The 102,202-nt window shown below is 35.4% G+C and overlaps 2 protein-coding genes and 2 long non-coding RNA genes across 4 annotated transcripts; 3 read left to right on the top strand and 1 right to left on the bottom strand.

Annotated features, from left to right (window-relative positions):
* Positions 1-35,743: 35,743 nt before the first annotated feature.
* LOC130010783 (uncharacterized) lies at positions 35,744-42,208 on the top strand. Its single transcript, XR_008786059.1, has 3 exons — positions 35,744-36,181; positions 36,565-36,621; positions 42,146-42,208. It is a non-coding gene; the product is annotated as an uncharacterized LOC130010783 (long non-coding RNA).
* Positions 40,088-42,230, bottom strand: LOC126811044 (uncharacterized). Its single transcript, XR_007675357.2, has 3 exons — positions 41,978-42,230; positions 41,314-41,435; positions 40,088-40,282 (listed from the first exon to the last, which is right to left on the bottom strand). It is a non-coding gene; the product is annotated as an uncharacterized LOC126811044 (long non-coding RNA).
* Positions 42,231-52,853: 10,623 nt separating this feature from the next.
* On the top strand, positions 52,854-69,065 carry LOC130010270 (uncharacterized). Its single transcript, XM_050536494.2, has 5 exons — positions 52,854-53,628; positions 54,254-54,646; positions 56,239-56,586; positions 64,614-64,670; positions 66,968-69,065. Exons 1-5 carry the CDS (start codon positions 53,589-53,591, stop codon positions 67,117-67,119), a joined length of 990 nt encoding a protein of 329 aa, XP_050392451.2. The 5' UTR covers positions 52,854-53,588; the 3' UTR covers positions 67,120-69,065.
* Positions 69,066-74,601: 5,536 nt separating this feature from the next.
* LOC126811025 (uncharacterized) lies at positions 74,602-94,869 on the top strand. Its single transcript, XM_056099213.1, has 8 exons — positions 74,602-74,964; positions 79,747-80,094; positions 86,338-86,358; positions 86,522-86,581; positions 87,466-87,597; positions 87,993-88,160; positions 90,566-90,731; positions 90,942-94,869. The coding sequence occupies exons 1-8, from the start codon at positions 74,769-74,771 to the stop codon at positions 91,354-91,356; spliced, it is 1,506 nt and encodes a 501-aa protein (XP_055955188.1). The 5' UTR covers positions 74,602-74,768; the 3' UTR covers positions 91,357-94,869.
* Positions 94,870-102,202: the final 7,333 nt, after the last annotated feature.

Below are 102,202 nucleotides of genomic sequence, written 5' to 3' on the forward strand. Positions count from 1 at the left end.
CCCTCCGTTCTGCACCATTTACAGGGGGAAACCACGCCTGAAAATACCGATGAACATTCTCGGCCGACAGTGTCTTACTCGCATAGCCACCGTGGGTCCCATGGCGACAGGGAAATGAAGTGTGGTTTAACGTCCTACTGTTCTGCTTCGACTAGACTAATGAAGACGGACATACGCCGTACGGTGTACTATGAATTTGGGTTTAATTTTATTTCAAAAATTCGCTTGCGCGTAGGGGTATTTTGCAGTGGGAGGAAACCGGAGGACCTGGAGAAAACCCACGAGGTTGGACAAGATGTAAGTGAACCGGGGCGGTCTGATGGTTCTGAAAACAAATTTACAAAATTAGAAATTATTTTACAAAATTAGAAATTATTTTACAAAATCAGAAATTATTTTACAAAATTAAAAATAAAAATTACAAATTAAAAATTAAAATTACAAAATTGAAAATTAAAATTACAAAATTGAAAATTATTGTACAAAATTGAAAATTATTGTACAAAATTGAAAATTATTGTACAAAATCGAAAATTAAAAATAGAAATTCGAAATTACTTTTTTTCAAAATTAAAAATTGAAAATAAAAATAGGAAAAGAAATAAACAAAAATAGTTCGTATTTGAGCTTCCGTAAAGGACTAATCAAATACATGACGTAAATATGTAGGTATTGTGGTCAGAAGTCAGTTTACTGCCACTGGACATTATATTTACTAACTCTACATGCCAAGACTAAAATTGCCAATGTATGAAATCTGAGCTTTTGTATCTTTATTAATTTCTCAGTTGAAATGGAGTTTATCAGGACTAATATATTGTGAAATTTTATTTCGCCACAACAAAACGATATGTATAAGGGAGACCGGGGCACATTGAACATATGGGTACGTTGAACCACCATTGATATTTTAATACTAGGTAACCCAAGACTACACAGAAGTGAGATAACTTCTTTCTTAGACCTATTTCTCCGTCAATAAGCAGTAGCAGCATGCTTTCAATTATTTTTTAGGCAATGATTTTTTTTCAAAAGAGTGCTTAAGTGAAAATTCACTAACATAAATACATGTTAACTGCTTATCCTGGGAAATTCTTGTACTGCAACCAATTCATATGTCTAATCTTCAATCCAATTAAACAAGAGCTTGATCCATTTTGATTTTTTTTTTAAATTTTGATCATAAAACTGTGATGTAGCAGATTGAATTGAACGTTTAACCACTGGTTCAATGTACCCAAGTGCATTATAGTCTAATTTGATAATTTGTAATGTCTTTGAAAATAAAAACAATAGATTTAGAATATCAGCTGGTCCAACAAGGCCTATCGTATTTAAGGAATTAGGCTAAAACGAACGATCAAAGCCTACCTGATTGCTTGTCAAGTGATTGGATTCGTGGATAGGCCTACATACATGTAGCACTAGTTTTCTTTGTGATGCAGGCATCAAGCTGGAAATAAATAATAAAAACAATACAACTCCAGCTGACTGGTGTTAGATGATTTATCAAAAGAAAAGTGCCAAAAGTAAACACGACTTTAAAATTGTAGCCTAGATCCAACACACAATGAATAGTGATGGTCTTAACACCCAACCCTGCGTGACGACCATATCTGAACTTAAAGTTATGGTGACCCAAAAAGTGAACAGTACAGGTAGACTACATTAGGCCTGTAGATACATTCCATCTTTTAAGTTTTATCAAGGCCAAGTCTAAGTGAGCCCACTCGGCATTAGGTCTAGGCCTATCATTCTGGCTAAAATAAATCGCGCATAAGACTTATCCATACTCAATTATTGATTTAGTTTATTTTCTTAAAATTCTTTCGGTATTCGAAACAATAATAATTTTACTTACCATCCGTTCTCCATACTGTAGATCGATGGTGCCATTTTCCACAACCAAAAATGCAAACCAAAAGTCCCGAAAGTTTCCGGGTAGAGAGGAGGTTGACACCAAAGCCCTGTATTAGGGAAAGTTACGACAACTCATTTACAGGCGCCATTTTGGGTCCCAACTAGGACGCCATAAAAACTATGACGTCATGGCGTCATATAGCTTTACTTAAAACGTTTTATGTTTGTCTTGGTATAACGTTTTACGAGTCCTAAACAAATTGCAAAAGAAACCAATACAGTTTGGTTCAATGATAAATATGTCAGACAAAATCATACTCAAAATCGGCCAAGGCAAAATAACACGATTAACAGAATTAAATTTGGCGTTCTTCAGGAATTATCGGAGAGCGATAACTTGTACTGAGTGTCTTTCAATGGTGGAAGGATAAATAATTCTTTTTAAATTCCTCAAACACAGAGTGATTATGCAAGCGAAATGTGTCGAATAATCGAATTTGACAAATATCAATTTAAAAAATGTATTTGTCATTTGGTGGCGGGCATTTCTTTCAAAATGACTGCCAAATTTGGTAATATAATACCATTTTAAAAAAAAATGGAAAAAAAAAAGAAAAAAAAAAGAAACAACATTAATTTGGTAATAAAAGGGCAGAGATAATCTAAAAAATTTAATTTCTAGAATTCCTGATGGTAGAAATTTAAAATGGCCGGAAAAATGAAATCCAAAATGGTGGTATTTTAATTAATCGTCATATCTTTCCGTTGGGTAATATGTGGTATATTAATCCCGAAATGAATATAATGTTAACGCGCTTTAAACATCTAGATGCAATAGACTTGGTGGTGAAAATTCTCGGTACATTGAAATGTTGGAAATAAAGATCCAATCATAGTTTTTAGTTATACTCTGTTAACCACCCATAGATGTTTTAATGATAATAAATCATATGCTTTATTCAGCTCGGCACAAGACTGAACATAAATAGATGCAGTTCGTTTAACTTGAATGTAGATATTATATATCTATGTTGCATATATAGGACCTTTCGGTTGAATCATATCATAATAGTATCTTATTTAATAGTTTTACGTATTTGTCGACTTTAAGGTGTACTTGTTCTATTGTTCCATTTAGCCCATGAATTTTCTTGCTTCACTTGACTGAACAAAACATTTTGTAAGAATGTAGGCTTTTATAGATTGAACAAAAAGCTGATAAATGTTGAGATGTGTGGAACATGCTCGAGACGATTTGTAAAAAAACTCAGACACGATATATATTTGATACTAGTATGAGCATCAGAACAACATGATTATTTCATTGGAAATGGGGCGCAAATACCCAAAAGAGTCGGACAAACTCTAAACCAACCGTGTCTCCTTCACTGGGCCCCTTCAATGTCTGTCTACCTGTGGAATAACATGTACATTAATTGTATCTGTTAAATTTGTGCGGTTTATATATTAGATTAATATTATTATTTACACATAACGTCTAACCCCAAACAAATTGCAAAAGCAACTAGAAAGTTTCCGAGAGCTCGATCTCGTATCACTTATGAAACATATGCTTGAAACACATGTCACACTAGACATCTTTTATTTAAATTACACTGATTTTAAGCTACGCTGATTTTAAATGTTTTATCCATTAGACAATTAAAGAAATTTCTGTTTTCGAAAAATTAATGATACAATTAATGATCGATGACCGAAAACTGACACACTATTCAGAATGGCTCCACACCAAAAAGTCATGGACTCTCAGGCATTTGGGGGGTTGGATGGCTGAATGGTTAGCGTGCGCGCGCTGTATCATAAAGTCTGTCATTGAGTCGACTGGCGAGGTTTCGAATCCCCGGTTGTACGTGGCAAGGAGTAGGGTCGCCTGTCCAACCGCGTGGGTTTTCTCCGGGTCCTCCGGTTTCCTCCCACTGCTAAAGACCCCTACGCGCAAGCGAATTATGTAAATAAAATTAAACCATATGTTAGTCCCGAAATGACCTAGTTTGTGTCGAGTGGACGTTAAACTCTCTCTCTCTCTCTCTCACACACACTCTCTCTCTCTCTCTCTCCCCTCTCTCTCTCTCTCTCTCAGGCATTCATTTTGCCGGCTAGAAGGCGAGAAAAGGTTTTATCTCCCAAATTACTATTTAAATTTTCATTTTTCACTTTACCCGTCTGCACAAAAAATCAGGCCTCAAGTTCACAAAGCATTCTTAGACTGATTTTAAGAATTTACTCAAAATTGTTGGCCTTATTTTAACTACAATATAACCCTTTATAAAACTTTTGTTGTTTTAATGTATCAAGTACATCAATAAGACACAATGTGCAAAGTTTTGTGTTTGTGGATCAATAAAATTTCTCATACACGGTGGTTGAAAGTTGAGTAAATTCTTAACGTAAATCTGAGAATGCTTTGTGAACTCGGGGCCTGATTTTTAAAAGCGTATGCAAGTTAAATATATTTAATAGCGCTTTTATCTGGTGTATCTTTCATTTCATTTTCTTATGAATTAGACTATATTATTATAGCAATAATGTGCGCTTTTTGTTGTATAATAATAATAATAGTTTCTTCAGCTATACTTTTCGTTGATAAAATGTATGTTTTATCTCTTTTTCGCGGAATTCTATGAAATAGCCGTCTACACCCCTGTCGGGGGCAGCCAACAGTATGATAGGACATAAAATAGATAGTGAGTAGGTACAAATACTTGGGACCCAAGATGGCGTCTTTGTACACTTGACGTCATATTTTCATGACGTCACATGAAATTTCTGACTTCACAGTTGTCGCAACTTTATCTATATACGGCTTTGGTTGACACCTGCCGTTTACGTCATCGAAACATTGACGTCATCGAGACGTTGACGTCATATACTCGTGAATGTTTCAATGTTAATGACCTCTCGCGTCGAAACGAGAATTTTGACAGTAACAAAATGACAAAATAATATTTTCGAAATTAATAAAAACTACGAAACAAATTTGTTATCAAAATTAAAAGCAATGTTTCTTGAATGAAAAAATAAAGACATTCATATGTTTTTAGAAAACTGTTTAGGGTTAAAGCCTGTCTGCCTAATGCCCATAATAATAGATAAAGAACTATACGCAGGTCAAAACTTCTTAAAAGAGTAAAAAATAAATTTTATTAATTTTCTTTCTTTAAATTCAGATACCCAAAATTACTGTGATTGGCAACTAAAATCTATTCCAACTACAGAAATGTGATTTCTCACTTTTTAGTATGTAAAATTCATCAGTTAAAATATTAGGCAGACCGGTTTTTGTCTGCCTTATCCATCGGTCTGCTTAATGGCTATATATATATATATGTGTGTTTATGGTCTGCCTAATGCCCACGTTATATATATCAGTGCGAACCCTCCAATGTCGGATATATTCTTTAAATGACATTTAGTAATTGGAACATAATCTGTGTCGGATACTATATACCATTTAAAGAATATATCCGACATTATCAATATGGAGATGTGGCTGTCGACATTATTAATCAAATATGTAAATGCGAAGATAAGTATATATTATTCAATATTTTATTCAATAAACTGAATTGGATTGAACAACAGGCAAAGGCCTATATAAGTTCTCTCCAAACATATAAAATAGTTAAATCTTATGTTTACAATGCAATGGTGACATATGTACAAGCAGTGAGTTACAAACATATATATACATTTTGAAGTGTAATTTTAAGTTTTAAATGTTAAAGTGTTAAAATCTCCTGCTGTTTGTTTTTATGTATTTTTGCACTATTTCAAATATGTTGGAATTGGTATTATCTGAAAGAGAGGGGTTGCCAAATAGGATCAGGTCAATCGTAACATTTTGATTAAGGTGGTGTAGATTATTTTTTAGAATTTTTCTTGGGGCAGAGTAGGATGGACATAAGAAAAAATAATGGTATTTATCTTCGTCTGCAGAATTACACCTAGGGCACACTTTTGTTTGGTAGAATAAATGATTATTTAAGTTACTAGCTTTATTTCTTACTTGGCAATGGATAATCTTTCCTATTTCCCGTTTTATAATATACTAGTGGTCTAATTAGAGGATACACACGTGAAAGGCCCAATTTGAATGTACTTAACGTTTGTGAGGTTTTAATGTTTTCAGGTAAGTTGATCCAAAGTTTAATTGTGCAGGGAAAGAAACTATTAGAATATGAACTGGTTTTACAAATTGGTAGATTGAGGTTCAGATTTTCATGTCGAAGGTTATAATTTGATACAGACGGTTCAAATTTTTTTTAAAGGCTTCAGATAGATAAGTGGGACTTAGGTTATTCTTTATTTTGTATAAGTAAATTAATTTGTGTTTTATTCTGCGATTCTATAATGATTCCCAACCAAGCTCTTTGTATAAATTGTTTTTATATGAATTTCTTCTAAGGCCAGTTATTATTCTACCTGCTTCAGTTTGAACATTTTCTAATAGAGCAGAATCCTTCTTTGAACAGTTATCCCATACAATATCGGCATATTCTAATATCGGGCGAATAAAAGCAAAATATATTTTGTTAAGTGAAATTCTGTTAATTTTGTATTTCACTATACGCAAAATAGTTAGTCGACCACAAGCTTTCTGGTATATATTTGAATATTTGACCATAATGCATTAGACTGAAATGTTATTCCCAAATGACAATGAGTAGTTACGTTTTCAACTTTTGTATTTTCAAAAATAACGTCTGGATGGATTGTATTTTTCCTTGTAAAAATAATATCTTTAGTTTTATTGGGGTTAAAAGTTACACACCATCGTTTAGCCCACGATGAGATGATATTCAGAGCTTCCGTTATAGAGTTTGCGCTACTTAGAGGATCATTATGAATAATGGTAAAAAGTGAAGTATCATCGGCGAATAGCCTTATGTTGTTAGTAATATTATCGGAGATATCATTTAAATAAATTAAAAATAGGAAAGGACCCAGCACACTTCCTTGGGGGACTCCAGAATCAGTATGCAAATAGTTTGATTTGAAACCTTCTAAAACTACGCATTGTTGTCTATACTTAAATAGTGTTCAATCCATTTACATAATATTTTAAGCGAGAGCCTCAACCAGAATGTGAACACTGTCATGTTCCTTTGACAGTTAAGCACATTTTGATTGAGTGCAAGCAATTCAAGAATATTAGATCGAATTTTTACCGTTGTCAGTCATTACATCACATGTTTGCCCAACCGGGTCTATATGGTAAAGTGTTAGACTTTTTAAAAGAGACAGGATTTTATCATAAATTTTAATTGTATATATATATCATTTCATTTTTTGTATTTAATATTTATATGCATAAAAGTTGTATTTTATTTTTAATTTTACTAACTGTGATATTGTTTTTATTTATGCATATAATGTTTTTCTGTGATATAATTTAGCCTGTCTCGTAATATTTACCATATCTTTGGCGCAATATAGCCCGGTTGGAGCTGACGTGCCATAAAACTACATTTCATTTCATTTCTTTAACTCAGTATCATCCACAGTCATAGACTTTGGACAATTTAAAGCGACATTGATGTTGTTATTTTACCGTGAAAAGATGGGCTTCTGATATCCAATATTTAGGACACAATGAAACTTTTTTAAACTTGGCACACGAATCGCGTGCAATAATGCCTGCGGGCGCCATTTGTAATGAGCGACTGTGGGGAACAAGGCTAAACATGTCCAACAAGGGAAGACTACCGGAGTAGACTAGAATAACCAGCCGCCAAACACTGGGATTCAATTTATACTCTTCGCGCATTTCGCCGAACACAAATGATTAGAAATTAGAGTAAAAACAGAAACGATTGAATGTAAATCAGTTTGTACACGTTCATATTACACTATTATATGCGTTGCGCCCATTTGTGTCGTTTTCTAGGTGCCAGAGAATAGCGTTAACTTTGACGATCTATAGAGTCACTGATTAGTGGTGATTACAAGCTATAGAGTCACTGATTAGTGGTGATTTCGAGCATCATTACAAGGTGCTCAGAATAGCAATTTAGCTCCTTTAATAACATTGTGCGTCTGTGCTGTGAATTTCGTGTGCCGGCGTGTGTTATCGTTTCGAGTTGGGAGTAGTCGAATTGCCTTATGCCTGCACTTTTGATCAAAAGTTATGTATGGTTTTAATCATATGCTTGCACAGTTCATGGCGTGGTTACCCATGCTCTTAGATACAGCACGGGGGAGGGGGGGCTAACAAGGACAGCTGCCTTGGCAGTTGCGATTCGATAAAAGAGTAGGCCATGGCGCCGCTGTCCGGACAAACTTTCCTCCATATCACACAGCATTGCATATGACCGTTTCCATTAGCCCAGTCGGAGCAGACCAGTAACACCTTAAGCTTCACCTCAATTCATTTCTTGTGGACACGGCGAAAAGACCCTCCTTCAAAAATCCGTGTGGACACGGCTTAAGTCCCGTTCATCAAAATAAAGAACTTACAGTAGATTGACTTATCCTTTTGGGTCTCTCCCCTACTAGCCATAAAACAGCTTCGGAACAAGGTGGTGACGTCAGAACTCCTTCATAGTAATAATAACGTGGTATATTTGGCAACAAGAAACGGGGGTTCACTTTAATACATGTAATATGTTTACTTGTAAATGGAAAAGATAATCATGTATAATTTGATGGGTAGAATTAAAATACCAATGTAAAATAGCGCCTACTTCCTCGCCCATCTCTCCCCAATGGGGTTTAATGTCCACTCGACATAAACTAGGTCATTTCGGGACTAACACATGGTTCAATTTTATTTCAATAATTCGCTTGTGGGAGGAAACCGAGGGACTCGGAGAAAACCCACAAGTTTGGGCAGGTGATCTTACTCCTTGTCACCTGCAACCGGGGGATCGAAACCATGCCAGGTGACTCAATGACAGACCTTATAATACAACGCACACGGCGCTAACCATTCGGCCGTGCACCCCCTCCCCCCCACCTCCCGCCACAAAACTTGGACAAGGACATTCCCTTACAGATTGTCCTGGTTTTAGGCTACCGTGATACAACTTCATTATCCTGATTTGATTTCAGTTCTCAATTTGATTTAAAGTAGCCAAGTCTCTAACTCAGTATCATCCAAAGTCTTCCACATTGAAAACATGAATTATTTGTCAATTTAAATCAACATTTATGTTGTGATCTTACCGGGAAAAGATGGGCTTCTGATATCCAATATTTAAGACAAAATAAACACTTTAACATTGGTACACGAATCATGTACCATAATGCGTTTCAGTGACATTTGTAACCAGGGAATCGAAGAACGCGGCTAGACATATTCCACAAGTCATGTCAAACGGTGATGTCATATTTTTATCTGGAGAGCTTAGACTGTAATAACCAGACACTAGAGATTGCCATTCGATTGAGACCTCAGGCGTATTTCGCTGAACATAACTGATTTGAAATTAAAAGTCAAAACGGAAACGATTGAATGTAAATCAGTTTATATACATTCGGCTTACATTATTTGCGTTGCTACCCATTTGTGTCAATTTCTAGGTCCCAAATATTAGTGATTTAGCTCCTTTAAATTTTATTTGTATTTGTTTTACCTTTTTTTCAGATTAAAGATTAATCTTGATTCAGTTTAATTGTACTTTCAAGTCTTATAGAACTTTTTTTTTGTGGATAAAATAATGATTGACAACGAAGACTACAACATAGGGGGGGGGGGGGGTGAGTGGGGCTAATATAATCCTTTTATTGAAAAAATTATATTAATAACTATTTAAAAATGAACACCCGTCTACATGTTTTGCGCTGGATAATATAGTACTCACCACAGCCAGGTTCTGATTTCATAATACCGCAGTTATCAGTTTGATGCTAACTGACTGCATTGACGCACTCTTCCTTTGGATTTATGATCCCCGCAAACTCCAGGGCAGTTAATCTTCTGTTCTCTAGAGTGCACACATTATCTACAATACACGAACATATATTTTCTGCATTCAATCGGAGTACCTCAACATTTTCCGTAATCCGTTTAATGTGTAGTTTAAAATTTTACGTTTCTGCATCAATGGCCATACGACATGGGCAGTTGTTATGAGGGACATTTTGCACCGATACCTGCGTTTCCGCCTACACAAATGTGTACGCGGGGGGGGGGGCTGTTTTGTTTCCTACAATCAGACCGACTCGACACTATCCCACAACACTGACAAAAATCAAATCCGGAAGCAAAAAGTCGATTACTTAATCTGGCATAGAAAGCTCTCCTTGAATTAAGTTCTGCACTGTTAATTTTGATGATAAAGTGGACTTTGGTACATTTAGTATTTCCTTACGTAATACGTATCCTATGTAACAAATCTTTGCATTTATCGATGATTTTCTAAGAACACCTCTTTAATGGCCTCTTCAACATTCATTCTATTGTTATAAATGATATTTCCTTTAGTATTTGATGATAATAATGTCATTTTCTCTGATTGAAAGTAATTCACTATCTTCCTTTCAAAATTGAAAATAGTAAAATCACCAAATATATTATTATCTTTGCTGCTATCCGCCGAAAACAGATTTACAATGTACTGATTATACAGTTCTTTTGTTGTGTATACGTTTTCTTCTTCAATAATAGATTCTTGTAAAAAAGATAATGCCATGAAATAATGTAATATTATATTTAAAGGAAATAAATCGCTATTCTTTGGCACCTGGAAATGGACACAAATGGGTCACATCACTTGTCATAATGTAATATGAATGTATATAAACTGATTTACATTCAATCGTTTTCGTTTTACTGTAATTTCTAATCAGTTATTTTAGACGAAAAAAGCGACGAGTCCGAATTGAATGGCGGTCTTTGGCATCTGGTTATTCCAGTCTACGCTGGTAGTATTCGCCTACATGGGATATGTTTAGCCTCGTTCATCGCGTCGCTTCATACAAACGTCAGAAAAGGTCAGATTTATATTTTTTATATTCATACATTGTATGGCAACATTTTAGAAATAATTCTGATCCTATTACTTATGAGGCAAATTTTAGCCCTTTTTGGCCCTTTTTATCTGACCCTCCCAGCCAAATGCCCCACTACAACCTCGTAAGAGCGGGTGTTTTGAATTTGCCCTATCAATAGCTGCCAATTAATATGGTCAAACCTTCTATTACTTAATATTTGGAATTCATCATTTAATTTTTGGTATATGTAACATGCAGATGCTAAAAGAGGGAATACTCTGACATACGCAATATGGTATCAGGCAGCAAACACATTGGCGAAATCACTACTGTGAGTTATAAGTTAGGGGTCCAACCTGTTCCCCTTCAAGTGTTGGGCCTGATTTGCATGTAATATAACTCTGCATGTGGGAAGCAGATGAATACCGCTCTCTTTACTATGTGTAAAAATGTATAGGAGACAGAGTCACTAAATTTCAGAAAGTTGTACCCAGTAGTTATTACAAAACACTATAAAACATGTGCATGGGGTCCACGAAGACCCCACGTGAACCGACAAAGGTTAAGAGCATCAATGTGTGATCATAATCAAGTGTATTATTTTACGATTGAAAGGTTATCAATTTTTTTTTAGGGGGGGGGGGGCATTTCCCGGGGACCATATTTTTCTGCGTTTGTATATGGTGTATATCGAGGACACACATCTGAATACACACCTTCTAATCGTGGACCTGTGTCAACCGAGTACGTCCTCTGTTCAACCGAGGACTTTTTGAACTGGTAGATTGGTAGAATTGTTTTTTTTTATGTAAGCTTCTATATTAGGTTTTACCTTGGTAAAATTTATAACATTCATCTGAATTTGCTATAGCAAAACCTATTAGCTCATTTCCCCTCCAAAATCTAACGGAAATTCATAATGTCTATTATAGGTGATAATTGTGCAATCTTGAGTGTATCTGTCATGCAGTAATTAGATATCTATGAACAAACTGGGGTTTAATCTTTATTCATTAGGATTTCCTTTGTTTTCTCAAAATAAGAAAAATTGAGTTACTAGGTTTTGTATTTAGACGAGAGAGTTAAATGTAGGCTTTATTTATATTAACATTTCGTCACAAATCTGAATTATGATACTGCTTATATACACGTATAAGCCTTCGTATTTTCCATAAATTCAGTGGCATATTGTTGAACAAGTTTCACTCATCAAAGTTTGTTTTCAATCCAGCAAATTCTACTATGGGTTCAAATCGCAAAACCAACTGGACTAGTTTCTTCTGTAGTATTTCAGTTTTTATTCTCTATAGGTAGAGCAATATAATAGCCAAGGATTTCATATCGCATTTCACATTTCATTGCAAGGGATATCGGGATTATATAGGCAGTTATGATTGTCAGTTAATAATACAAAGTTAGGAAATGGTCGTCGTAATTGCCCCGAGCAAATATAGAGGCCTGTTACAAATTAAAAGTCTTCCTAAAATTAGCATACTGTCCCAAATTTTATATTGCTTTTATTAATTTCACTTCACATTTCGTTTGTCTTCTCGTTATTTGTCTTCACAAGTATCCGTTTGCGTTTTATTCGTCTGATTTATTATCTAAAACACCATGGTTTAAGAGCAGATAAAATGGTCATATCAAAATCGTTTGTACTTAAAGCCAGTATATATTATAAATGAAATGAAATGAAATTGTGTTTAACGTCCTACTGTTCTGCTTCGAACTGGGCTAATGAAGACGGGCATACTCCATACAGTGTGCTATGAGGGCATTTTTGACCGGACAGCGGCACGTGCACGCCAATGTGTACATGGGACCTCGGTTTTTCGTCCCATCCGAACGACTAGACAGCTGTCCTTGTCAAGCCCTCCGTCCTGCATCACTGACAAGGGGGAACCACGCCGGAAAATCTGGATGAACTTTCTCTGCCAATGCAGGGATCGAACACCCGACCTCTAGGCTAGCGAGCCAGCGTCTTACTCACTTAGCCGCGTGATCCCCGTATATATTATAAATACTATAGCCAATTGTACACAAATCTGATTAATATTATGATCAAAAAACTAAACTTGATTACCTAATCAACAACCTTAATCTCCTCGCCACAAGATGCTTATCAATTGGTGAGATTAACAGAAATTATTTGTCTTGACAAATCTAGTCCGAATTGAAAAAAAAAACCTACAAATACAGAATCACTCTAAATTTAGTTTTCTTCCATTTTCTGAACAGTTGATAAAAAAAATGTTATTTTCTTGGTGATTGATACGTGTTTTATCACCCAAAATAACAAAATATGTCATATCATATCTTACAGCTTTAAAATGGACATTTTATCATATTCAACGCCCTTAAAAGAGTTTGTTACATTCTGTGCTTCAGTTTCATATGTGCATATAATATTTTCGATAAAGATATGTTAGGAGTTCTTGAAGCTTGGTCAATGCAAATATACTTTTCACGTTTTTATATAATAAATGACAAATTTCAATACCTTACCAGTGTCGGTATTACGCGGCTTTATTAAAATTTCAATTATCCATAATTATCCATGAAGCGAATCGAGGACAACATATTTGGGGACTTTTTTTTAAAAAAAAAAGGTAGTGATTTTTAGATAAATAAAAACCTCGAGCAATTTGGTGCAATATTTCCGAGAAAGAGAAGCAGTCGTGCAGAACGAACAAAATCTTTTAGCTATTTGAAACTGGGTAAAATGCAAAATTTTATTTCGTTTTTATAAATTAATGGTTATTAATTATTAATATGCTCAATGCACCTTATGACAGTTTATATAAATGACACTCAGTTGTTTCTAAACAATGACGACCAGCTGGGCGAAGCGATATCCAAAACATTCTTAAAAATAATAGTTATATTTAAAATTTTTTAACTGGTCAGGGTAGGCCTCGAGTCTGATTTATAATCGTGGGAACGTGTAGTATTATGACAACATATAAATGAAATGAAATGGAGTTTAACGTCCTACTGTTCTGCTCCTCTGGGCTAATGAAGACGACGGGCATACGCCATACAGTGTGCTATGAAAGAAATTTTGCTCGGGCAGCGGCGCTACGGCCTACTCTTATATCGAATGCCAACTGCCAAGGGATCTTTTATGTGCACGCCAATGTGTAAACGGAACCTCGGTTGTTCGTCCCATCTGAACTACTAGACAGCTGTCCTTGTCAGGCCCTCCATCCTGCATCACTGACAAGGGGAAACCACGCCGGAAAAGAACCCATGAAGCGGAAAGCTAACTAAACAATAGCAATATTGCAAATTTATACAGAATTTCGGTTATTAATCTGAGAGACACCCCCACCCAAAAAAGGAAAAGAAATTGCCAATAGGAAAGCAGAGACAGATCCCCTCTGTATCCACGTATAGCCCGATTTGGTTTGTTACATAATTCCCATCCGTCGGCTTTTCGGGTAGAAATCGTGGAATAATTTTGAAGGTTTTGATGTTTAATGACAAACAAACCAGTGTTGACATTTCTTTCTGAGTAGATCTTCATTATGGTGGTTGTTGGCGGCCATTCTATATTCTCGACACGACAAGTGGAAATAATTGCATGTGACAAATCGACAAAATGTACTCGACAATCGCCGCCTTCATTTTGTCGATTTGTCGCCTTCGACAATTGCAATTAAATGGTGTTTAACGTTCCACTGTTCTTCATCGACAGGGCCAGTGAAGAGAGGCATGCGTCATACAAATGAAATAAAATGGAGTGTAACGTCCTACTGTTCTGCTCCGACTGGGCTAATGAAGACGGGCATACGCCATACAGTGTGCTATGAGTGAAATTTTACCCGGACAGCGGCGCTACGACCTACTCTTATATCGAATTCCAACTGCCGAGGGATCTTTTATGTGCACGGCAACGTGTAAACGGAACCTCGGTTTTTCGTCCCATCTGAACTACTAGACAGCTGTCCTTGTCAGGCCCTCCGTCCTGCACCACTGACAAGGGGAAAACACGACGGAAAATCCCGATGAACTTTCTCGGCCAACACCGGGATCGAACTCGCGACCTCCAGACTAGCGAGCCAGCGTCTTACTTACTTAGCCACCGTGGCTCCCCATACGCCATACAGTGCCCATGAGAGAAATATTGCCCCGACAGCGGCTCTACAGCCTACTCTTATATTGAATTCCAACTGACAAGGTATATTTTACGTGCTCGCCAAAGTATACACGCGGCGTGTTTTTTTCGTCCCATCGAGACCACCATGCGTTGCTGTGAGAGCTTGCGTCTTACTCACTGAGCCACTGTGGCTATCCAATTTCAAATCAAGACAAACAAATATTTACCCAATTAAACGTTTACCCTCCAAGTAATACTGTATTCGAGCGAGCATACGATATAGTAGATGTGGATATTATATATAGTATGTTTGGTATAAATGTCTTGGCACCTTACTCGTATGTCTGCAAGAAACAAAATTACACCATATCGCTAGCTATAAATCCCCTCTCTCTTTGGACTTTTTCGTTAACCCTTGTGGGTTCACGTTATGAGAATCACATAGCAGGTATCAGGGGTCCATATGGACCCCAGTTATAATTCAAAGTTTTTACGTACAGATATATTTGAATTAAAAGGCAGCGGTTTAGTTTTTATTTGCCTTCATATTTGACAACTGAAAAACAACTAAATTATTTTACAAAATTGCTACTTTGTGTACTATGTGATAAAGAGGTTAAAATGGCAATTCACGCTTGATACAAAAACCATTGAATATCTTGAATTTATCATTTAATTTTTGGTATTTGTAACATGCAGCTGCTAAAAGAGAGAATACTCTGGCATACGCAATATGGTATTAGGCAGCAAATACATTAGCAAAATCCCTACGTTGAGTTGTTTAAGTTAGGGGTCCGATTGGACCCCTTGTTATCTTCAAGCGTTGGGCCTGATTTGCATGTAACAGAACTCTGCATGTGGGAAGCAGATGAATACCGAGTTCTTCACTACGTGTAAAAATGTATAGGAGACAAAGTCACTAAATTTCAAAAAGCAGTGCCCAGTAGTTATTACACAACTCTATAAAACATGTGCATGGGGTCCACGGAGACCCCACGTGCACCGACAAGGGTTAAAGGTGTGGAGCTGTTATAACCTGCAACCCAATCGCCTAATTAAGTATACTCCCCACCACATTCATTCAGAAGAGATAACATAGAAAAGGGGTGTTGAGAGCTGATCACCTAAATTATCAAATGATCTTTTCCAAAGCAGTAACTTGGATAGGCATTGTTTTTCCGAAAAGAAAGGATATGTTTTTTTAAGATATAATATATACCTAAATAATTATCTTTTGTATAATATATTTTCCTTTCACGGCAATACTATATACTGGAAAACAATCGGAAAACACCAAAAAACAACCGGAAAACACCATTAAATAATGAAAACCGGAAAACACCGGAAAAACACTAAATACCAGAAAATACCCTAAATACCGGCAAACACCCTAAATAAGTAACCAGGAGCCTGGTCCTCTGTGTGCGGTTTTGGGTGAGCGCCGATGAAGGAAGGTCAAGGTCATTACGATGTTCGTTTAACAAATAGCCCACCCCCCACCCCTAAAAAAAAAATTCCGATTTTTTTTTCTCCCAAATTTTTTTGACGAAAAAAATTTTCTGTCACAAAACAAAAAAATTCGAATTTCTCCGAAAAATTGGTTTTACAAAAAAACTACGGAAGCGTATTGGGGTCATGCAAAATTTTGTAGAAGGTCTCGAGATCCTGCGATCCTGTGATACTTTCTCGAAATCCCGTGATCACCTGGTAATTTTCTCGAGATCTCAATTTAATGTTCTCGAAATCCCCTGATAATTTTCCTGAGATATTGACATCCTGTGTAAATTTTCTCGAGAATTCGAATTATTGTTCTCGAGATATTGACATCCTGTGTAAATTTTCTCGAGATCCTGAGTTAATATGAAACCTTAAATTATATGATAGTGTCTGCACGTTGTGAAACAACCATTGACCCAGTACTTCGCACCAAATTTGATATAAATACTCTAACATTTATTACAAAGGAAAACTGCTAACTAATGAAAGAATAAACGGAAAATCGATAGGGTACACATGATTTACACTAAATTTGAAATATGATTAAAATCGATAGGGTTCATAGTCTTATGGCCAAAATACTTCACACCAAATATAAAATTCAAAACCCTACCACGTTGGCTTTGTCATTTTTTGCAGGGTTTTCAGACCATATTTTGTTTTAGAATAAAGCTAGACACAGCGTTTATTGTCTTGTGGCACAAATGCTTCGGAGCAGATTTTAAATCAAAAATCTTGAAAAACTCTGGGATCTAACCCGTTCACAAGTTTTACCGGAAAATATGAATAACGCCATAACAAAAAGCCAGGGAGCGCTGCAAATCAATATGGTTCATTGTTTGGCCGAAAATAAATAGGGTTGCTCTGCTTATGACACTAATGATTCAAAAGAAATTTGAACAATAGCCACGCAAAGTGTGGAGATACGCCCACGCAGCATCTATGCCTCAACAGCAGATTATTCGAAAGGAAAACTTGATTGTTTAATAAATTGAATAAGGATCTAGCATTCATCAAGAAATCTTATCTCTATCGTGTTCACGTGCTTGTTATATCTCTGGGACAGAAAACCTTATATTGCTGAAAAATAAGGTTTTCAAAGAATGGAGAGTATAACTCCTGAACGGAAGATGGCTAACCATTGAATATCAATAAAGTTCATGACCCTAAAGCTTTCAGGGAGCGGGCGGGGAAGGGGGTATATTAAAGAACGGAAGGTCACAGAATGCTGAATATCGATAGGCTTCGTCCTCTCATCGTCACATATTTGAAAGAAATACGGACAAAGAGGGTAACTCTCGAACAGAAGTTTGCGTAGTACTGAAAATCGAAAGGTCCTAGTGCTTCCCACCACATTTGAAAAACAAAATCAGTTAAAAACTGTAGCCTCTATAGCGTTAACAAGTTTTTCGGATAAGGGGGATAACTCCAGAACGATAAGGTGCGCCAGAAGCGACAGGGATACACTAAATTTGAAACAAATCCGTAAAAAACTGTAGGCTCTACCGTGCTATTTCGGGGAAGTGTGTGTGTAAAAAACATTCCGTAGAAAATAATTTTACAGAGAAAAATACTGGAAAAAAAATTTGAATTTTTTTTTCAGAGAAATTTGGGAGAAGAAATTTTTAAAAAAAATCTGAAAAGAAATTTGTCTTTGACCGTAGGCGATCGCTCGCTTGTATGTTAATGAACTTATTTCATCAGCGCTCACCTGGTCCAAAACCACACACGAGGACCAAACTCCGGGTTACTAAATAGCTACCGGAAAACTTAGAAGAGTAAACTGTGCCCGAGATTTTTTTAGAGAGCGCGCCGCGCCGCGCCGCGCCGCTCCGGGAGAGATTATCGTCAGGGTGGGTCAGGGGTGGAATTGTCCAGTCACGTGACGAACATAGATCTTCCGTTCCTCAACCCATATTATTTCCACAGTCATTAATCACAAATTACGGGATGAAATACGAAAATGCAGGTTTACTTTGAAATAGTGCAAATGATACTTTTCCATCTACAATCTTCAGATCAAAGGATGCAAGTTCTTACACAGTGCAGCATAATTTGTGCAACAGAAGACATCTCGAATATCGATTGTCGGAAAAAACATTTTCTCGGGGACATTTTTTTCCGAATACGCATTCGGTGTAAGTCTTCAGCCACCAGGAAGTGTTTAACGTAGTAATGTTTTATTACGATAGTAGTACATAAAACAAATTGGTTGCCTGAGGTACTGGGGGGGGGGGGAGGTACCCTCATCGGCTAGAGTCCTCTATTTCACAAGCAAAAACAACAATTGCTTCCTTGAAAATTTATCGATCAACCCTTTTCACAGACGTCTAGCTTACCACTTCCCGTCAATGCAGTAAGATAAAATATGTAGTTTTCTCATGGAAAATTGGGCGAAAGTTGGGGTTTTCTCAAGGAAAAGTGGTCAACAAGTTGGGGAAAAAAGCTCGAAAAGTAATCTCGAAAAGAATCCTGTGTGCGGCGTCGGAATATGATGGAATATGTTGAATATTATTATGGTTCAAGTGATTATATTTGACCCTGGAATGAAAGTAAGCTCAGAAACAAGTAGATTTTTATTTTAGCCCTTCCAACGAGATGGATAGCTCTTGGAAAGGATAGACACTTTTCAGATTACAGCCTGTCCGAGAATTGTGTGGCATCCATTTCGTTTGGTGATTAGGACACATAGCGGTTAAACCTGGAACTTCAACTCGAACTATTCAGAGATTTATTAACTCGCTTTTGACGATACTTGCTGTTTTATGATGCGATTTTTTGTTACCTAGGGAGGAGTTGGCCTAGTCGTGCCTTTCACTAATTCGTACCACCCTGATGCCAGCGTTACTGGTAAGAATCAGGAGACCGGCGCAACCGGCATATATGCCCTCCGAGGGCAGTGTTTAATCTACTGAAATACTGAACCACTGAAATCTACTGAAATTTACTGGAAACTAAAATTAAAATACAAAATAAAATATGGTCAATGATGGAGGTAGACTGATTGCGTCTTTTAAAACATTCAAAACATAATAGGCATCAACAAAATTTTGGAGAAAAAAAATCGGGTTTTTGGGGTTTTTTTAGGGGGGGGGGGGCTATTTGTAAAACGAACATCGTAATGACCTTGACCTTCCTTCATCGGCGCTCACTTGGTCCACAACCGCACACAGAGGACTAGGCTCCGGGTTACCTATTTAGGGTGTTTTCAGGTATTTAAGATGTTTTCCGGTATTTAATGTTTTTCCGGTGTTTTCCGGTATTCAGTATAAAATGGTGTTTTCCGGTGTTTTCCGGTATATAGTATGACCCCTTTCACACCTGGTGCAAAGTATAATTATATCTACTATCCTTATATATGTATATCAGGTAAATTGTTTTCGCTTTATTCATTTTATAAGGGAAATATCACATTATTACACATTACAATTGCATTATATTTCGTCCATGCTGCAATATAGAATTGCCCACCAATGGCCCACATAGAGTGTCCTACATGTTTGATTCATGCGTGACCTAGAATTCCCCAGTGTTCATGAAATTGGAAAGACTAAATGCCCCACTAACATGTTATATTTATGTTGCCTACTAAACGTTTGCCGGGCATCAAAATCATATTATATCAACTTGTAAATTGCCCTACATTTTTGATTTATGTGTGACCTAGAGTTCCCTAGTGTTCATGAAATTGGAAAGACTAAATGCCCCACTAACATGTTATATATATGTTGCCTACTAAACGTTTGCCGGGCATCAAATTCATATTATATCAACTTGTGAATTGCAAAGAACATTTTTGTACATATAGAAAATACTGAAACGCTGTGAATATAAGGGACGTCATACCTCATACAAACTGTTCTACATACAACTCATTGATAAATTACCAATGAGATTCTGGTCTTAGGATAAATTACAATAACATTATACACCTATATGTGGGGCTAGCTAACCGACTTTTATTGTACCTGTATATTTTATATTCCGTTTGGTATACAAACTATTTATCGTTTGAATGAGTATTGGGGTATTGAATGTATACACATATCACATGGCAATCAAACGGTTGTCATCCAAAACATAAATACAAGTCGCTTTCTACGTTTCGAACCGTCACAGGTTTGATATACAACTGATAATACCAAATGTTTACTGGTGTACTGTGTGCGGATTTTACTTAAATATCAACTTGTATAATGTGTGTTTATTTCACGTTGAATATTGTGTTCCGCATATTATGTGCTGATTTCATGTTGAATAATAAGTGATATATGTCGTGTGCTAATTTACATTGGATATTAACTAGTATATTGTGTGCTGATTACACATTATATATTAACTAGTATTTTGTGTGCTGATTTCACGTCGAATATTAACTGATATAAGGAGTGCTAATATACGTTGAATATTAACCGGTGTGTTGTTTTCACGTTGCATATTAACTAGTATATGGTGTGCTGATTTCACGTTATATATTAACTAGTATTTGGTGCGCTGTTTCATGTTACATATTAACTACGGTGTGCTCTTTTCACGTGACATATTAAATAGTATATGGTGTGCTCTTTTCACGTAATATTTTAAATAGTATATTGTGTGCTGATTTCACGTTATAAAATGGTGTGCTTGACGTTATATATTAACTCGTATATGGTGTGCTCTTTTCACCTTGAAAAATATATACCGTGCTGTGTTCTGATTTCACGTTATATATTAACTAGTATAGGGTGCGCTGATTTCACCTTGAATGTGATGAGCTTAATGTGGAATATTAACTTGTTTATGTTCTAATTAAATGTTGTCCGATTTCACATAAGGAATATATAGTGTGCTGTATGCTGGTTTCATGCTGGAATATATAGTGAACCGACAGTGTACTGGCTATATAGGAGACAAACAGTTATTACATTATTATGATTAGGAAGAAATGTTAACCGACCAGTGTGTATATTGGAAACATGTATTATGATCAAGTATTTATTACTTCTAACAACAGGTAATATATGAAATAACTCTTATATCGGTATTAATAATTTGTTTTACGTATACGTCTACCCTTGGAGACACGTTTGCTATGTGGGTAATACGCTGGCTCGCTAGCCCGAAGGTCGCGTGTTCGAACCCTGCATTGGCCGAGAAAGTTCATCGGGATTTTTCGACGTGGTTTTCCCTTGTCAGTGGTGCAAGACAGAAGGCCTAACAAGGACTAGTCATTGGGTTGGGACGAAAAACTGAGGTCCCGTGTATACATTGGTGTGCACGTAAAAGATCTCTAGGCAGAGATGGAATTCGAAATAAGAGTAGGCCATAGATGCGCTGCTCGAATAATATTTCCGTCATGGAACACTGTATGGCGTATTCCCGTCGTCATTAGTACAGTCGGACGTTCAATCTCATTCCATTTCATTCCACGCCCACCTTTCCTTATGATGGCCATAGTAAACGAGTTATGATTGAACTACAATCAAACCACTACCACAGTCTACGGATTAATTCTGACCTCTGCGTGGTATATTATATCGTTTGTTCGTCCCTGTTAATGATGTTTTATATGTAAGATCAAACAGCTTTTTATACAGTATTCTTAATGCTTAGTTTTAATTCATAGTCCGTAATTCTTATTTCTTCATTTTGTTGTCGGGTTCGACATTTGTACACTAAAATTAACATTTGTATCTTAAAATCGTTTATTTGTTTTACAAATCAGACATTTGTCATATCAGATTTGTAATTTGTATTTTTGTTTAATCTAATTAGCCTACATTTACATTTTACCAGAGACAAGTCAAAATGCGGATCTGAATAAGAAATTCATGATATCAGTTCATATACTGAAAGTATGCTTATTGCTTGCTACAAAATATTAATTACTTTCTGGCATATTTATATTCACATACCTTGAATAAAAAATACATCTGAATGACACCAGACAAGGCAAATTCATCGAGCGAATTTTCTTATTGTTTGCTTGCTCGATTCCCCATTATTGTATGGTAACTTATTGAATGCCAGGTTGATTTCGGCCCACCACTATAATAGTGTCCCCTGTAGTCATAATGTTCCGCCTCGATGAATTTGGAGAAATGCTTTGCAAGATTGGTATTTGGAAACATGTTGTTCGAGATTTGATGTTGGTTGTAATGTAAATATAGGCTATTTTTGGATTTTCTAAAATAAATCTTCTCTTTATATTAAATACAATTTTCCGGGCACTATTTCCCTCATGACACACTGCATGGCGTATGCCCTTTTTCATTCACCCATTCGGTGCAGAAGGATCGTTGTGTATAGAAATAAACGTCACCGAAATAAAATATAATGGCTTGTTTCTGCACATGATTCCGGTCCACACCACGACCATAACTGTTTGCGGTGAAATGAACAGACTACCAACCCACAAAATATATATTTTCAAAGTAAAGTACAGGAAATGAAATGGGTTTTAACATCCTACTGTTCTTCTCTGACTCGGCTAATATAATGGTGTAGGCTATCATGGCGTTTTGTGATTTTTTATACACACATTGCTAAATGTTCAGCCAGGTAAGTTTCCCTCATAACACACTATAAGTCGTCATTTCGCTAGTCGGTGCAAAGCAGTAGGAAGTTAAACCCCATTTCATTTAACGCAATAAAATAACCATATTTGTTTGTATTCCAGTAACGTTAGTTATTGTTGATCACGTATAGTTGCTATAAACAACCAGAAATGTATATTAGCCAAGTCTCTCATTTAAATGGCCATATGTGTTTGTATTCCAGTTGTGTTTGTTATTGTTGATGGTGAGATTGCTTTTGGTTGCTATAGACAACCAGAATCACCATGTTCACGTCATACTCTAACTTGTCCAGATGGTGAAGTTATATCAGTAGCTGACACTGGTGTTAATAAAATGGGATATGGCAGAAAGGAGCCTAATTTAGTTTGCCCTCAAGATCAGATGGAATTATGTAACGTAACATGCTGTATACGCCAATGAATTACTGAATATACATATGTTTCTGATTTAACACCAGTTAATCAGTCAGAACGTTTATCAGTTTATAGAAACTGTTCAAATAAATCAACTTGTACCGTCACATCTCCTTACAGTCCTGATACTGATTATGATTATATATACTATCCATATGGGTGTTTTCGAGGTAATTCTGCTATATACTATCGTACGCCACACTGTCCTGATAATAGTTTGGTTAATACTGTCGTACATTTTATATTAATTGTAGACATAAACTGAAGCATGTTATTGATGCTGGTGGTTTTAATTCATCATTCTTTACTGGCCCAAACATATAACTGAATAATACACACATCACCATTTGAATTGGTGTATTTACTATACCTAAATATCATCGCTATGTCTTTATTATATAAGCGCCCGTTGGAGGGCCGAATGGTTAGCGCGTGCGCGTTCTAGCGTTAGGTCTGTCATTGAGTCAACTGGCGTGGTTTCGAACTGGCATGGTTTCGAATCCCCTGTTGTATGTGACAAGGAGTAGGTGCGCCTATCTAATATCGTGGGTTTTCGTCGGGTCCTTCGATTTCTTCCCACTGCTAAAGACCCCTACGCGCAAGCGGTTTATTGGAATACAATTGAACCATATGCTAGTCCCGAAATGACCTAGTTTGTGTCTAGTGGACATTAAACTCTCTCTCTCTGTCTCTCATTATTTCAATTTATTTATTTATAGCTGATAAGGTATACAATATGATGGAGCTGTCTGATGTCAGTACGCATGCTTACGCCCATTTATATTACTCTGGTAAAACACAAACTACAGGTTCAACAATTACTAGATGTTGTAATATAACAAGTACCGAAATAATAACCATCGAAAGTGTCTACATTGATCTGGCAAAAGAATCAAGTTACAACGTGAAGATTTATTCGGAGAAACAGATTTTCTTACGTGGTGTAGATGGTGGGGGTATATTATATGGTTATACAGATTTACCATGTGGTACTTGATAACTTACTTGTCATACAAGATGATTATGTTTGGATAAATATACGCACAGGTTAGTGGAATAAGTTGAGTTCTTTTAGCAAACCCTTTTCTGAATAAGCCTTGAACGAAAATGAAATGAAATGAAGTGGGGTTTAACGTCCTACTGTTCTACTATGAGGAAAATTTTGTCCGGTCAGCGGCACTACGGCGTACTCTTATATCGAATGTCAAGGGATATTTTACGTGCATGCCAATGTGTACACGGGACCTCGGGTTTTCTTACCATCCGAACGACTAGACATCTGTCATTGAACGACTTCAATACCAGATCTCATGGTAGTAGTAGCAGTACATTCTTTAACGCCTGCTTCATCTCAAGTGATATCGCAGACATGTCTCATAGATAGAATGTTTCTATTTTGAACCCAGCGTAGGCCAAGCATACATGACGTATTCCATGTTAGAGACCGTGTTGGGATAGAAAAAGGTCTTGTACTGTTGAAGCGTAGCGTCAATTACACAATGGGTTCGCTTGTATCCAACCCGCCAAAAATTTAACGCACATTCTCCAAAATTTATCTCTCATGTAGAAAATAAAACTACGATGTTTTATAGTAAAATGCCAAACCTTTAATTGTCTAAATTTAAAGAAGGCTAGGATAACGACTGGCTAATGGTTTGTAACTCGCCATTTGCTAAAAGAAGAACATCTTTGTTTTTGCGGTAGCGTCTTAGGCTAGACACATAAGACGCTATTTTGGCTGCCTTTTGGAATTTGAAATTGTACGCCACGACTAGAAAAGCTATCAATGATAAGGAAAAGTATCTGGTTGTTTGGGTGGAAATAAAACCCGGACCCGTGGACACGGTGGCATAAACACAGAAGTACCCTTGACAGTTGAAATTTGGCGAAGATTTGAGAGGAAACACCGCTGTCCCTCATAGCAAACGTCATGGCGCATGTCCGTCTTCATTAGCTGGGTTCTTGGCTTAGAGTAGGACGTTAAACCCCATTTTACAGAGAAGGCGAGATCGCAGACAGTCCTGTACATTTTAGCACATATGACGTCATATGAGGGTTAGGGTAAGGACCTGGAGATTTCGTCAACGTCTCGACCCCTACCACACAATCCACATATGACGTCATATGTGCAGAACCGTCTCCGATCTAGCGTTATCCCCTTTTTTCGATGTATTATATTTCTGTATATATTTGTTTATCACAGATCGAACTGCTATACGTATAACATGTGGTGATTATTGGTCTCCTTCTACTGCTTCAAGTGAGTATATAAAAATTCTACATCACTTATTTTAAAAACAAATGTTCTAAAACAGCCCTTTATTTCTACATCATCATGAGCGTGGAATAAAAAATACCTAAGCGTGGAACAATTCATTATTTTTACCTATCACGCGTCTAAGTGTCATAAAATTTCAGAAATACCCATTATTCACCCCTATCCCAATGACCTATAAATTTCCCACCAGAAAAAGATATAAATAAATGAATGCCGCAAACAGACTAACATAGTGATTGCTACAAGGGCAGACCAGATACCAAACAGTAAAGCAACCTTAGCTGGCCTGACCCAGTGTAAAGGACTTTATCACCCAATAATACATTCTAGAGTAGATATCGCTTGTGTGACGAATTTCTACTGCGATATCTCTTTAGGAGATATTGCTTTACATGAATTTGATTGGTCAGTTAAAAAGGAACTACTTTTTTTTTTCAAAGAACAGTTCATTTTTTATTTTCAAAGAACAGTTCAATTTTATTTTCAAAGAACAGTTCATTTTTTATTTTCAAAGAACAGTTCATTTTTTATTAAAAGTAACTTCTTTTTTTTTTATTAAAAATGAACAATTTGTATTTAATTGACCTTGATGGAAACACTGGGTCAATATAAGGAAGGATTGGGTGATAAATAAAATCTCCTACTCGTCCTTTTTGATATCAAAAAATATCAACACTCGTCGATAAAATAAAAAAAACCGAGGCTCTCGTAGGAGATTCTCTATATAACAATCATTGCAGGCGACAGAAACAACAACAATGGTGATGTTATAACAGGACTAACAGTTGGTATACTAGTTGTATCTTTACTTCTAATCATAACATGGTTTATTGTTAGTGTGTATTGCATCAGAAGGTATATATCTATATGTATTGATGTATCTATATGTATTGTATCTTTTGGTGTGTATTGTATCAGATGGTGTGTATTATATCATATGGCGTGCACTTAATTTTCTGTAACATTAACACTTACCAGTATACTTGCGTCTCAATGTTAAACTTATGAATGTCAACAAATTGCTTGCTGTTATGACCAGGCCCAACGATAAGATGAAGTAGGTCAACGGTTTCCTCGGTCGTGTTAACAGCCATTTAAAATAGATATAATGAACTATGTATTTTGATCTTCAGGAAGATGAGACGGAAACCGATTTCGGGAGAGGATCAAAATGTTGCTGTAAATACAGTAGAGACAAGTACATATACAGGCTTGATGAACAACCGTGGACCGGAACACGATTATACAGGCCTGGTGAACCTGGGTGGACCGGAACACGATTATAAACATAGGCGTAGGAGCTCAAAGTAATTCAGGGGGGCATTAAAGAAAATTGCCCGAAATGAATACCGTTTTTTCGGGCATACATATCATAAGAGAGCTTCGGGCATATTTTCGGGCATGCAGTGGACAAGAAAAAGACGAGAAAATACTTTTCGGGCAGTGTGGATCTCTTAGAAATAAGTTAGTTATATTTTTTCCCTAAACGTTAATATAAAAAAAAGGTCGTCGAATTTTTCATTGCCCCCCCCCCCCCCGGCTCCTACGCCTATGATTATAAAGGTCTGGTGAACCGTATCGGATATGATAACGTGAATAACAAACAACCGGAGGACTCCACATTTCCAAATGAGACCGAAGATGGTTACACTACTCCGACTAACCCCACGCAGTTCCAAACAGAATCGCTTTCTAATGGCAATACTGAAAATACCTTAACCAGCACAAATGAGCAGAATGCCAAGGACGCCGCATATCTCAGCGTCATAAGTTAAACAAATTTGAAATACTCCCAGGCTAGATCATATTCGTTACATTGGGTAACGGTATATAGGTCAAGCGGTCCTTTAAGCTACTTAAATTTATGAATTGAGGCAATTATGAATTAATGCCTTTTTCTTACAAGATGTGGCATGTGACAATATAACTTTGATTACAAGAAAATATTTATCTGGATATCTTTTTAAAAAAAAGCAACAGCTAACAAATAAAATTAAATAGATTTGATTAAATTGTTTATAATGTCCGTATTAGATTTGTATTAAATTGTGTATCATATATTAAATCTGTCTATTGCAGGTCTTTCTTTAGGCATGATATGTTATCTAAATTATTAATAAGACTTTAATTAACCTATCCAGACCATAATCAACTGCAGATGACATCGCTAGCCTGCGATCTTAAGTGGATTATGAGTCGATTTACTGCAGAACTTTCCTTCACGATTTATCGATTAAATGGATATTCGAGACTATACTATTTATTGTACTGACTTTAGTAATGATGTTCGAGACTAGGCAGAAATTTCAAACGCTTAGTTCTTGGTTCATAGTGGATCAATCTGAATGAAATTTTCAGCAAATTGCCTTTACATTAATTAGGTTTTAACTAATATAGTGAGAACTGCCAACTAGTTATCAAGTCTCCCATAATGTATCTTTAAGCCATATTATGTCCATATTAGGTTTGGTCAAATTGTATATATTTTTTATAACTATACAAGGTCCATATTAGGTTTGGTCAAATTGTATATCTTAAGTTGGTTTACTTATAAACGAAAGTTGTAAGCAAAAGTCGAATCTAGGTCCAGCGTAGGGACTGTCCACTCAACTTAGCTCCCTTACTCGTAATATTACATTTATCAACCTTGGTCAATTTCATCATTACATTACTTTTATTAAACATATATTATGCGAGAGCTAAATCTGCCTATTGTAGGTCTTTCTTTAGACCTGAAATCCTTTCTAAATTATTAATTAGACATTAATTAAATTATCCAGGCCATAATCAACGTTCGATGCCATCGGATTTTTCTGATATTAAATAGATTAAAACAGTTCAGCGATATTTTGATTTAAGCTGAAAAAGGAGGAGCGAGACTTAGCTTCGAATAACCAGTACACATCTTGTCAAACCTTTGCTCGCAAAAGAGTAATTTGAATGAAATTTTGAAATTATTTATTTTACATTATCTATTTCCGAACTATTTTAGCAAAAATGGCTTCCTCTTTATCTAAATCTTACATAATGTATCTTTAAGATCCCTTCAAAATAATTAGAAGGGTATCTTTGGGTAGTCAGCATTATCTACTGTCTGAACCATCGTAAATTTTAAACGGATTTCTACGATTATGAACAAACTAACTTTGATTATTATAAACTTACCTGTGTGTTTAAAATCAACTACCGTTAAATAAAATCCATTGCACAATTTAATATCCCAACGAATAAAAAAGTTATCTCTTGAAAAATTTGACTATTTACGTGTAATTTCGACAGAGTGGATGACAACAATGCTTTCGTAACGTGTTGGACGAAACCAATATAGCTGTTGCGGGGGGGGGGGGTAACTTTCGCAGATAGTTTGGCAACCACGTGTTGTAATCAAAACAAAGCGCGATCATTACGATCGTTTGAGTTTGGGCGACGAAAAATATCAATTAAAGGCAATTGCATAGGAGATTTATATTAAAACGATCAAATTTTATTCACAATGAAAATATCACTGATTGCACGCATACTCGTAAAAAAAAGTCATATATAAACTACAAATATACTATCTTCTTTATGTTATAAATAATTTAACAAGGATCATGAAGCTCACCTCCGAAGTCTCTGAGAGTATTGCTAATTTGGTAGCATTCTTTCGATCAAATAATAACCGCTTCAGTAACATCTTTAAGCGTGTTGCGGCAAAATATTTCAAAAGTTAAAGCTATACAATTTGCAGAGACTTTACTAGAATGTAAAAGACGATAACAAAATAAGGGAATGCGGGTAGTTATGTGTGTGAACGCTCAAACTCAATGCCGAGCCGAGACTTACAACTTCTTCTTAAACCAAACATTTATTGTCGTAAAAGTACCGAAAAGCATTTCGGTTTCTTATGCTGTCACCCCTAATACGAAATGATATCTCCCGCAGAGTGACGTAGCCAGCTTCCATATTGGTATTTTTCTTTGCCAAAAAATTGTGGGATTTCAATTTTTCAAGAGAGAACTCTTTTATTTTTTGTGATAATTAGTTGTGCAATCGATTTTATTTAACGGGAGGTGATTTCAAACACACAGGTAAGTTTATAATAACCAAAGTTAAGTAGTTTGTTCATAATCGAAGAAATCCGTTTAAAATTTACGATAGTTCAGACAGTAAGTGTTGTTCATGTGTATATTGTCTCGCTATATTTTATATTTTATCAATGCTTGATAATAACTAGAGAAGATTGGTCGACAAGTAAAACTCGGTAATAAGCAGTTATTATATTCAATGGAATTGTGATGTGTGTATTGTTATTATCTGGGATTGTGACATGTCTATTATCTTCCACTGGTTCTCGTTTAGTTTTACCGCTAAATTGTTTCCAAGAGTCACTGGAATTATGGATAAAGGTTTTCTTTGCATGATATTTCAAATAGAGTTATCCTTCTAGAGAAACGGGTGATCCAAGGTTACGATGCGATGTATAGGGTGCTGTGGGGTCAATGTCTAGTCCAGATTCCGTATTTCAAAAAGAATTATCTTTCTAGAGATCTATGTGATAGTAGTTATCGGGTTTCGATGGATTTGATATACTGGATGCTTCATGGCTATTCGCGTTATTATCTAAATGTTGGCCAATATTAACAACGGAGTTACCCCCCATGATTTTTATATCATTTTTGCTGTCATTTACCTGTTGGTGTTCGGGTTGTATTGGATACATAGCCGTTCCTATTTCTTTCCGATAATCAGGTTTGTCGTCAACAAAATGGTCATAGGTAGGATCATCATATGGACCACCAACAGTCTTCTCCGCCTGGATATTTAAATCGGAGAGATAGTGTTATAATGTTATCGATGTTGGTATAACCATATTTACCATGTTTGAGTCGCAATACCTGTCATCAACATGCTTCTCAAACTGGCATTGACTGTTAGATTTGGGATACCTACAGACAGTGTTCTCTTGTTGTGGTTGTGGTGTAGGAACCTTTACACCAAGATGATTATAGGAAGACTCGCTGTAAGGATCAGGCGCCTTTTGGAATAACCATCTTGGTGTGGGTGTCGTGTAGGGCCCTTTTCACCAAGATGGTTATAAGTAAGGTGGCTGTAGGGATGGGACAGAGGATGTTCGCCACGTTTTGGAATATGATCATAATACGTTTTATCTTTCAGCACGGAAGTTAATGAGTTGTGATTAAAATGGTCGTAAGTTGGAGCTATAGGTTCCTCCTTTCCCAAATGACATCTTTGTACTGATGTGATGATATTCCGATAGTTTATCTTCTCCCTGTCATCTTGCGTTCTTCAGTTTTACTACACTGTATTAAAATTTCGAATTTAATGGTTGGGTTCTGAGATCGGATATTGTTTCTAGCAATGCAGGTCACCCACGGTTCATATAGTAACCGGATACGGGTTTCGGCTTGGCGCAAAAAACGTCGTCAATGACATGATAGTTTTGGTGATATCCTGTTGGGTGGACTATCAACTGGTCTGATGGACTTGGTGCTAAATTCATTGGTAGTTTGTGGTTTAGCAGTTTTGATGCCAAAATCATGATCTATGTCTTTGTAGTTCTTCTCCTCTTTTGGTTTGCGATGTTTGGTGTTTAGCAGTAAAATCATGGTCTGTAAGAAACTTTCGTCGATATAGTAGTAACATGATTCGTGTTTCTTTGTATCGCCACCTTGTATTGTATCATATTCAGATTCACCCCTCTTGTTATTCTTGGTATATTCTAGCCCCTGATGATTATCACCTGATTTATTTCTCCTTCTTCTGGAAAATAAAGTTATAAAATGTATTTGAAATGCCTAGGAGCCGAGCTGGTGGTGGTGGTAGTGGTGGGTAGGATTGACGGGAGTAACTTCTACGCTTCTGCACCTACTAAGCTAATGAAGACGGACATACGCTATACAGTATCATAATTATGATGAGAATTTTGCCCAGATATTAAACCCCATTTCATTTCATGTGTCAGATTGCAGTACAGTGTATGCTATAAGTAACTTGTACCACAATGTATTAGTATTAGTCAGGTCGCCAAACTCAATTTTTGGAGTGAACCTGGAAATTATATACAAAGTTTTATGGTTGATTTTAGTAGCCTAGGGTGTCCTCTATTGTGTGGCATGTTTGATTTTACTATCATCTAATCACCCCACAACATAATAAATGATTTCAGTGTATTACTTGACCCCAGAAACATACGGTTAGACCCTGGGCCACTACAATCAATCATAAAAGAAAACTTTGTATACAATTTCCAGGTTCAGCCATAGGTCTGACGGACTATATATATGTAAGCATGGTAATGAGTGAGCGCTTGACAGGCAGCACACTTGATCGGCTCTGCAGTTTTTGTGATATTTTAGTGTCATTTCTGAATATTAGTGTCTGAAAATTGGATATAACCTTCATGATGTGACAAACTTGGATATTATAAAGTTTGGAAACAAAATCTTGGATATTTATGCAGATAATATGCATTTTTGTATTTTGTATATTTTTGAAAGTTGAACTGTTATTAACCTTTAATTGGCCACAACCACAGATGTTCAGCTTGTGACATGCTGACTACTCTCAGTAAAGAAGTGTTAATTAATCTTTCTCACCAATACAATAGGCTTAATCAAGACCTGTTCAATACTATATGTGATCTTAAAATAAACCTAACTAAACCAACAAGGAGAGGAACAAGGGGTGGAAAGAGAAAACAAAAGAAGTTTGATGTGTTCACAAGAAATTTAGTTAAACATGACATTAATTCTCTTAAGAATAACCTTACTACTACTATCACCAATATAGATACAAATAGTTCAAACTTTCTTAAAATTGGGTTACGGAATGCTCAATCTGTTAAAAATAAAACAATTTCTGTTTCTGAATTAATATTGGAATCAAATCTAGATGTGTTGTTTATCACAGAAACTTGGTTGAGAGAAGATGGCGATCAGAGTAAAATTGCAGAGTTAATTCCTGATGGCTATAAATTTATCCATGTCCCTAGGCTCCAAAGGACCGGTGGCGGATTGGCTCTTTTACATATAAAGAATTTAGTTCTGGATATTTCAAAAATACCTGCAGAATTTTCATCTTTTGAATTATTGACATGTATAATTAGCTGCGGAAAAAAGTCTTTACGCTTTGTGTGTCTGTATAGGCCACCTCCATCGAAGAAAAACGAACTGACACAATCCAGTTTTCTAACAGAATTTGCTACTCTTTGTGACCTTCTAGATAGGAAGAAAGAAAGCACCATCATACTCGGAGACTTCAATATTCATTTTGATTCTCAAGATAATTTCCTAACAAAGAAAGTACTCAAGATTCTTGACAGTCATGATTTTATTCAACACGTTCCAACTTCAACCCATCGTAGTGGTCATATTATTGACTGGGTGCTTACCAGAGATGCTTCCCTTATTCAAAACATAGAAGTGTTAGATAAACAAATTTCAGATCATCTCCTTGTATCCTTTGATGTTATTTTTGATAGACCTGTAGCACCATCAGTCACATGCACCTTTCGTGGCTTGAAAAATATCCATATTACTGACTTTACCCATGAATTGTCGCAGTCTGTCTTAACACCACCATTTGTCTGTGATTCTTCGCAACTGTTAGATAATCTTACTGATGTTCTTACAACTCTTCTTGATAAATATGCACCATTAAAGACAAAGACTATCCGTCAACGTAAAAACACTTCCTGGTTTTCACCCGATATTTTAGAAGCAAGAAACAAGCGCCATAGTTTAGAACGTAAGTGGAGAAAATCAAAACTTGAAATCGATAGACAAATACTAAATTCAGCTCGTAATTCCGTAAATTTAATGATCAAGAACGCTAAATCTGATCACATCAACACTATTATTAATAACAACCAACAGAATCCAAGAGTTCTTTTCTCAACTCTCAACAAACTTTTGGGGAAATCACAGGATGTCATTCTGCCTCGAGGTGAAGAATCTGATGTAGCCAACAAATTTTGTGAGTATTTTACTGATAAAATTAACAAAATCAGATCTGCACTAATACCAGAAACAGATGAAAATCAACAAGTCAACACTTTTCAAGGTAAACCATTCACATCATTCAAGGAAGTGACTGAAGATGAACTAAAGAAAATTATTTTATCTTCAAAACCAACGTCTTGTGTTTTAGACCCAATTCCAACCAGCTTTATGCTAAAAATATTGGATGTTTTATTACCTATCCTGACAGCCATCATTAATAACAGCTTAAACTCTGGTTTTGTGCCACAGCCATTCAAGCATGCTTTGATCAAGCCCTTACTTAAGAAACCATCTCTCGAGTCGGAAGTATTAAAAAATTATCGCCCTGTTTCGAACCTTCCATTTATCTCCAAAATCTTAGAAAAAGTTGTCAAAATACAACTGTTGGAACATATGCAAAATCACAGTTTAATGTACGAGTACCAGTCAGCTTACAGAAACAACCACAGTACCGAAACTGCTCTAAACCACGTTTTCAATACGATCCGAAGTGGAGTTGACCAAGGTTCCATCGCTATGCTCGTTTTGCTTGATCTATCTGCTGCCTTTGATACGCTGGATCATAGCAGAATACTCAACAGACTGGAATCCGAGTATGGTATCAATGGCCTTGTGTTAAACTGGTTTTCATCATATTTAATAGGTAGAACACAGGCAGTTATGGTTAACAGCTCCTTTTCTAACACAGTCGATCTTACATGTGGTGTACCACAGGGATCAGTATTGGGACCAATTATTTTCTGTATGTACACAAAGTCACTCAGCAATCTTCTCATTAAAAAGGATCTAAATCACCACTTTTATGCTGATGACTCTCAGATCATGGACTTTTTCCTCCCTGAACAAAATAGTCAACTATCTTGTTGTGAAAAAATTGAAACATGTGTGACAGATGTAAAAAGCTGGATGACAAACAATATGCTTAAACTAAATTCGGACAAAACAGAACTGTTATTGATCGCCCCTACACGCAGACTACATAAGAGCGACATAACCCATTTAAAAATTGAACAATCTTACATCAATCCATCAAAATACGTCAAAAACCTCGGTGTTATTATGGATACGAATTTGTCTATGGAAAACCACATCAGTTTTCTGTGTAAAACATGTCACTACCACCTTCGGAATATTGGCTCAATACGTCATTTTATAACATCAGATGCTGCAGCTACCCTCGTCCGATGTCTTATCCTCTCTCGCCTCGACTATTGCAACAGTGTGTTATCTGGGATTACCAATGAGCAAACAAAACGCCTCCAACGTATACAAAACTCAGCAGCCAGACTAGTCTCAAGAACCAAAGTCCGTGACCACATATCTCCAGTTTTATCCTCTCTTCATTGGCTTCGTATTAATGAACGTATAGAATTCAAATTGTTGTGCCTAACTTATCAAGCTGTTTATAAGACTGCACCTGTTTATCTTCAAGAACTTGTTAACGAACATTTACCAGTCAAAAACCTTCGATCTAGTAACACTTGTCAACTACAATTACCAACATACAATTTAAAAACTTTTGGAGCAAGAACATTTTCATATCAAGCTGCTTTCCATTGGAATAAACTCCCAACTTCCTTAAAACAGTGTCCGTCCCTAGCAAGTTTTAAATCATCACTGAAGACACATCTGTTCCGTCGCTATATGTAATGAGATGACACAGTATATTGTTCAGACTTTGCAGAATTGACTTGAGCGCTATGAGCATACTACACAGTGTGGAATAGCGCTATATAAATGTTATTATTATTATTATTATTATTAAATTCAATATATGTAAATTGGCATATCATTATTCCAAATAATGGTACTGGCAACGTGCCAATTATACATTATATATACTAGTTAAATTATTTGATTCGCGTGACGTATTTCATTTCATTGAAATGCACGTGCGGGGTAGTGTCTTATTTTAAGTTGTGCATGGTGCATAATACATGTATATTGAAACATAGAACTAGAATACTAACGGGAACGCCCACTCGGTGACGTATAACGGTGATGACATAATTATGTTGTACATCGCATGCGCGAAGTCAATAAGGCACAAGTAACTTCCGGCCGTATGTCAACATGGCAGAAGCAATGAAATGAAATGAAATGGGGTTTAACGTCCTACTCTTCTGCACCTAACCTGGGCTAATTGAAGACGGGCATACGCCATACAGTCTGCTATGAGGGAAATTTTGCCTGGGCAGCGGCGCTACGGCCTACTCTTATATCGAATTCCATCTGCCAAGGGATCTTTTACGTGCACGCCAATGTGTACACGGGACCTCGGTTTTTCGTCCCATCCGAACGACTAGGCAGCTGTCCTTGTCAGGCCCTCCGTTCTGCATCACTGACAAGGGGAAATCACGCCGGAAAATCGAGATGAACTTTCTCGGCCAATGCAGGGATCGAACACCCGACCTCCAGGCTAGCGAGCCAGCGCCTTGCCCACTTAGCCACGTGATCCCCCCATGGCAGAAGCGTACGACGTCCTGGAATTTCAAGAACTTGACGGTGTAATAGATGTAAGTTATTCATAATTTTAATGAGTTTTTTTAAAATTAGTTATATAACATACCATCGGGAGTATAAACCATTTATTTTCGGACATTAAATTATCCGAACACACGTTTGTGTATCATTTTCTACTACATATTATAAAATTATTATTAATAAATTATGATGACATTCACATTTTATTTAGGACTTGTTATTATTTTTATTTATTGTTTTGTGTATATTGTTGTTAGCCTTTGGCATGTCCGTGCCAGTTTTGGCTGGTTTCCCAGTGCCCTTTTCTTGTTTATAACGAGGGGTTTTACATAGGCTAAGCCTGTTCCCCAATCCCATTCAGACATTCTGAATAAAAATATTGTTTATAAAAAAAAATGTTTATTCTTTACTACAGCTTTTCTTTGCTAAAGATTTGTTTGAGACATCTCAACCTGTCGTTCCAGTAGCATCCGTAAGTTTTCTACATATACAACATACATACATATAGTCACATAGTGTTCGTAGCAAATTGGCAGGTTTTGAAACTCATTATAGTCTCGACCATGACTATATATTTTTTTTCTTCTCAAACGATCAAATTGCTTTGGAAATGAAATGAAATGGGTTTTAACGTCCTACTGTTCTGCCCTCCTATGCTGGGCTAATGAAGACGGGCATAGGCCATAAGGTGTGATTTAAGGGAAATGTTGCCCGGGCAGCGGCACTATCACCTATTCTTATATCGAATTCCAACTGCCAAGGGATCTTTTACGTGCATTCCAATGTATACAGGTGACTTCGGGTTTTCGTATCATCCGAAGGATTAGCCAGCTGTCCTTGTCAGGCCCTCCGTACTGCATCACTGACAAGGGGGAACCACGCCGGAAAATCTGGATGAACTTTCTCGGCCAATGCAGGGATCGAACACCCGACCTCCAGGCTAGCGAGCCAGCGTCTTACCCACTTAGCCACGTGATCCCAAATTGCTTTGGAACAGTTTCTTTTATTTTGTATAATATTTTCTTTAAAGGGACAATAACACTCTTGCTGGCTTGAAAGCTCCAGAAAATAAATAATATCTCTATCTAAGTACTAGATGTTTAAGTGTCCCACCTGTTGTGTAAATTATCCATTACATCCTATTTTACTTGTCCAGAGGGTTCGAAAATCTTTTTAAATCGACGTTTCATTTGAAAAGGTTTACGTTAGACGTTTCAAACCATTATGTTGAATTTTTCAAATAAGGTGTGTTAAGATGAAATTTGTATCATCAATTAATTGAAATATTCTAAAATAGTACAATAAGTTGACCAGAATAAAGAGTGGGACATATTATTCAGTTACAACAAGAGTGGTATTGAGCCTTTAAAGAACTGTATTAATTTGGTATCAAGCTCGTAATTAGATAAAATTGTGAGGGAAATTATAACCTCCAACCCTGTCTTTGGTTGTGAACAGATTTACACTGGTAATTTTAATTCATAGCTATTGATTTTGTTTGGTTTTTATTTACGTTGTTTTCATTGTTATTTATTTTCTTTTTAAGATTCAAACTAATCCAGTTAAATTTAATGGGAAAGTTCAAGTAGTGGTTATATGAAAAATGATCTGATGTTCACATGATCCCAAGGGTTTGCCGAACCTCAATCGAGTTTAACCCCAACAAGGAATATTATACATCAAAACTGTTCATCTGCCTGTGCATTTTCTAGTATAAGTTTATCATCATTTGGAACAAATAGTTAAATTACTATTCAAGATAACAACAATATGTGGTTGGAATGATCCAAGGCTCTGTTCAAAGATATTTTATTCACATGACAGTGATGCTTGTTAAATAAAACTTGTGAATTTAACAGATAATGACCATTGATAAACACTAAAGGCAAATAGAAATGCACAAAAAAATCCATAAGCTTATGATAATAATGATTAAACATACATTATGCAAGAGCTAAATCTGCCTATTGCGGGTTTTCTTTAGGCCTGAAATGTTTTCTAAATTATTAATTAGACATTAATTAACTTATCCAGGCCCTAATCAACTCTTGATAGCATCGGATTTCTCCAATATTAAATAGATTAGAACAGTTCAGCCATATTTTAATTTAAGCTAAAAATGGAGGAGTGAGACTTTACTTCGAACAACCAGTACGATGGTTGAAATTATTGCACACGTCTTGTCAAACCTTCAAAGGCCTTCAAAGGCTAATATCTTCGCTCGCAATAGAGTAATTTGAATGAAATTTTCAAATTATTCATTTTACATTATTTATCTTCGAACTATTATAGCAAGAATGGCTAGCTCTTTATCAAAATCTTACATAATGTATATTTAAGAATAATTTAATACATTTATAAAGCTCACACATTACAAGTAGTGCACCTGTATAAAATTTGTATAAATTTTGTTATCATTGTTAATATTTTATACTGAGATGCAATAAAAATAATACATCACTTTTATAAATGGATGAATGTAAATCTTGTTTGAAATGAATCCAGGTTTAACGCCCTACTTAGTACTTTTCAGCTCAATGTTGTTTTAAAGATTTGCTTTAATCTTGCAAGTAAGGATGTACATGTAACAACATCATATTACGATGATAACATGTGAGAATGTTTTGAAGATTGCGTAAACGCACCCCGAACAATTCTCAATCAAAAAAATTAAACCCAACAGAATCAGTATGTTGATTTTTCTGGTACACACGTGGGGTATATAATCCAGCTTTTAAAAAGCTAGGTTTTGTGCAACTGCGGAAGGTGCAAAGTTATGCCACGTCATCTCAGAGGTGCTATTTCATTGCGTCTCGATATATTTTGTTTACAATTATCAACCTGGCCCCAAGTTCACAAAGCATTCCCAGACTTAAGAATTTGCTCAACTTTCAATCACTGTTGTTGAGATATATCTTTGATCCAGAAACACAAAACTTAGCACATAGTTTCTTAATGATATATTTACATTAAAACAACAATAGTTAGTAAAGTGATATATTTTAGTTAAAATAAGACAAACAATTTTGAGTAAAACCTTAACTTAAGACTGAGAATGCTTTGTGAACTTGGGGCCTTGTTTTCTTTTCATTACTTATTATCTACAATACAGTAATAACAAGAAATAAAAAATCTGTAGAACACTGCTGATTAAGTTCTAGATTTAATCCTAGATTCAATCACATTTATATTTTTATACTTCCAATATCGATATTAATTCCAATAGAGCCAGGAAATGATTAGTTTAATTATACACTTTCTATTTTGTTGTATGAAATTATCTGTATAATCTGTGTTTTTGTTACTTTCATTGTGTGAAATGCTTGCAGCAAAGTGCTGTAAATAAAATACCCGACATCACTGATCACAGTTTAACTCTGTAACTTCTCATTTGACCTCAAATCTATATGGAGTGGAGTCAGTTGGAAGAAATAAATCAAAATGGAGTGAAATCTACATTTTAATCAAATTCGTACCACATGATTATATTCTACCACTTTTTGCTCGTTTATATGGCAACTATATATTATTGCTAAGCTATTTTTGAATTGTAAATTACATTTACAAGTATGTAAATATTGATTCTTTGAATTATATATTGTCAATCAAAATCTGAATATGCAATGTGCTATATAGCCATATATGTGAAATAAACTATTATTATTGCTATTTACTTTCTCTGTAAATCTCTGTTAATCTGTCGACAACTTAAACAAATTTCTTTTTGAGTGTCCTCAACAAAACTATTACATACAGAAGCAAGTACACAGCTTTCGTAATTGATATGTTGACTTATTTGTGTTCATGACATTGAGAATAAGACTGTAAATGTTTTGATGTTATGCCCCTACATATCTTCATATTCTCAACAGTTCTTATAAGTAAATCTATAGATGTAACTTTAATTTGAACAGGAAACAAGAATTATTATATTGTACTTCACAATTCAAGTCCTTGTCAATGGTTAAATGGTATGTTACACTTTTATCTTCAGTTTTAAACAGATAGATATAATCACTTGAAGACTGACATAGCCACAAAGCAGGCATTTGACATAAAAATGATTTCTGCAACATCTGAAAGGTTACTTCGTTCATATGTAAACATTGAGTTTCCTCGGTTTTCCTTGGACTCTGAATAAAATAGACAAATTCATAACATTCAATTAAAACAAGAAGAATTGGATTCTCATACATGTATTCATAATTTTCTCGGTTTCTGAATAAAATCGAAAAAATTACAAAAGTAAATATAAAGAAGAATCGGATATTCATACAAGTATTTATAAATAAAATTATGAGAGATTACAGAAAGAGCTAGCAGTTCTCATTATAATAGTTAAAACTAGATAATGTAAAGGGAATTTGCTGAAAATGTCAGTCAAATTGATTCACCCTGAATCGAGTATTTAGTAATTGAATTTTTGGCCTAGCCTCGATCATCATTATTAAGCTCGGTACGATAAAAAAAACATGTTCTCGATTATCCATTTTTTGATTTAATCAGAAGTAGCAGACTGGGCTCTAATCCAGTATATATCACAGGCTAGCGATGCCATCGAGCTTTGATTATGGTCTGGATAAGTTAATAATGTAATATGAATGTATATAAACTGATTTACATTCAATGTTTTCCGTTTTTACTCCAATTTCAAACTAGTTATGTTCGGCGAAATAAGCCAGCAGTCTCAAGCGAGTGCAAATTTCTAGCGTCTGGTTATTCCAGTCTACATACGCCGTTTGGTTTGGTGCAATATGTCTAGCCTCGTTCCTCGAGTCTCTTGCTAGAACTGGGGCTGAAACGCATTATGGTACACGATTCGTGTACCAATGGCAAAATGTTTATTTTGTCTTAAATATTGGATATCAGAAGCTCATCATTTCCTGGTAAGATAACAGCATCAATGTTGATTTAAATTGACAAATAAACCGTGTTTTCAATGTTGAAGATTTTGGATGATATTGAGTTAGAGACTTAGCTACTTTAATGTCTAATTAATAATTTAGATAACATTCCAGGCCTAAAGAAAGACCTGCAATTGACAGATTTAGCTCTTGCATAATGTCTGTTTAATATTGATGAATTAAATGTCCATATACTGATCTTTTATAAGGAAACATCGAATGTTCATATTCATAATTAAGTTAACAGAAATTTAAGTTACCGGTGACTTCCTTGGATTCCATTTCTTTGTTGTTACGCTTTTCTGTAGAAGAATTAAGGTTGATAGTCTCCCTAACCCTTCTTTTAATCTTCGATATGTGGACCCAGAATTTTTGTAAACATCTAAAATATTCATAAAATCAAAATAAAAAGGTTCCTACATACAAAAAAAAAGGTTCAGATATAATTTTTTTTCCATGCTTGTTGATTATTCATACTGGGAACAAGATTAGTTCGGAATTTAAAAATAAAAGGATTTGACAGGTCAAGGTCAGTCATAAATAAATATACAATTTTAATTTTTATGGAACTGCTCAGTTAAAACTTTGACCTTTAAAAAAAATAATAATTAGAAATTCATAAAATTAAAGTAAAAGAAGATTGTTGAGAGAGAATCGTCATGCTGTCACACACTCATCGGGTGTAGTAATCGTCAATTTCATAACAAATTGAAAGTAGACTAGGCCTAGCTAAGGCACTAATGTAAATAAACCTATATGCATACAACTTTGATGAGAGAAAGGGTAAAATCTAACGGGCAAACATGAAAATACAGACATTCAGCTAGTATGGGTTTAACGTAACTTCATTGTTTCATTGTAGGTTGTCAGGGTGGACTGCCAACTAGAATCTACATAATTAATTTCTTTTGAGTTTTCACTTACTTTTTCAACGAAATAATCCGGCTCAACGTGTCTTGAACATATTGTCAAGGTCTTGTCATTTATCGGGTCTGATCTGGTAGACTGTATGATACGTAATGATTCTCTCTCCACTCTATGTTGTTTTTGGGTAAGCGATAGAATGATCAACCCCGATTTCTTTTATTGCAGGCGGAACATCCGAACAAAACACAATTCGCGCCAGGCATTTTGTTAGTGCGAGCAGAAACCGGAAGTACGCTGTGCCCGATATCAGCGTCAGAGGCCCGCCGTCACATAAAGTAGTGACGTCACACGGTGGGCGTTCCCGTTATTATTCTAGTTCTATGATTGAAACAAAGTCTCACTCTCTACCATTAAACATCACATAATACAACTGACGCAGTCTCTTTCTTTCTGCCACATTAAAAGCGTCCATTACTTACTATATCAAATTTAATGTGAACGAAAACAGTGATGTGATATAGGATATCCGTCCATAATTTCATCAGTTCTACCAAGATCTCTATCTTTGTTTTGGCGGGGGTGGATGACCGAATGGTTGGCGTGTGCGCGCTGTATCATAATGTCTGTCATTGAGTCAACTGGCGTGATTTCGAATCCCCGGTTGTACGTGACAAGGAGTAAGGTCGTCTGTCCAACCTCGTGGGTTTTCTCCAGGTCCTCCGGTTTCCCCCCATTGCTAAAGACCCCTACGCGCAAGCGAATTATTGAAATAAAATTGAACCATGTGTTAGTCCCGAAATGACCTAGTTTGTGTCGAGTGGACGTTAAACCCCATTCCCCCCCCTCTCTCTCTCTCTCTCTTTGTTTTGTGTTTACAAATTTACCTGGGAGAACAAATTCGGAATTTAATAAAAATTCAGAATTTTGACATCCATTGTTTGTCCGTATGATCAAGTACTGTAGATAGAAAAACAAATGAGCGGGTGAACAGAGTGACTGCAATGTACTATCACATTAAATATAGTTTTATTTGTAAGGCCCCAGAAAAGATAGAATCATAAAAAAAGAATGGCGGAGAAAGAATTTAGGATTTATTTCATACTCACCTGAGGCGGTATTAATCATCACAGATTATAATTATATACTATTCAAAAAAAGTAGGGGATATTTGATTTTGGGGGCATAATACTAAAATATGCAAATGACTACGAAAAAAGTCACTATAGAACCTAACAGAAGAAACATTTCCAGTTACATGTGACGCCCAAACGCACCAATAGCTACCGCATGGAATGCAGGTGATGCTTGGGATCATCATGGGGGTCCAACCCAAGATTTGCACGACTCTGACTTTGAATGTTACAGTCATTGTGGCATTGAATTCCAGGGTGGAAACATCAGTTTAATTGTTTTAGTGACCAGAAAACAAATTTTGATATGCGTCGGCTTACCCAAAATGAAAGGTTACGTGCCCTTGGCATGCTACAGATCGGCACAACACAGGCGGTTGTGGCGCGGACGGTGAATGTTTCTCAGTCTGTCATAAGCAGGCTATGGTCCAGATACCGTGATACACAATCTGTACAGGACAGACCACGCTCAGGTCGACCAAGGGCGACAACTCAAGCCCAGGATCGATTTATCCGTACTTTGGCCCTGAGAAATCGTGTCATCACAGCAAATCAGATCAGCGCTCGTCTTCAAACAGACACTGGTGTGAGAATGAGTGGCCAGACGATTCGGAATCGACTGCATAGGGGTCACCTTCGCGCCCGACGTCCTCGCGTGATCCCTTGTTTGAGAGATCATCACATTCAGGCAAGACGTCGTTGGTGTAGGGATCGTCAACACTGGGATAATCGACGCTGGAGCAATGTGATGTTTTCAGATGAGTCAAGGTTCACTGTTGATTTTTTGGACAGACGTAGGAGGTAGTGGCGTCGTAGAAACGAGCGCTTCCAAGACGTTAACGTCATCAGACATGATCGATTTGGGGGGGGGGGGTCTGTTATGGTGTGGGGAGGCATCACTGTTGCTGGAAGAACGGCTTTACATGTTGTTGCAGGGCGTGTTACAGGCCAGTACTACCGGGACAACATCTTGGCAGTCCATGTTGTGCCGTTCGCACGACGTCATGGCCGCCGTTTCATCTTCCAGGATGACAACGCAAGATGTCACAGGGCCAGGATCGTTACAGGTTACCTCCAACAACAGAACATCACCACAAAACCTTGGCCAGCACTGAGTCCCGACCTCTCCCCCATCGAGCATGTCTGGGACATGCTTGGACAGAGGTTACGTCAACGTCAACAACGTCCTGCCAATGTCCAAGAACTTGCTGCTGCGTTGCAACAGCAATGGGACAATCTGGACCAAAATGACCTTAGACGTCTCATTAGGAGTATGCCACGTCGGATCAATGCTTGTTTGGCAAACAGAGGAGGATTTACCCGTTACTGACTTGGTTGTGATGCTGTGGTAACTTTGCTGTTTGACCCCGGGTATCATAATGGTCAGTCTGTGCCTTACTTAGTCTAACGATCATTTGTAATAAATCGATGAATGTGAACTTCATTTCATTTTGTCATTTGTTTCTTCGTCAGTTTCATTAGGTGACTTTAATAACACTTAAAAATCAAATATCCCCTACTTTTTTTGAATAGTATATATGAATCTATAATGTACAAAAAAGGACCAAACGACCCTTCAGAAGTAAATGAATCACAGAGGTCAGTTACAATTGATACATCCAGGTGGGTATCTAAAAACCTCGAGGTTGACAATTTCAAAAGACATAACGTTGCATTAATTGTATATGTAAAACTTTGGTTGTTTCTGTAAAATTCGAAAGGCGCACTGATGCTTGGATATTGGCTATTATGACTGCTAAGGCACACTTTTGTCTTTAGGGTTAGCCTTGAAATGTGAGAAATGAAATTCATTAAATTCCTGGGATTAAATTACGGAAAATTCCAGCTATAAGAACCAGTAAGAAGGACTTATAAGTTTTATTAAGATAAAAAACGATCTGACGGATTGCCTACAGAATTTTTAATATTCATTCCATTCTTACTTGATACAATTCTTATCCAAAATACATGTATAATTATCTTCCTCAACAGGCAGGTGGTCAAGTACCACATGGTAAAGCTTTTCTGCAGAAATTGCCAATTTTTCATAGAATATACCACCTTCATCTACACCGCGTAATACATCTGCGCTTTATAAATTGGTTCTTATGTCAGATAACTGTATTAGACATGCAAAGGTTGGGGTGGGTTTGAAATGTTGGACCATGGATTTTCCATTTATAATGCTAGACCATTAATAGTTTACCCTATCATCTTGTAGGATATTATTCCGTGGTATTTTCATCACAAGAATTCCACAAGATATTGGACAAAGACACAAATTCAACTTTTTTTCAAAAATTTCTTCTCAGATCCCCTTATCCTCCCGCATGGTAACCAAATAATTTTGATAGATAGTTTTTTTGACTGTGGCGTTTTTCGCCACAAGCGTTCCGCTAAAATTCACGAAATTCTTCTTGGACCCCTTCTACGCATGTTAAAACATTTCTAATATTCAGATTCTGCAAGAAACCGGGCGAAAATTTTGTATGTTCAAAACCATGCATGTGACGCTTAAGTCTCACGCACGGGATTTATTAAAATTTTCGCCAGTATAGTATCACGCTCGGCGAGTTGTGAGCTAAGCTTTAAACGCCGTTTAACTAAGGTTTCAATTACGACTATAAAGACTACAAGTTTTTATTACTTTAAATTACATCCTTCTCCAATGAGATAAAGTCTAAAATGAAGTTATATTTTGCTCTTTTTTTAGAAAAAGTTATTTATTTGCTTATTTGACCTTTGTGTGGATAATATTACGATGTAAAGTACAGATAAATTGTCATTTCACAATTTATTTGCCTCACCGGGGCTATATAAATATATGTAGAACAGATTTTTGTATATTTGATTGTATTTTAATCGTATAATTTGATAGGCTGTGATATATGTTTTGATTGTTGTTGGTAAATATATCTTTAAGATGTGGCCGTGACAGTCGGAGCAGAACAGCATTGATCATTTGTTTGGAGCTATAACGGTAGGATGATGCTGACGTGTCATTAAGCAATATTTCATTTAATTTTATTTCTTTGCTAAAATATTTGTTTAAAATATTATTATTATATGGGTTAAATATTTCTGATTAGATGTGTCAACATGTACGTATTATTGTCACCTTTTAATAAAATTTATGAAATGTGTCGTTAGTTTTTATTTCATTTTCCCACAAACAAAAGATGATCACGAATAAAGCTCCAGACGTGTGAAAGCGAATTTCCTTATTGTATATTGTTGGGAATTTTAGGTTGGTAGGGAAGGACCTCAGATCCGATGCGGTGTTGGGGGTGATAGAGGATACGCTCGATCCCTTCGTTTGAGGAGTAGCTTTATTCGGTTGGGTAGGTAATCTCCAGATATATCCGATCAACTCAACAGACGGCACCCAGGGCCCCCAATATTAAAGGGGCTATAAAAGTGTTATAAAACATCTTGTCACATATTATGTTGTGTATGTTTGTGCCAAATAAGTACAACTACCCACCATAATGACATACAAATTGCATTTGTGTGGATGTGGCTGACAATCACTGTTTATTTAATGATCCGTGACATTGTCTTACACACTTTAGTCTACTCTTAACCATTTATCATCATCCTCGACTTTTCTCAATTCTGTTTACAACACACTTTTATCTTTGTCTAGTCGTGGGATAGGGATTTGGAGGGGTCTCATTAATGGAATTTTAACTTCAAGTGTATTTCAAAACATATATTTGTTTTATATACTGTGATATATATTTTGATTAAGTATTATTGATCATTTGTCTGGAGTCAAATGGCTCAGTGGATACTGACGTTCCATTAAACACTATTTCATTTCAATTTATTTTTTGCAAAAACATTTGTTTAAAATATCATTATGATATGGGTTAAATATTTCTGATCAGATGCGTCTACATGTACTATTATAATCGCCCTTTAATAACATTTATGAAGTGTATCGTCAGTTTTTATTTTTCCATAATTGAAAACGATCAAGTGGGTTGAGGACAAATTTGTATGTCGTTTAGATTTATAACGTCGATTGGTTGGTTGGGGAGGAGCTTGGGTTGGATTGGGAAGCGATCGGGCCCGTTGTTGAGTTCAGGTGGGTTGGAGAGGAGATTGGGTCCTCTGGGGGGGGGAGCTTGGGTGAGATAGGGAAGCGATCGGACCCGTTGTCGAGTTCAGGTGGGTTGGAGGGGAGATTGGGTCCTCTGGGGGGGAGCTTAGGTGCCTGGAGAGGTACCTGTCCCTTTTAGTAGTTTAGGTTAGTTGGTGAGGAGCTCGGACTCGTTGGGGAGTACATGTCGGTTGGGGTGTGCTGGGGCCCGTCGGGGAGTTCAGGTCGGTTCGGAGAGGGGAGGGGTTAGTTCGTTGGAGTTGCGCGCACTACTGTTGGGGAGTTCAGGTGGGTTTATGAGGAGCGCGGAACCGTTGGTGGACTGCAGGTTGGTTGGGGAGGGGCTTGAGTCGGTTGGAGAGTAAATTGGGCTCGTTGGGGTGGTGCCTGGGCTCGTTAGGGAGGTGCTCGGACCAGCTGGAGAGTTCGGGTTGGTTGAGGAGGAGCTAAGGTTAGTGTTAACAACATCTCTTATGATGGCTAACTCTGGTGGGAATTTCTTACCTCAGTAACCGGCTTACAAATAAATTCTCTCATTGGATTTAATATGATGATACCATTTTCAGTTCAGTGAATACAAGTAGACATAGTCATTACCTGGCTGGTGGAAGGCGTGGTCTATCTATTCTACACCCGTATTAACTACATATTTTGTATTTTCTGGTCTGTCCAGAAACCTTATGTACTACCGGTTTCCATTATCTGGCTGGTGGAAGGCGTGGTCTATCTATTCTACACCCGTATCAACTACATATTTTGTTTTTTCTGGTCTGTCCAGAAACCTTATGTACTACCGGTTTCCACTAATGTATCATTGACTTGACCATGAGGCGTGAAGGGCGCATATCAATCTCCACGTGATTCTCTGGAGCATCCAATGTAAGTCAGTAGTGACAAGTACATTATTCGGCCCTGGTTACTTTCCAACCTAGTCAAACACCTGCCTTGAAGGGCACGACATTAGTGGCAACGCAGTTGTGGGCCATGGCGAATCAAACCCCCCTAACATATCAAACATCAACTAATAGCTGTAACATTTCGTGTGGTATAGTAAAATATCAAAGCGATTGAAGAAATTGATTAACAACGCAGTTGTGGCCCATGGCGACTCAAACCCTCCTAACATATCAAACATCAACTAATAGTTGTAACATGTCGTGTGGTATAGTCAATTATTGAAGCATTTGTGGGCTACGGCGACTCAAATCCAAATATATAACATATCAAACATCATCTCATTGTTACAACATTTCATGCGGTATCGTAAAATATCAAAGCGGTTGAAGAAATTGATTAAAGATGCATTATTGAAGATTTGGATTTTAAAGAACTTGTCGTTCTCGCTAAAACAGTTCAAAAATAGATACTGAAAAATGGATATATTAAAAATGTCAATTTTTTATGAAATGAATGTTGTCTATGATTTTGTTAGTATTTATTACATCCTTTCTCATATGCGATGAAAAAAGTCTAAATTTTCATAAAGCTAAATATCTTGGTCGTTTTGTTTCTGTAGAAAATGTTATGTATTTGCTTATATAATCTTGATGTGGATGATATTACGATCTAGATAAATTGGCTTGTAGAATTTGGTGACATCAGAACATTTTACTTTTGATTCCCAGGTTTAAAAAAAAAATGAAATGAAGTGTGGTTTATCGTACTGTTTTTCTGCAACTGGGATAATGAAGACGGACATACGCCGTGTACTGTGTCACGAGGGAGTGACTGTTCGGACAGGAGTGTTGCCGTCTACTCCTTGTCGCATTTCAACTGCCAAGTGTTAACGACAATGCGTTTTTTCACACCACCCATTGGTGATCTACCTACCGTGGATCCCAATGTGGTCCGGATAATCGCATGATCTTTTACTTTAGCAGTTATCTCTCGATTTTTGAATCCTGCATGGAATGTTTTACTGGCATCCTCTTGATATCTCAGTGCCACCTGACGATTTCAACAGAAAAATTTGATTATTTCTAAAGCGCAAATTACGATGCGCCTCGCTGTTTTTTAAAACGAAATGTTATCCATTGAGGAATAATCAATGTCCGCAATAAAACTCGAAGATTGTGACTTCTTTCTAAGCTATTTGACCATGTATACCTTTTGACTTCACACTCTTGTTGGCTAAAGCAATTGTTTCGCTCGATCTATTCCCACAAATTCGCTCTTGCGTTCCTGTTAGTATAAACGACTTCATTCAAACAGTAGTTAAATTAACCAAATGCGATCGCCGCGTTCACGGTCGGGTGACATTCGTGCGTAGTTTAAACGAATCTTAAGACAGATACCGCGACCATACAAAGGACCTAAAGCATACATCACTCTTTGGGAAAGTTGGAAAACTTACAAATACCATGTTTAAAATTGGTGTATTCGGGCTAGTGATGGCTATCAACAATATCAGCTTCTGTCTGCATAGTTAAACACACTTATAAACTAAACATTCATGACATTGTCCTTTTAAACTGATGTTGCACAGAACAATAAACATTTTAACTCATTATAAACATACTTTTGTGCAGTTGGCATCACTGCAGAGATAACTAGTCAGATGAGCCACTGACATGACATCCAATACCAATATAGTTTCGCATTTAATAGTAGAGCAAGATTAAAAATATAAACAAAAGCAATAGCCTAAGAAATAAATTAAAATTTACAGAGTAGAATCTGTTAGTTATTGGGTATAGACACTAAATGGTGCAGGGGTATTAGTAAAAATAATGCACAATTACCTGGATTAATATAATATTATTATGTATAATTTACAGGTGTTCGTACATATAAGATAACTTCTGCTGGTCAGAAGACAGAAATTAGCGCTATTTTAAATGTTACTGAGATAAGTAATCATTCAACAGATATAGGAAAACAAAACTCACTGGAAAACAAGTGGCAAGTATAGTATGGATTAGAGTTATTCAGTTGTACCCATGTCTGTTTAGGTGTATTCCCACGACGGCGCAGTTACAGAGCGTGATCAAAATCAATGCTTCCCACGAAGGCGCGGATATCAACTTGTCGGCTTTCGTTTGAAGAGAGACGTGTTGTTATGGGGAACTAATTAACGGTATTTAAAGATTTCAAGAATTCATGTTCTCCACTCTGAATTTTATTCACCAATAGGCAACTAATGATAAAAATCATCAAATCATCCAAGTGGTGTTCACATATTCGCTCACTCTCAATCAGTGCCATTTTTTAAAGATGTATAAAAGGCCGTAGAACTATTCGGAATTCAGATAATTTTCTATGCTTTTATTTCCTAACGTCATAATTATGTCAAACGTGTTGCTAAAATCTTAGTTAATTAGTAACATTAGGAATTATGAAAGTGTAAATTCTTATCATAACAATCATAACACCATTGTTACATTTTTAATCCGTTTTAACATAATTCCCACGAAGGCGTCGAAAACGACGTCATTTAATCTGTTACGGTCAATAACTGCGATGTCCTGGGAATAAACACCTGTTTATTGTCTGTAACTCACTTACTATTCTACAATCTACAATATCGTTATGTATTGTAAACAGTTTAATGGGAATGGGAATTCCATTCTAATCTATTTTTAAATTGTATTTTTATATTTTTGTATGAAGTAATTATTAATAAAGACGGCAGTGGTGCTGTTGGTCCGGTGTTTTCTAGAAAAGAAATTCAAATGGCCAATGCTACAAATTGTGTAATAAACTTTTATTCAAAGAAATGTGAATAAAATGACAAAACAAGAATGTATGTCCCTTTTCATTGCAGGGTGATATCTGATATATCGTCACAACAGGTGGCTATGTCTCATAACATGTATGGAGATGAAATAAAATAGCATCCGTAATTCAGTAACACACATCATTGTAACCAGGCCACTACACGCCTTATGATTTTAAATACAAATATTTCTTTTTGTCAGTGTAGTTACAAAGCAGTTGGCGCAGTCGAGAAAAAACACACATAAAATAAGATTTTAAAGATGATACAATACTTGAAAAATATATTAGGGTAACCGTCGCGAGACAGTGTATGACTTCTATTTCTAGGAGGTCTAATATGGTTACACATATATAGTAAACTGGTGTTGTACATTGCATGTCACAATAATTAGATACATCTTACTAAATATTTAGCACTGTGATCTGATCAATATATCTAATAAAACGCGATTTCACTTTATACAAATAAGATATTTGAGGTCTTACAGCCCGTTTATTACAACACAAATATATGTAGTTAGTATGTTGATGCTGTGTTTGGACAGGAATCTTAAAAAATAAAGCATTTCATTTGTTGTTGTTTTTTGGGTTTTTTTTCCATTCGTCACTTTTCTTGTACATCGTTCATCTCTTATATCGATTTTACTACATTCCATCGGCCGTCTTCATTAGCCCAGGTTAGGAGCAGAACAGTAGGACGCTAAACTCCATTTCATTTCACATTCCATCGATAAATTACGAACTAAATGAAGATGGGCATGAGTCAACTCCTTACCCACTTTAATTGAAATTGTACACCTCCGGTATAGCGTTCATAGTCCAATGATATTTAATAATAGGTGCAGGGCTAGCTAACAGTGTTATTGTACATGCATATTTCATATTATGCATAGTATATACACTGTTTATGTCTCGAATGATAAATGTGGGTATGGAATGTATCCAAATATCACGTGACTACCTACCTCTTACGTTTTAAACCTTCAGTGGTTGATATGCAGCTGGTATGGCGCCATGCACCAATAATTATGAATATAATCATTCTAGATCACGGAGGTGTGATCAGCATAATATTTAAATTGCATAATTTTTACCTGGACATAAACTAGCAATATAAATCTACATGAAAGATATTATTAGAAGAACAAAATGAAATATATTGAATGTAGAATGGCTTACCTTAATAATAGGAATAGGTTGTAAACACATAGTGTCTTTAATGTCTTCAAGAGATAATAATGAGTATGTCTCTTGAGTTTCTGGGTTTAAAGTATAAATTTGGATGCCACATATTTGATGAGCGTACATACTAACATATTTAATTCGTTTCTAATGGAGATGATTATAACCCAGACAAAGACATCAGTTTGAAAGCAAGCTAATGACTTAACCTTGAATTAACTAATTGTTAGTGTACACAATGACAATACCCTCTCATCCTGAAGATAAATGCTGTCCCCAATAGTAGTCATTCTATGATCGGAAGCATGACAGAGAAATACAACACAATAATTACATTTGAAATACAATGATATTTTCAAAAAATATACTTCTCAAATATAGTGCGGGGGCGGGGGTAATTATTCGCATAGAAATGGGTTGTTATTCTCGAGTCAAATGTAAGAACTCATAATCAAAATATTCACTGTGAATGATTGTGAAGAGTGTTTCAAACTGGCTTGGCTGTGAACGTGGGAACAGTGTAACTTATTGGGAATGACTGTTGTGGTTTTTTTCTTTTTATTTTGTCGTAGTATTATATTAATTAATTGTAATTTGTATTACTCTCTGGGGAATACTGTTAAAATACCCCACTTTATGACTTTATGAATTTCAAGATGGCGGCAACGGCGTCATGTCTCATAACGTCATGTGTACAGGTATTCTCGGAGAAATTTATTTTCAACATATAATCAGAAATCTTCGATGCTAAAATAATATTTGTATAGTACAATGTCTATCGTGTTTCCCTAGATAATGTCAGGTCAAATATTTTTAAATCTGTTTTTCATGATCCTTGATCCTTGATCCTTGCCAACTGTAAGTACAGTTAGTGTGAAGCTTTGAAAGCCAAAACAAGGCCGATCGTCCTTCTTTATAACACCAAATATGTCTATGTGCACGCGAACAGACTGGATCAAGGTTATCGTAACAATTTATTAATAATGAAATAATAATGTGACTCGTCTGAACTTTACGTAGTTTTATGCATTCACAATAAGCTTTATAAATGACATACAGGTGTACAACAAAGGTGCATGTATTTGAAAGTTGACAAGAATAAAAAAGCAAAACGATAGACTACTAAAAACTATTGTAATTGTCACGATGTGTATCGTATCGTGACGTACAGGCCCGTAGCTAGCCGAAAAATGTGTACTGTGTATTGATGTTGCGTTAAATATTAATTAGTATAGTGCATGTGGTGTGGTTTGCTGATTAAACGTTGAATATTGACTATTATACTTTGAGGTTGAATATTAACTAGTACGTGGTGTGCTTAACGTTGAATATTAACTAGTAAATGGTGTGCTGATTTCACGTTGAATGTTACATAATACCAGGTTGAACAGTAAGAAGAAAAAAGTGTACCTAACAAAATATTACCCGGTGTGACTAGTATACAGTGTTCTGACAGATTTGGAGACAAATAATAAATTGTGTAAAAAAACTGTTTAGGAATAAATGTTAACAGACCAGTGTGTATATTGGAAACATGTATAATATGATCAAGTATTTATTACTTCTAACAACAGGTAATATATGACATAACTCTTATATTTATATTGGTATTAACAATTTGTTATACGTCTGGTCGTAGTAGTCAGTAGGTCATCGTCCGTTTTCATAAACCAATTATGCTTCCTAACAACGGGATGAACAATATCCAATGTCGTTTTTGCCGAACGCGCAATCTACTACACTTATTAATAGGTTGTAAAAATGTCATCCATCCCCAACTATCACACTTTATGGATAAATTATGTAGTAGTCCTGCCAACCACTTTATCTACACCTGTAACATCCCATCCATCCCCAACTACCATTGCCACACTTTATGGATTAATTCTATAGAAATCCTACCAACCCCACCCGAGGTACACTTTTATATGGAGTGCCTGTTGATGTTGTGTTAAACCTATCTGCATTGTTACACAACTGTCTTACCATATAATGTCATAGATATCAGACTAGATACCCGGCCACCCAACTCTTACTCCAATGGATACTTTTGACCAATTGTAACTAAATGGCAGACGATTTCAAAATACATTTTATATATTATTCATTCCTTAACAAAATAACCACATTCTTTAATAACAGCTATATAATCACATCCTTTTACACAAGTAATATCATCATATGTGTTTTGTATTCCAGTAGTGTTTGTTATTGCTGATTGTGTGCTAACTTATCGTTGCTATAGACAACCAGGATCACCATGTTCACAACATACTTTAACATGTTCAGATGATCACGTCATAGCAGTAGATGAAACCGCTGGTTTTAGTATTGCATATGGCAGAAATAATCCCGTACATGCATGCCCTCAAGATGAGATGGACATATGTAATGCAACATGTTGTAGATATCAAGGTATTGATAAAGATGAACCTGATTATGAAGTTGTTCCTGGTTTCATACCAGTTAACCAATCAGATCGTTTATCAGTTTATAGAAACTGTTCAAATCAACCAACTTGTACCGTCACATCTCCTTACAGTCCTCATACTGGTTATCATTATATGTTTTATCCATACTACTGTCTTCCATGTAAGTTATCTTCTTAGACTAAATCACTAATATAGACATAAATTGAAGAATGTTACCTATAATGGTTTCAATTTACCATGTGTTACTGTCACAAAGACTTATGGCTCTATACGTTGACACCTTAATATAGATGAAAATGGGTATGAAAACATATATTAATGCAATATGAATTTATATAATTGGATTTATATTCATTTTTTTTTTAATATCGTAATTTCTAGTCAATTACGTATGTTATAGTGAACAGTCCGAATTGAACGATGGTCATTTAGCGATGCCTAATGCATTCTATATTATCATTTTATCGCTTGTGAATCAGCCAATTTTAATTACTGCCTCATTGTCTTGTAGGGTATGTTGTTCTTTGTTCATTACAAGTGGTAACCAAAACTATAGAATACATGACTTGTTTACGGATATTAAAATGCTGAAAATAACATCAATATTGGTTGATTCTAGTTTGTGTTTTGAATTTCAAATATTAAAGATACATTATGTGAGATTAGATAAAGAGCTGGCAGTTCTGACTATAATAGTTAAAAACTAGATAATGAATTTGCTGAAAATTTCAGTCAAATTGATCCACTCTGAACCGAGACTAGCGATGGAATTTTCGGCCTAGCTTTGATCATCATTGCTAAAGTCGTACGATAAAAAACATAGACTCGGTTATCCATTTCATGATTTAATTAAGAATGAAAGAGGAGCAGCAAATGGTATCCTAAACCAGTAAACATCGCAAGCTACCGTTGACGTCGAGGGTTGATTATGGTCTGGATAAGTTCATTGATGTCTAATTAATAATTGAGATAACATCTCAGGTCTAAGGAAAGACCCACAGCAGACAGATTTAGCTCTTGCATAATGTATGTTTAAGTAAAATATTACGTTAGAAGAATAGCTGTTTAACAGTGATCAGCGATGGCACTTGAAATAAGACGTTCGCTTTTAAACCTGGAGGTCCTATATGTTCAATCCCGGTGTTGGGGGTAGAAAGTACCTTGATTTCCTGGCGTGGCCCCATCTTGCTTGTCATTGGTAAAGGATGGAGGGGTGGGGGGCTTGGCAGCAGTTCGGATAGGGCGAAAACCCAAGATCGCGTATACTCATTCGCGTCTACGTAAAAGACCCCTTGACAGTTGGAATTCGAAATAAAGGTAGGTCTTGGGCCACTTTCCGGGAAGAATTTCGACATGTCTGCTTATGCCTGTGTTCATTATCTCAGTCGATGCAGAACCATTGGGAGAGAGAGAGATAGATAGAGAGAAATGGGGTTTAACGTCCACTCGACACAAACTAGGTCATTTCGGGACTAACATATGGTTCAATTTTATTTATATAATTCGGTTTGGCGTAGGGGTTTTAGCAGTGGGAGAAAAACCAGAGGACCCACTGTAAACCCACGAGGTTGGACAGGCGAAAGTACTCCTTGTCACGTACAACCGGGGAATCGAAACCACGCCAGTTGATTCAATGACAGACCTTTTTATATAACGCTCATGGGCTAACCATTCGCCCACCCCCCTCCACACCAGAACCACAACATGGCAAAAAATGCCGAAATCACTTTTCTATATTTCATTTATTTACAGTAAATCAGATGCACAATATGATGGATATCACCGATGTCAGTCTTCTACATGAATATTTATATTACTCTGGTAAAACACAAACTACAGGTACAACAATTACTAGATGTTGTAATATAACAAGCTCTGAACCAATAGAAGTATTTAGTGTCTACGTTGATCTGACAGAAGAATCAAGTTACAACGTGAAGATTTATTCACAGAATCAGACTTTATTACCCAGTGGAGATGGAGGTGGTTTATTCTATCATTTGGGAGGACTGTTCATGTCTGGAGACACGAATTACCATGTTGTTTTTGATAACTTAACTGCTGAAGAAGATGATTATATTTGGATTTTTCTAAACGCAGGTTAGAATAAATTTAAATTATAAGAGTTCTGTGAGCAAACCTTTTTCTCAAGAAATTTTAAACGGCTCAATTACCAGGTCTTGTAGCTGGAATTTCCCGCTTTTGATTAAAGCCAAATAGTGTATGGGCGTGGGTCCATTTTTATCTCTCCCCAACCCACAAAGTTAAGGTACAATTTTAATGTAGTCTTCAAAATATAAGCCCCCCTCTCCCTATGTAGAAATTAAAATGTACGATATATTCTACTGTTATAATTATCATGATTTTGCGTAGATACCAATATTCCTATCTAGTTAATGCCTATTAAGTCTTTTACACATTACTATGGTGGCCCATGGTTATCATAAAAAAATCCATCACAAATATTAAAAACTGTAAAAATAAATTTAAATGAAAATAAAAATTCGCTAAAAAATAACAAAAATGAAATCGAAAATAAAAACTAAATTAAATTAAATGAAATGAAAAAAAAATAATTTAAATTAAAATCGTTTTCATAAAAACAAAGTAAAATAAATGTAAATCAAAACCTGAAATGAAAATAAAAATTCTGTAAAAATATTTTTTTCTTTTTAAAAACTTAAATGAAAAAAAAAAATTCGCTAAAAAATAAAAAAGAAATCGAAAATAAAAACTAAATTAAATTAAATGAAATAAAAAAATAATTTGAATTAAAATCGTTTTCATAAAAAGCAAAGTAAAATAAATGTAAATCAAAACCTGAAATGAAAATAAAAATTCGCTAAAAATATTTTTTAAAAAAAAAGTAAGTTTGAAAACTTAAATAAAAAAAAATAAAAAACTTTTTTTTTAAATCGAGAAGTGAAATGAAAACTAAAATACGCATGTCTGTACGTGGCCCATCGTTATCATCGGCCCATCGTTATCATTCAAACAGAACTGTAATCGAACGCGCCGATTCCAGTTTTATTTCCCTTTTCTTCACGATCACGTCCAATTCAAAAACTTTTGGCATTATGAAATAGGAATAGAATTGGAATGGATCGAAAAAATGAAATCTGGGCGCGCCTCAAAAAGAAGATGTCCAACAAAAGGACGACAAAAAAAGGGCATCGCTTCCTCAAACGCCAACGTACCACCAAGGGAAATTGTGGTTCAGCGACTATCCTCTGAACCGGATAACAAGCAAACGTATAAACCAGTTCAACCGAGGGAGTTTGTGTCATTCGACTATCCAGAAATAATAGTAAAAAAACTTAAAATCGGCATGCTCTCATCATTTTAACCTGCCTGCAAAGAATTGCGATGTTCTAGTGTCAAACAAGGGGCCAAGCTGCACTAATATCAATCAGATACCTACGAGAAAGGATAAGGTAGGAGACAATTTATTAAGCCTAGGTAGGGCTAAGGCCACGATTTGATGATTTGTAAAATTTAAATTTGTTACAGGACTTAAACAAAACAGGCATATGAGTATGAGTATTAAAATCTGCCAATACTAATTGATACCTAATAGACTAAAAATAATTATTTTTAGTTAAAACTATTTAGCCCTAAAAATCAATTAACATTTGGTTAGGCCTGTCGTGGCCCCTTTGTTTTGTCTTTGTGCATTTCTGGGGAGCCACGGTGGCAAAGCGGGTATGGCGCTGACTCACTAGCGTGGAGGTAGCATGTTCGATCCCTGCATTGGCTCAGAAAGTTCATCGGGATATTCTGACGTGGTTTCCCAATATCAGTGGTGCAGGACAGAGGGCCTGACAAGGACAGCTGTCTAGTCGTTCGCATGGGATGAAAAACCGAGGTCCCGTGTTTACATTGGCATGCACGTAAAAGATCCCTTCATTAGCCCAGTCGAAGCAGAACAGTAGGATGTTGAACCCCCATTTCATTTCATTGCATCAATTCATTTCTTATTGGATGGCTGAACTCTTGGACTCAATGAAGTCCAACCAATTGAATTGCTTGCAGATATAACAAAATTCATTACATAGTCATGTTATTATTCTTTATTTGAATTGTAACTGAATTTTACTGTACACAACAAAAACCCTGTCTACAAGTTGGGCTAGGCATACTGCCTAGTCTAATTTAAACCAAGAATCATCCCAGCCAGGGACTTCAAGATAATGATTGCAATATCAAGAACAGGAGAGTTTTGGTTATATTCATTGTGAAGGCATGAATGTAACACATCAAATAATTTCACATAGATGATTTTATATACAGATAAGCTTCAAGTGCATCAGTTAAATCCAATTCTGAAAGATTGGGCAATAGTTCCTTGCTTCGTCTTTCCATCTCTTTGTCAACAAAAGCACCATCATCTAATACATCCGCTAAGGTTTTAACGTCCTCTAACTCTGCTTCAGAAACTCTTGATCCTGAAAACACGATATAAAAACTTGCTAACTCCGGAAGGGGGGTTGGATGGCTGAATGGTTAGCGTGCGCGCGCTGTATCATAAAGCCTGTCATTGAGTCAACTGGCGTGGTTTCGAATCCCCGGTTGTACGTGGCAAGGAGTAGGGTCGCCTGTCCAGCCTCGTGGGTTTTCTCCGGGACCTCCGGTTTCCTCCCACTGCTAAAGACCACTACGCGCAAGCGATTTATTGAAATAAAATCAAACCATATGTTAGTCCCGAAATGACCTAGTTTGTGTCGAGTGGACGTTAAACCCTATTTCTCTCTCTCTCTCTCTCTCTCTCGCTAACTCCGGTCATGGCAACTGCAATATTTGCAAATTATACTAGAATCTTTGACTTTCATAGGGATTTTGTTCCCTAGCAATCCTTATGTAATGGATAGAGTATACAAGCATATGAAACCTGAGAATAGACAGTGTAATAGATGCTTTGAGAACTATATCTTATTTAAATTCGTGCACACTTGTATTAAACTGTTTACAACATCTCATCTAATTAAGAGTGAGTTTAGCTATCAACATGTCTTCATCTTGTGGAAATGTAATTTTTCTGATGCAGTCAACACATAGAATAACTTTTAAGGACCAAGATACTGATCATGTATTAAGTCAAGTCTTACATGTGGAGATGGGAGAGCGAAATTTTCTTCTTAAAACTGATATATTTTTGGATATTTAGTTGGAATAGGAATCTGTTGAAAAGTAATTCCCATAGTGTGAACAAAAAAGTTTACTATATCAAAGTAAAATTATGATCATAGATTTCTTTGTTATTCATTTGCTCCTCTTGATAATACAAAATGTATGATATAACAGAAACCGTCCAAATAACTATCAAATAATGGATAGTTTTAGTCTTAATATGGCACAGTTAGTGAGTGATATTAATAATCACTCGTACATCCTACCATATAACGGATTAACTATGTTTATAATACAAGTGATTGTGACATCAACCTTTGATACTGGACCTGGCAACATGGTAATTGTACATTATTTATACCAGAAGAAATATTGGACTTGCATGGTGATTTCATTGAAATGCACACGCACAATAGTATATCTGTATTTTAAGGTTTTTCATGGTCTTATGCAAGACATTGCGTAGTATATTGAAACAACACTTGGGCCAAAGTACTCGTGCAGTATCAATGTTAGTCTGTATATATCTAACTATAATATAAGAGATGAATCAAATTCATGTCTGAATACTGTCGCGGACACTGATTCTCATTCATGAGGGATATGACACTGGTACAGTGTATATACATACCACATTCAGTAGAGCCATATGTTTCTGGAAAGTCATACGGGTGGTTGGGAATTCCTTTGGGCTGATCACTCTTTTGTTTCCTCATGCGATGATTATTCCAGAGTTCTACAAACTTATTGATTTCTTCTTGAACCAGTGGTAAATAAACTAGTGCGAGTACTTCTCTGAAGATACAGAACATATGTACCACATAAGTGCTTATATATTATTGCTGGTAACATACATAATAAATCATTTGAGTTTAGAGGAGTAATGCAGCTACTACGTGTGATTTTACACCGTATTTCTTTTTCTTGTCTTTTGCACATAATTGGAATTCAACTTACCTGTCTGTAATCTCATCAGGGTTGTAATAACCCTGATCGAATAAATACTGGAATTTTTCCTTAAAGTACTTAACCAGACGAGAGTTAAGTTCACGCCACCATCTTTCTATCTAAAATTATAATGAGATAATACTTATCAATGTAGGCAAATGAATGTGAACCAAAATGTTTAAACCAAGGCATCCCAAAATGCAACCATGGAGGTTTAGATTTTGATAACTCACATTCAAATATTGTAAGTTAACCAGTTCCGTGTAGGTAAAGGGTCAGTTGTTTAAATTATTTATGCCTTTCGCAAGAAAACATCTTTATCATAATAACAACTTTTTCCCCCACTTACTGTCCCTACATGTATGGAACTGACAACTCAAATATCATATCTTAAAAACTGGATCCTGTACAGATCTGATGAATTATATTTGTACAAGATAACAGACATGACCAACAACAGAGACAATCCAAGCAAATTTAAAAATATTCCATTGAAAACTGTACGTCTGTATCTTGTTGTGTTTTACAAAAAGTTGCAAAGGAACCAATGTGTATTATAATGCTTATAAAGGGACATAACCCTTTTCTTACACGCCACTGTTGTTGTTGTTCTTAGCGTTTAACGTCCGCTTCCACCGAAGGTGATATCGCAGACAAGTTCATTTTAATGATCTTAGCGCACGCGCAGGGGTCTTTGCTGTGGGAGGAAACCGGAGTACCCGGAGTAAACCCACGAGGTTGAGAAGGCGCCCCTATCTCCAAGCCACATACGCTCACACCAGGGATCGAAACCACAGCCGCAAGTCACTCATAAGATATTTCAAAAGAAAAGAAATGGGGTTTAAAGTCCTACTGCTCTGCTCCGACTGGGCTAATGAAGACGAGCATACGCCACACAGTGTGCAGTGAGGGAAATATGTCCCGGACAGTGACGCTATGGCCTACTCTTATATTGAATTCCAACTGTCAAGGGATCTTCTACGTGTACGCCAATGTTACATGGGATCTTGGTTTTTCGTACCATCTGAACGACTAGAGTTGTCCTTGTCAAGCCCTCCGTCCTGTACCACTCACAAGGGAAATCCACGTTGGAAAATCCCGTTGAACGAACCTGCAACCCACAGTGGCTCCCAAAATTCAAAAGAAATTGACATCCAGTAATTTAAGTGCATTAAAGTATACCAAGCATAAACAATATTATATGGTAAACCTGACACTATAGCATGTTTACATTATTAACATATTAATCTGATGGCATGATATGTCCATAAAAAGGCCATGCAGGAATCAAGATCTCATCAATAGAAACAATCATACAGAGCATCCTAAATACTCAATGAAAATTCGATCTCTAGCTTTTGACATTTGCATTTTAGTGAACATGATAGGACCATAAATATCTACTTCTAATGTAATAGTTTCACAAATTCCCATCGAAACGCTACCTATGTGTATTATATTAAAAACTCATCTATTGTATAATGCCAAAAAACGTCAAAACAACTATGCTTAAAACAGTCTGTACCCTGTTGCATTTAACAAGATAATTGTAGGTACACTGTAGATTGTGGGACAAGTGTTATTTTTCTAGTTTGAGTAATAAAGTTTAGGTAGAGGCAATTCTTGGAAATTCCATTCTGCATTACTGTTTGTTCTATACTGGTCATGGCTACTACTACTTGTGTTAAATAGTTACAACTTATCATGTTACAGAAAGCCTACCACACCTTGTTGGATGTTTAAGAACCAAATATAACAGAATCTTCTGGATTTTCAATTTCAGTACTCTGCAAATAAGCATGGATAGTTGCCATATGACCGTTTTCTGATCCTTTGTCCAGGCGCAAAATCTGACTTATCACTGGAAAGAAAACAAAAGTCAGATTATTGTTAAATGAACTTTTATATTCTCTCAAATATACTTTTTTGATTTACCACAAATTTTTTGGACACTTATTAACTGTTTTAGGCTAAATAGTGCCCCCCTCCCCCACTTTCCTTCCCCAAAAATGACATGCACACGATTCATAACTGATCCTAAGTCTACAAATCTGTAAAGACTGTATCTCAGTATACAATAGGACATAAGTTATCAGATCGTGCAAATTTGAAAAATTAAATATGAATTAAATTTTCTTTCAAATGCAAAAGTAGCTCAGTGAGTAAGGCACTGACTCGCTAACCTGTAGGTCCTGGGTTCAAGGGTGCCACAAGATTTTCTGCTGTGGTTTCCCCTTGCAGGATGGAGAGTCCAGCAAAGGACAACGTCTAGTTGAAAAACTGAGATCCTGTGTATACATTGACGTGCACGTCAAAGAACCCTTGACAGATAGAATTCGAATTAAGAGTAGGCCACAGCCAGGATGGAGCAGATAAGTAGTATGTTAAACCTCATTTCATTTCAAATTTAAGAGTTCAAAATTTGTTCATGCAGATTATCTGTAGGACAAATAACACCATTTGAATACTAAGATTATGTATTTATTAATTACCTCCAGTTCTGCTAATGAATTCATGATACCATTTTCCAATAATCTTCGGATTTTTATTTGTTTTCCCTACTTTAACATACAAAAGCTTACAGCTGTAAACATCTTGGACACCATATATAGCGAATGGGAACATGTTCCGCTGAAACCCCATTAACTTGTCATGACCATCTGCAGAGTATGTATGGTTTGGACCCTGAAAAAATGATACTGTTATATAATGTTCTGAAATAATATAAAAAGGGGAACATTAAAATGGGGTGGAGGGAACACCTGTTTAGTGTCATTGTGCCATACTTACTAAGTACGTCATTAATGAAGATTGATCCAAAATTATGAAATTTCCTTCTTTCTGATGACAACAATATTTCAAATTCCGGAGACAATTCACTGCACACAGACTACATATTTTGTTGAATTTCACCCGAAAATATGTCTGTCAAGTTGATTCCATGTCATTTTAAATCAATTTAGCACAGCGGCACACTGCCAGTGAAAGTGTACAAAGGAAAACGCTCCAAAATGTGTGCTTTTAACACGCTAAAATGTCCATAAGAGATGCTGTATCGCCACGCAATCTCTGACTTTAGTGGGTTAAATTATAAATTAGATTGAATAATCCAGTCTTTGACAGCTCTTCAGTCTAGTTATAAAAAATACCCCTCCACATATAGCGCTCAGAAATTTTCATTAGGTAGCTATATGACTAAAGACTTACCAATGACGTAAATGTTCCAATACCACCCCTTTTTCTTCTCGGTGCTATTTTCTCAAGCAGATCATCATGGTTTGAAGTTAAAATATCGTATACAAGCTGCCTTGGGACTGCTAATTTATGGTTAACTCGGATTTTTTTTATGCAGCAATCTATACCCAAGTAGTTTGCCCGGTCCTTGCAGTTCTTCTTCAATGGCAGATACAACTTGGCCTAGTCCAACTTGATAACTGATATATTTTATAACAAAGTAGGCAAGCCGACGGCTAAGGGTTGGAAGGCTCCATGTGTACTGATCGAAGTCGCGTTTCATGTAATCCAAGATTTCAGATCTCAATAAATTTTCCAATACATAGCCTTGAAGACTTGACTTTAATAGTTCATCTTCCTTCCACGTAAATATATATGTCGTACAAAACATCGTAAAACTGTCTACCAAACTAATAGTAAGCAAGTCTGTAATCAAGCTATGGATGGAGACTTATGATATTCATTGACAGTCCGTTCTTGATCCCTCCATATAGTACAGATATACATCCGATTCATTGGATGTAAAATATCACCATATCATGATTAGAGTTATTTTCATTTAAGTTTTCAAACTAGTGTAGCTTCCATTTTTAATATTCGGATTTAAATAAAATACCGTCTGATTGTTAGTGTTGGTTAAGAACAGTGTCTAGTTGTTCGGATGGGACAAAAACCGAGGAAGAATCCTTGACAGTTGTAATTCGGCGAAGCGTTGGCGAAAAAATCGCTGTCCGGGAAAAATGTCTTTTATAGCGCATGTCATGGCGTTTGGGTTGTTGACGTAAAGTATCATATTTCTGTATATTTGTTTATCACAGGTGGAACTGCTATAAATATAACATGTGGTGATTGTCGGTCTCCTTCTACTGCTTCAAGTGAGTATATAAAATAAATTCTACGTCGCTTATTTTAAAAACAGATGTTCTAAAAGAGCCCTTCATTTCTACATCCCCCAATCATGGAATAAGATTAAAGGACAATATTGGTGGGAGTCATTATCACATATGTGATAGAACTGGTTAAACACATTCCAAATATAATTTTAACAGAGAGATCACTGCTACGATAGCTGAGTAATACAGGATTCGCGAATCGGAAGTGACGAACGCCAAAGGAAAACACGGGACATACCTCTATATAACTGGCAGAAGTGCCGACTGATAACAGATACATGGGCGAATTTCTGCTCATTAATAATTCCTTCGAAGACCAAAAGTTGTTATATGGGACTGTAAGAGGATATCTGGCAATTCAATACAGTAATTGAATGTCATTAGATAAGAGAACACGAGAAAAATAGAATTAGTCCGTACATTCCCTTGTTTATATTCATTCTATAGGGGAGAGCGGGGCTAGTTCGCACCATTTCTAATGAAACCAACATATCTCGATAACTTTTGAAGCTACGTTACCGTAGACTAGTGATTCCCAACCAGTGTTTCGCGGCACACAGGTGTTCCGTGAGATCTTCCTGTGTGTGCTGTTTAGTTTGAGCCATACTATGTGTCTATGACTAGCCTCGGCTGTATGACAGTAAGTGATATGTACCTACGCCTATACAATTGCGATGCGGCACCGGTTTACTTATGCCCCCGTCAGACCGGGGTGGCGTCCTTACTGCGCCTCTGCGACCGTACGGCGACCAGAAAATGCACAAGGTCGCCGTCAAACGTGAACACAACGCGCAAAAATGTCCCCAAAAACTACAAACTTGAAAAGAAAGTTGTATTCTCATAGTTTTACAGTTTAGATCGCAGGACCTTGGCGTTTGCTTTGAACATGCTCAAAATAAACGCGGTGACTCGGCGATCATTGGCGACCATGGTGACTACAGCACGATAGCTGGCGTTTCCACTACGCTTATGGCGATCTTAACGCGCTCTAAAACTATTTTCCATCGCCGTAGCAGCGAAGTAAGGACGCTACCCCGGTCTGACGGGGTATTATTAGGAAAACTTGCCGCTTTTAGAAAGAAGTCCTCAAAACTGCGTCGTTCGAAGCGTATGTAGACAGCTTCAAATGCGTCGTCATGGGCAACGGCGTTGGTAATCCGGAACTTGAAAGTAGTCCCAATGGCGGACTTCGTCATACAGCCGAGGCTAGATGTAGGGTACTGGAATCTGCTGAGGTTTGTCGAGTGGGCGCGAGATATGAATGAGGTCGGACTAACCCAGCTTTCCCCTACCTTATAAAAACATGGTAATGCACGGACTTTTTTTTCTGTTTTTCTTTCGTGTTCTCTTGTCCACTGGCAGTCAATTTTTTTTATAAATTGTTAGATATCCTCTCACAGTCTTACAAAACAACTTTTAGTCTTCGAAGGAATTATTTGTCATATCAGATTTGTAAAATGTATTTTTGTTTAATGTATTTTAGAAAATCAAAAAATAAAAAATAAATAAAAAAATAATCTACATTTACATTTCATCATAGACATACAGCGAAAAACACATCTCGAACAACAAATTTCCAAATACAAATCTCCAAATACAAATCTTGCCAAACATTTCTCCAAAAACATTTCTCCAAAAACATTTCTTTAAAAACATTTCTCCAAAAACATTTCTCCAAATTCATCGAACCGGAACATTATGACGACACGATCGGAAATCAACCTGGCGTACAATAAGTCACCATACTATAAAGAAGAATCGAGCAAGCATATATACAACAAGAAAAATCGCTCGATGACCGTGACTTTAGTAAAATCACGTGCGTCTTATTGTTCTATATATAAATATATTGGTTAATATGATCTAGCATTAAATAAAACAAATTAAAAGTAGTCTATTTTCAGTATTTATGTTATTTTTTGATAGCGACATATTTCTTTGGACAAACGAAAGAGGACTTTATCTCTTCTAAATCATGTAATCATGAATGTCCCGGTAAAATAGCTAATACTCGTATATTCAAAGAGCGATACCTATAGCATACATATAGCATCTTCTGGTCGTGGAATTAGAATATTTAAACGCAATTTAATTTATTTTAACGCCAATCACACGTCTTGGTGTCCTTTTCAAAACCTTTACACGTTAAAGCCATGTTTAATACAAGACTATAACCTGTTTTGTGCCAGGTTGGCGTCGCGTGTGGTATGTACAGCAATATAATACGTCACTGGCGGACACCCACGTGAGTATTTTAATTGTGTAATCAATCATTGCAGGTACTGATACAAACAGCGAGACCTCATCAACTGAAGGGATTTCAAACATTGTCACATCTCAAATGTCGACTGACACAAATAACAAGACCCCATCAACTGAAGAGACTTCAACATCTACAGGTAAAGATAATCACAATGGGGGTAATGACTAATGTCTGTTCCAGGTGACACGCCGACTCTAAAATTACTCGCCATTTCTTCAATTTTTAATTATAGTGGCTAAAACTTAGTGACATACCTAGAATTGGCACCGCTTTGCCTGGCTTAAAAACAAGGGTTCTCAGTAAGAGAATGGTACAATGCCGAAACTGGATTGTATCGAACTTCTAGGCGTGATTGAAGGCTGGACGGGGAAAGCAAAGGGGTGACAATTCCAGGTATGTTATTAAGTTTTAGCCATTTTAATTAAAAAAAATTGCAGAAATGGCAAGCAATTTTAAACTGTAACAGACACTAACAGTTGTATCTTTACTTCTCGCCATATCATGGCTTATTGGTTTGTGTGTGTTGTATCAGAAGGTATGTATCTATATGTGTTGTATTGTGTCAGGTGGTGTATATTATATCAGGTGGTGTGTATTGTATCAGTTGATGTGTATTGTATCAGTTGATGTGTATTGTATCAGTTGATGTGTATTTTATCACCTGGTGTCTATTGTATCACGTGGTGTGGATTGTATTATGTGTATGTATTGCATCATGTGGTGAGTGCTGTATTGTATCATGTGGTGAGTGTTGTATCAGGTGGTGGTGTGTGGTGTGTATTGTATGTGGTGTGTATTGGTGGTATGTATCCATATTGGTGGTGTGTGTCTATATTGGTGGTGTGTATCCATATTGGTGGTATGTATCCATATTGGTGATGTATCCATATTGGTGGTGTGTATCTATTTTTCTGGTATGTATCTATATTGGTGGCGTGTGTCTATATTTTTGGTATGTATCCATATTGGTGGTGTGTGTCTATATTAGTTGTGTGTATTATAAGGGGGTATATTGGGGATGCGCTCATTCTCGCTGGGGACTTCAGGTGGGTTGAGAAGGGTGTAGACCCGTTGGGGAGTTCAGGTTGGGTGGAGATGAGCTTGTTTGCAGGATAATATTCTATGTGGTTGTCATGTCCATACTCGAAAGAACAGTTAAGTATAAATCTACGCATTCATTGAATTGTTTGCAATAAATTTGATAAAATCATGCCCATATTAGGAATGATTGAATTATTTTTAATATAATAAACTATAAAATGTCCATATTATGTTCGGTTATATTGTTTTGATACAATTCACTATAAATGTAATTACAATTTCCATATTAGTAATGATTAAAATGTTTATAATAACATTTTAAATTAGGTTTGATTTTATTATCTATAATATATTATGTCCGTATAAGGAATTATCAAATTGTTTAAGGTGTATTAAACTACATAATGTCCATTTTAGGTTTGATTAAATTGTGTATAATATTTCAATTTACATAATGTCCATATTAGGTTCGAATAAATTGTGTATAATATTCAAAACTATAAGATATCCATATAAGGAATGGTTAAATTGTATATAATATATTAAACTCATAATGTCAATATACCATATAGTATTCCATGTTATTATACATGGTTACATTGTTAATGATATATTAAACTATTTAATGTCCATTTCTAGATAATGACTAAATTGTTTTCAGGCGAGTATGAGAGTCAAGTTGAATGTAACTAACCTTTTAAAACATTCAGTAAAAAATATCTACTTGATGATAACCTGTTTACATGTATATACATCAATATTGTGTGTCTTCCCGTTATCCATATTTTTTCATACTTCTGAAATCGGTTGGTATCTTTAAAACACAGCGTGAAGTACCCTTGAGAGCTAAATTAAACACTATAGATATAGATATAGATAGATTTCACACTTCATTTGCCTCACTCAGACTATGTAAATATATGTTGATATAAATTTATGCAGATGATGCTGACGTATCATTAAATACTATTTCATTCAATTTTATTTCTTTGCTAAAATATTTGTTTAAAATATCATTATAATATGGGTTAAATATCTCTGATTAGATGTGTCGCCATTTAATACAATTTTATAAAGTGTGTCGTGAGATTTTATTTTTCCATCATCAAAAAAAACAACCAATTAGTTGGTTGGGGAGGACCTTGGGTGGTCTGATATACGATCGGGCCCATTGGCGAGTAGCAGCAGAACAGTAGGACGTTAAACCCTATTCCATTTCATTTCCTTCGGGGGGTTTAAGTTAGTTGCAGAGGAACTTGGGTCGGTTGGGTGGTAGCTTGAGCGGGTTTGGTACTTCAGCTCGGGTTGGGAGAGGGGGTGGTGCATGGGCCCGAAGGGTTGTTCGGGCTGGTTTGGAGGGGAAGGGGGTTTATTGGAGATGCGCTCATTCTCACTGGGGACTTCAGGTGGGTTGAGAAGGTGTGTAGACCCGTTGGGGAGTACAGGTTGGAAGTGAATTTTCTGTTGTGCCTGTCATTTTCTCAAAGGTAACTGTCCGAGCATTCTTATTTTAAGCACTATTTTAAACAACGATACCATTCAAATATGTGATGATAAAGATACCATTTTCAGTGCAGGGAACACAAGTAGACATAGCCATTACTTGACTGGTGAAAGCCGTGGTCTATCTACAAACGTTGTGTACTACCTGTTTCCATTATCTGGTCTATCCACAAACCTTATGTACTACCTGTTTCTATTATCTGGTCTATCTACAAACGTTATGTCCTACATGTTTCCATTATCTGTAAAGTTGAGTTAAATGTTGTTAAAGCAGCAGTTCATTAATTCGTACGCTTGCCAGGAAATGTGCTTCCCGTCCTCACGATTAGTGGACGATTAAATATGTGTTTTAAAGCTGAAGGCGAGACGGATGTTTACGAATATACAGTGCATGTAAGAAAGACTTATTTCAAAATTATTATGTCAACCAATACAAATTTATAATTTTATCGGACAACTAGATCACATGGCGTATCGATGATGTCATTAACAAAAAACAAAAAGAATAGTAATAAGATTTGATTTAACCAGATTCAATAGATGAGGACAATATTCGTGCAACAGTTTCATTGTATAATAAAAGAAATTTCAAAAATAAAAAAAAACCTACCCAGTAGTGAATAGGATACTTCTATTGTTTTCAAAGTTTTTACACAAATGTATCCTCGACTTGAGTCTGAGGCGTGAAGGGCGCATATCAATCTCCACGTGATTCTATAAACTGGAGCATCCAATGTAAGTCTGTAGTAACAAGGCCATTTCTCGGCCCTGGTTACGTTCCGACCTAGTCAAACACCTACTAATAGCTGTAACATTTCGTGCGGTATAGAAAATATCAAAGCGGTTGAAGAAAATGATTAAAGATGCATTACTTAAGATTTGGATTATAAAGAACTTGTCGTTCTCGCTAAAATAGTTCAAAAATAGATAGTGAAAAATGGAAATATTAAAAATGTCAATTTTTTATGAAATGAATGTTGTCTATGATTTTGTTAGTATTTATTACATCCTTTCTCATATGCGATGAAAAAAGTCTAAATTTTCATAAAGCTAAATATCTTGGTCGTTTTGTTTCTGTAGAAAATGTTATGTATTTGCTTATATAATCTTGATGTGGATGATATAACGATATAGATAAATTGGCTTGTAGAATTTGGTGACATCAGAACATTTTACTTTTGATCCCCAGATTAAAAAAAAATGAAATGAAGTGTGGTTTATCGTACTGTTTTTCTGCAACTAGGATAATGAAGACGGACATACGCCGTGTACTGTGTCATGAGGGAGTGACTGTTCGGACAGCAGTGTTGCCGTCTACTCCTTGTCGCATTTCAACTGCCAAGTGTTAACGACAATGCGTTTTTTCACACCATCCATTGGTGATCTACCTACCGTGGATCCCAATGTGGTCCGGATAATTTTACTTCAGCAGTTATCTCTCGATTTTTGAATCCTGCATGGAATGTTTTACTGGCATCCTCTTGATATCTCAGTGTCACCTGACGATTTCAACAGAAAGATTTGATTATTTCTAAAGCGCAAATTACGATGTGCCTCGCTGCTTCTTAAAACGAAATGTTATCCATTGAGGAATAATCAATGTCCGTAATACAACTCGAAGATTATGACTTCTTCCTAAGCTATTTGACCATGTATACCTTTTGACTTCACACTCTTGTTGCCTAAAGAAATTGTTTCGCTCAATCCATTCCCACAAATTCGCTCTTGCGTTTCTGTTAGTATAAACAACTTTATTCAAACAGTAGTTAAATTAACCAAATGCGATCGCCGCGTTCACGGTCGGGTGACATTCGTGCTTAGTTTAAACGAATCTTAAGACAGATACCGCGACCATACAAAGGACCTAAAGCATACATCACTCTTTGGGAAAGTTGGAAAACTTACACAAATACCATGTTTAAAATTGGTGTATTCGGGCGAGTGATGGCTAACAACAATACAATGGACCTAAAGCATACATCACTCTTTGGGAAAGTTGGAAAACGTACAAATACCATGTATTCGGGCGAGTGATAGCTAACAACAATACCGCGTTCACGGTCGGGTGACATTCGTGCTTAGTTTAAACGAATCTTAAGACAGATACCGCGACCATACAAAGGACCTAAAGCATACATCACTCTTTGGGAAAGTTGGAAAACTTACACAAATACCATGTTTAAAATTGGTGTATTCGGGCGAGTGATGGCTAACAACAATACAATGGACCTAAAGCATACATCACTCTTTGGGAAAGTTGGAAAACGTACAAATACCATGTATTCGGGCGAGTGATAGCTAACAACAATACCAGTTTTTGTTTGCATAGTTAAACACAGCTAAACAAATCATGGCCATGTCCTTTTAAACTGATGTTGCACAGAACAATAAACATTTTAACTCATTATAAACATATTTTTTTTTGCAGTTGGCATCACTTCAGCGATGACTAGTCAGAAGAGCCACTGACATGACATCCTTTGCGGTTTTGTGTTTAATAGTACAGCGATTTTAAAAATCTAAACAAATGCAATGGCCTAGGAAATAAATTAAAATTTACAGAGCAGAAGCTGTTAGTTATTGGGTTTTAAGGTTTCGTGTTTAATAGTAGACCGAGATTAAAAATCTAAACAAAAGTAATGGCTTATAAGAAATGGCCTAAAAATGTACAGCACTTACAGAGCAGAATCTGATAGTTACCGGGTATAGACACTAAATGGTGCAGGGGTATTTGTAAAAATAATTCACAATTACCTGGATTACTATAATATTATTATGTATACATTACAGGTGTTATGCTGGCCAGAATAAAGAGATTAGCGCTATTTTAAATGTTACTGAGATAAGTAATCATTCAACAGATATAGGAAAGCAAAACTCACTCGAAAACAAGTGGCAAGTATAGTATAGATTAAAGTTATTCAGTTATTCCCACGACGGCGCAGTTACAGAGCGTGACCAAAATCAATCCTTCCCACGAAGGCGCGGATATCAACTTGTCGGCTTTCGTTTGAAGAGAGACGTGTTGTTATGAGGAACTACTTAACGGTGTTTAAAGATTTCAAGAATGTCAAAGCAAGAATGTACGTCCCTTTTCATTGCAGAGTGATATCTGATATATCGTCACAACGGGGGGGTTATGTCTCATAACATGTAAGGAGATGAAATAAAATATCATCCCTTAGACCCTAATTCAGTAATACACACCACTGTAACCAAACCTCTACAACCCTTATGACTTTAAATACAAATATTTCTTTTTGTCAGTGTAGCTATAAAGCAGTTGGCGCCATCGAGAAAAACACACAAAATAAGATTTTAAAGATGATACAATACTTGAAAAATATCTTAGGATAGCCGTCGCGAGACAGTGTATGACTTCTATTTCTAGGAGGTCTAATATGGTTACACATATCTAGTAAACTGTTATTGTACGTTGTATGTCACAATAATTAAATACATCTTACTAAACATCCAGCACTGTGATCTGATCAATATATCTAATAAAACGCGATTTCACTTTATACAAATAAGATATTTGGGGTCTTACAGTCCGTTTATTATAAAACAAATATGTAGTTATTATGTTGATGCTGTGTTTGGACAGGAATCTTAAAAAATAAAGCATTTCATTTTTTTTGTTTCTTTTTTTTCATTCGTCACTTTTCTTGTACAAAACGGACTAATGTAGATGGTCATTATCCATCGCTCATCTCTTATATTGATTTTACTACATTCCATCGATAAATTACGAACTAAATGAAGATGGGCATGAGTCAGCTCCTTACCCACTTTAATTGAAATTGTACCCCTCAGATATAGCTTTCATGGTCCAATGATATTTCACAATAGATGCAGGGCTGGCTAACAGTGATATTGTATGCATAGTATCTACACTGTTTAGGCCTCGAATGATAATTGGGGTATGTAATGTATCCAAATATCACGTGACTACCAACCTCTTACTTTTCGAACCTTCACTGGTTGATATGCAGCTGGTAATACCAAATATTAACTAGTGTACTGTTTATTGACTTTGGCGTTAAATATTAAATAGTAAAGAATGTGCTGACTTCGCGTCGAATGTGGTGTGCTGATTAAACGTTGAATATTGAGTAAAATGATTTCGCGTTGAATATTAACTAGTATATGGTGTTGTTAACATTGAATATTAACCAGTATGGTGTGCTGATTTCACGTTGAATGTTACCTAATACCAGGTTGAACAAGAAAAAAGTGTACCTGACAAAATATTACCCCGTGTGATATTATACAGTGTTCTGACAGATTCGGAGACAAAAAAATAAATTGTGTAAAAAACTGTTTAGGAAGAAATGTTAACAGACCAGTGTGTGTATTGTAAACATGTATAATATGATCAAGTATTTATTACTTCTAACAACAGGTAATATTTTGGATTTGCCATACGTTCACGTTTACAGAAGGTCATCGCCCTCCCATAGCACGCAAACAAGTAGGGGGTTTGGATGGCCGAAATGTTAGCACGTGTACGCTGCGCTGTATCATACGGTCTGTCATTGAGTCAACTGACGGGTTTTCGATTCCCCGGTTGTACGTGACAACGAGTAGGGTCGCCTGTCCAACCTCGTGGGTTTTCTCCGGGTCCTCCGGTTTCCTCCCACTGCTAAAGACCCCTACGGGCAAGTGAATTATTGAAATAAAATTGAACCATGTGTTAGTCCTGAAATGAGCTAGTTTGTGTCGAGTGGACGTTAAACCCCATTTCTCTCTTTATCTGTCACGTAAACAAGTTTTCGTGAACAAGTTAAAGTTACTAACACGGGAATGAAAATTATTCAATGGCTTATCGGCCTACTAGACTCAATATGGGGTATATTATATCGCCACGTGACTTCTTTGTTCATGTTTCTTAATGGGGTATATTATATCTTAATGTTGTTTCAATGTCACTATCTTATAATATACCATTTTACGCCAGTCTTCCAGAAATCGGTTGAAATTCTTAAAGGAAATGTTGAAGTGGGTTGAATTAAAACTACATATTATTTATCGCTATTAAAATAACCATATCCTTTTACAGCAATAATATAACCATATTTGTTTGTATTCCAGCAGTGTTTGTTATTGTCGATTGTCGTTTCACGTCTTATGGTTGTTATAGACAACCAGAATCAGCATGTTCGCGTCATACCTTTGCTTGTCCAGATGGTAACGGAATAATAGTACTTAACTATCTTGATGGCATTGCATATGGCAGAAAAAATCCCGGATATGAATGCCCCCAAGATGAGATGGACATATGTAATGCGACATGTTGTAGATATCAAGGTACTAATGAAGATCAACCTGGTTTTACATCTGTTAACCAAACCGATCGTTTATCAGTTTATAGAAACTGTTCAAATCAACCAACTTGTACCGTTACATCTCCTTACAGTCCTGATACTGATTATGATTATATAAGTTATCCATATTTCTGTGTTTCAGGTAAGTCCCCTATATATTGCCATACATTACACGGTCCTGATACTGTTCTTTTTAATACTATCGTACATTTAACAGTAATTGTATTTAATAATAATGACTTTATTTAAGAGGAGTTGATGTTTAGGTTATAATAGCCATTCTAACATCCTGCCCTTCATAGCAAATATAATACAAAATATATAGACTGATAAATTAAATAACACGCCACAATAGAGAGGGACAAATATACAAAACCAGCTAGCTAGAGAGATTACAAAATCAGCTAAAAAGATTAAATACAGTATATTCGAGTTTATAAAACAGAAAGCTTGAATACATATAGATAAAACATGTATTAACAAATATAAAATATGTACATGCTCATAATACGGAGACACACAGAAAACATATAATAAGAAATATGGGGGGAGTGGGTAATATATTTGTTTAAGATAATATATTTGGAGTAGATTTAAGGTAAAGAAAAAATTTTTTCCTGAAACGATTCAAGTTATTTAAAGTTTTTAAAGACGGCGGCAACGAATTCCATAGTTTGAGCCCTTTAAAGCGTATACTGCTTTTAATTATATTAAATATATTTGGCTTGAGAATAGTAAGTTTATTGTTAAGATGATTGTCAGGAGTTTGATAAGATAATAGGTCAAGTAAGTAATTAGGGCATTGTTTTAACAGAATTGTATAGATAAATAAACAAAGTGGTCTAGAGATTTAGCGTTACAGCGGTCCCATATTGAGGAACAATTATCAATATTTGATTGAAAATGGACATTATAGAAAAGGATTCGAAATGGAGCTGGAAGATATTTTTTTTTTGTTTTAACGGACTTGAAATAATTTCTGGCTTACGTTTTTAGAAATATATTCGATATGATCTTTCCAAGTCATATTATGATTGTGAAAAACACCCAATATTTTTACAGAGGAGTCAACTTCTAATGGTTTATTGCGTAATTAAAATTTTTATAGTAGAAGGGGGGGGGGCTGGATGGATAAATGGTTTATCATAAAGTCTGTCATTGAGTTAACTGGCGTGGTTTCGATTCCCCAGTTGTACGTGGCAAGACAAGGAGTAGCGTCGCATGTCCAACCCCGTGGGTTTTCTCCGGGTCTTCCGGTTTCCTCCCGCTGCTAAAGACCCCCAAGGAGAGGGGTGGGGGTATTTCGTTTTTGTTGCGTCGTGATTAATATAGTTTTTGTTTTCGATATATTTAATCTCATATTGTTTTTATCACACCAGGCTAATACTATATTGGCATCAATTTGAAATTCATGTTCTAGTTATTTGACAGTAGGCCCAGAGGTGTATACTGTTGTGTCAGTTTTAGAGGATAGGTATAGCGGCAAATCATTTTGAAAAATATTAAACAATATGGGTCCCAATATCCGACAGACTTTAGTAATGATGATCGAGTCCAAGCCGAAAATTCAATCGCTAAAATCTCGGTTCAGGATGGATGAATTTGACTTAAATTTGCAGCAAATTGCCTTTACTTTATATATTTGTTAACTATTATAGTGAGAACTGCCAGCTCTTTATTTAATCCCACATATGTATCATTAAGTAAATATGGAATAACTTAATGTTGACATGAACAAATAAATATAAACATATGCATTTGTTTTTGTTATAGCACCTACTATTACGTTACGTTAATTTTAAATAAATACAAATATATGCGATTTGGTGTGTGAAACACATTCGTTAATTTTAATAGTTGACATGAAAATATAAACATATGCAATTTAAAATAATTACAAGCATATGCAATTTGGTGTATTAAAACAGATTCGTTAATTTTAGTTTATTTCGGGCACATATTTCAATACTTCGCATGCACGTCTTTACTTTAGGAAACTGTAGGCCGTGTCTATTCATTTACATGGTAATAAACGAAATATTACTTCGTTTAAACGAAATATTTATTCGTTTAAATAAAATATTAATTTGTTATAACGGAATAATCAAATAAACGAAATAATAAATTCGTTTAAACGAAATATTATATATTTTTATATAAATATTGTTTCGTTAATACGAACTATTATTTCGTTAATACGAACTATTATTTCGTTAATACGAACTATTATTTCGTTAATACGAACTTTTATTTCGTTAATACGAATTAATATTTCGTTCAAACGAATTAATATTTCGTTAATACGAATTAATATTTCGTTGAATTAATATTTCGTTGAAACGAATTAATATTTCGTTGAAACGAATTAATATTTCGTTGAAACGAATTAATATTTCGTTGAAACGAATTAATATTTCGTTGAAACGAATTAATATTTCGTTGAAACGAATTAATATTTCGTTGAAACGAATTAATATTTCTTTGAAACGAATTAATATTTCTTTGAAACGAATTAATATTTCTTTGAAACGAATTAATATTTCTTTGAAACGAATTAATATTTCTTTGAAACGAATTAATATTTCGTTGAAACGAATTAATATTTCGTTGAAACGAATTAATATTTCGTTGAAACGAATTAATATTTCGTTGAAACGAATTAATATTTCGTTTAAACGAATTAATATTTCGTTGAAACGAATTAATATTTCGTTGAAACGAATTAATATTTCGTTGAAACGAATTAATATTTCTTTGAAACGAATTAATATTTCTTTGAAACGAATTCATATTTCGTTGAAACGAATTAATATTTCGTTGAAACGAATTAATATTTCAATACTGTAGGCCGTGTCTATTCATTTACATGGTAATAAAGGAAATATTAATTCGTTTAAACGAAATATTTATTCGTTTAAATAAAATGTTAATTTGTTATAACGGAATAATCAAATGAACGAAATAATAAATTCGTTTAAACGAAATATTATATATTTTTATATAAATATTGTTTCGTTAATACGAACTATTATTTCGTTAATACGAACTATTATTTCGTTAATACGAACTTTTATTTCGTTAATACGAACTATTATTTCGTTAATACGAACTATTATTTCGTTAATACGAACTTTTATTTCGTTAATACGAACTTTTATTTCGTTAATATGAATTAATATTTCGTTGAAACGAACTTTTATTTCGTTAATATGAATTAATATTTCGTTGAAACGAATTAATATGTCGTTGAAACGAATTAATATGTCGTTGAAACGAATTAATATGTCGTTGAAACGAATTAATATGTCGTTGAAACGAATTAATATTTCGTTGAAACGAATTAATATTTCGTTGAAACGAATTAATATTTCGTTGAAACGAATTAATATTTCGTTGAAACGAATTAATATTTCGTTGAAACGAATTAATATTTCGTTGAAATGAATTAATATTTCGTTGAAACGAATTAATATTTCGTTGAAACGAATTAATATTTCGTTGAAACGAATTAATATTTCGTTGAAACGAATTAATATTTCGTTGAAACGAATTAATATTTCGTTGAAACGAATTAATATTTCGTTGAAACGAATTAATATTTCGTTGAAACGAATTAATATTTCGTTGAAACGAATTAATATTTCGTTGAAACGAATTAATATTTCTTTGAAACGAATTAATATTTCGTTGAAACGAATTAATATTTCTTTGAAACGAATTAATATTTCTTTGAAACGAATTAATATTTCTTTGAAACGAATTAATATTTCGTTGAAACGAATTAATATTTCGTTGAAACGAATTAATATTTCGTTGAAACGAATTAATATTTCGTTGAAACGAATTAATATTTCGTTGAAACGAATTAATATTTCGTTGAAACGAATTAATATTTCGTTGAAACGAATTAATATTTCGTTGAAACGAATTAATATTTCGTTGAAACGAATTAATATTTCGTTGAAACGAATTAATATTTCGTTGAAACGAATTAATATTTCGTTGAAACGAATTAATATTTCGTTGAAACGAATTAATATTTCGTTGAAACGAATTAATATTTCGTTGAAACGAATTAATATTTCAATACTTCGCATGCACGTCTTTACTTTTGGAAACTGTAGGCCGTGTCTATTCATTTACATGGTAATAAAGGAAATATTAATTCGTTTAAACGAAATATTTATTCGTTTAAATAAAATGTTAATTTGTTATAACGGAATAATCAAATAAACGAAATAATAAATTCGTTTAAACGAAATATTATATATTTTTATATAAATATTGTTTCGTTAATACGAACTATTATTTCGTTAATACGAACTATTATTTCGTTAATACGAACTATTATTTCGTTAATACGAACTATTATTTCGTTAATACGAACTATTATTTCGTTCATACGAACTTTTATTTCGTTAATACGAACTTTTATTTCGTTAATATGAATTAATATTTCGTTGAAACGAATTAATATTTCGTTGAAACGAATTAATATTTCTTTGAAACGAATTAATATGTCTTTGAAACGAATTAATATGTCGTTGAAACGAATTAATATGTCGTTAAAACGAATTAATATGTCGTTGAAACGAATTAATATTTCGTTGAAACTAATTAATATTTCGTTGAAACGAAATAATATTTCGTTGAAACGAATTAATATTTCGTTGAAACGAATTAGTATTTCGTTGAAACGAATTAATATTTCGTTGAAACGAATTAATATTTCGTTGAAACGAAATAATATTTCGTTGAAACGAAATAATATTTTGTTGAATCATACAAAAATATTATATAAGAGTGGAATCGTGCACTTAAGGGGCTCTGTGTGTCACCACCCGAATCACTGGGATACCTTGCTTCTCAACAATACTCTTACCTCCATTTTGATTCGATTGGTTTATTTGTTTTAATATTACAGATAATATTGTGTACAATATGATGGAGATCACCGATGTGAGATTTTCATCAATCAGTTATTTGTATTACTCTGGTAAAACACAAACTACAGGTACAACAATTACTAGATGTTGTAATATAACAAGTCCTGAAACAATATTCATCTCAAGTGTCTACATTTATCTAACAGAAGAATCAAGTTACAACGTGAAGATTTATTCAGAGAACCAGACTTTAATCCGTAGTGTGGATGGAGTTAGTCATTTCTATGGTTATAGAGGCGTGTCAATTTCTGGAGACAAGATTTATCATTTGGTACTTGACAACTTAACTGCTGATGAAGATGATTATATCTGGATACAATTGATAGGTGAGAATAGAATAAATCAAATACAAAACGGGTTATAAGAATATAAGTAAATACAAGTAATTGAAGACAGACACTGAAATACTAATTTAACGGCTAGCACTTTCTGTTCGTACTGAGCATCTTCAGGTCATTTTTATTTACAAAAATTACGTAGAACAATAGGCGCAATGTCATGACTTTACTATAAATATATCAAATACAACATAATAATAACATATTTCTACATTTAGTAAATAATCAATAAAAAGAGAATTATTTCATCTCTTACTATAAAATTCAATTTGTACAAGGGAAATACGTTGAATTTTCCACCTCCACACGTTTCGATGTGTGCACTTAAAGATATTGTTCGATTACTTGGAATCTTAATTTGTGATCTATGAAGATTCATTTGAAGGTTTAGTTGACCTTCTGTTTTACCAATGTATTTCCCTTTACAACCATAACACACAATGAGATAAATTACATTTTTGGATTTGCATGTAATGCTCTATTCCACGTGAAAATCATTGGATTTATTTATTTTAATGGAGCTGCCTTCGACTATCACATTACAAGTTAAACATCTTTCATGCCCACATTTGGAAACAATAGTTTTTTTATTTTCTGAATCAAATTTTGAGGATGTGAGAATTCGTCGCAAGTTCGAAGGTTTTTTTAGACTGTTGATCACATTTGTTTTGTTCATAATATATTTTTAAGTTTTTCACTTTTAAATAACTGTGGTACATGGGATCGAATTATGTCCATTCACCGTCCTTTGGAAGAATTACGTGTTGTAACTAAAGTCAAAATTTCATTTTGTTTACCTAAAACTTTAGGTTTTCTTAAAACATCCTGATCTATTTTCAAAGCTTGTTTAATATCATTTTCTATTAAACCATAGTTTTGATTTCGAAGGAATTATTTCAATTGTTGTAATCTTATGAGTTTTTTCTTATCATGCGATCACATGATAAGATTCTAAAATTTCTTTTTTTTTCTTTTTTTTTAATAAATATAACTGCTAAAGACATTTATAACCAAATGGTATTAGCTAAATACGAAAAAGCAAAATCAATTACTAAATGGGAGGAAGAACTAAATATACACCAGTTTGAAGAAAATGATATAAAAATGATGTTCAAATTAGCTCACCATGTAAATATTAACTCTAAATTACAGAACTGCCAATATAAGTACATCCATAGAATAATTTACACAAATAAATTACTTTGTAAATTAAGACTGACGGAATCAACTCTGTGTTCTTTCTGTCTTTCAGATATTGAAACTGTAAATCATTTGTTTATACACTGTAGTTACACGCAACGAATATGGAACGAAATGTATGAAATTCTTACAAAAGCAAATATAAACGTAAATATAACACAAAAGGAAATTCACCTTGGTTGCCTAGATTAATCAGTTTTTGACAATATTAACAAATGGACTTTTGTAAATCAAATAATATTTTTAACTAAGTATTACATATATAAATCAAAAATAGAAGCAAATATTCCTACCCGCGAAAGATACAGAGCATTTTTACAAAGTAAAAAATCCTTAGAACTGGAAATTTTTAAAACTAATAAGAAGATAATTGCCCTTTTTACCGCATACCCAAATAAAACAGAAATAAACAAAAATTATTGTTATTAAATTATATGAACAACACGGTAGCTAAACGTACTTAAGTCCTTTCAACTTTCGACTTTCATTTCGTGGAAAGGATCTGTACTTTAATCTACCGCTTAACAGCTTAAAATTTTCCCTTAAAATGTAAAGACACTGGTCTCCTTAAAGGGAGATAACACATCTTGGGGGAAACCAAGCTAAATATAATTACAAATAATAAAACAGTACCCTTTGAGACTAATAGAAGTAACGTATTCCCTGCACACAATACTAAAGATAAACATCTACTGGCAATAATAAATGAATGTTAAATAAATGATTTTGAAATTGTATGATATAATTATATGTACAGATGATGTAATGATAAACCCTTTAATGTAATAATACTGTATGATGTACCTGTTATCTGTTATGTAATATTTTTTGAATAAATGATAATAATATGTCTAAAAAAAAAAAAAAAAAAAAAAAAAAAAAAAAAAAAGATTCTAAAATTTCTGCCAGCAAGATTAAACGGGATGTTTTTTGTATGAGAAGGGTGACATGAACTGAAATCATCTAAATACTGGTGCGTGTCAGTAGTATTATAACATAGATCAGTTGTAATGTCACCATATTCAGATAATATTATTGTTACATCTAAAAAGTTAATTGATGTACAGTTTTATTTTCTATTATAAAATTTAAACTTTCATTTAGTGAGTTTAGCATGAGATATAATTCATTTAATAAAACTTTATCATTAATAAATATGATAAAACAATCATCTAAGAAACGTTTCCATGAATGTTCAATCTGTAACTTTAAGTCCGAACCGAAACGTTCTCCAATATTGGCGTACCAAGTTTCTTCAAGTTAGCCTAGCGTTAAAGTCGCGTAAGTCGGGCCCATTTTTGTTCCCATTGCCACGCCTTTAATTTGTTCATAGTAGTGTCCATCAAAGTAGAAAATATTATTAGAGATGACTATCGTGCTTACTAAGTCATGACGTCAACTGTCAGACTATCGCCATTGAGGAGACGACCACTGTCAAGATTGGTCGCAATATTTCTGTTACGTCTTTTTTATATTTCTGATTGATTTCAAATTTGAGTGAGTCTGTGTCACTACAGGCCCGGGACTGTACAGCGCAGTGGACGCTTACGGCTGACCCCGGATCCATTCACTTGATTTGATATTTGTTTATTTGGTGCAATGTCTATTTTCTGTCTTGTCCGCAGGTTTATCTTGTAGATTTTTGTTTTACGTGTAGTGCGGTCCTCCTGCACTTACTATTACAAGTTTGATAATTCTAATTTGAAATTTAGTGTTAAATAGAAAAAATAAAGGTTAAAAATGCTTAAATAAAATACTATTATTAAATTGTCTACATGTTTCGCCTGACGTGACTTCATGGAAGAATAAACATACAATAATTATTTTGAAATGTTTAATTTGGGTTTAAATTTGTCAATTCATGGGATCTTCTTTAAATTTGGTTCTCTGATATGTTGTCTATGAACCGTTACTTTGTTTTGTAACCTGTTAGCGCAACCGATGTACAGCACAGCCACTACATTTTATGACATATATTACATGAGTTACTTAAACTAAACATACATTATGCAAGAGCTAAATCTGTCTATTACAGGTCTTTCTTACCTATCCAGACCATAATCAACTCTAGATGGCATTGCAGGCCTGCGATCTTTAGTGGATTATGAGCCGATTTACTGCATAAATTTTCTTCTCGATTTAACGTTTAAATGAATAATCGAAACTATGATGTTTATCGTACTGACTTTAATAATGATGATCGAGGCTAGGCGGAAATTCCAATCGCTTAGTTCTCGGTGCATAGTGGATCAATTTGAATGAAATTTTCAGCCAATTGCCTTTTCATTATCTAGTTTTTATACGCCCACATTTTCATGTGGACGTATTATGCCATCGCCCCTGTGAACTCTCTACAGGTCACAATTCTTATCTGATTTTGACGAAACTTAAAATATAGGTTTATCCCCAAAAGATCTCGACTGCTTTCGATATTGGCATGAATCGGATCGAAAATACATGGATTATGGCCCCTGATTGTACGAAATATCACCTTTTTAGCTTGTGGACCCTATAGAGGTCACAATTTTTATCCGATCTTGTTAAAACTTTAAATGTAATATTATAACCCTAAGATCTCGGTTCCTTTCGATATTCGCGCATATCGGACCGTAACTTCCTGAATTATGGCCCCTGATTGTACGAAAATCGCGTTTTTAGCTTGTGGATCCTATAGAAGTAATATTTTTTATCCGATTTTAAAAACCGTATTATTATATCACCGTTACACCCTAAAGACGGCTGAGTTCGAATTTCGTGAAAATCGGCCCAAAACTGACAGACAAAATGGCCGCCCTTTCGTTCTCAAATATCGTAAAAATATGGTATATCAAGGTTGTGGACCCTATAGAGGTCACAATTTTTATCCAATATTGTTGAAACTTGAAACGTAAGTTTATAACCAAAAGATCTCGGTTCCGTTCGATATTTGTGCATATCGGACCGTAAATTCCTGAATTATATCCCCTGATTGTACGAAAAATCGTGTTTTTAGCTTGTGGACCCTATAGAGGTCATAATTTTTATCCGATTTGAAAAATCGCATTATTATGTCACCGGTACACCCTAAGGACGGCTGAGTTCGAATTTCATGAAAATCGGCCCAAAACTGACAGACAAAATGGCCGCCTTCGTTCTCAAATAGCGTAAAAATATGGTATATCAAGGTTGTGGACCCTATAGAGGTCACAATTTGTATCCGATTTTGTTGAAACTTGAAATGTAAATTTATAATTCAAAGATCTCGGTTCCTTTCGATATTCGCGCGTATCGGACTGTAACTTCCTGAATTATGCCCCCTGATTGTACGGAAAATCGCGTTTTGAGGTTTGTGGACCCTATAGAGGTCATAATTTTTATCCGATTTAAAAAACGTATGATTATATCACCGTTACACCCTAAGGATGGCCCAGTTAGAATGTCGTGAAAATCGGTCCAAAACTGACAGACAAAATGGCCGCCCTTCGTTCTCAAATAGCGTATATCAAGGTTGTGGACCCTATAGAGGTCACAATTTTAATCCTTTTTTGATGAAACATGAAATGTAAGTTTATACCCCAAAGATTTCAGTTCCTTTCGATATTCGCGCATATCAGACCGTAACTTCCTGAATTTTTGCCCCTGATTGTACGAAAAATCACGTTTTTTGGCTTGTGGGCCCTATAGAGGTCATAACTTTTATCCGATTTAAAAAAAACTTTTTAGAATATCACCGTTACACCCTAAGGACGGCTGAGTTAGAATTTCGTGAAAATCGGCCCAAAACTGACAGACAAAATGGCCGCCCTTCGTTCTCAAATAGCGTAAAATAATGGTATATCAAGGTTGTGGACCCTATAGAGGTCACAAGTTTTATCCGATTTTGTTTGAACTTGAAATGTAACTTTATAACCCAAAGATCTCGGTTCCTTTCGATATTCGCGCATATCGGACTGTAACTTCCTGAATTATGGCCCATGATGGCATGAAAAATCACCTTTTTAGCTTGTGGACCCTATAGAGGACATAATTTTTATCCAATTTAAAAAACCGTATTATTATATCACCGTTACACCCTAAGGATGACTGAGTTCGAATTTCGTGACAATCGACCCAAAACTGACAGACAAAATGGCCGCCCCCCGTTCTCAAAAAGCGTAAAATAATGGTATATCAAGGTTGTGGACCCTATAGAGGTCACAATGTTTATCCTATTTTGTTGAAACTTGAAATGTAAGTTTATAACCCACAGATCTGGGTTCCTTTCGATATTCGCTCATATCGGACCGTAACTTTCTGAATTATGGCCCCTGATTGTACGAAAAATCGCGTTTTTAGTTTGTGGACCCTATAGAGGTCATAACTTTTATCCTATTTAAAAAACGTATTATTATATCACCGTTACACCCTAAGGATGGCTGAGTTCGAATTTCATGTAAATCGGCCCCAAATTGACAGACAAAATGGCCGCTATTCGTTCTCAAATAGCGTAATAATATGGTATATCACGGTTGTGGATACTATAGAGGTCACAATTTTTATCCGATTTTGTTGAAACTTATAAAATGTAAGTTTATAACACAAAGATCTCGGTTCCTTTCGATATTTGCACATATCGAATTGTAATTTCCTGAATTAAGGCCTTTGATTGTAGGAAAAATCACTTTCTTTTTTAGCTTGTTCTCTATCCATCTCTCGAAAATGTGGGCGTATCCTACCTGGCAGCCGCTGGTTAACTATTATAGTGAGAACTGCCAACTCGTTACTGAATCTCCCATAATGTATTTTTAACAGTTCATACTTTATTGACAAAAAAATCTTTTCCACTGTCAAATATAAATGATTTACCTTAAATTAAATATCTACACGTGCCGCAATTATCCCATGCACATTTTACAACTTCCTTAATTGGACTGATGGACGACTTCCCTTTCCGAAGTAGGGTGAACAGTTTCCGACTGTTTTCAATGTGTATTATACCACATAATCTGTATATCCATATTGTATTACTGATTCAAATATTATATCATATAATATGTATATCTTATATTACAGGAACTCGACCTACTCCTTCGGGTGAGTATAAAAGTATGTTATTGTAGAAGTAATGGGTACTGGGGGAAATGATTGAATTTTCAACATCAGAAACTATGAATGAAAGGAATACAAATATGCTCCCATCTCCAATGACAACAGATTAAAATATTATACCATATAATCGGCATATCTTACATTACAGGTTCTTACACGCGTAATGTAAATATAACCTGCGATGATTGTATTGGTTTTACTGCTTCTGGTGAGTATAAATATATTTATACTGTAGAGGTAATGGGATCTCGGGGAAATGATTGAATTTACAACGTCATAAACTATAACATGGTCCCACCTCCAATGACTACCACGCATAGGCCTACGGACAAGGGGGAGGCGGTGAGGGCAGCTACCCCCTAACTTTTGGGCAATCTGAAATTTCGGGCAGACGGGTAATGTATAAACGAAATATGATATAATCTAGTTTGCAGAATAAAGTGCCCAAACATCGAATTGATACTGTATTGACTATTGATTAAAATATTTATCTGGAAACTCTGGAACCATTCTGCTTTGCAAAATAAAGTGCCCGAAACCTAATACATCACTAATCTAACTTCTCATGTAAATGAATATGCGCATTTGTTCTGAATTGGCATTTGGATTAAAGCATTTGTTTAGAACCACACTGCTTTGGGCAACATTCATTATTTTTTGTTAATGCTGTTCCAACAGACTGGAATTCTGGTCGGCATAGAGTGAGATTATGGTTGGAAAACCCTTGGACAACTTTGAAGTTGCTTTACTAACGAGCTAGAACTGCAGAAAAACGCATCTTCTGAGGTTAAATTTTTAAAATTGACTCGTGGGTTCGGGGGGGGGGGTTGTTTCCCATACCCCGCGACGACCGGCGAAGGGCCCGTTGACTAAACGATTGATTGGTTGTTGGCATTCAGCTCAGCCATACTGGACAACATTGAAGTTGTATCCAATGGCCGTCACCCTAAATACACGTACCTGTAGCATATCCTTCCCGTGGAATTATAATATATATTTCATTTTATTACCGATCAAGCGTCCTACTTAAAGGCATGTTTCTGACCAGACCAGAACCTTTCATTCTGTGACCGGATATATCAATTATTGCAGGTACTGATACCAATAGCAAGAACACATCAACTGAAGAGACTTCAAATCTGGTCATTTCTACGGATACATCTCAAATTTCTACGGATACAAACAGCAGGAACTCGTTAAATGAGGTGACTTCAATATCTAAAGGTAAAGATAATAAAGAGTTACACTGTTTGGCAATTAATTGGCCTCAGTCCGATGGCTGTTACTGTTCGATATAAACTAGACCTTCATAAAAAGCTTAACCTGATTTTGTACTGACACGTGATGGAAATGTGGAATTAGGCTGCAGGACATACCCCTCCCCACCCCACCCCACAAAATAACTAGGTCAATAATATACAATAGACTTAGCGGTTGGTAAGCTATTCCTTCGCTTAAAATTTGCCTTTAGAACCCTTGGGTATGTTATACTTGATTTTAGGCTGACACGATGATCAAACTAATTGTCCATTTAGTGCAACGTCCTACTTAAGGCCATGTTCATGACCAGGCCAGATCCTTTCATTCTATGATCATGACCGGATTATCACCCATTGCAGGTACCGATACAATTAGCAAGACCTCATCAAATGAAGCGACTCCAAACATGGTCACATCTCAAATGTCCACTGATATAAACAGCAAGAACCCGCCGTCAAATGAGGTGACTTCAAACATGGTCACATCTCAAATGTCTACTGATACCAACAGCAAGACCTCATCTACAGGTAACCATAATAACGAGGGTGTTCCAGGTGACACATTGACTTGGCAATTGCTTGCCATTTCTTCAATTTTTAATGAAAATGGCTAAACCTTAGTGACATCCCAGGAACTGTCACCCGTTTGCTTTCTACTCCATGGGAACTAATTTTAGATTAATTCATATAACCCTTCTCTCTTGAACAAACTTGTTTTTTTTACATGACGGTACTGAAAATCAGCCATGTTTGACCTAATTATCTGGAACAGACAGGGGTCACATTTGTTTTCAGGTTTTTTTTCGCCAAAATGGATAATAATTTTTATACTGAAAAAATGTTCATATTTTTTTTCCGCCAAATGGAATATTTTACCCCAAACATCCCAATAGGACCATGGGTGTTTGTATGGCTTAGTGACGCTTCGTCATCCTTGGATGTTTAGGTAGTTGTTTGGGCAGAATAGAATATTACTGTTTTGAAAGAGCTGTTTACGGCATCATTGACAGCAGTTGCTTGTCCCACTGACACGAATTGATTGGCCTCGGACCGAGGGCTGTAACTTTTATATGATTTATAATTCATTAGAGCCACGGTGACTCAGTGAGTAATACGCTGGCTCGCTAGCCTGGAGATCGCGGGATCATTGGGATTTTCCGGCGTGGTTTCCACTTGTCAGTGGTACAGCGTTGATGGACTGACAAGGACAGCTGTTTACTCGTTCGGATAGGACGAAAAACCGAAGTCCCGTGTACACATTGGCGTGCACGTACAATATCCCTTGGCAGTTGGAATTTGATATAAGAATAGGCTGTAGTGCCGCAGTCCGGGCAAACTTTTCCTCATAGCACACTGTCGTAGCAGAACAGTAGGACGTTAAACCCCATTCCATTCCATTTCATTCTGTATTTCCCGAAATAACTAAATAATTGGTTGATATATTCCTTGACTAATCGGTTTTTTTTCATCTTGAAATCGTAGCTAACACTAATCAATTATTCAAGGTGTCTTTTTTTTTAGATTGACTGTTTTTCTACTACAATATCTGCAGCAAATCGTGTATATCTAAGAAAGGAATACTTAGTATGCGAAACTATTGTAAAATTATAAGAAATTGTATCAAATTTACACTTTATCCCAAAGTTTAGCATGCTGAAAACAAGTGTTCTTTGAGGAACTTTTCGGTAGCAATTCAAAACTATAAATATATCTATGGTCCACTGAACTGTGGGGAATCTTAAAATTACATAATATATTACATAATTACATAATAATATTTATTTTGCAAGAAAATGTTATGTATGCATTTCCGCGCGCGTTTCTACCTGCGAAAATTTTGGTACAATGCAAATGTAATGGGACCGTTTCCATGTCCGAGAAACGCGCGAGAAAAAAAAACGTTGCTCGATGTGCGACTTTTCCGCTGGCGTCATTTCTTTTGCGTAAAATTAACACGCAGATGTTTACATTCTGGCTTAAAAACACGGGGTTTCCCCCACTAAGTCAATTAACCGCTTATGTTTCTGCAAATTTATCTAGCTTGGACAAGATGCTATTATGTTGAAGGTCAATAATGTCGGGCTCCATGCTGTAAAGTCATTTCAGCAGTTTGTCTATACACATGAGAATACACGAACGCGTACATGGAAAGTGGGCCTTAAAACAGCGCAGAAAATAATCGAAAACTAGATCTGAAATGCAGTTATGGCGCGTTTCTCCAACTGGCGCCATTTGTACTCTATAACTTTCATCAAATTGAACGATCATTTAGGTGCTTAGAACTTTATGACATCAGCTGGTTTTTGATAATGTATGATATTGACGTTTCAACTCTGTATAAACTCCTGTTAAGACACGGACTGGCGATGATCTAATTAAATATGTAATTAATCCCATATGCCATTTGCAAACTACATAATATGATCTCTGTACAAGCTCCACATGACTTCAAAGCAATATGCACTGGTCATACCATGACGTGATAAAGAGACAATTGCATGTATAATCATGAATCTTGTCTATTCCACGGCGCTTTATAATCAGGGGTTTACTGGCAGTTAGATAGACGAGTGACGAGGAGGAGAGACGCAGACGAGAGAAAAGCAGAGACTGGCGACCATTTTCAGCTTATTTTCATGATACAAGAATGACTGCGTATTCACTTTCAGTGCAAATGAACCCATTTGACTAGGATTTAATATAGTTATGTACCGTCCTGGTGTGTTCCTGTCGTAGTCTAATTTCTGTATATTAGTTTAAGTTCCTGTATTGTTTTGTATGTAACATTACGGATACTGTAACACTATCTTAGTGATAACAGATGTCATTTTAGTAAATATATGATTTATTTACATCGTAACATAATATAACACATCGTTCAGATACTGGATTGAATATTTTATTTCTGTGACCTGATATATCAATCATTGCAGGTACTGATACAAACAACAAGAACTCGTCAAATGAAGAGACTTCTACAGATAAATATAAAGATAATAACAATGGTGGTGTTAACACAGGACTAACAGTTGGTATAATAGTGGTATCTTTACTTCTCATGGTAACATTGTTTATTGGTGGTGTGTATTGTATCAGAAGGTATGTATCTATATGTATTATATCAAGGGGTATGTATCTCTATTGGTATCAGAAGGTATGTATCAATATCGGTGAGATTATCATACCAGGTGGTGTGTATGTACTTACATTTTACCAATAGATTCAAGTCTTAATTTTACAATTGTAATGGTAGTCAACAAACCGATTTGATGGAAGGGGTTGAGATGTCTAATGTGTTTTACATTTCAGGAAGATGAAACAGACAAAACATTCGCGAGAGGAACAAAATATGGCACGTGCTGTAAATACAGTTGATACAAGTTTGTATGCAGGTTTGACGAATATCGGCGGACTGGAACATGATTATTCAGACCTGGTGAACCATAACGGACACGATGTCGTGAATAACCATGGACCGGCACACGTTTATGCAGGTATTGTAAACCGGAACCTTTCAGATGCCGTGAACGGTAGACCGGGACACGATTATACAGGTCCGGTGTACGAAAACAGACCCGATGCTGTAATCAACGGTGAACACTCTACAGATCCAAATGAGACAGGACATGGTTACACTGCTGTGGGTCACCCGACTCGGGTTCAAACAGAAGCTTCTACTAACGATGATTATGAAAATACCTTCGTAAATACAAATGAGCAATAATACCACCTGAGCGTGAACAGTTAAACGACTTGTTTAAATCTAGATTATTCCATCTGAATATTAGTAATTTTTGGTATATAAATCTGGGAGTTCGTTCTTTTAAATCGTTTAATTATATATATGGGATAGAGTACGCAACCATCGACGGGATTGTAATATTGAAAATGGACCCTTATTTGTAAATAGACATATCTTTAAATGTGCACAACACCTACTAGTAAAATTCCAAATTTTCCCTTTTTATAAAATGAAATTCGATGACACCACGAAAAGGAAATTAATGGAAAACCATTTTATTAAAAAATACGTTCCTCGACTTAATAGTCAATAAGTAACAATTGGCCATATATATAGCTTTCTTAATTTTCTTAAATCTATCCCATGATTATCTTCCACTCATTGTTCCTAAATTGAACCCATATACTGCAGATTAACACACGTGTGTACATATTTTCTATTAGTTAACGACATACTATGTAACCATAGACAATGGTAACTATAGCCAATTAAAACCACGGTGTTACTATGTAAATATGTATAAATATACTATACTGTCCATCTTATATCTTCTGATTTTGATTTGACAGTTTTTACGTATTATTAAAACGGAAACGGGTTTCTTTTTCGACGTTCCAAAGTAAATGTACGGTGGTAAGACCACCTAAAGACAAGTTTTTAAATGGTCCTGGTATTAATTAGGTTTCGCATTAGTTTTTATATTTTAAGCTAACATTTTATTGCTTTAAATCTTTTTAGTTCCAAAATGGATGAGTTAGATATTTCCAATTAGATGTATCAATATGTGCCCATTTGATACCCCCCCCCCCCGCCACACACACACAACGAAATGAGCCCCCGGTCATAATATGGGTGTTAGATATTTTTGATTGGGTGTGTCAACATGTGCGTATTATTTATGAAGTGTGTCGTAGGTTTTTATTTTTACATAAATAAAAACAATCATGAATAATACTCGCGACGGTTGAAGGCGGATTTGTTTGTTGCTTAGATTTGTGACGTCAATTGTTTTAGCCGTGTTGGTTATTTCAGGTTGGTCGGGAAGGAGTTTTGGTAGGCTGGGGAAGCGATCGGGTTCGTTGGGGATTTCAGGTGGGTCGGGCTCGTTTAGGCTGGTCGAGGAGGAGTTTGGATCGATTGAATATGCGGTTGGGGAATTCGGGGAGAAGCTCGGGTCCATTTGGCAGTTCAGGGAAGGGGCCCGGGTCAGTTGTGGAGTTCAGAATGGGTTGGGGCGGAAGTTAGCCTAGAAGCATTCCCCAAAACACCAAACAACAAGCTTTTCTTCATAGGTAAAGGTTGTTGAATTTTAAGCATTATATTTCATTAATTGCAATGTTTTGAAAAATTATAGGCCGGTCTCAAATTTAAGTTTTATATCTAAAATACTTGAAAAATGTATTGCCAGTCAGTTGAAGTGTCATATTGAAGATAATTCTCTTCACGAGCCTCTACAGAGCGCATATAAAAAAAAATACACAGTTCTGAAACTGCTTTAATTCGTGTTTCAAATTATTTTCTTTTAGCTCTTGATAACCAAAAATATATTCTTTTATTATTATTATTATTAGACCTGTCTGCTGACTTTGACACAGTCGACCACAACATCCTTTTAAATCGTATCCGTTTTAGATTATGGTATTAATAGATCTGCTTTTAATCTTTTAGAAAGTTATTTAATTGGTATGCAGCAATGTGTTGTTTTAAATGGTAAATATTTTTCTCATTGAATATAAATTGTGTATGTTAAAACACTTTCTAAAATTAAATGATGATAAAACTGAATATTTATTAATTGGCTCAAATAAACAATTGTTAAAAATTGACTGTAAATCTCCCTTCTTAATTGGTAATAGTGAAATTAATCCCTCGTCGTCTGCAAGTAACATTGGTGTAATATTTAATATGAATATGAGTATGGAAGCTCAAGTAAATTATATATGTAAATTGTGTTATTGTAATATTAGAAATATTGATAGAATACGTAAATTTATCCCTTTAGACTCCACAAAAACTCTTGTTAATACTTTGGTCACTTCTAGACTGGATAATTTTAATCCGTTATTAGCTGCTCTTGCAGCCAAACTTTAAGATAAACTTCAACAACTCCAAAATACAGATGTGTGCCTTTTTACACGCAATAAAAAATATGATCGTATTAACCCAATTTTAAAACCTTTACACTGGTTACCTATTTCTTATAGAATTGATTTTAAAATTTTATTGTTAACTTTTAAATGTTTGAACAACTTATATACCAGGGCGATGTTTACGTTCTTCAGATGATAATTTTCTTTTAAAGGCCAAATATTCAAAACTGTTAACTTTTGGTCGAAGTTCGTTTATTGTTAAAGCAACATCTTTATGGAATAAGTTATCGTATGATATCAGGTTCTGTAATAATATTAATACTTTTAAGAAAAAACTGAAAACCAATTATTTCATCAAGCTTTTTAAATGTATATATCTTGCAATTTATACAGATTATTGTGTTTTCTTAGTATTGTCTTGGTATTGTATTGTTAATTTTCATGATTTTATCATTTTTATATTTTTACCATTGTAAAGCACCTCTGAAAACGTGTATGTGAAAGAGGGACTATAACAAATGTTTGTAATAATAATAGTATATATGTTATCATAAAGTTGGTTGCTAGGACAGTGGCCTTATATGTGTTCCTGGCTTTTGATGAGAGATCAAACTAGGTTTAGTGGGAACTTGTTGAATTTCTTGAAATGTATTATTGTTTATGATATAGCATAGATACTTTTCTTGTTCAAAATATTTTTTTTTTTTTTAAATTTAACATGACAATAGCAAATCTCTCATCGTTATCTTACAACCTGACCACAGTATGTCGCATTATTTTACATAATATAGTGTACGTGTTTCACTTATGATACACAATTTATTAAATAATAACCATGAAATGTTAGCTTAATCTATTAGGATGTTTAAATGGTCTTGCGACTATCTCTTATTCAAAGGGTTAATATTTGTAAATTTCTCTATAATCCCCTTAACATGTTTAATTTAGTTCCAAGTATACGGTCAGTATTCTTACTGTGCAAGTCTTTAATACACGTTTGAACCATACTCAGCGTATATAATTTATTTGGATGTATTATTATTTTGTTATTAAGGTTACTATTTTTATATTAAGCATAGTATGAAATGTTAAATTGAGAATTACATCACGTGATATATGCAATTTCATACATAGTTATGCACATACGTTTAATATCAAACGTCGCATACAATATGTTATATTAATTCGAACAATGCCAGACGTAAGGCAAAGATTTATATGTTCTTTTGCTAAAGACATTAAATATATTTCGAATCGTAATATTGTAATTACAATGTATTCTGAACCGTATTGTTATAACCAGTCTTATCATTTATTTTCGTGCATATTGTTTAAATATTATGTATTCATTATATATTATATATTTTCTTACTGTGTCAGTCTTTAATAAACGTCTGAACCTTCATCAGCGTATATAATTTATTATTTTTAGATCCCCCAGAATATATTGGGAACGTGAAAGATCCTTTAACTAATATACTGAGCTACACCCCCAAAGTCATAACTATTACCGATTACATAGCAAACGGATGCTATTGCCCCAGGGAAACTTGCTTGACAGCTGTGCCTGGGACCAGTGCAAGATTTAGAATGAAAGGCCGCCTAGGAAAATCCGCTTATGAGACGTCTCCCAAAAAGCCATTTCCAAGAAACGACGCACATTGGCCTTCCCCTTTTTTGATCGGCTGCCACATAAACGGTTTTGCAACTGAATGCAACGAGTTACGAGAGGGCAGTGTGAAGTTTAATCGTTTTTCGTTATTCACCAATAACGAATAAGGAGGTAGTCACCTCGTCATTCGCGAATAACAATGGATACGCCACCTGGTTATTCGCGAAAACTGGATTGCAAAGTATCCCCTAGCAGTGTTCAGCGACAGCAAAAGATAAAGAGAGGGGAGGGGTTGAGTAGGAGTGGGTGGAGTAGGGTAGGAGGGTGTGACATCTACCATACTTGTTTACTAACCTCCGTGTTCAGCGACAGCAAAAGATAAAGTTTCTATAACTGGGGTTGTTCCACAAAACAACCAACTGAAATGAAACCAAATCTTTAAATATACCACGAATTATAATCTGCCTATTGCAGATCTTCCTTTAGGCCTTAAATGTTATCTAAATTATTAATTAGATATTTATAAACATGATAAGACCATAATCAATTCTCGATGCCATCGGATTCTTTAAATTCAGACACGATTGGCGGTTAGTGATTTAAGTAAAAAAAAAGTTGATAAACCAGACTTTGTTTACTATCGTAGCATCGTAGGAATGACAATCGAGACTCCAGTATTCTCCAACACCTCGTTATTCGTTATTCAACTAGTTATTCGGGCTTATACCATTTAAACATATATCAAAGTCTATAAAAATGATGAAAATATAATTAAATACTTAAAATTAAAATTCACAACAACAATTCGCTTTTAAAAACTCTTACATATTTCCATCTTGTCCCCGCTAGGCAAATTCATTGTAAAATGACTGACAACGTGTTTAAAATATGTTTAACTGTCAAAAGTATTAGGGATGAGGATGAAAATAGTAGCTACAATAGTCTGGCTAAAATGAAAGCGACTCAAAGCAAGCTCAGTTTTTCTGTAGACATTTCGTTGAGAGACTTCATGTTCTGAACCTTTATTGGACTAGATAACTGCACAGTTGCAAAGCAACAATGTGTGTAACCCAGATGACTTCCTGTTTCATGCAACGTCTGCAGTTGACGATCGAAAGAGAAGAAGACGTATCTCTGACAGATTAGTTAGTTGATAAGTTGTTGATTCCCAGTGCAAAAAAGTATTTATCGATTAGTTTGCCGGAAAGAATTAAAAAAAAACATGCTTATGTTATACACACTGTTCAAATGTTTAGTAACTATACTCAGATGCGAAATTACCACACTCCGGTGGGTCACCCTTTTTCAAAATAGCTATCACATTGGGTGTTTGCCAAATAGAACGGACATGAAATGGGGTTTAACGTCCTACTGTTCTGCTTCGACTAGGTTAATGAAGACGGGCATATGCCATACTGTATGGTATGAGGTACATTTAGTCCGGAAAGCGGCGCTACGGTCTTCTTTTATCGAATTCCAACTGGACGCCAATGTGTAAACGGGAACGCGGGTTTTCGTCCCTTCCAAAACACTTGTCAGGCCCTCCATTATGCACCACTGACAATCGGAAACCATGCTGGAAAATCCAGTCTTGCTCACTTATCAACCGTGGCTCCTTTCAAATAGAGGGTACTGTTTTAGAAGAAATGAAATGAAATGAGGTTTTAATCACGTCGTCAAGACAAAGCACACAACATGAGATCTTAAAGATGATGTAATGCTTGATACATATCGTTGGATATCGTTCACTAGGTAGCGTATGGGAGCGTAATACTACTTCTGATGTTTTATTGTTATACATATCTAGTGAATTATTGTTGTACGTTGCATTGCACAATATTTAATTATATCTATATTACTAAACAATTAGCACTGTATAGTATCTGCTAAATAAATGTTATAAAACGCGATGATACACCTTCCCTTTACAAATAAAATATGTGGGGGCTGACAGCCCATTTATTACAACACGTTTATTGTACAATATATTTAATGTTACGCCTTGTGACTACCCAGTCTCTTCTTACGTTTCAAACCTTCACTGCTTTAATATGCAACTGATAATATTGTGTGTTGATTTCACCTGGAATACTAACTACTATATGGTGTGCTTATTTCAAGTTGAGTATTAACTAGTATATGGTGTGCCGATTTCAAATTGATTGTTACCTAATGTCAGTTTGAACCGTGACAAGAATACAATGTACTAACATAATTTTACCTGGTGTACTGACAGTACCTTGACAAGTATACAGTGTAGAGACAGAATATTACCTGGTGTGGCTAGTATACAGAATATTACCTGTACAATTTCACCTGGAAGAAAGTTAACAGGCCAGCGTTTCATATTGGAAACGAGTTTATCATCATGTATGATATCAAGTATTTATTACTTCTTACAACAGGTAATAATGAGATAAATCTTATTTCCATATTAATAATTTGTTATAGGTCCACGTGAATCCCCGCACCCTGACAATAGAAAACGTATAGTCGTTCAAGTGGGACGATAAACCGAGGTCCCGTGTACATATTGGTGTGCACATCAAACAAACAACCTGCAGAATATTGAAAGTCTCTAATAACGACAGGATAAACTATATACTTCCGAACATCCAATTAAAGGACACCACTATTCTATTAACAAACATGATTCTGTAAGTAATGGGGACGTCATGAGAGTCGACCGGTACGGGAGCGAAAACCTAGCCTCAAAGGATAGTCGTCGTCAGTGTCTTTGTCATTAGCCATAATACATTTAAAACAAGAGTTGTGCCGTTAAACAAACCTACGATTCCAAGACTAGAGATGTTGGCCTGTTTAGTTTCCTTCGTTTAGCCTCCAGCGTGATAGAATCATTAAAGGACAGTCTAGATGTAAATGTTTATTATTGGATTGAGTCAACAGTCGCGCTTAATTGGATTAAAAACGTGAATAAAGAATATAAACAGTTTGTTCAAAATCGAGTTATAGAGACTACTGTAAAACCAAAGATAATCCAACAGATATATGTTCGCGTGGCTGCAAAGCAAATGATTTAATTAATAACGAGTGGAATGGTCCTAAATTCCTGTTTCAAGATTTAAATATACAATTGCACACTCCTGAACCTGGGTTTGTAGAAATAGAGTCCGAAATAAAGACTTATGTTTGTTTAAGTAGCACAAGTGCATGTTGTAACATTGAACAATTGGTGGATCTTTCTAAATATAGTAAATTCCAAAAAATATTGCGTGTAACAGCTTATGTATTGCGATTTATATTGAATGTCAAAGCACGTTTGAACCAAAACGAAGTTAAGAGCGGTGAATTGTCTGATGATGAGTTGAGGTGTTCAGAAACAATATGGTTAAGAGATATTCAGAATCAAATACCTAATGATGACAAATTCAAGCAATGCAAAGTTTCTCTTAGTATCAAAGAAGATGAAAAGAAAGTTTTACGCTGTTACGGTCGGATAGAAAATGCCAGTGTACCATACGACACCAAATTTCCAATTTTTCTTCCTGAAAGTTTCTTCCTGAAAATCATGCGTTAACAAGACTGATTATTGCACAATGCCATGAAGATATTTTTCACAATGGTACCCAAGAAACGTTGGTGCAGCTTCGCACAAAATATTGGGTGTGTCAGAAAGTTCGCCAGATTATTCAACGATGTGTAGTGTGTAGACAACTAGAAGGACAATCCTATGATGTTCCATTACCTCCTCCTCTTCCTGAGTTTAGATTGTCAAGTGATTTTGCTTTCTTAAATATTGGCGTCGATTACGCGGTCCACTTTATGTCAAAGATATTTATTCTAAGAGCGATGATATGTATAAAGTGTTTATCGTGATTTATACGTGTGCGAGTTCTCGTGCTGTCCACTTAGACCTAGTTCCCGATCCTAGTTCATCTACGTTTATCAGAAGTTTTCAAAGGTTTATTGGTAGACGTGGAATTCCTTCGTTTGTCATTTCTGATAATGGCAAAGCTTTCAAGAGTGAAGAGTTACGAGTCTTTGTAAAATCTAAGAACATTAAATGGTTTTATAATGTTGAGCGGTCCCCATGTTGGGGCGGATTTTTTGAGCGAATGGTTCGCCCCGTTAAGCGATGCTTGATGAAAACTCTTGGTAGTGCGCGGTTAACCTATGAAGAACTGTTAACTTTATTAGTTCAGATTGAAGGGGTTATAAATTCAAGGCCTCGCACTTATGTAGATGAATATTCTTATAATCCTCATACTCCTTCCCATCTTGTAATTGGAAGACGACTTTTAACAGAATCGACCTCTGTTATTGATGAACAGCCTGTATGTAGTAATAGTGAACAAGAAGGTGTGAAGCGCAAACGTTATTTGTGCAAGGTATTGGAATATTTTTGGAAAAGATGGAAATCTGAATATGTTACAGAACTTCGCGAGCATCATCGCGTTCGTGCCAAACGCCGTCCCATTATTCAAGAGGGGGACGTCGTACTTGTATTTGAGGATAAAGTGCCACGTATGAATTGGAATATGGCGCGAGTAGTGTAAACATTAATAGGAAGAGATAACAATATTCGTTCCGCGGTAGTCCGGGTACATAATAAACTTGGTAAAATGATTGAAATGAATCGTCCTATCCAAAAACTCTTTCCAGTTGAACTTGTGACTGACAGTAAATAATGTGTATTGTCCATAGACTCATTTTGTTATGTGTGTATTTGTAGTTATGTTTTGCTGAGAAATTTATTGGTGTGAAAATTGTCCATTTCAATTCGGTTTCTATTTTATTGACTCTCCCTAGTCAATAGGGGGGGGGGGTAGAATATTGAAATGGTTAGTTAGTTTAGTTATTGATGGGAGATAACTCCATTTAAGACTCTCGTATCTTACTCTTCTTTAGATAGAATTTCCTGTTTGTTTGTTTCTAGAAAAAGCACATGTTTAGAGTACAGAATATAAAATTCCTTTCATAACTGAGTGTTAGTTCGTTAATAATTTACACAACCCTTAACTTCCCTTAAAGCACACAACACGGCATATGCGCGTTTGCACAAGTCCAGTCGTGTAGAACCCCATTTCATTTCATTTATAGCCATAAAACAACCATATTTGATTTGTATTCTAGCAGTGTTTGTTTTTGTTGATTGTTACAAAGTCAATTTTGGTTGCTATAGACCACCAACATCACCATGTTCACAAAATACTCTAAGTTGTCAGCGTGATACAGTTATTGGAATAGTTGAATTCTCAAGTAGTATCATTGTATATGGCATAAAAAAGCCGGGATATGAATGCCGCCAAGATCAAATGGGAATATGTAATGCAACATGCTGTAGATATGAAGGAAGTAATGAAGATGTTGCTGGTTTTATACAAGTTAGCCAAACAGATCGTTTATCAGTTTATAGAAACTGTTCAAATCAACCAACTTGTACCGTCACACCTCCTTACAGTCCTCATACTGGTTATGATTATATACGTTATTTATTTTATTGTTATCCAGGTAAGTCTTCTATATACTGTTGCACAATATACAATAAAAATAATGAACTGAAGCATGTTATTGATGCTGGTGGTTTTAATTTATCATTCTTTATGGTCCCAACCATATAACTCAATAATACACACATCGCCATTTTAATTGGTGTATTTACTATCATCTAAATACCATCTAATTAACTGTAATATGTACAGTCAACAAATATTTTGTGTTTGTAAAAAATTAACATGCTGGTCTTCACAGGAAGGGTGTGAGTACTAATTAACGATCTGATTCATTAAAATAAAGCCACAAACACAAGAATTCATGATCATTTAAAACATGCAAAATAATAGAAGCATTGAAACCATTTCCATGTCCTATAAATCACGATAGACTAAATATTGTGTCAGTGTCCACTGTTAATTTTTCCCCTTTTTTTACTTAGACTAAAATGTCTGTAAGTTGTTGATTTTGTTTGGTCCAATACAGTGGTAGATCAAAGAAATACATAATAGGCCTATACATGTGAATTTGAGAACCCTGTATTTTTTAACAATTGACGGAATATGTGCATTGGAAAAACAAAGTTTAAAACTCTTAATTAATGTAATTGATTGATAAAATCGAAACTGTGCATTATTGGTTAACTGAAAAATAACCAATCAAATTTAACTACTCTTACAATCTCATAATTGATTTATTGTTCAGATGCCTTATGTGGTCCTCTACGTTTACTACATGTATACTTTATTCTGTGCGACAAATTCTCTCATGGGTGTGTTGGAATAAGTTATTGACAGTCTCATTTATTGTATTATGATTGTATTTCACTGCTATCATAATGTAATGTGGACACAGCTCACCAAATATTTCTACGCCGTCACAGCTCACCAAATATTTCTACGCCGTCACCCACGAATGTAGGGTAAAAGTTATTTTTAGTCTTTCTCTCCCTTTCCCTTTTTCCCCCTTTTGCATGGCGATTTTTGTTGTCTTTTTGGTGTAGAATCGAAGAAAATGGTTTGAAAATACATTTTCTACCAGGTTTTGGTGAATATTTATGATTTTGAGGCGGAAGGATACAAGAGTTGAGAGGTTGGTTAGGTTGAAATGTAGGGTCCAAAATTGCATGTTTTCTTGTCTCTACTTCCAGCTTGTGTATCTCAAGTTTTCCATGGTGAACCTCATACGTGCTTTTGGGCAAGAGGTTGCCACATGTTGCTCCATCTGTGGTAGAAAGCGTTCTACCCAACGAAAATTTGGGAAAAAGTTAGAGCCGGTCTAAGAGACGAGAATTAACATTAAAGTCAATGGGCAAATGTTTAGTGATCTGTGGCCATGTGTACGCTTAAGCTAAATTATTGTGGTCTAATAATAGACCTGGCCTTGAACTTGTATCTTACAATGACCCTGACATTGTCTATTATTTTAACCAATCAAAAATTAGTATATTATATTATGCTGCCCTGTGGACTTCGGTTTTCTGTTTTTGCTTATAACATGTACCTATTTCAATAGCCTGCTAATTTATCTTATATCTACCTCTTAAATGGTATATACAAGGAAAAGTGAGTAATTAAAATGCTTATGTCAATATGCATAGTATCATATTTATCATTTATTTTGAAACTAATAACGTAAAATGTGAAGTTATTTTTTATTAGTGTTATTAGTA

This window comes from Patella vulgata, chromosome 2, assembly GCF_932274485.2.
Source record: "Patella vulgata chromosome 2, xgPatVulg1.2, whole genome shotgun sequence".
NCBI classification, from domain to species: domain Eukaryota; kingdom Metazoa; phylum Mollusca; class Gastropoda; family Patellidae; genus Patella; species Patella vulgata.

Coding starts and splice junctions, on each gene's coding strand:
- LOC130010270 (XM_050536494.2), top strand. CDS start 53,589: ATGTATAATATGATCAAGTATTTATTACTTCTAACAACAG. Junction 54,647..56,238: donor TCCATACTACTGTCTTCCAT/GTAAGTTATCTT, acceptor ATTTATTTACAG/TAAATCAGATGCACAATATG. Junction 56,587..64,613: donor TTGGATTTTTCTAAACGCAG/GTTAGAATAAAT, acceptor TGTTTATCACAG/GTGGAACTGCTATAAATATA.
- LOC126811025 (XM_056099213.1), top strand. CDS start 74,769: ATGGACATATGTAATGCGACATGTTGTAGATATCAAGGTACTAATGAA. Junction 88,161..90,565: donor CAGCAAGACCTCATCTACAG/GTAACCATAATA, acceptor CAATCATTGCAG/GTACTGATACAAACAACAAG. Junction 90,732..90,941: donor GGTGTGTATTGTATCAGAAG/GTATGTATCTAT, acceptor TTTACATTTCAG/GAAGATGAAACAGACAAAAC.